Consider the following 144179-nt stretch of genomic DNA (forward strand, 5'->3'; position numbering starts at 1 on the left):
TCCTATGGTGAGGAGAATCCTCATCCGATCCCACATGATTTTTATATAACGCTGGAGTCTGGGCCACAGCCCATTTTCTGGCATAGGGGTATTTTTTATGAATAGGAATATGATTTGAGAAGGCTGGCATAATACTCTCTTCGCCATGTGGGCAATCCCTGACAAATTTAGGCGGCCAATCTTTTTCAGCCAGAAGAATGTCATAACCCTTAGATAGTTTTTCCCAAAAGAGTGCTTTTATTTTCCTAGTTATATCCCCCTCTATTCTGAGTGTTACTTCATATAAGTTATGTGGTACACTAACCCTGGTATCTGCAGTTTCAACCTGAATGCATTCATTCAGGTCCACTGTCTCCAGATGATCCTTCAGGATCTTGCGAGCTATGGTAAACTCTGCTGCGCTGTCCAGCATTGTCTGGGCCCACTCCCCGTTCTTGAGTTGTGTCCTCAAGATCCTCGGCATGTCTGATTTTTAGACTTGCTACCTTCATCTTGGTGAATTGAGTTTTCTTATTTTTTGGAACGTGTTGATCGTCTTTGGACACACATTCTTCCTTGTGTTCTGATCGTCCTCTTCTTTTGGATTTCTGCGAGGAAGTCTGAAAGGTACGAGAGGAACGTGTATCAGTATCTTGATATCTATCAGGTTTTCTTAAATTTTCCCTGTTTCTGAGGTTATACCTCTTTTCAGAGGGCTCCTTTTGAGGAGACCTTCCTCTTTTCCCACTTCTTTATAGGAGAAGTGAGTGTGCTTTTAATGAAAACCTTTTCAAGATTCTCTGTTAGTTCGGGTTTTTCTGGTTTCCCTCCCAAACTATCTCTTCCTAGTTCTTCATGCGATTTTTCTATTATTCTGGCCAGTTCATATGGTTGCTCAGTTACATCAAGTTCTTTTAATTTTTGGCGGATTGCCAGAGATGCTGCTTCACGTTTAATATTTGCTAATATTATAGCTGAGACCTGCTTGAAATCTTTCGGTAATTTCATACTGAGATTTAAAGCAGGTTCTGCCCCGTATTCATTTTGAATCTGTTTCAGGACGTCTGGTATTACCGCCATGGACAGAACACCATGTGTTTTTGTGTAGATTGCAGCAAAGACTGTTTCCCAAGTGTCACAGTCCTCCAGATGTGGTGCAATCCCCATTGGTAAACAGATTGTTAGAATCCTGTGTTTCTCATGAGGTGTACTATCTGCAAATACTGCCTCGATCTGAGCAATCTTTTGAGTTAACCAGAATGGAATTTGTTCCCTTTTTGTCGGTAATTTACCAATGACTGATTGTATGGTCTGTGGTGTAATTTTGTTTGTGTTCCCTTGATGAAGGGTTTGCTGTGGAATTCTTTTAGCAGGTTGGACTGTTAGAGTCTGCATGACATATTGTACCAATTGTCTATGCGTAATTGTAATGTGATTTTGATGTTGTAGGGCGCCTTTAAACCAGAGCTGATGCTCTTGGTAAGTTAGTGGAATTTCAATGTCCTCGAAAGGAACGTATTCTGCTGGGTGTTCCTCTATCTTATAGAAGTGAAACACATGTGTTGTTGGATTTGATAGTGGAAAGATAATCCATGAGTAGAATACCTCTGTCTGTCGATATTCATGTGCCTCTATGACAAATATAACCCTACCACCTCTCGGTGATAGGCTGTTTTCTATGAGCTTTATAGCTATTGTTTTCCTTACGTTTTCCAGGATGATTATAGCATCGGCGTCATTTTGTTGGAAACCTGTAACGTCAAGACCTGGTTGGTTTGAATTTACCGCAGTTCCACTGGCCCCGGGATTATCATCTTCGGCCATTTTGTTGACTGAAAGTTTGTAGAGCAAGTTTCAAAGAAACAAAGATAAGGAGCACAATATTTTGGAACACTGTATCCTTCAACGTTGAACAAACCAAAAACTAATACATAGGATTTTTCGTCCTACTCAGTTATGCCGGATATTTTATAGTTTAACCCACTCCAGACGTCTATTGGAGTATTTTACGGGAAAAAGGGGTCCCTGTGAAAAGAACGACTGAGTTACTCTAGTATCTAGCGCTAAATTAGTGCCTTACCAAACGTTGGGCGCCATGTAGTGTAGTTCCTATATTCCCAATAGGCTCTGCTCATTGGAATAATATATCCTATAGATGTGACGTAGGACTTAGATCTACTTGGTCGCTATCAAATATATTAGACTTAATTTTGAGTGCCAGCTAGCTCAGTGGTCACTAGAAACTTTCTCGAGTTCACAAGAAAGAATTTAGTTTCTAACAACCGCATAAACATGACAACTTTGTTTCCTCAAGATAAAACTGATCTTCAGAGTCATGGAAACAATAGATAGATATTTTACTCAGTCATTCGTGCATGCTTCGTTTCACCAGAGGTGCAGAGAAATAGAGAGACGGGCGTTTTCAATAAAAGTATTTATTGAACAGTCTTCTTTCTCATGCAGAAGAAATTAACTGCTACAATCGTAATACTGGCTGTAAAGTATAATGCGTAGGGCAAGAAGAGTATTATAAAGTGGAGAGGAGTTGGCCTAACGGCTACGGCGCTTGACCTCGGACCTGGGGATCTGGGTTTGAGTCTCGGTAACGACGCCAAAAACCTCCTGTGATTCTGGGCAAATCACTTAATCTCCCCGTGCCTAAAATGAATGTGTGTCCTTGTTATGTTGCTATATCTTTAAAAGTGTCATAGTTGATTGCATCATTAATGGAATGATTACATTCCAATTGTTGAAGAATCAGTTGGCTGTAATCTCTACCTGTTGATGGATGTACATTAAAGCTCCTTCTACAACTTATCTGATTCTTGAGCTTTTATCACTGGCGACGAGGACCTAGGCTTGATTGGGGACAAGCACTTACAACCATCAACTCCCCCACCATGGAAATTTCGTTTTGGACTTGGCCTTGCTCGAATTATCGTTTTTGAACATTTGATTGGATGTTACATACTGGACATTAACCTGAACTGGACTTAAATACTTGCTTTCAGTCTACTTAGATTTTGCTCATGGACTTACTTTTATCCAAATTCCTATCTGCACCTTGTTGGATGAATCTACACTCTTCTCTTGGATTGGTTGATAAAGTTTCCTTTCGTTGAGAAATTTTGCTGCATTTGGACGATTCTACATTGGACAACATTGAGCCTTTTTACGTCATTGTGCTTATGAACTTAAAACCATCGAAATTGAAGAAAAAGGTATCGTCCTCGCCTCACTGGCGCTTACCGTTATTCCTTGTTTGTATTCGAAACTGTTGCGAGCCATAGCGTGTGACTTCAGCTGCGGATGCCATTGTGCGTGTCTTGCTGCGTTTCTGTCCTCGCTCTTGCCGCACTGTAGAGCCTTGACCCTCGAACAGCACGCAAGTCGCGTGAAGCGTCACCACGTAAATCACGTCATCACGCAAATCGCGTGGAGCGTCATCACGCAGCAGCGGCCATCTTTGTTTATCCTGGTCACCATGGTAACGCCGATGCGCACGGCAGCGCAATCTACTTGAATTTTCTCACGGAAGTTTACAGCAAAGCGTTTAGACCAGGCTGTCCCATACAACGCGCAAATAAACAAAGTGCAACAACATACATTATTGGATTATCGTCAATGTTGTTATAACTGCCTCCACAACGCCGATGTGCACGATTGCACATCAATTGTTCTCTTAAACGCCGATGCACACGGTTGTGCATCAAGAATAGGTATATTATTAATTCCACGCTGATGCACACAGCTATATATGGATTATCATTTTCATGATATTGTGCACTTTCTTACTTAAGGTTTGGACCACATTCATGTTTTTATGTTGTACTTCACACATCAGTGTTTCATCTTCATATTTACAATTGTTATTTAGAAATCCAAGTGTTTTGTAGACACTTAACACAGCCTATATTTTTATTTCATTATTTGAGTTTATTCTTATTGTTATTACTAAGACATCATTAATATAGTATATTATATCTTCACCATGGCTACTACATCTAGCATGTCACAACCACCACCATTTCTTTCGGAGGAAGGTGAACCCATTCTTCCTTGGAAAAGGTGGAGAATCCTATTTGATTCATACTTAGTTGCAATTGGTGGAGAAAAGTTTTCAGCTGTTAGAAAACAAGCCATCTTATTGCACAATTTAGGAGTTGAAGGCAGACACACTTATAACAGTATGGACAGTATACCTGTGGGTGGAGCTGATGGGGAACCTGCAGATATTTTCGAGATGTCCATGACTATGTTGGAACAGTATTTTGGTCCAAGAATTAATGTTGTCTTAGAACGACATAGATTCTTTACTCGTGTCCAAGGTTCTCATGAACGTGTAGGGACATATGTCGCAGCTCTGAAAACTCTTTCTCGAACATGCGATTTTGGTGATTTGTCCGAATCTCTAGTTAGAGATCAACTCGTTCGATGCACAAACAGCTCTAGGGTTCAGGAGAAGTTATTATCCAAAAATCCCACATTGAAAGAAGCTTTAGATATAGTAGAGGGAATGGAGAACACCTCTACATGGGTTAAAGAAATAAGAAAGAATAAAGAAGATGATAGTCACACTGTTAGTGATGGTAAAAAGAAAGTTTCTGACTCTGTACATATGTTAGAAGAAGACGAACTGTTTGGTGAATATCATGAAGAAGTGGCTAAAGTCAGTGTAAGTTCTAAGAGCAAACCTATCCAAAAGACGATTGCCCAGGTTTAGAGTCTGTCACGTATTTAGGACACGTTATTTCTGGGAATGGAATTCAGCCCAAATTAGAATTAGCTGAGAGCATTGTTAAAGCATCAAAAACAATGCGAGGAGTATCCCCTATGAGGTTGAAGAACAGACGTATCTGGAGGACCGGTTTTTGGCAACAAGGAGGAAATTCATCCTTTTGTTTAAAACCCCTCACTCACCACCTAGTGGTGACATGCTTCATCATCGGGGTCCACCTTGGCGTCCTAGCGACACCAAGGTGTGCTGCGACACCTGGACTACAGTGGAGCGGGTTGTGACTGTGGGTGCAAAAAAATAAATGTTAAAAATTGTCCTGGTTGTACTCAAAAAATTAATTTTAATTATAGAGCAACTGAACAATGTTTAAAAATATAAGGGCGAGATCCTGGTAGGGGGGTTACGACCAAAGGGATCTCTATATGTGTTGAGTGGTCAACATGTTTCTACCTTAAGGGCTGTTGCCCGGTATTCGTCAGGACCAGAATAACAGGGGGACAGGAGGTGCGTGCTCCCTAAAAAGCACACCCGTTCCTTGATCCCCTGTGTGCCTACTGGCAAAAATGGCCAGTGGTAAATGCTGCACAATACAATAAATGGGCAGGCGAATAAGCAAACAAGAGACCTGTAGGGAGAGAAGAATGGGTAAAAAGCAATCAGGTATTGAGTGATTAACTTACTCTCCTGTAACGTCGTGCAGTTTCTCAGTGAAATGGAAATATAGTGCCAAAAGAAGGGGGGGGTTGTGGTCTCCAGATAAACATAATACCGTCGTGATGGAGTGAGATATTAGTCAACATCTATGCCAAGGAGTAGGTGCACGCGAGTTGCATGCAGTGTAAACACGACACTGCTGGATAATTATATCGAGTATATAAAGTGCCGATATCGAGGAAATACAAAGGGTGGCATTACATGGATCGTATTTATCACGTGGTGCCTTTGCTAATTGCAGGGTGATAAGTAACATAACGGTTCCTCTGCCATTGTGGGTGAATACAAGGTGGGGTGATCAAAGGCATAGCGGTAACTCGGTGGTGCTATATGTATTTTGACAGCATCTGACTCGTACATGCGAGTGAATAACATTTAATTAACATACATGACGAACATACATGTAACACTGAGGGACAAACATCAGCCCAAATGGCATAAAACTGGGCTTACTCGGATAAGAGCTCTCAGCGCTTCAACGGGCAGGGCGTAGGGTCAATGCCTTTAGCGTAACATATTTCTGTAAGGTTAAAGAAAGCGCGGGCGTTGTAAATTTCTGTGCCGCTCAAGGCGCTCTGAGAATGGTGAGCGGTGCCCTCGTGGACCCGGTACTAGATAGTGTACCCGGGTGCTAGTATTGAGATTCTACTTACAGTTACTGGCAAGGGAAATCAGGTTCGACCTACTCCTCGCGTCCTCTGCTCGGCTAGTAATTGCGAGGGCAGCTGGACGCGGTAAAGAGGAGTTGGCCGCTTCCGCATTCGGGCGCGGCCTGGGCGGGTATGGGGGCGGGGCTTACAGTACGTCATGGCGTGCTGTCGGTAGCTAGGCTACCGTAGGGAAACAGACAGCGGGTTAGGTTGTTGCAAACCTCAGGACAGGTTAGGTAGGCTCGCGGAGCTGCTCCGCAATGCTGGCATCGATGTAAATGTAGCGTGAAATACACGTCAAGGCATGTGGTGTAGAAATTAATTGCACAGCCTAGTGAATTAAAAGAGATAAGGAAGGAATACAATGCTGGCCTGGCAGTGGAGCAGACATTAGTTGTGTGACCGGTATAAGGTCAAAGGGCGGCATGACACCACAGTTAATGAAATCAGCCTACCATGGATTTATTGACATTGTTGGGTCACGTGGGGGCTAGACATGTATGCGGGCGCCAAAATGGCGCAAAAAGCCTAGGGTAGATCATATGAAGGCCATGTAGTGTGAGGAACACTCAGTTAGAGGCTCAGCAGGGCAAAGGTTCGATATGTGCTGAGAGTATCATATGGCAGCTGTGCTCATTTCTTAGTCAGTGGTCGAGGCGACCAATGGGAAAGGAGTTTCACTTCAGCACCGAGTTCCATGGAATATTATCGTTGAGTCCAATTTTGTGAGAAGAAAGACGATAAATCCATCGCTGCTCTTTTTCAAACAGTCGTGCTTGTGCATTAGGGCCTGGTTGGATTTGCTCAATTACCGTCCATCTCATGTCGTTGGGGGTGTGATGCGCTGTAAGAAAATGGTCAGTGAGCCTGGTATTCGTTTTTTTGCATCGGATTGTGCTACGATGTTCCGCTATTCGTTGTTTGACTTTTCTTGTCGTCATCCCCACATATGGCTTGTCACAACTGCATCGGATCAAATAGATGACAAATGTACTGTTGCAGTTTGTGTGTGATCTTTGTTGCCAAATTTTGCCTTCCTCAAGGTTCAAAGTTTTTGTGTTGTTGGTGAGGTGGCAAACGCTGCAGTCACCACATCTGGAATGTCCGATCACTGGGGGTAAGCCCCAAGCGTTGGTGATGGTTTGGTTGGTTGTTGTCATATTCTTTATAGGTCTGGTGTTCACCAAAGTGTCTTTTAGGCTCCGTGCCTTTTTGTAAGAAAACAGTGGCCTGTCCCACTTGTGATTCCCCGTGTGTAGTATTGACCAATGTTTTCTAATACTTTTGCTGACCTGGTTGGACACCGCATTGTATGTGGTCACGCATGTGAGTGGGAGCTCCTCCTCTGGTCTAGGTGTGTCCTCTAGCAAAGCTTGTCGTGGCTGGTTTCTTGCCCTTTTCTGGCATCTCCTTGTGATCTTTTCGGGGTAACCCCGGTTAGTTAGTTTCTCCGTCAGATCTGCTGCCTGGGTTTTGTAGTCCTTTAGTTCGCTACAGTTCCTCCTAAGCCTGAGATACTGGCCGTAGGGTAGATTCTCCCTTAGGGGGCGGGGATGAAAACTGTCAAATCTCAGCAAGTTGTTTTTCGCCGTGGGCTTGAAGTGGGTTTTAGTCTTAAGCTTGTCTGTGTCTCTTTCGATCTCAATATCCAGAAAGACCATTTTGTCTTTGTCAACACTGTGTGTGAACCTTAGGTTAGGGTCACACGTGTTTAGCCACCTAATGAAATCCATTAGCGTTTCTTGCGGTCCTTGCCAGATAGTGAAGACGTCATCTATGTACCGCCTCCAGAATTTGATGTGGTTGCTGTAAGGGTTGTTGGGGGTGATGACATATTTTTTCTCAAAGTCATACACGTAGAGGCCCGCTACGCTGGGAGCGAAGACACTTCCCATGGATGTCCCGCCTATTTGGAGATATAGTTTGCCATCATGTTCAAAGAAGTTCCTTTTAAGAGCGAGGGTTGCGCACTCTACAATGAACTCTCTCGGTGTTGTGTAATCCCATGTGGAATTGTCCAGTGTTTGCTTGAGTACTGTGATGGTGGCGTCTTGGGGTATGTTAGTATAGAGACTCTCTATATCTAGACTCACAAGGATGTGGTCTGGTTCAATCTTGATGTCTTCCAACATAGTCAGTAGGCTTTTAGTGTCCCTCAGATAGGTTGCAGTATTTTGTACAATAGTTTTTAGGAAGTGGTCACAGAAGCGTGATAAGGGTTCCAAAAGCGAACCTATGCCTGACACGATTGGTCTGCCAGGCGGCGGGATCTTGCCTTTGTGCATCTTCGGGACTACATAGAAGTAGGGAATCTTACCCTCCGTTTTGCAGAGGTAGTCCGCTTCCTGTTTGGAAATGTGGCCTGACGCCTCTGCTGTTTCCACCATATTAGTTATTTCCACCCTTAGGTCATCGGTGGGGTCGGCTGTTAGCCTTCTGTAGTTGGTGTTGTCCCCCAGAAGGCGTTGGCATTCGATGTCGTAGTCGGCCTTGTTCATTATTACCAACCCCCCGCCTTTGTCGGCTGGTTTTATTATGATAGAATCGTCATTTTTTAAGTCAGCTATGGCTTTGGTCTCCGCTTGGCTGTTGTTGTGGTATTGTTTAGTGACTGCTAGTGCTTCAATGTCGTTGAATACAGCTTGCTCGAAGGTGTTGATCTCCACCGGGATTGAGTGTGGCGGGGGCGTGAAGGTGGACCGCAATCTAAGGCCTGTTTCATTCTTGGTTTCATCAGATTCAATGATGGTGGTTTTTTCAAAATATGCTTTCAGTTTGAGTTTCCGAAAGAAAGCGGCCAGCTCACAATGTAATTTGAACTTGTCCAAGGCTGCAGTGGGCACAAAACCTAGACCTTTATTTAGTACATTGGACTCTGTAGTTGTCAGTGTACTTGAAGATAGGTTGGTTACTAGTTCCTCGCTGTGCTGGGGCCTGCTTTGTTGGCTCCCGATCTGCTCCTGGTTACGCTGCCTGTTGTGTCTTCCTCCTCCCAATGGACGTTGTTCCCTCGTCTGTTGCGTCCCCTTCCGCGCCTGCCTCTGCTCTGAAAAGGAGGGCGGGACTGGTTTTGTTGGAAGGGGAACTGTTGGAATGGTGGCTGCCAACCAAACATTGGGTACTGTTGTGGGTGTTGGTAAGGGTGCATCAACGGTTGTTGGAATGGATGTTGAGGGGGGTGGTTAAATTGTGGCCATTGGTAATTCCCTCTATAGCCTCCTTGTTGTCTTTTTCTGGGTGTCCCACTGTTGGAGCTACCGCTGTTGTGGGAACTGTTAGTGGTATCACTTGATGCGTCTGAGTCCTGGTCCGGGACTCCAGTGCTTTTGAAATCAGGGTCCGAGTATGGATAGACTTTTACAAAAGAGAATTTCTTCAGATCTTTCTGAAATTTTTGAACCTTTTGTTGGGTAAGGTTTTCCCTGTATTCGGCTATTTCTTTATTTAAGTCATCTAGCTTTTTTTTGTATCCAGTGATACTGGCTTTAATTTGTGTCTCGGTGACTTGAATCTCCACTTGGATCTTCTCCGACAAGCGTATGGCCGTTTTCAGAATTAGTATGATCCAATCGTGGGTGCAGTGCCACGCAATAAGTGCCCAATCTTTTCTAAACTCGGGGTCATCTAGGAAGATGCGTGGAGCGTTTGTAACCAAGAGGCCCTTTGGAGCTATTTTGTTGGTAACATATTCCTTCAATATTGTTCCATGTAGGATAGTCCTGATACGGTTCCTTTTCATTTCTGTCAGTTTTTCCCATTCACAGGTTTGTGATATGGTGTTACTAATGTTGGCGTCCGCAAAGACACTGAGATCACTCATGATGGAATCTATCTCATCGGTAGAATACGTAAGTCCTGTGTATTCCGCCATATTGGCTGTAGGTGTGTTCCTCAGAAATTACAGTGAAAAACAGTTTAAAAACTCAGTGGTAAAACCGTGGTGAGCTTAGTAAAAAACTCTCGCAGCTGTGCGCTGCCAGGAATGTTACAAACAAAAAAGAGAGTAAGGGAGTTCGTTCACTCGAAAGTGAACTAGAGACTTCTCCTATTCCCCTGGAGGAAATGTATCAAAAACAATGCGAGGAGTATCCCCTATGAGGTTGAAGAACAGACGTATCTGGATGACCGGTTTTTGGCAACAAGGAGGAAATTCATCCTTTTGTTTAAAACCCCTCACTCACCACCTAGTGGTGACATGCTTCATCATCGGGGTCCACCTTGGCGTCCTAGCGACACCAAGGTGTGCTGCGACACCTGGACTACAGTGGAGCGGGTTGTGACTGTGGGTGCAAAAAAATAAATGTTAAAAATTGTCCTGGTTGTACTCAAAAAATTAATTTTAATTATAGAGCAACTGAACAATGTTTAAAAATATAAGGGCGAGATCCTGGTAGGGGGGTTACGACCAAAGGGATCTCTATATGTGTTGAGTGGTCAACATGTTTCTACCTTAAGGGCTGTTGCCCGGTATTCGTCAGGACCAGAATAAAGGAGGGCAGGACTGGTTTTGTTGGAAGGGGAACTGTTGGAATGGTGGCTGCCAACCAAACATTGGGTACTGTTGTGGGTGTTGGTAAGGGTGCATCAACGGTTGTTGGAATGGATGTTGAGGGGGGTGGTTAAATTGTGGCCATTGGTAATTCCCTCTATAGCCTCCTTGTTGTCTTTTTCTGGGTGTCCCACTGTTGGAGCTACCGCTGTTGTGGGAACTGTTAGTGGTATCACTTGATGCGTCTGAGTCCTGGTCCGGGACTCCAGTGCTTTTGAAATCAGGGTCCGAGTATGGATAGACTTTTACAAAAGAGAATTTCTTCAGATCTTTCTGAAATTTTTGAACCTTTTGTTGGGTAAGGTTTTCCCTGTATTCGGCTATTTCTTTATTTAAGTCATCTAGCTTTTTTTTGTATCCAGTGATACTGGCTTTAATTTGTGTCTCGGTGACTTGAATCTCCACTTGGATCTTCTCCGACAAGCGTATGGCCGTTTTCAGAATTAGTATGATCCAATCGTGGGTGCAGTGCCACGCAATAAGTGCCCAATCTTTTCTAAACTCGGGGTCATCTAGGAAGATGCGTGGAGCGTTTGTAACCAAGAGGCCCTTTGGAGCTATTTTGTTGGTAACATATTCCTTCAATATTGTTCCATGTAGGATAGTCCTGATACGGTTCCTTTTCATTTCTGTCAGTTTTTCCCATTCACAGGTTTGTGATATGGTGTTACTAATGTTGGCGTCCGCAAAGACACTGAGATCACTCATGATGGAATCTATCTCATCGGTAGAATACGTAAGTCCTGTGTATTCCGCCATATTGGCTGTAGGTGTGTTCCTCAGAAATTACAGTGAAAAACAGTTTAAAAACTCAGTGGTAAAACCGTGGTGAGCTTAGTAAAAAACTCTCGCAGCTGTGCGCTGCCAGGAATGTTACAAACAAAAAAGAGAGTAAGGGAGTTCGTTCACTCGAAAGTGAACTAGAGACTTCTCCTATTCCCCTGGAGGAAATGTATCAAAAACAATGCGAGGAGTATCCCCTATGAGGTTGAAAAACAGACGTATCTGGATGACCGGTTTTTGGCAACAAGGAGGAAATTCATCCTTTTGTTTAAAACCCCTCACTCACCACCTAGTGATGACATGCTTCATCATCGGGGTCCACCTTGGCGTCCTAGCGACACCAAGGTGTGCTGCGACACCTGGACTACAGTGGAGCGGGTTGTGACTGTGGGTGCAAAAAAATAAATGTTAAAAATTGTCCTGGTTGTACTCAAAAAATTAATTTTAATTATAGAGCAACTGAACAATGTTTAAAAATATAAGGGCGAGATCCTGGTAGGGGGGTTACGACCAAAGGGATCTCTATATGTGTTGAGTGGTCAACATGTTTCTACCTTAAGGGCTGTTGCCCGGTATTCGTCAGGACCAGAATAAAGGAGGGCGGGACTGGTTTTGTTGGAAGGGGAACTGTTGGAATGGTGGCTGCCAACCAAACATTGGGTACTGTTGTGGGTGTTGGTAAGGGTGCATCAACGGTTGTTGGAATGGATGTTGAGGGGGGTGGTTAAATTGTGGCCATTGGTAATTCCCTCTATAGCCTCCTTGTTGTCTTTTTCTGGGTGTCCCACTGTTGGAGCTACCGCTGTTGTGGGAACTGTTAGTGGTATCACTTGATGCGTCTGAGTCCTGGTCCGGGACTCCAGTGCTTTTGAAATCAGGGTCCGAGTATGGATAGACTTTTACAAAAGAGAATTTCTTCAGATCTTTCTGAAATTTTTGAACCTTTTGTTGGGTAAGGTTTTCCCTGTATTCGGCTATTTCTTTATTTAAGTCATCTAGCTTTTTTTTGTATCCAGTGATACTGGCTTTAATTTGTGTCTCGGTGACTTGAATCTCCACTTGGATCTTCTCCGACAAGCGTATGGCCGTTTTCAGAATTAGTATGATCCAATCGTGGGTGCAGTGCCACGCAATAAGTGCCCAATCTTTTCTAAACTCGGGGTCATCTAGGAAGATGCGTGGAGCGTTTGTAACCAAGAGGCCCTTTGGAGCTATTTTGTTGGTAACATATTCCTTCAATATTGTTCCATGTAGGATAGTCCTGATACGGTTCCTTTTCATTTCTGTCAGTTTTTCCCATTCACAGGTTTGTGATATGGTGTTACTAATGTTGGCGTCCGCAAAGACACTGAGATCACTCATGATGGAATCTATCTCATCGGTAGAATACGTAAGTCCTGTGTATTCCGCCATATTGGCTGTAGGTGTGTCTTTTTTGCTTATTCGCCTGCCCATTTATTGTATTGTGCAGCATTTACCACTGGCCATTTTTGCCAGTAGGCACACAGGGGATCAAGGAACGGGTGTGCTTTTTAGGGAGCACGCACCTCCTGTCCCCCTGTTATTCTGGTCCTGACGAATACCGGGCAACAGCCCTTAAGGTAGAAACATGTTGACCACTCAACACATATAGAGATCCCTTTGGTCGTAACCCCCCTACCAGGATCTCGCCCTTATATTTTTAAACATTGTTCAGTTGCTCTATAATTAAAATTAATTTTTTGAGTACAACCAGGACAATTTTTAACATTTTTTTTTTTGCACCCACAGTCACAACCCGCTCCACTGTAGTCCAGGTGTCGCAGCACACCTTGGTGTCGCTAGGACGCCAAGGTGGACCCCGATGATGAAGCATGTCACCACTAGGTGGTGAGTGAGGGGTTTTAAACAAAAGGATGAATTTCCTCCTTGTTGCCAAAAACCGGTCCTCCAGATACGTCTGTTCTTCAACCTCATAGGGGATACTCCTCGCATTGTTTTTGATACATTTCCTCCAGGGGAATAGGAGAAGTCTCTAGTTCACTTTCGAGTGAACGAACTCCCTTACTCTCTTTTTTGTTTGTAACATTCCTGGCAGCGCACAGCTGCGAGAGTTTTTTACTAAGCTCACCACGGTTTTACCACTGAGTTTTTAAACTGTTTTTCACTGTAATTTCTGAGGAACACACCTACAGCCAATATGGCGGAATACACAGGACTTACGTATTCTACCGATGAGATAGATTCCATCATGAGTGATCTCAGTGTCTTTGCGGACGCCAACATTAGTAACACCATATCACAAACCTGTGAATGGGAAAAACTGACAGAAATGAAAAGGAACCGTATCAGGACTATCCTACATGGAACAATATTGAAGGAATATGTTACCAACAAAATAGCTCCAAAGGGCCTCTTGGTTACAAACGCTCCACGCATCTTCCTAGATGACCCCGAGTTTAGAAAAGATTGGGCACTTATTGCGTGGCACTGCACCCACGATTGGATCATACTAATTCTGAAAACGGCCATACGCTTGTCGGAGAAGATCCAAGTGGAGATTCAAGTCACCGAGACACAAATTAAAGCCAGAATCACTGGATACAAAAAAAAGCTAGATGACTTAAATAAAGAAATAGCCGAATACAGGGAAAACCTTACCCAACAAAAGGTTCAAAAATTTCAGAAAGATCTGAAGAAATTCTCTTTTGTAAAAGTCTATCCATACTCGGACCCTGATTTCAAAAGCACTGGAGTCCCGGACCAGGACTCAGACGCATCAAGTGATACCACTAACAGTTCCCACAACAGCGGTAGCTCCAACAGTGGGACACCCAGAAAAAGACAACAAGGAGGCTATAGAGGGAATTACCAATGGCCACAATTTAACCACCCCCCTCAACATCCATTCCAACAACCGTTGATGCACCCTTACCAACACCCACAACAGTACCCAATGTTTGGTTGGCAGCCACCATTCCAACAGTTCCCCTTCCAACAAAACCAGTCCCGCCCTCCTTTTCAGAGCAGAGGCAGGCGCGGAAGGGGACGCAACAGACGAGGGAACAACGTCCATTGGGAGGAGGAAGACACAACAGGCAGCGTAACCAGGAGCAGATCGGGAGCCAACAAAGCAGGCCCCAGCACAGCGAGGAACTAGTAACCAACCTATCTTCACGTACACTGACAACTACAGAATCCAATGTACTAAATAAAGGTCTAGGTTTTGTGCCCACTGCAGCCTTGGACAAGTTCAAATTACATTGTGAGCTGGCCGCTTTCTTTCGGAAACTCAAACTGAAAGCATATTTTGAAAAAACCACCATCATTGAATCTGATGAAACCAAGAATGAAACAGGCCTTAGATTGCGGTCCACCTTCACGCCCCCGCCACACTCAATCCCGGTGGAGATCAACACCTTCGAGCAAGCTGTATTCAACGACATTGAAGCACTAGCAGTCACTAAACAATACCACAACAACAGCCAAGCGGAGACCAAAGCCATAGCTGACTTAAAAAATGACGATTCTATCATAATAAAACCAGCCGACAAAGGCGGGGGGTTGGTAATAATGAACAAGGCCGACTACGACATCGAATGCCAACGCCTTCTGGGGGACAACACCAACTACAGAAGGCTAACAGCCGACCCCACCGATGACCTAAGGGTGGAAATAACTAATATGGTGGAAACAGCAGAGGCGTCAGGCCACATTTCCAAACAGGAAGCGGACTACCTCTGCAAAACGGAGGGTAAGATTCCCTACTTCTATGTAGTCCCGAAGATGCACAAAGGCAAGATCCCGCCGCCTGGCAGACCAATCGTGTCAGGCATAGGTTCGCTTTTGGAACCCTTATCAAGCTTCTGTGACCACTTCCTAAAAACTATTGTACAAAATACTGCAACCTATCTGAGGGACACTAAAAGCCTACTGACTATGTTGGAAGACATCAAGATTGAACCAGACCACATCCTTGTGAGTCTAGATATAGAGAGTCTCTATACTAACATACCCCAAGACGCCACCATCACAGTACTCAAGCAAACACTGGACAATTCCACATGGGATTACACAACACCGAGAGAGTTCATTGTAGAGTGCGCAACCCTCGCTCTTAAAAGGAACTTCTTTGAACATGATGGCAAACTATATCTCCAAATAGGCGGGACATCCATGGGAAGTGTCTTCGCTCCCAGCGTAGCGGGCCTCTACGTGTATGACTTTGAGAAAAAATATGTCATCACCCCCAACAACCCTTACAGCAACCACATCAAATTCTGGAGGCGGTACATAGATGACGTCTTCACTATCTGGCAAGGACCGCAAGAAACGCTAATGGATTTCATTAGGTGGCTAAACACGTGTGACCCTAACCTAAGGTTCACACACAGTGTTGACAAAGACAAAATGGTCTTTCTGGATATTGAGATCGAAAGAGACACAGACAAGCTTAAGACTAAAACCCACTTCAAGCCCACGGCGAAAAACAACTTGCTGAGATTTGACAGTTTTCATCCCCGCCCCCTAAGGGAGAATCTACCCTACGGCCAGTATCTCAGGCTTAGGAGGAACTGTAGCGAACTAAAGGACTACAAAACCCAGGCAGCAGATCTGACGGAGAAACTAACTAACCGGGGTTACCCCGAAAAGATCACAAGGAGATGCCAGAAAAGGGCAAGAAACCAGCCACGACAAGCTTTGCTAGAGGACACACCTAGACCAGAGGAGGAGCTCCCACTCACATGCGTGACCACATACAATGCGGTGTCCAACCAGGTCAGCAAAAGTATTAGAAAACATTGGTCAATACTACACACGGGGAATCACAAGTGGGACAGGCCACTGTTTTCTTACAAAAAGGCACGGAGCCTAAAAGACACTTTGGTGAACACCAGACCTATAAAGAATATGACAACAACCAACCAAACCATCACCAACGCTTGGGGCTTACCCCCAGTGATCGGACATTCCAGATGTGGTGACTGCAGCGTTTGCCACCTCACCAACAACACAAAAACTTTGAACCTTGAGGAAGGCAAAATTTGGCAACAAAGATCACACACAAACTGCAACAGTACATTTGTCATCTATTTGATCCGATGCAGTTGTGACAAGCCATATGTGGGGATGACGACAAGAAAAGTCAAACAACGAATAGCGGAACATCGTAGCACAATCCGATGCAAAAAAACGAATACCAGGCTCACTGACCATTTTCTTACAGCGCATCACACCCCCAACGACATGAGATGGACGGTAATTGAGCAAATCCAACCAGGCCCTAATGCACAAGCACGACTGTTTGAAAAAGAGCAGCGATGGATTTATCGTCTTTCTTCTCACAAAATTGGACTCAACGATAATATTCCATGGAACTCGGTGCTGAAGTGAAACTCCTTTCCCATTGGTCGCCTCGACCACTGACTAAGAAATGAGCACAGCTGCCATATGATACTCTCAGCACATATCGAACCTTTGCCCTGCTGAGCCTCTAACTGAGTGTTCCTCACACTACATGGCCTTCATATGATCTACCCTAGGCTTTTTGCGCCATTTTGGCGCCCGCATACATGTCTAGCCCCCACGTGACCCAACAATGTCAATAAATCCATGGTAGGCTGATTTCATTAACTGTGGTGTCATGCCGCCCTTTGACCTTATTCCGGTCACACAACTAATGTCTGCTCCACTACCAGGCCAGCATTGTATTCCTTCCTTATCTCTTTTAATTCACTAGGCTGTGCAATTAATTTCTACACCACATGCCTTGACGTGTATTGCACGCTACATTTACATCGATGCCAGCATTGCGGCGCAGCTCCGCGAGCCTACCTAACCTGTCCTGAGGTTTGCAACAACCTAACCCGCTGTCTGTTTCCCTACGGTAGCCTAGCTACCGACAGCACGCCATGACGTACTGTAAGCCCCGCCCCCATACCCGCCCAGGCCGCGCCCGAATGCAGAAGCGGCCAACTCCTCTTTACCGCGTCCAGCTGCCCTCGCAATTACTAGCCGAGCAGAGGACGCGAGGAGTAGGTCGAACCTGATTTCCCTTGCCAGTAACTGTAAGTAGAATCTCAATACTAGCACCCGGGTACACTATCTAGTACCGGGTCCACGAGGGCACCGCTCACCATTCTCAGAGCGCCTTGAGCGGCACAGAAATTTACAACGCCCGCGCTTTCTTTAACCTTACAGAAATATGTTACGCTATAGGCATTGACCCTACGCCCTGCCCGTTGAAGCGCTGAGAGCTCTTATCCGAGTAAGCCCAGTTTTATGCCATTTGGGCTGATGTTTGTCCCTCAGTGTTACATGTATGTTCGTCATGTATGTTAATTAAATGTTATTCACTCGCATGTACGAGTCAGATGCTGTCAAAATACATATAGCACCACCGAGTTACCGCTATGCCTTTGATCACCCCACCTTGTATTCACCCACAATGGCAGAGGAACCGTTATGTTACTTATCACCCTGCAATTAGCAAAGGCACCACGTGATAAATACGATCCATGTAATGCCACCCTTTGTATTTCCTCGATATCGGCACTTTATATACTCGATATAATTATCCAGCAGTGTCGTGTTTACACTGCATGCAACTCGCGTGCACCTACTCCTTGGCATAGATGTTGACTAATATCTCACTCCATCACGACGGTATTATGTTTATCTGGAGACCACAACCCCCCCCTTCTTTTGGCACTATATTTCCATTTCACTGAGAAACTGCACGACGTTACAGGAGAGTAAGTTAATCACTCAATACCTGATTGCTTTTTACCCATTCTTCTCTCCCTACAGGTCTCTTGTTTGCTTATTCGCCTGCCCATTTATTGTATTGTGCAGCATTTACCACTGGCCATTTTTGCCAGTAGGCACACAGGGGATCAAGGAACGGGTGTGCTTTTTAGGGAGCACGCACCTCCTGTCCCCCTGTTATTCTGGTCCTGACGAATACCGGGCAACAGCCCTTAAGGTAGAAACATGTTGACCACTCAACACATATAGAGATCCCTTTGGTCGTAACCCCCCTACCAGGATCTCGCCCTTATATTTTTAAACATTGTTCAGTTGCTCTATAATTAAAATTAATTTTTTGAGTACAACCAGGACAATTTTTAACATTTATTTTTTTGCACCCACAGTCACAACCCGCTCCACTGTAGTCCAGGTGTCGCAGCACACCTTGGTGTCGCTAGGACGCCAAGGTGGACCCCGATGATGAAGCATGTCACCACTAGGTGGTGAGTGAGGGGTTTTAAACAAAAGGATGAATTTCCTCCTTGTTGCCAAAAACCGGTCCTCCAGATACGTCTGTTCTTCAACCTCATAGGGGATACTCCTCGCATTGTTTTTGATACATTTCCTCCAGGGGAATAGGAGAAGTCTCTAGTTCACTTTCGAGTGAACGAACTCCCTTACTCTCTTTTTTGTTTGTAACACAGCATTGTTAAAGCACCTAGTCCAGTGGATAAGGATCAGGTCAAATCATTTTTAGGGATGGCGGAATTTTATTCCAAGTTCGTTAAAGGTTTTGCCAGTCTCGTTGAGCCCATTAGGTCTCCTTTGAAAAAAGGTGTACATTTTTCTTGGTCTAGTGATTGCGAGAAAGCCTTTGAATTGATTAAGGAAGAGATAGGTAAAATGCCAACTCTAGGTCATTTTGACTCAAAACTCAAAACTATTTTGACTACCGATGCCAGCCTTAAAGGACTAGGCGCTGTGCTTTCCCAAGTTGTTAATGGTGAAGAAGTTGTTGTTGCTTTCGCTTCAAGAGCTTTAAAGGAAGCTGAGCATAATTATTCTTGTATCAAAAGAGAAGCGTTGGCAGTATTTTGGTCTATATATCACTTCAAATTTTACTTATGGGGGATTCCATTTGTGGTTAAATCTGATCATCATCCCCTGGTTCAAATTTTTTCATGTCATCAAAGTGATCATATGACACCAAGGTTGAAAAGATGGAGTGAAGGTTTGCAAGAGTTCAACTTTATTGTACAATATATTCCAGGGTTGAACAATAAACCTGCTGATTGCTTGTCACGTCTTCCCATTGATAGAGATTGTGTTGCAGAAGTTGCTACTTGTATAAATTGGGTTTTGGAGTCTAGCATTTCCGAGGAGGAATGGTCAAGGAATATTAATAATGATGTTGTGTTTCAATTGCTGAGGAATGTTATCAGGAATGGTTGGCCAGATTATGACACCCTTGATAGTATGTTGTCACCCTAGACAATGGTTGCACTTGGAATAATGTCTAAACTAACCAAGTGCAATGATGTCAGAAATCATTTCAATGATAATTCCAGTCTCTCCAGCAATTCCAATGCTTCTTCTTCTACTCCTAGGAGGTCTTTACAACTTCCCAGGAAGTTCAATGATTATGTGATGTATTAGTAATTCTTTCTGTTATTATATGATCTTCTTATAAAGTTATTATTTTTACCTCATAGCAAAGAATTCATTTTATTCTTTTATTATGTATAGGGGATGTGTTATGTTGCTATATCTTTAAAAGTGTCATAGTTGATTGCATCATTAATGGAATGATTACATTCCAATTGTTGAAGAATCAGTTGGCTGTAATCTCTACCTGTTGATGGATGTACATTAAAGCTCCTTCTACAACTTATCTGATTCTTGAGCTTTTATCAGTCCTCATGTAACGTAACTGGTGCTATGCAAAAAAAAAAAAAATAATAATAATAATAATACTTTAAGAGCATGGTATGGTTTCTAGACCATAGATAAATACATACATAAAATAACAAAGGCTAAACAGTTCTCAACCGGTGCTTCTAAAATACGCCTATCCCGATGTACCTAACCTAAGTCTAGTACGAGGGAAGAAGTAAGTAAGTGAGGTGTAGCAGAAATTTAGCATTCTTTTTGCCAAGAATCTATCCAAGATGTCTCTTAGGGTCTAAACAGCTCCGTACCTTGGTTTAGAATGAAGGAGGTCAGTCTCAGGACTCGATTTCCCAACAACCCACAAGGATAGCTTGGCCAGAGAAAAGACAGCGTCTCTCTCAGTGCATCTGCTGGAGAGTTGGCTTACTTCGGCACTTGCTGTAACAGGATGCGTTGGGCAAGTAGATAGTCGAACTGCTCCAAACCACTGTGTGTTTGCTAAGGCAAGTGTGGGTATATATATATATTTTTTTTTAGAGTTTTATATAGCGGGAACTAGACCCGAACCGAATCGGGTATCAGAGCGCTTTACATAGCACCAGTTACGTTACATGAGGACACGCATTCATTTTTTTTTTTCGGCACAGGGAGATTAAGTGATTTGCCCAGAATCACAGGAGGTTTTGGCGTCGTTACCGAGACTCGAACCCAGTTCCCCAGGTCCGAGGTCGAGCGCCCTAGCCGTTAGGCCATCTCCTCTCCGTTTATACCTTGAAGGTGCCGAGAGTGACGTAAAGGTGGACATAATAACGCCATCAAAGAGTCTCAGTTCTTTGAAAACTCCATGAGTTCTTAGATAAATCAATATTCAAGCAAGGGGAAGTCCCTAGCTGCTGAAGCTGAGTTTTCCAAGAAATCGTTGTGGATTTTCGGAACTAGTGGAAGTAGCCATGCCGTGTTTGGACTGCAAGAGCTATGTCTAAATATGGTTATGATTTTTATGCCTATATATGGACATGGTGATTTATACCTATATAAGGGCATGAATCTGGAAAATTACACTAGGGTCCTAAAATGTTCTACAACAGCATGGACACGGAGGATTCCCCACAGCAGGGAATCAGAGGAAGCGGGAGGTCAGCGGTGGACCACTTACCTGAGGTGCTGAAGTGCCCTCTTGAAGCAGGACCTATTTCAATGGTCCTAGAGGCAGGGGCCCTCCCAGTTTGCTGCTGCATTCCCAGTGCTTGGGTGGAGGAGCGCTGGACAGAGACGGCAGACCAACAAATAGCTCGTGGGCCTGGAGGTGGAACAATAGCCAAGGCCCAGCGTGACTGCCTGGTCCCACCCTCCACAACAGCAACGTGATCCTAACGAGCCAGGGCTGCTTCCCGGACCCGGCAGAGCACCAGTGCACTACACGGACTGCCCCCCCAGCACGGAAGGTGAGTGCCGCTCACCCACTCAGCTGCTCAGAACCCCACAGAACACAGTCAGTGTGACCACTCCTCAGCTCCCTGCTCACAGTGTGGGGCAGTGGAAGCACTAGGTCAGCGGAAGCCCACTTCCCACAGGTGCAAGAGCATACTCTTAAACCAGGAAGGCTGAGCCACACTAGAGGGAACAGAGGGCAAGACTGAATCATGATGACAGGAGGGTGAGGGCCAGAGGCTTCTCAGGGCCCCCCAGACTTGCTTGCATGTGCACCTGGGTTCCATACCTTTATTTGTGTATTTTATAAAGCGCGCAGCTACCCCAACGGGGTGTCCCGGCGCTGGTGAGCAGATAACTGTGGGTACAGAAGAGGGAATCCTAGCAGAAAAGAAAAGGTTTGAGGGATCTGTGAAATTCAGATTCCGACTGAATCAGACGGAGGGAAAGCGGAAGTTTATTCCAGTGATTGGTGGCGCATACCTGTAAGGCTTTTTTGAATCTGGGAATGACTAATAATTGTTTGGTATTGGAGCGAAGGGCTCTGGAGTGACTGTATGGGCGAAGACTAGAAGTAAGGTAGGCTGGTCCTAGGCCTTTAGTAGTCCGAAAGGCCAGGGTCATGGCTTTGAACACAATCCTTTTAGGGATGGGCAGCCAATGTAGCTTCCGCAGATACGGAGAGATGTGATGTCTAAGTGGAATGCCGCAGACCAGACGGGCCGCGGCATTTTGAACTATCTGGAGTCTGTGGCACAGTCCTGCTGTCAGGCCCAGATAGAGTCCGTTGGCGTAGTCCAAGTGCGATGTTATGAGCGCCTGGACTATGGTTTTTCGGGTGTTGCTGGGTAAATAGTTGCTGAATTTTTTTATCATTTTAATTTTGCAAAAGCAAGCAGCAGAGACTGTGTGGACTTGATTGGCGAAGGATAAGCGATTATCCCATCTAATCCCTAAGTTTCTGACCGAGTCCTTAAGGGAAGCAGCTAGACTCAAGTCTTCCGGCCACCAAAGATTAGAGGCAAGAGGGGAAGGTTGGTTGAAAAAAAGGACCTCGGTCTTACCAGCGTTGAGTCTCAAAAAATTGAGGTCCATCCACTTCAAAATATTTCTTAGACATATTTTTAGGGGATCAAAAGTTGTGGGAGATGACTCATTATAGGAAAAAAGAATCTGGATGTCATCAGCATACCTTGCTCCTTGCTCCCCTTATTGCACAGTGGACCCCTCTGCCTAAACCCTCACACCTGGTGCATGGAGCATCAGCGAGTGGCCTGCGCACGTCATGTTGAGTGCCTGGGCCCAGCAGAGGCCGACAACTACACCCACCGACCAGGGATATGTACCACGAACTGCGTTACGCTAGTGGGTGGTTACAGACCTCTCTCAACCATGGGCCTGCAGAGGGCACACCAAGGCTCCTCATATCCAGTGGTGTGATCTCTTAAGGAGCACCTTAATATCTCAGTGGACGGATTGTGTGTCCCCCACCACCCGACCCCCTCAGATTTGTGACGGCACAGCATAGTACAGTGGCATGAATGACCACTGCAAAATCAGGAAGTAGGACCTCCAGCCAGCTGTTATTCATGTAGGCCCTGATACAACAACCGCACACCATGGCCGTGCAAGCTGACAACCTAATGGCGAGCGGCTACTCTGGCTCCCCCAGTGACCCCGGCAGCAGATGTCACTATGGGCCCCATTCTTCGAAAGATCTCCTCAGTCAGTTGCAAAGTGGAGGGGATGGACTCTAATATCTCCAAACTAGCGGATGAAGACAAATCAATATGGGCGGACTTGGCTGGGTTCCACACCCGTGGGGAGGCCTTGGATCAGAGGCTGACAATTGTAGAGGGCTGGCTGAACACAATTCAGGACAGAGATCGAGAAATCCTCTTCCTCTGAAGCAAGCTTGTTGACTTGGAGGACCTCAGCCACAGGGATAACATCCGCTTCTTTGGATTTCCGAAATCCGTCAAGGACCCTAATGCTGCCGCATTTCTGAAGGACACCCTCCCAAAACATATTGTAGCCACCTTTGATCCACCCCTGGAGATTCAACGGGCCACCGCATAGGACTGCTACGCAACGATTCTACCGGATGCCCACGGCCGCTTATTGCCTGTTTTCTACGCCATGCCCAGACGAGGCAAATCCTAGCAGCAGCACGTGCCCAAGGGTCGTTCACCCAGGACGGCTACAGCATTCGGATGGCTGCTGACTTTACTGAAGAAATTAATAGCGCCGCAAAACCTTCCTATCTTTCAGGCCCAGGCTCCGACAGCTGACATTAAATATGATTTCTTCGAATCGGCGAATCGGCGAGATTCCGCATCACCAAGGATGGCGATTCTAGGGTTTTCAATGATCCTGAGGACCTCCGCCTGTTTCTGAACAATTAAACATGTCAGGACATGGACAGGCACACAGGCAACTCAGAACTTTCCCAACCGCGTGGTCCATCCCATTCGACGGAGAGCAGGAGACAGACCTATGGAGGAATATGGCACCGTGGCAGGGACCAGGACAGAATGGCACGCACCCATGAGGACAGAGCCTCCGCACTCCATGCGGCGGCCACTTTTGCTCATGAACCACTGAGGGACAAATATCGTTTGCCTTTGAAACCAACAACTAAACCTGACCAGGGGCGCGGAGGGCCCGTGGTGGAGGGCCCAGGTTAATGCAGCAGACGGCGCAGTTGGAAGATGTCTGATCAACGGGCAGTTGAGTATCCTATCCACTGTACTGTATTGTGGGGGGTCTCAGGTCTTGGAGGGTTACACTACTCCACTTCACTCATTCACACTATATACCTGAGTTATGGAAGTTTATAGACGTTTCTTTGTACTGCACCAAAACAGTTGTTGATTTGATTTCATTGCTTGTATAATGGCGTTGTTTAGTAGGGGCACTTACATTTATATATGCCTGTGCTCACCACCACCCGCCTCCTATGCACATTGATAGTGACAGCGGTCCCACACCTGACCTAGACATTTTTTCAGGGAGCCACATCATCATACATCTCAGTATACATATTCATGCCTGGTAGGGTTTCATGCAGATGACGAGCCCCTAAGCCCCCGCGACACCACATACAGGAGCTATGTAGCGTCTTCCTGCGAGTAGGGTGTTGCACATCCTCACCCCATCCTGAGCCATCCTCACTTGCTTTCCTTTTACTAGACCATCCTCTATATACAATGGTGATACTCCCCACAGCGACTCACCCTGCTGCGGGAGAATGGTACTACCTCAGAGCAGTGCTCTGCCAAGTATAGACCTGCCTTAGACAGGATAGTGCTCACAGTGCACGAAGGGCCAAGAAGGTAACCTACTGTTCTTTCCCTATCCTTCCACTTCTACCCTTCTCCCTCTTCCCCCCTTTCGACACATCCTAATCGGACATTGCGTACCTTCACTGCGCTAATCTAGCACCTCCCCACTGCCCCTCCCCCACAGACTGGGACGCCCCTACGGGACTCTGCTTTACAGGACCCTTTATTGCCCACCAGCAGCCATATCGACTTCACAGATCCAAATCGTCAAGGACGTGTCAGAGGGTCCACGACCCCCCTCTTTCTTTATCTCTCCTTTTTCTCTTTCTCTTCTCCTCTTTTCTCTCCTCTCTTCTCCTCTTTCGTATTCTCTTTCTCCATCCTTTCTTCCTTGGGTCCCTACTGTCGGTATTTCCCCCCTTCTCTTCTTTCTCTTTAAAAGAGATACCTGAACATGCTACAAAATAGCCAGCTTTGTAATCCTTCGGGGAGACCGAAGCTCCCCCCCCACTGTCACTTGGCTTTATTCACACATTGCATCCGTTCCCAGCAGGGCTCACATCATGGCGCTGGCCTCCCTGATCTGCACTCGCTGCACAAAGCATTATGACCTCCCCAAGCCCACTCGAGTGGTCACATGGAAAGTTTGCGGTCTCACGCACTACATAAAGTGGAAAAAAATCTTAGCATACCTGCAATCTAAACGTGCAGATGTGGCCTTACTGTAGGAAACACTAGATGCAGTTGAATTGGATAAGTTACAACAAGACTGGGTAGGGAGGGTGATGCACAGTAGTGTGCAGACTGGGGTTCTTGGAACAGAGGGCCAAACCCGCAAGTGCGGGGTAACAATTCTCATCTGGAAATCCCTTCTGGCGACAGTGACGAAGACCTGGATGGATACTGATGGACGCTACGCTTACGCAAAGCTGGAGATAGATGATCACCACATATGCATGGGGTCGGTCTAAGATCCAACACGGGTGAAAAAATTGTTCTTGTTACAGTTAAATAGAGTTCTGTCAGAAATAGGCACCTCCCAATTACTCAAAGGCAGGGATTGGAATCTAGCGAGGGACCCGATCTTGGACAGGACTGGACCGCTGGACAGGAGCAACGCAGCCGACAGGGCTTTGCTGGAGGACATGATGCAAGATAATGGCCTGGTAGATCACTGGTGCTTGAGTCACCTCACAGATACGGAATAAGCCTTTGCCTCTCAGGTACACGGCACGCTCTCCGCCTTGATTATTTTCTCACCTCCCACAGGGAAGTACAGTTTACCCAGGAATCCCAAATTCTGGAGGTGGCCATCTCGGACCACTCTCTTGTCCTCCTCTCCCTGGAACTAGGACTGTCCAGTCATGGACGCCAGCCCTGGCAAATTAATGTCCAGCGCTACCATGACCTCACTGGTAAATCTCTCTTATAGACACGAGTTACAGAGTTCCTAACAGACAATCAGGGTTCAGTTGACTCCAGCCGAACCCTATGGGTGGCAGCAAAGACCACCATACGTGGCAGACTCATGAGGGATGCGACTCAAGCCGACAAGCAAAGAGTGCTGGAAGCTGACATCAGGAAGTATACGTGTCTCTACTCTGTACGTCCCACACCACAACATCGCAAATCTCTGGAGCATGCATGGATGGTTTTGAAGAGCCATTTTACTACCAAAGCAAATATGCTTTGCAGAGAATAAAGGTGGGGCACTATGAGCATTGGGAAAAAGCAGGGAGGCACTTGGCAGCACAACTCCACCAACGCGAGGTGTTCATGGCTATTCTGGCTGTCAGATCAGCGACGGGTGATACTCTTACCCGACCCCAGGACATAACCAACAAATTTGCCTCCTTTTATAAAACCCTGTACACCCCAGGCCCGCCAATAGAGGCAGACGGATTGGGCTCATTTCTGCTGGAGGCGAAACTCCCCTACCTCTTGGACAAAGGAAGGGAGCTATTGGAGGGAATTATCAGCAAAGAGGAAATAGCCTCAGTGATAGCAAAGCTGCCCTATCACAAAGCCCCTGGCGAGGATGGCTTCCCGGAGGAGTTTTACTGCTGGGCAGGTGAAGAGGTGGTCACTACCCTGCAGTCTGCTTCCCTGGGCCTCATCTCCAATAATGCTGTCATAGCCGTTTTATCCAAACCCAGTAAGGACCTCCTGGAGTGCAGAAGCTATTGGCCTATCTCGCTGTTAAACTGCAATATAAAGATACTGGCAAGTATCCTGGCTGTACGCCTCCGCAAAGTCATGCCATCCCTAATACACGCCTCACAGGTGGGTTTCGTACCGGGCCGGTCCTCTGGGAACTCTTGCCCATGCACTGTGGGCCACCAAGGGCCTCCTGTGGATGCTATTGCCCTTTCCCTCGATGCGAAGAAGGCATTTGACCGGATCGAGTGGGAATACCTCTTCCGAGTGATGGAACACTATGGCCGCGGGTCTCAATTTATAGCTAAAGCGCGCCTCCTCTATGGGTTCCTCTATGGGAACCCCACAACACAAGTGAATTGTGGCAGATTCCTAGCTGACCCTTTTCCAATACATAGAGGGACGCGCAAGGGATACCCCGTCCCGCCACTTCTCCTCCTCCTGGCTATCGAGCTACTCACCGCTATAATGCACAATTCGGCCACCATCACAGGAGTTCCACTTCCGATTGGTGACTCCAAACTGTATTTATATGCAGATGATATCTTGTTTACCCTCACGGACCTGCCCCACTCACTTCCATCTCTACTTCAGGCTAATGACGACTTTTTCTCCCTTTCTGGGTATAAGATAAACTGGAGCAAAAGTGAAGCACTTCCCATCTTGGGCGGATGGCAACAATTGCACCTTAAGTATCTGCAAGTTCTTGTCAATAAAGGCCTAGCAGGCATGATTTAGGACAATCTCAACCCACTGATTACCCAGATGCAGCGAGACTTTGAGAAATGGAAGGCCTTGGGACTTTTGCTGTGGGGTAGAGTGCAGGTATTGCTACCGCGCTTTAACTATAGCCTGGGGATGCTTCTGATGCAGGTGCCCCTCACAACCTTGCGGTAGATAGACTTCAAAGATCCAGATATTTGTGTGGGACTCCTCAAAGCCGTGCATAGCTGCTTCCAAGCTAAAAGCTCGACACACCCACAGGGGACCTGGCCTCCCATCCGTAGAACTCTATGTGCTGGCTCTACATCTCCCCCAGATGGCGTGCTTCTTACCAGACTTTCCGGACCAGCCGCAATGGGTTCTGTTGGAATACCACCTACTTTCAGCCAAGACAGGATTATCTGCCCTATATATGACAGAGCACAGGAACAGTGGTACTAAACACCCCATCATATCCGCCACGCATATGGCCTGGCATGGGGCCCACAAACTACTGGGCGCTCATGCCCGTCTGCATGAGAAGGCTCCACTTCGGCGGAATGATGCTATATGTATAGGGGGGAAGGGCCTGAGGTGGCAGGTATGGCAGGCGGCGGGTATCCATACAATTGATCAGCTTATCTGTAACGGTTCATTGAAACCGCTGGTACAACTTGGGGATGAGTACGGTCTTCCTACCACACAATCCTGGAGATATACACAACTACAACACAGTCTGAGGCAGTGCTTTGGCCCCCCGTGGAACTTGACCTCACCACCGGGGCTGTCATTCCTTCTCAGCTGGGGGAGGTACAAAGGGGTAATGTCCCTTCTCTATTGGGCACTATCGTTGCACCACTTCTCGACTCCCTTGGCACAGACGCTACGTGCGATCACATACGAAGATGACAAATGGGCAGATATCTTAGAGGTGCAGATGAAATTCCGCCTTTTTAAAGTTTTGCAGGACTGGTACTAGATGCCCACGAAATTGGACAGAGCGGGTCTTCTCCCAACTGCCAACTGTTGGAGATGTCCCAACTTCTGATGCGACATAGCACATATCATCTGTGAGTTCCCCTCAGTGCGGCCTTTTGGGAGTACAAGGGATGGACCCTGAGAGCCACCATGCCACTCTGCCTACCGCTTACGCCCCCTGAAGTTCTTCTGCATGACTTGCAGCGGTTCCCAGAACTATCAAGGCCCCAAGCCACCTCTTTCATACAGCTTTGGCTACGACAAAACCCTGCATACTACTCCAATGGAGGGCAGTGACCCCCCCGACACAAGAGACATGGCGGAGAGCTATGACCCAAACGGCTTCTCATGAGAGGATCATATACAACTTACAGGATCATTTAGACATGTTTCTAGAGATATGGACACCCTTCCTACATATAGAGGCACAGGACACGGATGCAGCCACTGCTGCAGCGGGCTTTGGTGATTGAATGCGTAGAGTGCCACAGCTGCTCTAGAAGCCATCGCCAGTCCTTAAATTTCACCCTTTGACCCACCCTCTTCCCGCTGTACTCTTCTATTTGCTTCCATTCATTCACTCCTCTATTCCCCCTTCTTTAGTTTTGCTTTGGTATTCTCAGCCTTATTCTCAGCACTATAATCATTCTCAATGTTACTATATCTGTTATTCTTATTACTATTACATTCATTACCAACATTACTATTATTCTTATCAGGTGCTGTTCTCACCTCCCATCTTCTCCATATCCCTCCCCCTTCTGGCACACCTCTACATGCATGTACATCCCCGTGCTGCCACATGGCCATAGGGTTAGACTGACGCACTGCCAAATTATCATAGACCTCGTACTTTGTCAGTGCTCCCTCGCCAGGGCATATCGGCGCCTTACCCTACCCCTCACCCCCACACACTCCCTGACCTTGCTCTCCGGTTGACCGCTCAAATGGTGAATGAGGAACTAACAATATAACCCATTCCCATCTCCAAGCATCCTGGGGGGACAAGGGGAAGTGGAACATGAGCTGAGGTAGGGTGGTAGTTTTCATCCAGACAAGAAGGGGAGGAAGCAAGAAAGCGGAATTATACAGATGCATACTACCCCCATATTTCCCCACCTACCCTCCCATTTCCCCATTATTACCCTAATTTAAAGTTTGTAGTGTATGACTGTTATTCGTAGGATCAAGGTGTCAAATCTATGGCGGCATATTACATGTATGTACCGATTATGTACATGTAACCCAGAACAGCGTATGTACAATCCAAGTTCGTTTTCTGTGTTCAACTGTTTGAATACGTAATAAAGCAATACAACACAAAAAAAGACTGTATGAATGTGTCTTCATGAGAGAACTATTATACATTTTTTTCCTTTTTTTGATAGTTATCCACATAGTCTATCATTTTTTTTATAAATGCTGATTTACAGTCACTTATCTGCACCCCCGTTTCATGGTGCATTATGGCCCATTTTATCTTCAATCCGTTGGGCTGATCCACCACCTTTTGTACGTTATTCAAGATGGTCTTTGGGAATATTCTTATCTAAAATGAAATACATAGCCTCAATTAAGTGCCCCCTATTATACTGAATTAATTAACCGATACCCAAAAAAATCCATCCGCTTACAGAGTCTTCAATCCTTTTTAAGTACACTAAATCAGCGTGTATTCAAATTCATACTTCCACTTGGTATTGCCAAGAAGTGAACTGATCCAATCAGCTTTAACAGTAACATCCCTATACTAAAAATAAAATGGGTTTGTATAAGCATGAGGGCTTCTACATATAAATGTACTATCTTCTGTCCCTTTTATGTAACCATCTCAACTGCCAGAGGGATAATATACCCTTTGGTCAATTCTTAAGGTTGACGAGAAACTGTATGAACAAAATAGACTTTGAAACCCATGCAGAAATACTGAAGGACAAACTCGGCGATAGAGGCTAGCCAAAAAGAATAATAAAACAAGCATATGAGAGAGACAAATATTATAACAGGGAGAGTCTATTTGAGACAAAGAATACAACTATACATGCTAACCAACAGAGTATAAAGGGTGAGCTGGAGCTGCTGGCTGTGTTCTCAACATTACCCAGGACTGGGGTGCACATTATCGGTGTTATAGTGATAGGAACCTAGGAAGTGGATGCTTTGGTTAGCAGAGGTGTTACAGCTGGTTTGGGAGGTATCACTGTGAGCCCCTGTAAGACTCACTGGAACTATCTGGCCTGGCTGACTAGATGGACCAGGCTCGTCATCGTCATCTAGATTACCAGGAGTGTTGTCCTCACCGAAAGCTTGATCCTGGGCTGGAGTGGAGGTCTCTTCAGTGGCTGATTGTTGCCCACATGCTCTGGTACTTGGACCTATTTAGAAACTGAGAAATCTTTTATTAGCAAAGGTGTGTATTTTGCAACGAAATCTTTGGAGAATAACAATGTAGATAACTAGAAGAAAAAAGGTAGAGATTATTATAATTTTAGGTGTCAGTGGTATTGGATATATTACCTTAACATTTTGCAATTTCAAACAGTATAACTTCAAATAAGCAGGTAATACAATATGCTGAAATACTTATGAAGTGATTAGGAGGTAGAGCTCACATCTCCCAACCATTACAACCCAACACAGTGGAGAGGTGAAACGTGTAATTGACAATTCCAAGGCCAAGCTGACCTCAAAACAGACATTTAAACAACTTGGATCAATTTTTGGCATTATTCATCTTGTGAACGGTGCAGCGTCAAGTTTTACAAGTACCACTTATATTCAGCATAGTCATTTTCATATCTTACATTTTTCATGTCAACACAGTTTGATTTGTGAAACTCATGATATCAGTTCAATTGGTTGAGAAGAACAGGACAACACTCAGAAAATAACTAACTGATTGGGGATTGAACGGTACTAGACACTTTATCATATGTAGAAAAATGTTAGACAAGAGATTATGCAAGCAATATTCTTTTAACAAAACAGAAATAGGGCATCACGGTAGTTGTAGTCATTTCAAAGATACTTTCCCAACACTTGCAAAAGGGTTAGTGGAACATACCTGTGGAAAATATGCAGTTCAGATGGGACAGGCACTTGCAATATGACACAATTGGCTAATGGTTTATTTGGTGTTCTAACACTTACAGACACCATACCATCATGTGTCATGTAATGGAGATTGACACCTTTAATCTTTGCTGCAACTCAATTCATTCAAACAAACAATCCAAATGATCTGATACTGATACTTTGCGGTTTGTATGTTAGGAAAATATGTGCAGGACACATTGGCAATAGCTGAGTAGAGAACAAACAGGACATTGAAGTTTTGTGGGACTTTTTAAAGTGTACCTTACAAGACTCCACTCCACCCCACCAGGTATTCCTGTCAAGCCTTCAGGATGTAGTACCCTCTCCTCCCATGGCATGATTTGCAAGGAGGGCCTGGGAGAATCACCACTAGTCCTCTTGGCCTCCATGTGATGCTTGGAGGCCAAGGAAAGCACCCTCCCCCACAAGGTGTGTTGAAGGAAGTGCCCAATTAGCGTCACAATTGTGGCTCTACTTTCATCCACCAGGACCGACAATTCTGCCTCAATAAAACAGAGATGCTTGGGGTCTCGCATTGTGCAAAGAAATATGATGAACTCAAATAAATTAACCACAAGGAAATAAATGAAATAAGATAAAGGGACAAGAAATAGGGAAAAGGAACCAAATAGCCTCACATGGCTGGCATATGTTCTGATGGTAAATTTTGTGGGGGAGCTGGAATGGAAAAGGATCATGGTCTGAAATGGGGTGTGTTTTATAGTGTGGTTTGCAGGTGTTTCCATTTGGCCAATGGACATCAGGTGTGTGATAATAGAACCCAACCAATGGCCACAGTGAAGGGGCATTGTAGAGAGTATACCATGACGGACTCCCTCCGTCAGGGACCGGCCGCTAGGAGACTGTCAGCACAACTGTGAAACCTAAATCTGCTCAGTGGGAACCTGCCACCCTGATGTGACAGAGTACTATGCACCAGCATTGGGTCTGCTGCATTGGCAGCGGTGAGCACAACGGTGGTGGGAAACTCCATTGACATGGACGATGAGTCAGCCTGCATGCATATTATAAATACAGCGGGTGAAAGATCATCAACTTGGCAGAGTATTTGGTCCCGCCGCCATGATGGGAGAGTGGTAAGACCGTCAATATCTAAACCAGGTCCTCAGTCTTGGAACCAGTTACAGCATATACCATCATACTAGGCCTTCTAGCTCTCTCACAGCAGCTGAAGCCAAGGCTTGACCATTTAACCTGTTCAAACACCCCACCATTGTTAAGGTATGCAGTAAGCAAAATAAACCTTCACCCAAAACATACCTGTTGCTCTGTGAAGCATGCAGCCCTGATTGCACTATAGAAAAAGTGTGCTTGCGGGAGAGTGAAAGCTTCACAAGATTGTAAATTAACACTTGCGCATGCTGACATTAAATACAGCCTGCAGAATGTTTAACCCGTTGCATGCTTCGGACGGCCCCCAGCCGTCATGTGTCATGGTTAAGCATGGGCGAATTTTGCGAATTCGCAATCCGCAAAATTGCGTATTATTTTTGTATTCGCAAGTGTTTCTGCCATTTTGCAAGGGTTTTTTACCATGTTGTTTCTACGTCTGGTTCATCACAGCACCCTCTGTTTCACCACTGCCACCCTCTGTTTCACCACTGCCACCCACTGGCTCACCCATGCCACCCTCTGGTTCATCACTGTAGATTATGGGGGGAAAAGCAAACCTGCCCTGCCTCAACTGACATGAATTAATTTGGGGCTGATGAATGTGTCACTGAATTTGAGCTGGCACCTGCTTCCTTAGCTGTAAGTGCTTCCTCATTAATGATGAGCTTGAACTTTTGCACCTGCTAAGTGCTTTCAGTTTTGTAAAATTCGTTAGCACACCTGCCCTGCCTCAACTGACATGAATGAATTAGGGGCTGATTAATATGTCACTGAATTTGAACTTCCAGTCTGGCACCTGCTTCCTTATCTGTAATTGCTTTCTGTTGCAGTGTAATTTTTTTTAACAGGACCTTTGTGGCATACTTGTAGCTATTCTCTGAACCTGCTGTGAGGGTCAGAGCAGGGTCATAGAATAGTTGCAAGTAGGCAACTGAACTCTGGAGGGGCCCCTCAGGAAGCACTACAGGGAATGGTTACTAATGATAAGATTGAACTTTTGCACCTGCTGAGTGCTTTCAATTTTGCAAAAATCGTTTTTCTGCAATTTCGCGCGATTCGCGGGGCGTGAATTTGCGCGAGATCGAATTCGGAAGCCGTGTTAGTTCGCGTGATTTTTTGCGTTTTCGCAAGCCGCTTGTAGCGCAACGTTGCGAAGTTACCCTAGCGGTCGCACATGGGCGCGGCCATCTTGTTTGCATGAAGTATTTCCGTTTCCGGGCGCTATGTGTAAATTCGCATAGTGTGCGGTTTGCTAGTACAAGTTCGCGTGTGATCGCAAGGGAAATCTCGCGCGAACTTACCCACGCGGTCGTGAACGGGCACGGCCATCTTGTTTTTCATTCATTGCTATGGTTCTGGGCATGCTTTCTGTATCCTCTGTCAATCTCTGCCATCTTTGCTTGTTTGAAGTTTTTTTTAATCTATTTTACTTATTGTCTATCCCTCTATTTTTCTAGCTCTATATTTTTGTGTTTTCTGCTACTTTTGGTTAATTTTAAACTACTTTTTTAAACTCTTTTCTTTTCTTCTTCCCTATTCTATTTCTTATTTATTATTTACCTTCCTTTCTGCCCAGACCATGGTAAAGGGAGCCGGGAAGCAGCCCGAGAAGGGGAAGGGTCCCGCACCCCGTGCCCGGCTCCCGTGCGGGCGTTTGAGGGGGGAGCTAGTGATGCCACGGGAGATCTTTAGCGCGGAGGAGGTGGCCACACTAGTGTTTTATGTCCAGCGCCGCCTCCCCAGGACCATCATGGCAGGCGGCAAGATCGCTAGCGGCTACGGGCTCCGGGAGCGCCGGAAGCGGTAGGAGAAGGTGTGCCGGGCCATGTATCAACACTCTCGGGTCCGGTGCACCTACAACCAGGCACCCACCCTTGGACGGATCTCCTGGACCGGGAACGTGACTTGCTCGACCTGCTCGGCATCGAGATCCCCGGGCTTGGTGAGTAGTAGTAGCTATTTCATCACTACTCTGTTTTCTCCTGCTCTGTGTGTTAATATATTGCAAATTTTTGTTTTTTACCAAGAGCAATAATGCTGCCGATTACATTGTAGGTAAATTATATTTCAAAATCTTCTGTGCATTTCAGGTGCACTGCTCTCCTTCTCAGTAGCGTTGCTATTATGCTTATTTGTTTTCGATTTTGTGTTCATTTCATTGGCCTGAAAAATTATGTATGAGTGTAGTTTAAAGAACTGGGGATGCGCCAGTAATTGTGCGCCACACCACCACCACGCCACCACCACCCATGGTGCGCCGTATTTACAATGCGGCGCACCATGGGCCCAAAACGTCACCGAAGCGTTACGCATCTGTGCCGTAAAGGCGGCGCATTGCTGGAGTTGCGTCACAACGATGGCGCAGTTCCAGCAATGCTCTGAGGTGCCCTATCTCCCCAATGCTGCGTCAAGCCGTACGTCTGCTTCAAGAAGGCGCAGGGTTTGAGTGACGCATCATTGTCCTAAAAGTGACTGATTGAAATCTTGTAGATTTCCCTCAGCCACTTTTAGGATGCGTTCCTGCGCAGGAACGCCCTCCCTTGCGCCGGAACGCCCCCTGATGGCGCAGGGCTTTACAACGTGATGCATCTCCCCTATGCGTCACGTTGTTAATATACGCCGCACCATGGCACCTCTTTTGTTCTGCCTCTGCGTCACAAAAGTCACGCCACAATGGAGCAAAAGAGCCGCAAGGGGCTTGTAAATCTGCCCCTACAGACTCAAGCCCAGTCCTTCCTTTGTACACCTGGCAATAAGAAGAAACAGTGGTGGTGGATTGATAGTTTGAGTATTTTAATGACTGGTTAATGTAGTAGGAAACTTTTTAGTGTTGTCGCTGATCTGCAATCACGATGGAGTTTGTCTGTCACTTCGCGTGCTGCGGACTGCTGCCTGCCAGTCCTAGGCGAACCTTTTTAGTAGTTTGTTTAGTGAGTTACATAACTTTCCAAATCGACGGTCCGCAAATCAAGCAATACTAATATCATAGTAGACCACATGAGATAGGTCAATATATCCCGTGGAATAGTTGTCTATTTGCTATTTCGCCAAAATATTTTGTTATTGTTCTTTTGAAATGTTTGATTTGGTTGACAACAATCATCCATGTTTTCGGGTCTTTCTTTCTTTCATGTTGTACATCAGCTCCCCCCAGGGGCAAGAGGACAGAGGAGGAGGGGTTATCGGCTGCTGCTGCTGTTCAAGGCCAGGATCGGTCAGGCGAGGGCTCCTTTGCTGGCCCCGGTAAGTTTTAATTTTAATATAGAGTACCTACTTTTTCCTAGCGTTACTCATTCGATTTTTTCTAAATCTTCTTTGATCTTCTTGTAGACTGTATCTAAATTCTTATCCTGCCTCTACTATGACTCCCTGTGGTATTACTAGATTATTCTTATTAGTCTGTCTGTGTAGCTAACTAAGATTGCACATTTGGCAAAAGGTGTTAAACGAAACTCCCATGCAGTCCTCTGGGATTGTCCATAATGTCTTTTCAAGTCTTCTAAATGTTTATGCTTTGACAATTACCAACAATAAAAAGGTGAATGACCACCAAGAAAGAATAAGATACTACTTTACTTTTGGTTTGGATAGGAGGACAATCCATACTACTACTGTTGCAGGGACAAATCTGCACAAACAGAACTATGGGCACTAAATAGTGCATTGTTTATCAATTATAATAGGCGCAGGTAGACTTTCCACATACCTCAGTGATATAAGACTTTGAAGAACCCCCAATCTCCTTACTGACTAGATAGTGTGGCAGAGTCATTTAGCTCCCGAATTCATCGATGATTGATCCCCAATGATGATTATCCAACGCAGGACAAGAGTACGGAGTCAGAGTCCAGAAGTGTCAGAGGCATGGACTCATGCTTGCAAATTGCAAAACCTTTTGCTCATTCACTCTTGACCAAAAACCACAGAGTCTATTTAAGTTTTAAAGCTATATTAAAAGTAAAGATATTTAATAAAATCAAGCTTGTCATAAAACATAAACGGTTGATTAAAAATGGAAAAGTGCTTAGTGATTTATTTCACACATTTATTGTGGGCGAGCCGAGCCCTCACCTGCTTTGAACTTTAATTTTTCTTTTTGGGGCTGAATCGTTGGTCACTCCGTCCTAGTGATGATGATTTGTTCTTAGAAGTGAAGCTTCTGTCTGTTATGAGAAAAATGGTGCGTGTTAAAAGCAAGCATTCATAAGTTGTGCCAAAAAGTGCAGCAAGACAACACCCTTCCCTGGAAAAAGGGACATTTTTACTTTAGAGTAGACAGTTACAAATTATTAGATTGGTTTCTGTATTCACATTTCTTCATTCCTAGACAAAATACTAGTGAGTGGTGTATGTCTATGACTACTAACATTCTTAAATGTACTTTGTAGGTGGAACATCTGGTGCTGGGTCCGGCGCGGAGGTGGAGGAGGACACTTCTGGGGAGGAGGCGGTGCAAGTGCCGGCCGAAACTGCTGTGCGGGTTGCCACGGTAGTGGCGGGCAGTGGTAAGCTCTTATATTCCTTACTTATTGAGATTGCAGACTGCATAGTGTGCTCTCTGCACAGGTGTAGTATATATGTTCTACAGTTAAGTTACTATACTGTTAAGCAGACTTTCAAATTTAGAACAACGTTTTTATCAACCAGGTAGTAGCCTCCTCTAAATTTACTTTAACTCAGCGGTGAATTTTTTTTCGATAATCCAAATCAGATGGATGATGGATGGGATGAACGAAAAGCGAAAGAAGGGTGTAAGTAAGTGTGGAAGGACGAGCAAGTTAAAAGTAATGATGACTGACAAAGAAGAATGGTACGTGTTTGATTGGTGCCCGAGGTGGCTGGGAAGGAATATGATGCATGGCTGGGTGAAGGATGAAGCAAGGATGGGTGGAAGGAGAACAGCCTGGGTGGGTGAAACAGAAACTGTATGTGTGCGCAATGTATTGTTTGGTTGAAATTCAAATGCAAGTCAAGCACGGATGTATGGCTTGCGGTTTCCCAAATAAAATGAAAAGGTTGTTTCCCCGTGAGAAAACGTAAGGTTTGTCCAGATGAGAGACATGAAGAAGAATGATTGACATATAGTTTGAATGGATGGATGCCTGGATCATGGTACTATCTGACTCTTAGATAGCATATGTGTATCTAGAGAGAGTAGACGGTCACTGGATGAACTAAGTGTTACTTTGAAAAGCATGTAACACAGCACCCGCACGTCCGTCCCAGTGTAGGAAAGGCAAGGAAAAGAAGTTGTAATTTTGTCCGAATACTACCATAAACAGTAGCAGTAGTTTGTATGGCTACTCACTACCTCTGTTAATAAGTTTAGTAGAACTCGGTCATTCATGTGTGGATGTATCACTGTTGACTCAATAAAAAGCAAAACACCTAAAGTCATCCCATACGTAAGCAAATACATACCATGTGCAGTGATAGATAATCAGATTATTTATCTTCTTCATTTTTCTTTTCTAGTATTAATTGGCACTGTAGGGTGAAAGTTAAATTAATTAAGCAGTAGCCCTTGTAACAGAGTATTCTCAGTGCCACCCGTAATAGAAAAGTAGGAGCATCACCACCTGCATGTACTGGACTGGTACAGTAACGCAAGTCTGTCTCACTCATCATGGCGGGCGTCTGTTTTTCTCGGGTGCAAGTTGACTGCGCTGGCATTATGCCGGCTTGCAGAAGTTAACGTACCAATTTTGCTAAACAAGAGAGAAGAAGAAGAATAAGACTGGTGTACTGTCATAGCCGACTCTAATGGAGTGAGTCCATAGTGCTCGTAGAATTGATTCCTTAAACTCCCACTAATGTTAGAGCAAGGATGAAGAAGTGGGAGGTTAGATAGATACTGGCCACAATAGTTATGTACTGCGCTTGCAAGTTGCTAGTTCTACTGTGACACAACTTTCTGCTAAATCATTTTGTGTTAATCTTAAAGAGCATTGGTTACAGACTATGTCTTTCTTTCTTCATATAGATGCTCCTTCCAAACCAACATGGAAGGAGCTGGCTAAAAGGGCCGGGCAACGGAGGCTGGAGGCCACTGTCGCCGAATATCGGCGGCCGGTGGCCCAGGAGGAGGGGGACACACAGAGTACGTCAACAACATCCACGGCGACACCTGCATCCTCCTCCGCGCTCCCTGGGTCAGCCAGTCAGCGCAGCAGGTCTGCAGCGGTACGGAGCCGGGGTACCGCAGCCACCCGCCACCGCCGAGCAGCAAAGAAATCAGCTGCCCCCCACAGCAGGTGCAAGGCACACGTGCACCGCCTTCCACTTAGGGTGTCCTACCACGAGCAGGAGCTTCTCAACACCAAAACCCTGCTCGAGACCCTCTGCAAGGAGCATGCCGACCTGGCCCGAAAAGTCAAAAGCAGCCAGCAGTAGGAGGAGACTATCCCTTGCCCCTTTTTTAAAGACTTCTGGGGGGTGGGAATTGGGAGTTGGGTTTTCTACTTTTTTGGACTTAGTTTTCACGGACTTCCGTTGGGGTTCGGGAGGGGGGGTGGGTTGGGTCTTGCGGGAGATTATTTATGTTAGGGATATATAAATATACTTTAAACTTTATCTTAGCATACGTGTTTTTTACTGCTTTTGAGGCTGGTGGGTGGGGGTTTAACAGTAAGTTTGTTTTCCTGAAACTTAAGTGGCATCTTGATTCAAGTTGTGTAAGTACTAGTAATTGCCCAAATGTTTTCTAAACTAAGTGCCTGTCACAGAGTAGTGAATTCAATAGTACTAGGACCGTCAGTCTCTTGTCTCTCCTAATACTCCATTATACTACCTCCCCCCAAACGCTTATCTTACCTGTAATTTGTGTTTGGAAATAGGCCTAGGCACAGGGCTGGCTGCACGGGAAATGGCGATTAAGGTTGGCAATCCTGGGCGGATGAAATGCCATCATTGCGGTGGTACTTGTGGTGTTACACAGTGGCAGTTGCAGCATCTGAAAAAAAAGAAAATGAAACCTTGTTTGTCCTTACCGTAGCATTAGAACGGTACGATAGAGATTATAGCAGGTGACAGTACACTAGAACAGTGCCACAATGTATTCTAACAAATGGTAAAGTATTGAAAGTATAACTAGTACTTGCGTAGAATTTCTTTGACATTGGCTACTACTACAAGAAATAGTACTGAAGGTGAAGGACACAGCAGCGTAATAATTTGCCACGTCTAGGAGGAGGATGTTCTTGATGACCAATCAAGTTGATGGCGCACATGAAAATCTGCTTTCATTTGCCAATAGTGACTCAGTGTCCAGCTGAGTAAGAATATATCTTCGGATTCCTTCACCAGCCTGTTGCTATGACCTTATCCTCCCCAGCAAGTGTGTGAAATTATTGCTGTCATTTAGTCACACATCAATCAAAACCACACAGCCCGGGGGAAGAGGGTTAGGGTTTGGAAAATGGATGGGAATGGGGGTTTTTGGGAAAGTTTTGTTGAGAGAAGAAAAAAAAAGCACAGCATGGACAAACAATAATTGAAGATAAACAAATCTTTGGGTACAAAGCTATCCATAAATCTTTTAAGTGACATAAAGGAAGTGCATGCACTACTGCATGCATGGTTACTGAAAAGTAAGTAGTACTTTCGACAACCGTGAATGAAAGAATGCGACAGTACAGGGCTGCAGTAATAATTATGCGTTTTCACTTGCCTATCTCTGCACTCAGAGAAACACTTGTTACATTAAATTAGGTTTAAAAAATAGCAGAAGTAAAACCTATACAATGGCTGTAGGGATGAATTTAGAAGCAGAGATCAAAGAAATGCAGAGTCACACTCATAGAAGTTCACAGCAATAACATTACTTAAAAGATATTCAGAAAAGAACGGATACTGTATCTGTATGTTGTTGTAGTTGTCCTATTGAATTTGGTAAGTTTCATGCATCCAACCATTCCTCTTATTAGCGGGACTCCTCCATTCAATCTGACGCTCCGTCCATCAATGTCGGTGACCAGAAGACACCCTGTCCACTGCCTGCCTGGCGGATGCTGAATTGCGGCTCACTAATGTGAAGCCTGACTTCATCTTTTTTTCCCATTGCACAGGCTGAAACCCGGCCTGTAATTATTGATGGAAAAACAGGAAGTTATATTAGAACACCACTGACACATAAATATAAGGTATGTACGCTGTGTAGTGCAAAAAGTCACACTTTGAGTTTCCTAATAGACAGTACAATATTTTTGAAAGTGCGTACTCTGTCTGAGTCTCCTTTTGAAGGATAAATAAGTATGGGCGAATTAATTTAGCGGATCGTTCCTCTCAAACTAGGTATACTGTAAACTGTGTTTTAGAACACAATTAGACCTTCCCAGCAGTGCTCCCAGACCCTTACTAAACCCAGTCGCAAAAATGTAGAAGACCCCCAATCAGATCTCAAAAACGTGCGATACTGCTACCTGTCAGAGGCCTAGTAGAAAATGGTGACCAAACGTACTTTGAAAGTAAAGTAGGCCCAAATCCCCCCTTACCCACCATGGATTGTATTCAAACCACTTGCAAGCAAGCAGAAGTATCCATACCCAGCATTGCTCCAAGAATCGTAAATCCCCCCACAAACACCAGGAACCCCCACAAACAGCCCCCCGAAAACGGTAGAGTCAGCGAAATCTCAGAAAATGCAAAAACTTTTTCCCCAGGGATTGTCTCCAAAACACTTTCTTTCGGGTATTAGGCCTTCCCGGCAATAGCCCCAGAACTGTCAACCCGGGCGAAAACAAGTTTAACACCCCCAACAAGCCAAAAGGCAAAACCCGGGAAAAGCCACCCTTGGAAAACTTTGGGCCTACCTGGAATTCAGGCCAAATGCGCTCTGCAGCTAGGCCCTAACTCCCCTTTTCCACCATGGATTTCCTGTAAAACAAATGCAATCAACATTAGAATGTGCCAGCAGTGCTCACAGACCCCAAAACCCACCCCCAACAACCTAAAAGCCCCCCAAACAGCACCCTAAAGACAGGCGAGTGATCAAAAGCGCAAAAACTTTTTCTGCTCCGATTTTCTCCAAACCACTTTTAGCCAGTATTACACCTTCCAAGCAAGGCCCCCAGACCCGTGAACCTGGGCAAAAACAAGTTTCACCCCCCCCCAAAAAAGCTGAAAAGCAAAACCGGGAAAAGCCACACTTAGGAAACTGTGGGCCTACCTGGAATGCAGTCCAAATGAGCTCTGCAGCTAGGCCCTAACTCCCCTTTTCCACCATGGATTTCCTGTAAAACAAATGCAATCAACATTAGAATGTGCCAGCAGTGCTCACAGACCCCAAAACCCACCCCCAACAACCTAAAAGCCCCCCAAACAGCACCCCAGGGACAGGCAAGTGATCAAAAGCGCAAAAACTTTTTCTGCTCCGATTTTCTCCAAACCACTTTTAGCCGGTATTACACCTTCCAAGCAAGGCCCCCAGACCCGTGAACCCGAGCAAAAACAAGTTTCACCCCCCAAAAAGCCGAAAAGAAAAACCGGGAAAAGCTACACTTAGGAAACTGTGGGCCTACCTGGAATGCAGTCCAAATGAGCTCTGCAGCTAGGCCCTAACTCCCCCTTTCCACCATGGATTTCCTGTAAAACAAATGCAATCAACATTAGGATGTGCCAGCAGTGCTCACATACCCCAAAACCCACCCCCAACAACCTAAAAGCCCTCCAAACAGCACCACAAAGACAGGCAAGTGACCAAAAGCGCAAAAACTTTTTCTGCTCCGATTTTCTCCAAACCACTTTTAGCCGGTATTAGACCTTCACAGCAATGCCCCAGACCCGTCAACTCACCTGCAAAGAAGTAGAACACTCCCACAAGTGCAGAGTCTTTCTTCATTGGGCATAATCCAGCCATCTGATTTGAGGGAAATAGGAGTCTGGAGGAGGAGGATAGAGGAGCATGTTCTTGTGAACTTGTGAACCTGAGGAATGCAGACTGCGGCACCTTCAAATCAATAAGCAAATAAGTGAAGACAGTCTGCTGATGGGCTTGTTTTTGTGATTAGGTGATTAAAGTTTTTTTTAATATAGATTTTGCAAAACAAAGAAAGACAGACACACAGGAATAAAAGTGAATAAGGACGAAAAAGAAAGTTAGTGATTCATTGACTCATTTTCAGGGCTCGGTGTCAGGGATGAAGAGCTCGTCCTCAAACTCTGCTAATTCAGACGGGAGTAGGTCAGTTAACAGGGAAGAACTTCCCTCATCTAAGTTGGTGTCCTCCTCGTCTTCTTCCTGCGTGCATTCTCGTATTTTGTAATCTGGTGGTACGAAGTGCTGATTCATCTTGATCATTGTTAACCTCTCCACATTTTTGGGCGAGAGGCGAGTCCTTTTGGAAGTTACAATGCCACCAGCAGCACTGAAAACACGTTCAGAAGACACACTTGCGAGTGGGCAAGACAACTAATTTATAGCCAGGTTGGTGATCTCTTGCCACACATCTGTTTTCCATGCCAATACGCCAATTGGTCATGAGAAAGATGGACCTCTGTTGAGTCATTCAGATAGGCCTGCACCATCGACTCAAGGTTCTCCAGGGTTTCTCCACTTTGCTTACTTTTTTCTGGGACCATTTGAGAAGCAAACCCAAGCTCAGTTAGCCAATCCTCTTCTTCATACAATATTACTGTTGTGTCTGGTGCAGATGATACGGTTGCTGGTGTCGTTAACGGCTGAGAGGGAAAATCACTCACTTCTGCCACAGCCACAGATGCAGAAGTGGATTTTTTTGACTGCGGATGGCCTGCTGATGTACTGCCTTTTCCTTCAATTTCCTGCCGTTCTCTTTCAAACCGAGTGGCTGACACAGCTAGCCAATTCTTGTACTTTGTAACATCTGCGTCATCAAAAGGAAAGAATACTCTGCCTGCCACTGCCTTTTTGTACCGTGGATCCAGAATAGTAGCAGAAATGTAATGCTGTTCTGTCTGGATCTTTTCAAGACGTTCATCGCGAAGTAGGCGCTGTAATAACTTCTCCGCCAACTCCAATGCTTCTTCCTTTCCATCGAAGACACCGCCTTCAGTTGGTGCTCTAGCATGCGCAACAATGGGATAGCTTTCCCCAAATTACAGTCCTCCCTGCTGACTGCACGCGTGAAGACCTCAAAAGGACGAAGCATGTCTGTCAGGCTTTTAACTAGCTCCCATTGCTCCACCTGTATCCTCATGTCTATCATAGGTGTACCCAGTTTAAAGAAATACTGATCGACTACCGCATACTGCTCATACAGACGCTCAAGCATGTAGAAGGTTGAGTTCCAACGTGTTGCCACCTCCTGGATGAGTGCTTTCACTGGCACTTTACGTTCATGTTGCAGGCACCTCAGCTGCTTCCGGGCCTTAAAAGAATGGTTGAAATGTGTGCACATTCTTCGGCAGGTGGTCAGTAACTCGGAGACTGGACTTTCTTCACTCAAGAATTTTTTAACAACCAGGTTTATACAGTGCGCCAAACACGGCACTCTGAAATAGTTACCCTTATCCATGGCCTTAACTACATTGGCGCCATTATCCGTGGAAACATAACCAATCATGCGTTTTCTTGGGGACAGCCATTCAAAGACCTTTGTGTTAAACTCATGCAAAATGTTTTCTCCTGTATGAGTTTTCTCCATGGCAAACATGGCTATTGTTGCATGTTTCCGAGCAGCTTTATAAACTTTGTCCGTGTCAACACCTGCGTTTAGCTTTGCTTTACCCCTGAAAAAGAGACCCAGTGTGCAGTGATTCACATGTAATCAGTGGCTGCGCAACTGGTCCACATATCTGTTGTCAGATGTATAGTGTGAACAGCACTCTTCTGCAAAGCTGCCCCAATCACCTCCAGCACATCTTCATGTAGTGCTGGAAACGCAACTCTGGCAAAATAGAACCAGCTAGGAACCTTCCATTTAGGGCAGAGTGTTGCCACCATTTCAAGAAAACCCACCCCTTCCACAAAAGAAAAAGGGAGAAGGTCCAGCGCTAGATTTTTAGCCAGCTTAGTGTTATACAGACGCGCCGTTGGGTGGTTGCGTTCAAATGGCGCATCTGAAAACAACATGCTTCTAATGGTGGGCTGAACCATTTTACGGGATGATGATGACTTCTTCGACCCAGTTACACTCAGTGATGATGAACTTTTTCGCATTGGTGTCTCACTCTCTCCCACACTCTTAGTTTGGCTCATATATCTTCCAGGGGGTGTGCTGCTGACAGGGGTACTGGGTGTATTTGAAGAAATGTTTGACGCTTCTTCCTCCTCGTCATCAGCAGATGAAACATCAATGGATACAATTTGTTGACTTGCAATTCAGGCTGCCTTGATCTCCCTTAGGTGCGCATGCCATTTGACAGTGTGCTGTCTCTCAAGATGACCTCTCTGGCCTCCGGTACCATAGTTGGTACCAAGCTTACCACGACTAACTCGAACCTTACAAATGGTACAAATGGCTATGTTTTCCCTTGTTGGGCTAACACTAAAGAAGTCCCAAACAGCGGACTTCAAATGTCTGTGGAGGGCAGAGGAGGCGATACTGGGAATGCTGCTAATGCCAGATGAAGTGGAGGATGTGTGTTGCCGAAATTTAGTATGTTGTGCACTTAAAGCACCACTAATTGAGGAAATGGAGGTCGAGGTGGATGGAGGTCCCTTCTGGCGAGAAAATATGGAAGCTGTAGGTGGTGGTGTACTAGTTAACTGCATTGGTGGTGGTCCCATTGACACGTCGCCAGCATCACGCTCAGCAGCATTTCGAGATAGGGTAAAAATGTCTGTTTGCTGCATGCCCGCTGAGGCTGGAGTGACATCTATGATGACTGCGTCGTCGTCGTGAGAGTCTTCATCAGCACATTCAGCAGGAGTATACGCCACTTCTTGTTCAGCGTCATCATCACACTCCATAACTCTGAGACTTTCGGGGACCTTCCTTTTACGCTTAGCTACCTTTGTCAGATCATGGTATGCCTCACTCTCAGACAGGCCTGTTGGTTCCCAATTTTCGTCCATATCATCAGAAGGAAGGGGGCTTGAAGAAGATGTAGACACCATCCTTGATCTTTTCCTTGCTAGGGATCTGGAAGACAATGAATCATCAGGAGGAGTGGCTTCCTCATATGATACCTCGGCTTGAATGTCGATTTCCTGATGTGCCCCTACTTCGGGAGGAACAACTATTGTGGGCACTTGTGCCGCTCCATGCACCTCTGCTTGCGCCTCTCCATGCGCCGCCTCTCCTTCCACATGTACTTGGGCTTGTACTTGCACATGTACTTGCACATGTGGTTGTTGTTGCGGCTGTGGTTGTTGAACACTTGTCAGATGAGTTACAACAACCTGTGTTGATTGAGGGATGCTGCTACTTTCTTGCGATGAGCCAACATCACTGGTCGATGGTGATTGAACAACTATACTGGCTGCCTCTGCAGCACTCAGGGGCTTGGACCTAAGTTGGCGTGGTGGTGGTGGCACTGAGCCCAATGGAGCGGAGGTGCTGCTCGCAGATTGGTCCCCAGCAGACCCCGCTGCTGCTGCAGGCGTTCTTTTTTTCACCCAAAAAATGTGGCGGTCGTCACACCAGTCTCCTTGGTAAGTGGCGCCACTTGCTTCTTCTGCTCCTTACTGGCAACTTTCTTGCTAGAGGAGCTACAGGCAACTTTTTTTGGTGCCATCTTCTTCAGATGTCAGAACAGCAGGCCGCAGTTGCACAAGTTGCAGAGTTGTCTGTGGCCACACGTGACGTTGTGCTGCACACACCGCAGCAGGACTTCTTCCTGGCACTGATGAGGAACGATGAGGCTGATGATTCGTCTTTCTGCACCTAAAAGCAAACGAAGCCAGAGGAACATCAGTTAAATAAATGTTGCATATGTAGCGCTTCAATTAATAGTTTGCAAGTAAGCATTTTTTATTATACCCACCCCCCAAAATGGAAAGACCAATAAAATGCACCACTGACAGAGTACCCCTGGGCATAATGGATGGAAGCATGGCAGACTGGGTGCAGGCCTATGGCACAAAGCACACTGCCTGGATTCAAAATGGCCCCTTGACCCCCACCACATGGCCAGGCCCTGCCTGTACCAGTCCTCAAAATGGCCCCCACCCATATGCCATGCCCCATCAACACCACAAAAAATCGAAAAACACACAAAAATCACCACAATCCAATGCCATCCATGCCCTCAATGATGTTTACATTCAAGAGACCCCACAGAAAGACTAGGCCCATGCACCACTGGGTACCCCTGGGCATAATGGATGAAAGCAAGGCACATTGGATGCAGGCCTATGGCACAAAGCACACTGCCTGGATTTAAAATGGCCCATTGACCCCCACCACATGGCCAGGCCCTGCCTGTACCAGTCCTCAAAATGGCCCCCACCCACATGGCCATGCCCCATCAACACCACAAAAAATCGAAAAACACATAAAAATCACCACAATCCAATGCCATCCATGCCCTCCATGATGTTTACATTAAAGAGACCCCACAGAAAGACTCAGTCCATGCACCACTGAGTACCCCTGGGCAAAAGGCCCCAACAACAGCCAAAAAATCGAAAAACACACAAAAATCACCACAATCCAATGCCATCCATGCCCTAAATGATGTTGAAATTCAACAAAACAGTTGCATCATGCAACCATAACTAACCCTGGTCCTACTGGATACTGTGGCTACCCACAATATATTTTATTTAATGTACTGAAAAAGTTCCAAAATTGTAGTTGCAGCAACTGCAATGCCCCAAACAAACAACATCAACTTACTTGTGAAATTTCTAATCCAAAAGTGATCCAAAGAAAGTCAAAAAGGCCTCAAATCCAAATATCCAGCAGCATCCACAAAAAGTAATCCTTCCAGGTCAAGATCCAAATCAAAGTGACCAGGACATGAACAAAGCACTGAGAGGAGCCTGCTGGACAGGAACAGGAAGTTGGAGACTGTGGGGCACTTCCTTCCTCCCATCCCCCCAAAATGGACTCTTTGCAAACAAAAGTGCAGGCAAATGTCAACCTGAGGAGTTATTCTGATAAAAATCATCATTTTCAAGGTTTACCTGCCTGCTGGTGGATTTCTTGTGCGAAATTGCAAATTTTGCAATCTCGCAATTGCGAGATTGTCGCTGCCCGCCGCATCTACGTGTTCGCAAGTGTTTACTCCCGCGATGCGTGATCACGGGCCTTTATGACGTACTCGCGTTGACAAACTCTCGCTGTGCAAGGTGGTAAGCCGCGATGAAGTAATCGCGGTCGACAAACTCCCGCGGGATCCCGCAGCAAGATCCAAAATGGCGCAGCACACGCAAACATGGAGAAAAACAACTCTTCAAACGCTGAATGACGGTAAGTGAACGCCGCGCGCCGCAAAATTGTATAATATTGTATTTGTCAAGCGCGACCAAGCAAAAAAATCCGCTTCGCGCGAATTTGCGAATTTTCGGCAAATTCGCGAGAGTTCGCGGATTGTGAATTTGCCGAAAATCAGCAAATTGCGCGAGCGGAACGGATTTTACGCCCATGCTTAGTCGTGGTGGGCATGTGCCGAGGACGGCCAAGGGCTGTCCGAATCCCACCCACTATTTAAATCGCGTGCACAGGGGTGAAAATGTGCGCAGCACGCAAGGGGTTAAACCATGGTGGGAAGACGTTCGCGATTATCGCTTATTTGGATGTGCTCAACTCGCCAATCTGGGTACTCTCAGGTTTACTGAAACTTTTTTTATGCAATAAGTAGACTTCAATGCTTGGATTTGAAGGGCTTCAAGAATGTTGTGCATTTTTTATTTTCAGGGTATTGTCTTACCTCCTCCTGACAATACTGTCACCTAATATTCCTCTTCAACACTCCTGTTGAGAAACAACCGAACCAACCTCCCTGTCTCTCTTTTATCTTTGCATCATCATTTTTAGGTGGTTAGACTGTGGACATTGTTGGGAAATCTCAGACTTATACCACCCCCCCCCCACCCCAAATCACATGGACTGAGATATGTCCCTGGTGTGAAATTGATCTGACGTTACAATGATACTATTTGAGTACACTTAGGGCCTAATTACGACTTTGGTGGTCCATAAGACTGCCAAACCTGGGGTGGAGGTGCGGTGGTGGGAGGGACCGCCGCACCAGCGTTCTGAGCACTGTATTAGACTATGGCAGTCCTCCCGCCATAGGATTGGTGCAACATCAGGGTATATAGATCTCTGGGGTGGTGCAGCGGTCTGTGGCGACCATATGCTTAGCGGTACCTCCAAGCATATTACAAGGTTCCTCACAGCCAACGGACTCAAGGTGGTACTCACACCATGAAAATACTGATGGTGAAGAAACTAAGCTGTTCCCACTGGTCCTGGGGATACATGCATTGAGTCACATGGTGTGCCCCCGTGTTCTTGCACCCCTTTTCCTGCATGGCATGGACTGAACAGTCCATGCCGTGCAATGACGGGCTTTGGTGTTCCACTTGCAGTGCCTTTTGAATATGTTATATGTTATGTTATGTTATATATCGATTTATTACGCGCACTGCTAGTCAAGACTGTCCTGGCGCGGTGAGGAGACTGAATCAGAGAGATCAGGAAAAAAGCTATTCAAGATGTATAAAAAGGTGAGTTTTTAGCATTTGTTTAAAATTAGTCAAGTTGGGGGAATGTCTTAGAGCATCAGGAAGGGCGTTCCACAACTGAGCTCCCCTTACCGTCAGAGATTGCCCCCCCAGGCGAACTCTCTTACATCTGGGAACGACCACCTGCTTTCGGGAGGCAGATCGCAGCTGACGGGTCGGTAAGTAAAAAGCAAATCTTTTTGCCAGGTAGGGTGGGCATGGTCCATGCAGGGCTTTATATACAAGTACTAGAGCCTTGAAGCGCACTCTTTGGGCTACTGGAAGCCAGTGGAGCTCCCTCAATTGCTTACGAACACTGAGCCTCCTCAGGATGTTGTAGAGGAGTCTCACTGTCGCATTCTGGACTACTTGTAGCTTTCTAATCAGAAAGTCAGGTGTCATTTAGAGGCCATTTTTTTTTTACAGCTACCTTCTATTTTATTTATCTATTTGTGTCATGTTTAGTTTATTTACCCAAACCTGACTACTTTCCTGTTTGGGCGCCAGGATATCCGTAGGGTGACAGTTGCGTGTTATAAATAATAAATAAAATACAATACAATACAAACCAGGTTGTGGTAAGTCCTGCTGTTCGTCGGAACAGGGAAGTCCTTTTTTAAGGATTTTTTAAAGGGTTTTGAAGGTTGTGGGGTTAGAGGGGAGGTCTAGAAGTTAGGTATAGTGTTGTTTGGAGGGTTTTGTACATTTAGTGCCTCATGCTGTTGTCGGGCAGAAAGCCTCCGCCCGACAGTCGGAATGACCAAGACCGCGGCGGAACCCTTCCAACTGACTTGGTCGGTTCACAATTCGCCGGACCGATTGCGATGTTCGCAGTCTGATTATATACAATGCGGTCCTTCCAAATCGGTTCTCACTGGCTCGCAGAGACGTTGTGTTGAGCAGAACCGCATCGTGCAGCGCTAGGGACAATGTTTCTGACCGACCGATTACGATCTCTATTTCCAACAGCCTTTCCAAGTCGGCCATTCTGAAATGAAAAGGCTGTTGGAAAGTAACCGGTTGGGGGCCGAAGGGGTACCTAAGGTAGCCCCTGAAAAACTCTGCACTGTGTAGCTGGCACCATAGGGGGCCTGCCACAGGGTGCAGGGTTTTACACACACACCCTATTTCCCCATAGGAGCCTGTGTTGTCAGGCGGAACATGGGCTCCCATAGGGATCAATAGGACGCGTTGGAAAGTAGCGGTGCTATTTTGAACTGTACTAACGTTGCCACAGCGCTAGCTGATTGACGCTTGAATTGTTTGGTCGCATGTTATTTTAAAATCACACGTACTTTGTTTCTGTATCTTTTTTAAAAATTGAATCTCACTTACGTGATTGCTGCTCTTACCCAAGCCCCACCCCCGGCCTCATTCCCCGGTCCACCGCGGGCTGGAAATCCGGATTGAGTGGAGGGAAAACAGGCAGTTCCAGGTAGTTGGCAGTCTAGTGTTTTCACCGCCCTCTACATAAATGCCACCTCATTGCAGAGCGTGCAGCGGACGCGCGCAGCGGGCGCGCCGCTGGCGCGCCATAGGCAAGCCCGTCTGCGCCCGTCCGCGCACGCCCGGGACCAGGGGCCAGTCATTATGCCCCTTCTATCATCTACACTGCACTCCAGTTACACAAACTCCATGGTAACTGGCCCATCAGTCCAGGTGTCAGGGCGTTGGTTAGGAAGTCAGGCATTCTATCCCCAGGGACTCCTTTCCTGAGCTCTCACTCCGGTCCACCGGGCAGGGCTCTCCCTCTGCCAGCAAAAAACCTTCGCCCTCCCTACCTTGACCCATTGGCGTCAGGACCCCTCAACGTCATCTACCTAAACACCCGCTCTATGGTAAAGCACCAACTTGCGATCTTCCAACTGCTCGACTCTGACAGACCTGACATCCTTCTTCTGACAGAAACTTGGCTTACAGCCGAATCTACCCCCGACATCTTAGCAGCAGTCCCCTCAGGCTATTATATACTCCAAGCCAACAGGCTGGGAAAGTCAGGGGGTGGAGTAGCAGCCATCATTCTACAGAAGCACAGATTTACTGCTCTGGTGGTCAGCAATATACCCCGGGTCGACAGCCTCATTTTAAAATTCGAATCCCCCAAAACTCCCTTTATCTGTGCCCTCTTCTATCGCCTCCCAAATGACATGCCCTCATTTCCTCAACTATTAGGTGAACTCATTTCCCAGTTAGTCATTAACCAAGCCAGAATTATTATACTCTGCAATTTTATTTACTGGTCCTCTGATCCACAGGAAAGTGCTAGCGCTGTCAATCAATCAATCAATCAATCAATCAGGCATTTATATAGCGCAATACTCACCCAGAGGGTCTCAAGGCGCTGGGGGAGAGGGGTCCGCTACTGCTCAAACAGCCAGGTCTTGAGTCGCTTCCTGAAGGCGAGGGGGTCCTGGGTCAGGCGGAGGTGGGTCGGGAGGGAGTTCCATGTCTTGGCGGCGAGGTAGGTGAAGGACCGTCCCCCTGTGGTGGCTCTTCGGATGCAGGGGACGGCGGCGAGGGCATGGCCGGTCGATCGAAGCTGGCATTTGGGAGCGTAGAAGTTGAGGCGGCTGTTGAGGTATCCTGGGCCTTGGTTGTGTAGGGCTTTGTGTGCGTGGGTGAGGAGTCGGAAGGTGATTCTCTTGTTGACCGGGAGCCAGTGCAGGTCTCTCAGGTGTCCGGAGATGTGGCTGCGACGGGGGATGTCCAGGATGAGGCGAGCTGAGGCGTTCTGGATCCGCTGGAGTCTCTTCTGGAGTTTGGCAGTGGTTCCGGCGTAGAGGGAGTTGCCGTAGTCCAGACGGCTGGTGACGAGGGCCTGGGTGACCGTCTTCCTGGTCTCGGTGGGGATCCACCGGAAGATCTTACGTAGCATGCGCAGGATGTTGAAGCACGACGAGGAGACGGCGTTGACCTGTCTGGTCATGGAGAGGGAGGAGTCCAGGATGAAGCCCAGGTTGCGTGCGTGGTCTGTTGGTTTGGGTGCGCTCCCTAGGGCGGGGGGCCACCAGGAGTCATCCCAGGCGGAGGGTGAGGATCCCAGGATGAGGACTTCCGTCTTGTCCGAGTTCAGTTTCAGGCGGCTGTTCTTCATCCATTCGGATACCTCCTTCATCCCTTCGTGAAGGTTGGCTCTGGCCTGGTCGTTGGTGAGGGAGAGAATCAGCTGGGTGTCGTCGGCGTAGGAGATGATGTTGAGGTTGTGCTGGCGTGCGATGTCTGCAAGGGGGCTCATGTAGACGTTGAAGAGGGTTGGACTGAGCGAGGAGCCTTGAGGAACACCGCAGATGACTTCGGTGGCTTCAGATCTGAACGGGGGGAGGCGGACTCTCTGTGTCCTTCCGGCGAGGAAGGAGATGATCCACTCCAGTGCCTTCTCCTGGATTCCGACGCTGCTGAGTCGCTGCACTAGTGTACGGTGGCAGACAGTGTCGAAGGCCGCGGAGAGGTCTAGGAGGATGAGGGCTGCTGTTTCTCCGTTGTCAAGCAGTGCTCGGATGTCATCGGTGGCTGCGAACAGGGCGGTCTCGGTGCTGTGGTTGGCCTGGAAGCCGGACTGCGAGAGGTCGAGGGATCCGTTCGTTTCGAGGAAGGCGGCCAGCTGCTTGTTGACGGTCTTCTCGATGACTTTAGCAGGAAACGGGAGCAGCGAGATGGGGCGGTAGTTCTTGAGGTCGGTGGGGTCGGCTGATGGTTTCTTTAGTAGAGCGCTGAGTTCGGCGTGCTTCCAGCTCTCCGGGAAGGTAGCGGTGTCGAAGGAGGTGTTGATGATGTCCCGCAGGTGGGGTGCGATGACAGCATCGGCCTTGTTGAAGACGTGGTGAGGGCAGGGGTCGGTAGGAGATCCGGAGTGGATGGAGTTCATGGTGCGGACGGTGTCTTCGGTGCTGATCGCGGTCCAGGCGCGGAGGGTGGTGGTGGGGGGCGGTGGTTCGGTCGTGGCGTGTGTCGGTTGCGTGCTGAAGCTGTTGTGTATGTCCGCGATCTTGTTGTGGAAGTAGGTGGCGAGGGAGTTGCAGAGGTCTTGCGAAGGGGTGATGTCGTTGTTACCGGCGTTGGGGTTGGAGAGCTCTTTAACGATGTTGAAGAGTTCCTTGCTGTTGTGTGCGTTGTTGTCCAGTCGTTCCTTGAATGCGGTTTTCTTGGTGGCGTGGATGAGTTGGTGGTGTTTTCGGGTGGCGCGCTTGAGGGCAGTCATGTTGTCCGGTGTTGGGTCTCTGCGCCATGTTCTCTCGAAGGCTCGGCAGTTCTTCTTGGAGCTCTTGAGTTCATCGTTGAACCATGGGGCTTTCTTGCTACCGGGTCTGCTAGGCGGGGTCTTCAGAGGGGCGAGGTCGTCTGCGCAGTTGCTGATCCACTTCGCGAGGTTGGTGGCCGCCTGGCTTGGGTTCGTTGCGCTGGTGGGTGGGTTCTTGCTCAGGGAAGTCGCGAGCTGGTCGGCTGTGATCTTGTTCCAGCTTCTGCGTGCAACCTGTTGCTGATGGTGGTGGATCGTGGTCCTTCTGAAGCTGAAGTGGACGCAGCTGTGGTCCGTCCAGTGGAGTCCAGTGGCGTGGCTGAAGGCGATGTCCTTGCAGGATGAAAAGACGGGGTCGAGTGTGTGTCCGGCGTAGTGGGTGGGGGTGGTCACCAGCTGCTTGAGTCCCAGGTTGGCGAGGTTGTCCAGCAGGGTGGTGGTGTTGCGGTCGTTGTTGTTCTCCAGGTGGAAGTTGAGGTCCCCGAGGAGGATGTAGTCAGCGGAGGGGAGGGCGTGCGGGCTGATGAAGTCGGCGATGTCTTCGCTGAATTGTGTGCGTGGTCCCGGGGGTCTGTAGATGAGGGTGCCTCTGAGGGTGGTCTTGGGGTTGATGTGGACCTGGAAGTGCAGGTGCTCGGAGGGTGCGAGGGTGTCGTCGGTGTTGGTCGTGATGCGGATGGTGTTCCTGTGGATGATGGCGATGCCTCCTCCGGTCTGGTTGATGCGATCCCTTCGAATGATCTTGTAGCCGTCTGGGATGGCGATGGCGATGTCGGGCGCTGAAGAGGCGTTCATCCAGGTTTCCGTGAGGAAGGCGATGTCTGGTGAGGTTGTGTCGAGCAGGTTCCAGAGCTCGATGGCGTGTCTGTGGATGGAGCGGGTGTTGAGCAGGATGCATTTCAGGTGGCTGCTGCTGTTGCTCGTCTTGGTCTTGGTTGGTGCAGGAGTAGTGCTGGTCCGGATGCAGGTGACCTTGCAGACGTTGCAGCAGAAGGGTCCGTGGGTGCGTCTCGGGGTGGCTCGGTAGCATCCTGGGATTCGGCCGGCGTTGAATGCGTTGAGGGTGGCGGCGTCGTACGTCCGGCGGGTGGGCTGGGGTCTGCGGGGGCCAGGGGTCCTAGCGCTGGGCACGGTCCAGGCGCAGACGGGCTTACCTTTGGCGCACCTTTGGCGCTCATTCGGTGCTCCCGCTGCGCGCGTCCGCTGCGCGGTCGCTCAGGGGGCATCATGAGAAGGGGGACGAGAGGGCGGTTCCTGGTCCTCCTAAAAAGGGTGAATTCCGGTTCCCCCAATGACTGCTGTCCCCCCACATTCTACAAGAGGCCTTTCTTGCTTGTCCTGACCCGCCCATTTCACTTTTGAATAACTCCCTCAAATTAGGCATAGTCCCAGACACCTTTAAACAAGCGGTGATCGTCTCGATCCTAAAAAACACCTAACACCGATCCGTCGGTACTGAGCAATTTTCGCCCAATTTGCTTGCTCCCCTATCTCAGCAAGATACTGGAGGCCCATGTTACGAACTTCCTCAGCTCATTCATTGAGCATTCTCAGTTCCTTGACCCTCGGCAGGTGGGTTTTAGACCAGTCCACTCCACAGAATCTGTCATCCTGGCAGTCATGGATGAGCTTAAAAGAGGAGCCGACAAAAAAATCACCCAGTCCCTGGTGCTTTTTAGACCTGTCCGTCACTTTTGACACGGTCGATCATAATCTCCTGATCGACCAGGTCAGTAACACTGGTATCCAGGGTCTGGCCCTTAGTTGGATCTCCTCCTTCCTACATCAGCGATTCCAGGCAGTCCATTTGGCCAATTTTTCAGCCAAAAAAATAGGGTTGACCTGTGGGGTCCCCCAGGGCTCCTCCCTATCGCCTCTTTTGTTTAATCTCTACATGCAACCCCTTATTGTGTCCCTACGTAATAGCCCGGCCATAACTTTCAATTACGCTTATGACCTTCAGCTGGTGCTCGACGTTGACTCGTCTATTACCTCAGTCACCAATTTCCAGTCTACCATGACCTCAATTAGCGAGTGGATGTACACCAATCAACTGAAAGTTAATCCGGATAAAACTGAGCTAATCCTGACGGGAGGTGCTGCAAACCCCTGGAACTCCAGCTTCTGGCCACTACCCCTGGGCAACCCCCCATGCCCAGTGGACACGGTAAAAAGCCTTGGGTCTTAATCTGCAATGATCTGCCCCTGAAGTCCCAGATTGGTGCAGTAGTATCCTCCTGCTTCTTCCACCGCCGCAGAACCTGGAAGATCTGTAGATTCCTGACCACTGAGGCCCTTACTCTTGTCATCATGGCCCTGGTCATCTCTCGCATTGATTATGCAAACTCACTCTACGTTGGCATCCCAGCATACCAACTTCGCTGCCTCCAGCTGGTACAAAACCAAGCAGCTAGGCTTATTTTCCATCAGCCTAAGCATCAACACGTATGGCCTTTATTGAAAAGCCTTCACTGGCTCCCGGTGGCTAAACGCTGCATATTCAAACTGGGTTGTACCATCTTTAAAGCCCTTGCTGGCCAGAGCCCAGCCTTCATCTCCTCTAGGATTCACCGCTATACCCCTGCACGCGAACTTCGCTCTTCCCACCTCAACCTGGTCACGATTCCGTCCTTTAAACGGAAACATTTTTTTTCCGTTTTCCTTTCTGGCTCCCCATTTCTGGAATTCCCTCCCGAGTGAACTCAGATCTGTAGTTTCTTACCCTGAATTCAGAACATGTTTCCGTTTCTTTACTACCGCTGCCACCCCGCTGCCAGCACCATGAAACCGCTTGGTGTAAGAGCGCTTTACAAATATTTTAACATAACATAACATAACATAACACTCTGACTGAACAATGTTCGGTTGCATCGTAATCGGTTAGGCGGAACCGCTTACTGCAAGTTGGTTAGTTCCAGAATCCGAAACGGTATCAGGCGGAATCTTTCCGCCGACATCGTCGTGAGGCCCTTAGTTGTACTAGTAGTAGTGTTTTTCACTGGTTGGTAATTTTGGATTTTCATACACTGGTTTAGTAATGTATTGTTATGTTATGTTAGATTGTGTTACGCTACTTTGATGATCAAGTGTGAGGTATTTTTATTTTTGGGAATATAATGTGTTTTTTGCTGGTGGGTTTTCTAATTTAATTTACAGGTTCTTGTCTACAACCATGCCCTACGGGCATTAGAAGTTAACATTTTTTTTTTTTTTAAAGGAAAAAATATTTGGTTTATAATATACCAATGCTTTTCACTTTGATTTCCTTTTATTTTCAAGTTTTCTGGAGCATTTCGTTTTTTTATATGGTTCTTAGATACTATGGATTGCTTTGAGGGATCTCAATTGGATTCTTCTTGTTTTTGCATTTGTTTCGGGCTTTTTGGACAATATTTGTCCCGCTTTTGATGGATTTTGTTTTTTTACTACATGGGTACAGTGAAAGATCTGCAGCTACACAACTGTACGTCTTATTTATTTAGTTTTTTTTGGGTGGTAAATGTTATATTTTATTGTTTGTGTAAATATTATGTGATTGTTATTTGGAATTGTGTGTCTTATGTGTTGTATTTATTTGATGTGATGGATTGAATGTGTTTTGTAGTTGATGAGGGTTACATTTGTTGTTCAAATAATGTATATATTATTTTATTATCTCAGTTCTAATTAACATTCGAGTTTTATTTAACTGATGTGATAAAGTATCATATTTATTATTTATATAAAAAAAGATTTGTCATGTTGGTTTATATTTTGTGACAGTTTTTGGGGGGGCTTTGTAAGTTAATACTTATTTTATAACATGCTTTTGACTATTATTTCTAAGTAATCTTCTCCTTTGTTATGTAGGAAGAGTTTGAGTTTAAATTTTAGCATTGTGTACTTTCTTTTAGTTTGTTTGCTTAGTTTAGGGGCTATTTGGATTACAGATTGCTCCATTCGTAGTTGTTGGCAACTTTGCTGTTTTTACAGTGCTTGTATACATTTATAGAGAGTAGGTTGGGTTTTGGCTAGTGTGGATTGGAGGGTATTGTGCTGTCCTTTTACTGCATTGTTTGGTTAAGCTTTCAGTGCCAAGGTGCTTTCATGCACATTTCACCATGGTATTTGGTATTTTGGCTGGCGTCTGTGTCCAGGGCGATGCAGCCTGCCAACCCAAGTGTCTTTGAAATGATCCATAAGGGGGCTTAGTTTGTCATCCTTTTATCAGATTATCCTATTATGAGTTTGGCGGTCAAACTACCACCAGCTCGACACAAGACCTCAGCTACTGCCCGGTTCCTAGATCACGACTGGGCGGTAATGGGTAAAGCGGTGGTCAGCAGTGGCGTTGCCGATGCCGTCACCACCGTGCAGATTACAAATACCTTTCCGACTAACCTTTCATGGCAGAAAGACAGGAGAAAGGGGAAAGGGGCCCCAAACATGGCACTAGGGCATTTTACCCTGAGGGGGTGTGCATGGGGGCACATGTTCTGCCCCCCTCTGTGTGCCATGCATGACATAGTGCATGGTACACAGAGCACTGATGTGCAAGCAGCGCTGCCACTGCGGCAGCATGTGCTGTAGGTTGAAAATGAGCCAAAGCATACAGCCACAGGGCCACCGACGACACACCAACATCAGCCTGGCTGCGTTTGGTGGTCTGGATGGCACTGGCTTGGCGGCTTACTCCGGACCGCCACAGTGGATGTCCGGAGGTCGGACTGGTAAACTCGTAATCAGGCCCTTAGTGCAGAGTGTTGACTTTGTCTCCATTTGTTTTGAAGGAAATTACAGTAATAGCTTTGTGTGGCTGTGTCGGGGTAAATATTTAAAATAGTTTGAATCATTGCTTGCTCAAAGTCTATGCTTATTTTTTGGGGTTAGCAGATTTTTTTACGTTTAAAGTGGTATAAACGTTTGGAATAAGTGCTGCTTTGTGTATTTGGTAGTAGGGCATATATAAAAGGGATATTTATGTTTTGATATTTACCATGTATGGTGTATATAGGAGAGAATGGTTTGGGACTATGAAGGTCCCACCAATCATCCATGTTTGACATTGGCTTAGTTTATTTGCTGTGGAGAATATTAGGACTTGTTGCTCATTTTTTATGTTAGCATATAAAGGTAAAGGTTCCTCATTATGTGTCATTGTTATATGTTCAGGTATTTATATGTCTGGTACCTTCTAGGGGCAGGACGAGTATCGTTGCTGGCTTTTTTAGTCTGTGCAATTAAATGTTTTGAAGTGGGTATAGCTGGTAGTTGGCCTGTGATGTGTTCGGGGACTTTAAGCTGCATATCTTCAAGGATTTTGTTTATAGGTTTCTAGGAGCTATGGTTTGCCTCTCTTATATCCTGCAACACCCCCTCATCTCTATTCATGTCACATTTAGTGACCGGTTGTGCTCTTTTACATGAATTACATAATCTTTTGTAGTTCCCCTCCCATAGTATGCATTAGAATAATATTTGGTACATTTCCAATTTATATTTTCTGTTGATGCACTTTCTTGACTTTAGGTGTAGAGTATACCATGTGACTTAATACCAGCTTTCCTTTGGCAATGTTATTTATTTTGCTCTCTCTGTCATTGTATTTGAAAGTAGTGTAATTGTAGAAATAAATAGAATATACATGTAAAATGATGGTGCTACTTCTGTATACTTACATGTACATTCTGCTTCTATTTTTCACACTGTTTTGCAGCTTTTCCCTTGGAGGTGTTCTAGCGTGGAGCAGGTGCTTTCTTTTCTGTTTAATTTGAAATGTTTATTTGTTGGTAGAGGTTGAGGTCATTAGGTTCATTTTCACTCACTATTTGATAGAGATTATTGTTTTTATTAATTTATGTATACTTAATTTTAAATATCTTTTTGCTGGTTTGTGATAGTTGTTTTTGTGGCAGTATATCACTTTTCCAAGTCATAGTGTTTTCTATAGGAAGTATATGCAAAGAGTTAGAAGTTGGAGAGTGTTTTTTTAATTATTTACAATTTTACATTTAAAATAGCACAAGCTTCCATTGTAAAATACATGTTTGTTCCCACTCAATGGGCATTTGTATTCTAATCATGCGGTCGGAACCGCAGGCCTAAGGTCGGGTGGTTCCAGACCAATACGACATCATGATTAGGCCCTTAGTTGTTTAAATTAGTGTGCCTTTTATATTGTTGATTTAATTGCGTGTCTGATTTTATTGGTCAAATTTGCATATACTTTAATTTTATTGGTTGGTTTAGTTTGAGTTTTATATTCTTAAATTAGTTACGTCCTTCTATGGTAAACGCTAGTTTACGGGTTTGTTTATAATGTATGATATATAGTTTGATAGTTTTTAATTTTATTTTATTTCTATATGTATATTTCCTCATATTTAGGTTGTTGTCTAATTGTTTATAGTTAATGCTAATTTATTTGGCTGTATAGTTATGATTTTAATTATATCATTTATTGGGATGAATGGTATATATTTTGGTGATGTAATATATTGGTATAATTTAATTAAAACATGTATATAAAATGTTTTTAAAAAGTAAATTTTTCTATATTTTTTAATGATAATGTAATTATTGTGTGAATCCATATTTTGGATATGTCATATTTTTTGTCTCGATATTTGTGTTTTCCATCTAAGTAGAAATCAATTTTGTGGTCTCACTAGTTAAGTACAGGAAGTCTATATTTTTGTTTATGATATTTATGTTCGGATATTTTTGTGTTTTGATATTGTATGCACCAATATTATGTCAGTGATCCTCGAATGGGGAACAAATTCACAAACAAATTATTCAAATTGAAAAAATATAGGGCCTCATTATAATGTCGGTCAGAACGCAACCCCTAGCAGTCAGTTGTGGTCCAACCGACATCTGGTGGTGCAGTCCAACCACCACATTATGATGCACTGCGGTCAGAGGCAGTTGGCAGAGGGGCCGACCGACGCTTCTGGTCGGAATGTAATACCCTACAATAGGGCAGTGCATGCTCAGGCACAACAATAAGATTACGATGCCCCTTTCAGATAGCCATTCAATTGCGGTCTGCCTGCCATTGAAAGGCTGTGAGACACGGACTTTGGGGGCCCCTAGCAGGGCCCCGTCCCTCCGTGACATTCACTATGAGGCCCTCAAACATTCAGACCCCGTGTGCCCCGAAAGTTGTCCCAGGAGGCTTGTTTCTGGTCCAGGGAGGGCCTGGCTTGGCAGTTTGGACTGGACTGTTTCCATGAGGAACAGGATCAAGGCTAATTTGCATATGGCTAGGTCCAAACTGGGGTGGCGAGGTGAGCAAAAGAATGATGGATTAAACCCAGATCTTCGTGACTGGGGGTGAATGTGTACATTGCTCAGCATTCCATCCATCATTTCTGTCTTTTGCTTTTGTCGCCCTAAGTGGGAAGGGTATGCCCAGACGTGGGTCCCCTGCTCACTGCACCACTGGATTCAAGCTAACCTGGCTGATATGGAGTGATGCCTTGAAACCAGTTCCAGGATGCCTGTTTCCGGTCTAGGGAGGACCAGACTTGGCAGTTCGGGCATGAGGAACAAGGTCAAGACTGATTTACATATGGATGGGTCCAAACTAGGGTGGAGTGGTGAGAAAAAGAGCAATAGATTCAACCCAGATCTTTGTGACTGGGGGTGAATGTTTGCATTGTTCAGCATTTCATCCATCATTTGTTGCTTTTACTTTTAGAGAGTTGGCATTTTCTTGGCCTACCCATTTGTGCCTTCTGTCAGTGTCCTGGGTCAGATGACTGTAAACGGCTCTGCTGTTGGGGTTTGTACATTCCTACAGCTACAGCTACAGCACAGGACACCCAATATCCTGTTACCCTGTTACCCCACCCCTTACCCCTCTACATTTCCTCTGACCTCGTCCTCAAAAATCTCAATATTTTCTCCCTGCAACCGAGGTAACCTGTAACTGATGTAATTTTGGAACAAAAAGGATGTCATGTAAAGCGCTTTGATACCTTCAGGTCTAAGATATTTTAATCCTGAATTTTGAGACCTGAGCTACATGGCTGATGCCCGGTGGAGCTGCTAGACAGCTAATGAGGAGATTGGTTCTGGTTTCCCCCTCGACTGTCACCTAAGCAGCCGGACATTGGGAACAGTTCTTCCTCGTCTCCCTGCTATAGCTCCTTCCTCCTCTCCTTTCCTTCGAATTCTTTCAACCTCGTTGTTTGTGTACTGTACCTTACTACGTTACTATGCTATGGTAACTGATATAGCTTGTAACACAAACTTCCTCTGGTAAAGCGCTCTGATACCTCCGAGTATAGCCAGCCCTATATAAACTTATCAAATCAAATAAACTCAAAACTGGTTCCCCTGTTTGCTGAGACCTGAGCACCATGGCTGATTTCTGGTGGAGCTGCTAGACAGCTATTGAAGAGATGGGCCCTGGTTTTCCCCCTGACCGTCACTTACCCAGCCGGATATTGGGCACAATTCCTCCTCGTCTGCCTGCTACTTACTCCTTCCTTCCCTCCCTCCTACGAATTATTGCAACATTATTTTGTGTACTGTACCTTTCTATGTTCTTGTAACTGATGTAACTTTTAACGTAACAATCCTAAATGTAAAGTGCTCTGATCCTCTTGGGTAAAGTTCGCGCTATATAAAACTTTATAAATAAATAAATAAATTCCTCCCACACAGTGAGACAAAAGGGGATTAGGTGTGGACAGGATGGGCCGTCATGAGAAAATGGTTGAGGCGGAGCATTACCCAGCCCCACTTATACTCAGCACACACAAAGGAACTTGAAACCAGTCTTTTGTCACCCCAGAATTCTTAGAGTATTGGCAGGGGAGGGGGAGAAGTTTTCAGAACAAGAGCCGATGATAGCACAGGGAATCCCCCCAATTCAAAGGCTGGCCGGTCTATAAATATTGGACCTCCTGAGTTACTCTTCAGTATATTCCAGGGCCTGTGGGCACTACAGAAGAAGGACTGCCTTGTTCCTCACAGGACTGCCCTTCTGCTAGCAGATTACTGCCCTGTCGCTTGAGGCCTGCCTTGTTCATTAGAGGACTGCCGTGCTGCTACCAGAGGACTGCCCTGCTCTCTGAGTAAGAAGACTAAACCTGCTCCCTTTATCTTAGGCTAACCTGAGTGATTCCAAGAGTCTGTTGGCTGGCATCCTGTTTTGAGCTATACAGATACAAGCACCAGAGGCCTCCCTGCAACTGCCCAGCTCATCTGCTTCAACTGGACCTGCCTATACATACCACTAGACCTACCTGAGACCTGCTGGCCTCTGCTAGAGTGTATCACTGGTACCCAAGAGGTGCCTTGCCAGGTAGTGAACCCTTACCTGGGATCAGAGTGTACTCCTTTTAAAAAAAAGGAGAAATACTGAAGTTGTGGTCTCTTCGTGGAAGGGCCCATTCACGGCAAGACTATGCCGTCCGTGACAACCACTAATGCAGTGACCTCCAATGCAAAGGTCCACCAATGACCATCCATGATGCTCATCTGGATCTTCACACTACACCAACGACCATCCATGGCACTCTCCCTACTCCTCACAGCCTCCTACACTGTGAACAGAACTATTTGTGTCAGACTTTGAGAAGGTAATTTTTTCAGTGGGACTAACCTGGTCCCTGAACCGCCAGCACTCCATTGTGGTCAGCTGGAAGTCATGGCTTACTGCCAGTCTAGACCGACCAGATGACGGCGAACTGTGCTTTCTTCTTTTAGGCGCTCTGTCTACTTAAAATGTACTTTCTTTTTATAAATTGGTTTGGGATTTTTCTGGTGTTGTGGTTTTCCCTTATTACAGTTTGTGTGCTGCATAATACTTTGCCTTTAAGTTAAACCTGACTGCTATGCACCAAGCTGCCGGAGGGTTAAGCACATGTTAATTTAATGACGTTTGTGGTGTACCCTGACAAGTATTGTGGTTGTTGCCTGAGTGGGACTTCCACCCCACTCAACCAATAACCCGATTTCTTACAGCTACGAAGTTCTCCACCAACATAGCAGAAATGGGGTACATAAATGGAATACATTTGTATAATACTAAATGAAAAGGAAATGTCTGTGGAATTAAAGGTTTGTCTGAGAATTAGTTTAAAATGTAAATGAATTTAGAAGTTGTGTGTTAATGAAGATGTGGGTATGTAATCAACTTTACTTTATACATAGACTACATTTGAGAAGTTTGAATGTAACATGAAGATGTTATTTTATGTGAGATGTTTTAATGTGGCATGAACATGTAATTTTATTTCAATTATTTAAATAGTCATAACAAGTAATCTATAAATGATGTAGTGAGTGATATGTTAGTCGAAGCATAGTGCACTGAGACTTGTTCCTTTGGATGTGACATCATGTCAGTGAAACAGTAGTGTCTCAGGATGGTATATATCGGCCATTTATCATTGATTCAACACTGTCTGGTCATGCAGCAACAAACATAGCACTTAGGGTGAAACATTAGACCACTAGGAGATCATGCGCCAGTAAAATATGACCTTAGTTCTGTGTCCTTCCCTGGAAAAATGTATGAGGCTATAGTTCCTCGGTCAGGCCTACATGTCAACCTTATCATCTGGTTATGTTGTGCAACATGCAACATGATACTATAATCTTGCACACTACTTCTGGATAGTATCTAAACACTCCCTATATGGTCAATATATCTGAAGTGTGACTTGGAGATACCAAAAGTATGTTCAATGATGTTTTCCTCTGCCCTCGGCAACCCTCCCACACCCACGGATGATGTCCGCAACCTCGGCATCATATTCGACTCCTCCCTCACCGTGACTGACAGATCAATGCCATCTCTTCCACGTGCTTCAATACCCTCCTCCGCAAGACCTTCAAATGGATCCCCCCAAATCCAGAAATTCCATCACCCACGCACTCACAACCAGCAGACTGGACTATGGGAATGCCCCTTTTGCCTGGATCAACAAATCTTTACTCCACAAACTCCAGACCATCCAGAACACCGCAGCTAGACTTGTCCTCGGCATCCCATGGCAAGGCAACATTACCCTGCACCTGCGTGACCTCCACTGGCTCCCTGTTAAAAGAGAGAGTGACCTTCAAGCTGCTCACTCATGCCTACAAACCATTCCACAACACCAGGCCCAATACCTCAACAAAAGAATCTCCTTCTACGTACCCAAGAGAAACATCCGCTCCGCCAACCTTGTCCCATGTATCCACAGAGCCAGAACGGAAAGAAGAGCCTTCTCCTACAACGTGGCCAAGACCTGGAACAAACTCCCCCTCAGCATCAGACAAACCCCCACACGGCAAACATTCAGGAAGAGCCTCAAGACCTGGCTCTTCAGATGAGACTGAGCTGCTCGTACTCCCCTGCCCCCCAGCGCCTTGAGGCCCTCACAGCTGAGTTGTGCGCTTCACTGATTGATTGATTCTCATACATATGTGGGCCATTAGTAGCCTTTTTTTGAGGCTGTGAGGCTGTGTGGTTGTGTATTGAAGTGGGAAGAGGAGACAGGAAGAGAGGGCATACTTTTAGGGCATACCTAGCATTACTGGAACAAACACATGTAATATTTGTTACATTGTGATACTCTACTGATTGAAATATATAACTATCACAAGCATGCATTCAATATTATTAATATGGGTGTAGAAAATGTGCCTTTTCCGTATTTCTTGCTGTTTACTGAACAAAATAGTTTTACTGGCCTTAGAACTTTGTGCACTTTACCTCTGGTAACCAGTAGTAACATGTCTGTGCTCACACTTTAAACATGATCAAAGGGGCACAGTCCTAATTGTTATATTTAAGTGCCTAGTATATGGAACAAAATGTACCCAGTTCCAGGAAGTTAAATGCCACTAGTGTGCTGCACCATCTATTGTGCTTTCCACTATAGTGGCAGTATAAACATGGCTTTAGGTCTACTAGTGTAGTCTGATTGTAGCACTGTAAAAATAAACCATGTTTACTGGTCAAAACCTCCCTTTTGAATAAAAATGCCATCTCTATGTAGATCTTTTTTGTAATTATATTTTTTGTTTTGGAGAGTGTATTCAAAAGATCATACATATACAATGTTGTCCGGATTGGCAATTACACAAAACCATAATAGAAAAAGACGTGGGAAATTAATATATTATTTACAGATTTGGGGAAAGAATATTACCACACAATTAATAAAATAGACTATTGCACATTCCCCAGTTTTCCCTTAACATCACTATTTCATTTAGACTCCTTTATGCCCCAGAAAACATATTCCCATAGTGCCTTGAACTGAGCATAAGAGTCAGGCCTTAAAGCATAACTTTTTTCCAGGTCACAAACTCCTTAAATACAATGTTGTCTGGATTGACAATATACCTAAAAACATAATAGAAAAAGACGGGGGAGTAATCCATTATATATAGATTTAGCGAAAGAATATTACCATATAGTTAATAAAATTGACTATTGCACCTTCCCCTCAGGCCTTCCAGTTATTCATTAACATCACTTTTTCATTTAGACTACTTTATCCTCCAGAAAACATCAAAGAAATTGCCATAGGGCTTTGATCTTAGCATAAGAGCCAGACCTTAAAGCATATCTTTTATCCAGGTTTAGAACTCTACACATTTTAGTCACCCATTGCTGGAATGTTGGGATATTTTCACTTCGCCAATTCTGAAGTATCAGTGATCTGGCTACTAAGGCAATGATAAATGGACATTTCTCCCGCAGCGAGCTGGTTGTAATATTTGGAGAATATCCTATAATTGCAATAATAATAACTATAACTGCTCCAGCCCTAGTTTGTGCTTGCATTATTTCTCGATATCTATGTAGATCTTGTAGCCCACAAGGCAGGGTACATGGTATTTAAAAGTAAGACTTATAGAAATGTAATGCTAATATGTCCTTACAGTGACTTGCTCCCAAACTACTTTTTCACTGTGGGAAGCTTAGCTGCATTTCCGGATTGGGACTAGTGGGAAGACATTTTAAACAACTATATTTAATAGTTCTTAAAAAAGCAATTCAAAGGTGAAGTTGTCTTTTAATAGATATTAAGGAAAAAGTAACTTTTAGAAAGTTATTCTTTTCCGGTCTGAAGATTCTGGGTTATAATTTTCATTTGCTATCTAACTTCTCCCAAACAGTGATTAGCATTTGAACAGGCATGAAAATGGTGTGAAATACCTCCCAGGAGCAAGTAATAGACTGACCTGAATGGACAGCGATGACTCTACAGAATATGAAGTTTACAGAATATGAAGAGTGGGGGTGTGGGTATCCTTCATGACACTCCAGTGTCAAATCCTGCTGGAGTGTCAAATCCTGCTCAGCAGATCTGCTGGGTTTACATGTAACATTTGGAGCACACATTAAAGGTTGGGATAAGGATGCCAAGACAATTCTTGTGTGTCCACTGTCTGGTACTAAAACACCCTGATTTGTCCTATCAGACTTCTGTCTCTAGGTTTTATATAGAACACTTGGTGCACATTTGGAAAGAAGGAAACAGGATGTCAAGACAACTCTTGTGTATCCACTGTCTAGTTGCTGAAGAAACCTTATTTTTCCAACCAGACTTCTGTCTCTGCGTTTAATGTGGTAGGGTGGCTGCTTCAAACTGGATTGGGGCATGACTCATGGGAGGCAAAACCTCAGCTATACCATGATGCTTCTCTCATCCCTCGATAATGGTAATGAACAACATATTATACTCTGAGCATCTACATGAATAGTTTATGCCATGGCATTGTTCCATGGGTCCTTAGTTTACCAAAAAGTACTTAACTCAAATTAAGATTCAAGAGAAAAAATGTGTGCAGTAAGGTAAAGCATGTTGAATAGTTATTAAATGCAATCTATGAGACAGTAAACAATGTTTTTCTAATGTCAAATATTGCTGTATGTGATAATAAACTCAAATTTGACATTTGGACTGTAGTCACAAATGTGTGAATATATGTATGTTACTATAGTTGCGGTAAATAACATTTATTTCTCTGCCATAAGATACATATAGTTATTGACATGATCTAATATAATATAATACAATATAACATAATATAGTGTAATATAATATAGGATTTAATAATACATTTATACATTTCATATGAAATAATAAAAATATGTATATGTATATGGGTAGTGTAATCTATACTACTATTATAAAGGAAGAACTTTGAGGCTTTGAGGCGGGTAAACTGAGGAACCACAGCGCCAATCCACACACCCGATACATCGTTGTAATCCTCAGGGTGTGCAGATGGACATAGGCTATATAAATGTAAAAAAAATAAGTTATTTACAAAATATAAGTTAAAAAAAAGTAGTCCCTTCAAAGTAGCGCCGGCCGCGACGTGCATGCTTACATCAGGAGCGGCGTACACGAGCGCGAGGAGCGGCGGAGATCTGCGCGGGGAGGAGCGGCGGAGATCAGCGCGGGGAGGAGCGGCGACGAACAGCGCGGGGAGGAGCAGTGACGAGGAGCGGCGGAGATCTGCGCGGGGAGGAGCAGTGACGAGCGGAGGAGCAGCGGACATGAGCGGGGGACAGGCGGTGAGGATCGGCGGGCAGGCAGTGAGGAGCGGCGGATGAGGTAGGGCACCAAGTAAGCAGTGAGCAAAGCAAACGTGAGGGAGGAGCGGCGGCGGAGAGGAGCGGTGAGCAAGCCACAGGTACCAAACGGAAAAAGAAATGTGTGCAGGTTACAAAAGCGTACATAGTGGAGCGGTCAGCTGAAAGCTAAAATGACAATCGGGAGAAGGTAGCAAACGGGGCATTACAGGAGGAAAAAGTGACATGGGCAGTGACGTGGGCAGGTACCAAACGGGGCATTACAGGAGGAAAAAGAAACGTGTGCAGGTTACAAAAGCGTACAAAGTGGAGCGGTCAGCTTAAAGCTAAAATGACAATCGGGAGAAGGTACCAAACGGGGCATTACAGGAGGAAAAAGTGACGTGGGCAGTGACGCGGACAGGTTACAAAAGCGTACAAAGTAAACATAGAGGCATAATACTGCACAACGTCAGGGCGGGCGGGGGCCCTAAGCCATGATTGCTCCTGGACAACGTCGGGACGAGATGCTAGTATAATATATAATACAAAATACATACATAATAATATATTTATGCCGTGGCAGTAAAAAGCACAGTGAAAACACTGAACTTGTTCTGTCCCACAAGTGAATTCACCACTGCGTCTGTTTTCCTTTTTTTCAAATTTTTTGCCACCCTTTCCCCAAACTCCACTCTTTTCAGGGAAGAGCATCAAGCTCTCTGATCTTTCCTGGCTCAGTGTAAGGGGTGGGTCATGACCCGGGACTTTAACATGGATCCAGGCCTTACTGCCTGTATGTCCCTGGTGGGCTGGAGCCACTGAGTATAGTTTATCAGGCAGGGAATTTCTGCTTGCACCTCTGCCACTTTCACCAGCTCCTCACGTAATTGCAGCAGACATGGGAGAAACGGGACTTCAGGAAAAAGAGAGGAGAGCGAGAGAAGGGGAGAGAGAGAAAGATCAGAAAGGTGGAAGGGATCATGGCTTTTTTGAGCATTTTGCCAGGTCTGCTTTTGGTTTCCTGCCCAGCTCTGCGCTGATCCACAATTGGCTTCTGTGTCCTGCCTTATTTTTATTTTCCTTTTTACAGGGGTGCCCCCGCACAGCTGCTTTTTCCTGATTGAGGTGTCTCTGGCATAACGAAATTTGAGGGGGGCTCCCTGCAAGGCACGTTGAGGGGCCCCCTCTGTGCTCAATCAGGAGCTCTGCAGCCAGAAAGCTGTTCTGAGGGAAACCCTTGGAGATTGGGCCCCCCCCCGCACTGCAGGGGCTGCGGGGGCCTGTGTTATACCCCTGTGAGGTGTGTCACATTCACTGTAGCACTGCACCTCACCTTCAACACACCACGCTCACGTAGGGTTTAAGGACAATCCTCTCTTGCAAAAAAACATCCATGAGCTCCTCCCTCGTAGCGAGGGGGTTGTAGCCGGGACACTCCCTTGGAGTAGCCGTTGCGCTATAAAAGTCCTATTTTAACATAACATTTTTTTTAACACGCTCATGTAGCAGTGTTGTTGCTCAGAGTCAGAGAGCAGACAAGTTACATCATTCTTAAAGGCTGATGTCTCAGACACCAACAACAATTATGATTCAAATAGCAGAATTAAATATATATTTCGAAATACAGTCATTTTATCTCTAAATATCAGCTTACTAAAATACACACAATTTGGTATCAAATACAAACATTAAAACAACCCTCCAAAATAAAATATTGTTGTTTTCATACCATAAATCTCTATTACTGTTGTGAAATACCATCTTTTTTAGTTTTAGGAACACATTGTTGGTAGAGCAAGCACCATAATGGCAATCAAAGTTCACAAAATGTCAAGAATTATCATTGTATGCTATGGCCAACATTATACATGGGGTTTGGCACTATCAGGCTAAGTTTTACACTGTATGCCGTGAATTATTACTATTATGCCATTGGCGGCATTATAAAAAGGGGTGGCAGCACCCCAACAAGAATGTCCATAGTATGTGAAGAATTACCACCATTATGCCAGGAAGAGCATTATACCGTGGGTAGATAATATCACACCATGAATACTAGGAACCCCCAATATTGAGAAGCGTGCTTAACAGCCGATTCAGATAGTCGGCTAAAACTGAGATCCAATTTCATAGTCCCACATCATACTTCATTAGAAATCTATATGATCTCTCTGGAGGTAATGATTAATAACTCTGTTGGGGAGAGGCGGCCCTTAGTTCACAGGTTTGGCTCCTTACCTGGTTTCCTAGTCATTAATGGTAAGAATGGCAATGTAATTGTAATTGTAATTCTGAAGCTTATAAAGCGCATGGTTACACTTACCAGTGTCCCCCCGCGCTGAATAAACCGCTGAGGAACCCGTCCTGGCATGTTCCTGTGAGGCGCCCAACTCCTGGGCACCCCCCTGATGAAGCCAGGCATCCTTAGCGATTAGGGCCGGTGTGGAGACTAAGAAAGCTATTGCCCAGAGTTGCAGCGTGGGACCCCATGATTAGAGTAGGCACCGTGCCGAGAATTATCGGGTCCGCAGACATTTGAGCTCAAGACCCTGCCACGACGGGAATTGAACCCTGGTCCCGGGCCAGACCTCTGCATCAGGGTCTGCCTCTCTAATCAGTGAGCCACACTCCTCCATGTGAGGGGTCCCCTCCCTACTGCAAAGATGGATGGGTCATACCACCCCTGAGCAGAGCAGTGCCATAGCCTGCCAGTAAAAGGTAGTTGTGTTTTCAGGCTGTTGGGGTGCACTGTTATGAATAAGGACCCATGGCTTCTAAATGCTGGGGCCAGGAGACACTTGGAAGAGAGACGCCAAATCTACATTAAACAGTTTTGCCCACCCAAATTCAGGAATGCAGACCTCATTGAGTTTTCTACACTACTACAGGTGGGGAGAGCACAGGAGGCAAAGAACTGGCACACACAAATTGTGGTCATTGCTTGGACCAGGAGGTAGGATCCCTATGTGATGCACTTAGGGAAGGGAAGTTTCATTATATTCTCTTTAACTGGGATGGGGGATGATGACAGCAAGTGCCAAGTTCCCTGACTTGCCTTTTCTGGAAACCATTTTCGTGGCTGCACTAATCAAGCGATGAGCTGGGAATAGAGACATTGATTTCCCTGCAATAGCATATATGTGGTGTAAGTAAACCTGAACAGGTCCTGTTGACCTCATCCTCCTTGTGGCAGAATTGATTCTGGACTTGTTCCTTTAATACCCCCAAACAGAGAGACAGCCTTTTGCACATGGAAGGGTGTATTGCCCATGAATTATGCAAATTTAACAGTTGCAAGAAATAGTTTCCTCAACAGCCTGTCTTTACTTTGGAGGAGTGGATAGTGAGTCTTGTGTGGCCTGGGCTGTTGCAACTTTCTTAATAATACCCAGAGTTTGTTTCTTCCTTTCTCTATTGCAGGGACAAATCTGTGGTGTAGTCTAGGATGTGAACATCTGGTCTTACTGTCCTAGGCTGTCTTACATCTGAACCATATAAAGAGAAAGGTGCCTTCTACATTGTGGACTGTGAAAGCATAAACTCCAGCCCCAGAAATAGAAAAACTACTGGCTACTCGCAGGACAGCTCACATTTCACTTTCCTTGGTCACACTCTTGTTGAACATATTCTTTGATATTTTTAACCACACTGTACTTTTTTCTTCGCTTGACCCTAAAGCCACCACTTTATCCATTAGGATGATTGGCGTATGTACCTTCGTCTCATAGCACAGTATAGATGTGGTATGTTCCCTGACTGTTGTAGGTGAGGTGACTCATTAATAGTTTAGGGTTTTTTGATTGTTTTATTTAAAGCAATATCAAGGTATGTCTAATGTGTTGTGATATTACCATGTGGTATATCCTCCTGATCACATTGTGATTGGTATGGAACATAATCTGTTTGCTTCACCACAGGTTCCACCGACGAACCTGCTGAACAAGAGGACAACTGGTGTAGTATCTCATACCGGTGTACATTGTTTTTTTTTCACTTTTGTTGTTTCACCTATTCACTATTTTTCAGTAGCTTTAAATTGATCCTGACGAAGGCCACAACACTTTTATAGGACCACAGGCCGAAACACTTTGATCGTTTCTGGATGCAGCTGTCTCGAATGTCGGCAGCTACATTACAAGCTATTTGTTTTTAATCCTGTCACAGGGTAGTAGAATTAGGTTTGCCTAAGCTAACGTTGTAGGCAGATTAAATGACCATTCACTGTAGCACTGCACCTCACCTTCAACACACCACGCTCACGTAGGGTTTAAGGACAATCCTCTCTTGCAAAAAAACATCCATGAGCTCCTCCCTCGTAGCGAGGGGGTTGTAGCCTGTGTCACGATTAGGCTCTTGACACAAGAAGGCACCCCTATGATGAAGCATGACACCTTTGGTGTGTGAGGGGAACCGTTCTTTAAAAGGGTCCCACCGAGCATGGTAAGTACATTTCATGCACCCAAGACCCGTGGGATCTTTTTGTGAGTTTATGTGCTGTAATTCACACTATAAGTGTAAGGGAAGGGACTGACACTGGTTTTCGGGCATGAATGCATGGCGCTCAAATGAAGACCTGAAAGCCACAATTTCAGGAAGTGCTAGTGCAAACACAGATCAAAAAACGTACACTTTGTATGCTCGATGGGGTTCTGGGTCCATCACACATGCAGTTTTAATTTCTTTTTGTAGTAAAGCCTCATGGATCTGAAGTGGCAATTCCTTTGTGAGGCAACTAGCTCAATTGCTGACATTGAACATGGGCGAGCCACCACTAGTGTAATTACAGGACTCCATAATACTTATGTTCAACCCACATGGATCAAACTCTCCTTTTACTATGAAGTCCCCCCTCTGTCCACATCCAACCTTGTGACTCAAACTGTACACCAACTGTCATGTCTCCCTAAGGGCACTCCACCCTTTTATGGCATTTTGTGTCAACACAATATGGCCCTTTGGATTAATCTTTTAGGCTAAGTGGCTGCCTTAAGGAAACTAGTTTGTCTTCCGAGTTTAGGGTGATAGAGGAGGAATTGATTCAGGACCAGGTAGTCATGCATTATAACAACCCTTAGCTTCAGGACAAACTTTGGTTCAATGGAGATGCCAGTCTATGTGAAATTACTGCTATTTTAATTAAAGCTGAACTTACTTCTAGGAGTGTCAAGGCTGTAGTGGCTTCCAGTAAAGTTTAGAATGGCGAAGAGATGGTCAGTATTGTAAAAGGGAGCTATTCACATGTCAACGAACAAGAGAGGAAGAAAAATGGAAAAGAACTCGTAAAGGAGATGTTTTCTGACTTAAAAGATTAATGTTACAGATGTGGTAGCTCTTCACATTTGGCACATGATAAAAGATGTTCAGCGTGAAGGCAGAAGTGTGCGACGTGCAAATTAACTGGCCATTATGTACATGTTTGTTGGAAGTCCAAATCTGTGAAATGTTTGGTTGATGAGTTGGAGGCGGGAGAGGAGAGTTTGGATTCTGGTGTTGATGGCTCACATGTTCTGTGTTTACACGAGGAGTCTTACAGTGCAGAGGGCAGACAAAGGAAAAAAACCTGTATGCAGGATTGTTGCTGGTGGCGTGTTGGTAACCCTTATGGCCGATTCAGGTTAACTGTACACCATCATTAATAATAATACCTGGATGGATTCCTTCAAGGTCAAAATTTGTGAGAAGTTAGAAACAACTGATGTTTACCCTGTGAGCTACATGGGTGAGCCCATTGATTTATTGGGTTTTCGCAAGCTTTTATTTAAGTTTAAAGGGAGACAAGCAAAATGCAAGTTTTATGTGTCTGCATCAGCACCATGTGTCCTTGGTTGGTGTAACCAAGGAGAGTTGGGTATTGTACTTGATCCCAACAGCCCTGATCCAGTTTTAAGTGTGCGGTAAAAGAAGGAGTATGTGTGTGTTGAGATGGTAACTCGTTTTCCTATGGTGTTCACTGGGAGTGTGGGTGAACTGAAAGGTTTCTCACACAAGATAATTTTGAAGAAGAACGCTTGTTATTGTATCCACAAGGTGAGAAACATTGCTATGAGTGTCAGGGAAAAAATGAGTGGTGAAATTCAGAAGTTGGTGGACAACAAGATAATTGAGCGTGTTGAGTCCTCGGATTGGGTTTCTCCCCTTGTAGTTGCCCGCAAGGCTAACGGCTGGATCCTTTTATGTGTGGACTTAAGAAAGCTCAATAAAATCATCTGTGTAGATTTATTCTCTCTTCCCAGAATCTCAGAGTTGTTCTCAGTTACAAGAAACATGGAATGGCTCTCTACAATAAATTTAAACTCCGCTTACCATCAGTTGCCACTGCATAAGAGCAGTAGACATCTAACTGCTTTTGTCACCACAGTCGGCATCTTCCAGTTCAAACAAGTCCCATATGGGTTGGCATCTGCCGTTTCCATTTTCCAACATCTCATGCACCTAGTATTTGAGGACATGAATAATGTTGTCTTCTTCCAGGATAACATTCTTGTCATGGGAATGAATAGAGAGGAACATGACAAAGTTCTGGTGGAGGTACTTCGGACTCTGGAGCTGAATGGTTTGACTGCGGAAGAGTCCAAATGCAAGTTTGCGAATAAAAGCGTAACATACTTAGGGCATGAAATCAGTTTGTTAGGGATTTTTCCGAGGTCCGAATTGGAGGATGCCATCAGAAAAGCACATGTTCCTCAGAACAAAGAGGAGGTCAGATCTTTTTTAGGTCTGACCCAATTTTATTCTAAGTTTGTCTACAATTTCTCAGACAAAATGTTTTTCATTAGACAGCTGCTATAAAAGGGGTGCAAATTTGTTTGCACTGATGAGTGCCAATTCAGTTTAGATGGCATCAAGAAAGATATTTGTTCAGCACCCGCACTTAAGGGGTTTGAACCTAGATTCAAGAGTTTTATCCCTACAGATGCCAGCAGGAGAGGCCTGGGCGCTGTTCTATCCCAAGTGCAGGAGGAAGTGACAGAGAATGTGGCTGCGTTTGCTTCCAGAGCCCTCACTCCAACGGAGAAAAAGTACTCCGTTATTGAGAGAGAGGGGACTCAAACACTTTAGACAGTATATGTGGGGTACATGTGGGGTACATGTCACTGTGAGAACCATAACCCTCTCACTAAAGAACCCACATCCAAGAAGCTTAACAATGTGTTTCCCAGGATTCACGCATGTCTGTGCAATGTTGGACTTTGTGTACGAGATTAAGTATGTGCCCGGCGTATGTAATAGAATTGCAGATTTCCTAAGCAGGTGTCCGTTACCAGTCATTGATGAAGCCAAGAATGAGTGGGATGATTGGTTGGTGGCGACAATTTTTGGTGAAGAGTTGCATAGTATTTCTCACGATGGATGGATAAAGAGTATTTTTCAGGATGAGGAGTTAGTTACTGTTGTTGACTTTATTCATGGAGGGTAGCCAGAGAAAGACCATTTAAGTAAAGTATTGCTTCCTTTTTGAGAGGTTAGGAACAAATTGTCTGTCGAGGATGATCTACTGCTCAGGAGTGGCAGGCTGATCCCAGCTCAGGCTTTCCGTGACAAGGTTATCAATCTTTGCCATGAGGGTCACTTGGGTATTGTGAAGAGTAAATGCAGGTTCGAGCAGTCTTACTGGTGGCCTGGCTTAGACAAGGACATCAAAAGGGTCGTCAGGGAATGTGTGGCGTGTGCCAATTCCGATAAGAGTTTGGTTACTTACAAATCACCCTTTCACCCCATTGTTATCCCAAGCATGCCGTAGGCGAGAGTGGGAATTGATATCTTTGGCTCAGTGAGAGATATCAATGGTTTGCAGGAATACATTCTGGTCTTAGTCGATCACTTCACTAAGTGGCCAGTAGTCAAAGTGGTTGAGAGGGCGAATTCAGATAGCTTGTTGTATTTCTTGGCTGAAGTTTTTGGACGTGAAGGCTTACCAAAAGATTTGATTTCGGACAATAATGACAATTTGTCAGTGATATTTTTTTTTAATTCTTAAAGGAAGCAGGTATGGTTCATAGAACCACTTCCCTTTATCATCCAGAAGGGAATGGAAGCATTTAGCGCTTCAACAAAGTGATAAAGGGCAATATTGAATTGCCAACCAGCAATCACATGGATTGGGAGGATGAGTTTAGGAAAACGGTGAGTACATACAGGATTACACGTTGTGAATCCACTGGGCATTCTCTTTTGGAATTGATGAGAGGGTGTTTCCTACGTACTAAGAACAACATGGGGTTGTTGAATTGTACCAAAAATGTCTCATGGTCTGCAAACAAAGTGAGAGATTCTTTTGAGATTAGTCAGACTAAATATAAAAACAGGTATGACTAGTCACATTGAGCTAAGACGGTGTGTTTGTGTGTAGCTGACGTTGTCAATGTCAAGAAAGGAAGGATGACACGCAAGTGGGAAAGTCAATTTTCTGTCCCCTTTAGAGTAGTTAGGATTTTATGTAATTCAGCTCTGCTCATTGATGATTGGATTGAGGATGTGATTTCCTCAGTGAGGCTGTGCTGCCATAAGCCACCTTTAGAAACCTGCAACAATGACCCACCATTACGCGTCCACTCACCTCAAAGTTCTGGGGTGAGTGCGCATCCTCTTCCTGTTTCGCGAGGAGCCAGCTCGAATGTAATGGAAGGGAGAGTCGTCTGGGTGATAGACAGATGAGTGTTACCAAGTGTGGGAAGGTCACTCGACAGATGAGTGGTACCAAGGGAGGGAGGTCTCTAGAGCTGGAAGGATCTGTGTCAAACCTAAACGTTTGGATGATTAAAAAACACTTATATGTCAAACTTACATGTTGATGGTTATTTTATTCATATACACGTCATATGATTGTGTAACTTCACCGGCAGTCTGCTGCCTAACCCTGTTGTATTTTTTTATAATCCAGATGTACTGGATGTATTGTGGGGTCTTACACCTCTTTGCAGTAATTATGTTTTTATTTCGCTTTAGTTTGTTTTTGGGTTTTGTGGGAAAGGGGAATGTTATGTTATTTGAGCTTGAGCCTGCTGGTGAGCTCATGGGGTTCCAAGTCTCGTGTTTCCTCTAGTGGTGGAATACTGTGAGGTCATCAGAGAAGAGAGCACCGAGCTGAGAGGAGGTATTTATTTATTTATTTATTATAAGTTTTGTATAGCGCTAGCTGGACCCAAGGGTATCAGAGCGCTTCACAACAGGTACAACAATGTGCCTTATCTGCAAAGGAAGGCTCCACATCTGAACAACTTAAGGGCATTGCAAATAACATAATCGTACAGATCATAAGGTCTATGATCTTCCCCATTCAGTTCAGGTGGACTCAAGGAAGAGGACTTTGAGTAAAGTCTTGAATTTTGGGAAATGGGAGGTCATTCTGATGTGGGGAGGGATGGCGTTCCATATCCTGGGTGCATTGCCCGCAAAGGATTTACTTATAGTTTTGCGTTTCCGCGATTTCAAAGGAATGAGAAGAAGCGTGTTGGAGCTTCTGATCCTGGACTGGCCAGCCCTTTTGAGTGTGCGGCCAGGTATTCTGGTTTGCCTGTGTGAAGGGCTTTGTGTGTAAGACATGCTGTTCGAAAGTTGGCTCGTTGTTCAATAGGGAGCCATTTCAGATCCTTGAGCGCGGGAGAAATGTGGTCGAATTTCTTGGTTCCTGTGACCATTCTAGCCGCGGCATTGAGGGTGGTTTTCAAGGGGCCTAGGTGTGATTTAGCTGAGCCGGTCAGGGCTGCGATTCCATAGTCGATACTGGAAAGCACCAGTGCATGAGTGGCCTGTTGAAGGTCCTTTGGAGGCAGGAAGGGTTTAATTTTGTAGAGAAGTTTCAGATTGAGGAAAGCGCTTTTGGCGGAGCTCGCGATGTGTTTTTTCATGTCTAGTTTGGGGTCTAAGGTGATACCTAGGGTCTTGACCGAATCTTTCGGCTTAAGGGTGCCATTGAGGGCGTCGATGGCTTTGAGCCATTCTTCAATTGGGGGTTTTCGTCTCTGTTGGAGATGAGTAGAACTTCAGTTTTTTCTTGATTAAGCTTCAAGTGGTTCTGTGAGAGCCATTGTTGAACGTCTTTGAGCGTGTCATTGAGTTTGAGAATGTCGTCCATAGAGGTGGTTTCCAGATAGAGCTGCGTGTCATCAGCGAAGAGGTGTAAGGGGATGTTTGAATTCCTGAGTATTGTGGTGAGGGGTTCCATGTAGATATTGAAGAGTTGGGGGGAGAGTACTAACCCTTGTGGGACTCCTCTACTGACGGGTAGGGGGTCAGATTCAAAGTTTTACTCTTTGCGAGCGATTGTGTAGAAAGGAGGAGAACCAGTTTAGTACCGTCAATTCCAAGCCTGCTCTTTCTTGAAGGTCTTTTAGGAGCAATGCCTGATCAACAGTATCAAACGCGGCCGATAGGTCAAGGAGAATGAGAAGGCAGCATTGGTCTGAGTCAAGTGATTTGTGTAGATCGTCTATGACGTTTAGGATGGCAGTTTCAGTGCTGCATCCCTTTCTGAAACCCAATTGGTGGGGGTCAAGGAGCTTGATGTTCTCTAAATGTTGGGTTAACTGTGGGAGAACACATTTTTCCAGTGTGTTGGATAAGAGAGGAAGGTTTGACACAGGTCTAAAGTTGTTCATATCTTCTATGTCCAACCCTGTTTTTTTTTAGTAACGGCGTGACTTGGCCGACCTTGAGGCAGTCTGGGATATTTTCCGAGCTCAGGGAGCTGTTGATGATTTTGCACCAAATTGGGGCTAGGGTGTGTTTCAGGACTCTGGCCAGATTTATAGGAAGCTGATCCAGGGAGTGGGATGATGGTTTGGCGTTGGCGATCAGGGTGACGATCTCTGCTTCCTGAATCGGCGTGAAGACGGACCATTGAGTGGGCGGGATCAAAAAGGTGTTGTCAGTCAGTGATGGAGTCTTGGTCTCCCTGAGAAAAGAGGAGGTCTTTTTACATGTCTCTCTAGCGCTGTTACTGGGTTCAAGTCCTGAACAAAGTGAACCTAAATACTCAGAGTAATTATTTGCGACAGATGGCAACTTTTGGTGCCTGACATGTGGACAGCCCTCGGTCTTTATTTTCAGATACATTGTGATGTTACACCTTGTGGATGCTGAGTTAGAAAGTGGTGATGGTGCCTGACAGTACTTGATGGGTATGTCTTTCTGTATTTGTGTGCATGTCTTTCTTCAGTTTGTTCTGTCTACCAAAAATCATTTCTTAAGGCAGCAATGAGCAGCAGCCAGAGAAATATGGTACAAAATGCCACCAAACAGAAACAAAATTATAAACAGGTATATAATGTATTTGAAAAACAATGTACTGACTGGCTGCCATTTCTGCCGGATAACATGGAAAGGGAGAATACACATGCATGAGCTATTAGTTTATTACCAGATGATTTTCTATGTCTGTACACATTTTTCCCTGATGAGTCTCTTGCACTACCACGGACTGCTGGTTTGCACTTTGTGGGTTGTCTGTTGTTCAGACAATAGCATATCGACCTGAGTCGAGAATACTGAGCCACGAACATAGGGCCAGATGTAGAAGGATTTTTGTGTTCATAAAAGGTATAAATCGTGAAAACTTGCCATTTGTTTGCACAAAAGTGCCTTTTGGTATATATGAAAGTCATTCACTTCTCTTTTCTAGCGAACCAATTGATTTCCGAATCGTTATTTTTACAACTACACATACTGAATCGCTATGGATTTCCTAATAGCATTTAGTATTTGTGTGTCTGAATCATTCACAAATTGAGACTAGTTGCACAAATGGTGTTTTTGCATGTGCAATTTACCACCAACTCGAAACAGTTGCAAACTATATAAACAGCCCTATAAAAGCATCAGGCCCTTTCACAATGGCCATTTGGGTGCTACGTGCGCTTTACAAATGTACATGTTATGTTATGTTATGTGTTGGGGACGAGATTGAGAGGAGACAGGCAGGGGTGGTTCCTCCTCGGGAGCTGTGGAGTGTCGTCCCACCTGCTGCGAGTGCAGCAGGCAAACACAAATAGATAAAATGGCATGTCAATTACATTTTATTTATTTGCCACTGCACTGGCTCACAGTGGGGACGGGGCTAAATACTGCATGTCTTGCGACATGCTAGCCTGACATGCGCTGGCTTACACACTTTAGACCCAGCAATCCAAAGGCAGTTAACCAGCCTGGGGATTCCTGGGACAGGCCCCCAGCCTCAAAATGAGTGCTGGGCGAGTCTGCCTCCACCAATCCTGGAGCTTTTTTTCACAGCATATGACAAGCTGGAAGGAAGTCTTCCTTTACCTTCCTGCTCATGGAAATTTAGGAGGAGTGCCACAGCAGTCGCGCTACCGAACATATGGTGATTTGGGCTCCTTCGCCATTTTTTATTTACGGTAGCCGCCACTGGAGACAGGAGATGATTTTTAGCGTTAGGATAACCCTGTTTGAGCAGACAGACGAGGAGGTCAATGATAAATCCAGATTTAAATGACAGATCAGTTTTGATCTTATTGCTGATTTACAATGACGTTTAGAAGCAATTCCACCGCATGTCCAAGTTCTTTATTCCTTCCTCCTGTTGGGGTTTGGTACTTACCATAGTATAATTGGAGTTGCTGCAGGAGTTTCTCAGAGTGCCTTATCCTGTGTTTTTCCGCAGATTTTTAGATTTTATGTTGTCGAAAATGTATCAGTTCATTTTTTTAAAAACATCTCAGCATGAATTACAAGAGGCAAAACTTTTTTTATTGGATTGCCCTTCTCTCTCATGTTATTGGTTATGTTGAAAGAATTCGTATTGCAATACCATATACATATGACTTCCTATATTGCAATCGTAAAGCTACCCACTTACTCATTATCCAGGTTGTATGTGATTTCTCCTGTGTGAATACAGACCAAAAATCTTTTTTCAAGGTAGCGCACACAACTCTAACATGTTCCAGCTTGGTGGGATTAATTATTGTCTTCCTAGAGGTGACTTTGGAGATGGATAGTTGCTTGGTAAGTGTGTTTAATATTTAGCACATATATGAAATACATTACAAATATTGCTTTAGTTACACTTTACAGCCATGGGTAATGACCCCATATCTATTTCCCACACTAGAAGTGAGCCCAGATACAATTGAGTGCACAAGTGCATACGTTCTGTGATTGAAAGAACCTTTAGAATCCTGAAAGGAGGATCCAGGTTTTTACATAAAAGTGGGGGAGCACTGCAGTATAGTTCATATATATATATGTTGAAAAATATTAGCCACATGCACTATGCTGTATAATCTAGCAATAAGCAGGGTTGTCCCCAATGTTCCAATCGATGCTGATTATGAGGATGACGGTCCACTACCCCAGCTACTACCAGATGTTGCTCGTGCTGCTGTGGGCAAAGCAAATTGTATGGACATATCAACACATTATTTTTAAAGTACGCAAAATAGGAGTAATGATACATAAAATACCCGACACCATTGCTGCTATGCAACTGAACAAAAAATTTCCTTTTATTCAGATTTGATATACTTGCTTTTATCTTTTTAATCTTAACACCAAAGATAACTAAGTGTTTTATAAGTTTTTTATCCAAACATTTCTTTTTATAAACTACAGAATGAAAACAATGGTGAGATAACAAAACAACATAATTCTTCCTTCTGCCTCTAACTGATCTACCTTTTTCAGTGATACTAGCTGGACGAAGAGTAGACATATCACCACCTAATGCTTGCCTGCGTGTGTGCTGAGCATTAATGGTATTAGTAACAGAACGCCTACTAAGGCATGAACACTCCTCACTATTCCCCCCAAACAATCTTACTAGTTTCAGAAATTAGGCTTGTTTGAATGATTTCCAATGTATTTGTTACTTGCACAAGACCGCTTGCTACATCGGTGCTCAAGTGCCTCATTTCCACCTGCATGTTCACTGTGTTTCTAGATAAAGTCCCAGTAGCATGTGTCAGATGGTTAGAAGTTCAGCTAAGCCATTTACATGAGACATGTGCTGATGAAAACTGCACCAATGATTTTTTCTTGATGCAAAACAGTACATAATGTTGTAATCTCCTCAGTTAGTTTGTCAAATTAGTCTGCAGTGACTTTGTCCTGCCTCTAAGATGTCGTTCATCTTTTCTTGACCATGAATCAAATGTGCAAAGTTTTGATTCATGGCCACTATTTGTCTATTGATAGATCTGATATTTTTGCTTTATAGGTGTTGTACTCCCAACATTGAGGCCTCTAAGCCACCAAACAACGCTGATGTTTGACCACCATCAGAAGGCGTTATATGTCCAGCACTAGTTGCTCTTGAAGTACTAAGACTACACTGGATAAGGTTCCTGCGAATGTAGTTGTATCTCACATCAGGTTGTGGTGAGTCCCCAGCTGTTGTTGGCTCCTCTGAGTGATCTTTGAAATTAGGCAATGGTAAAACTGCTGCTCTGCGTCAAGTTAGCGCTGGTCATGTTGGTGTTGCTGTGTGATTAGTGGCTTCCTCTATGTCAGATGGAATGTGTTGAGGTGCTCCTATTCATCTGAACATCTGCAATGTATTGATATATACATATATATATATATATATATATATATATATATATATATATATATATATATATATATATATATATATATATATATATATATATATATATATATATATCATAGCAGCCCATCCCGACGTTGTCCGGGTATGAAATAGAATGTGTGTAATGTGTGTATTTGGCAAGGGCAATTTATTTTAAAATCTCACGGTAGACAACATTTTTTGTTTCATTAGAATAGGGATGGAGAAGGCACAGCTGCAGCCCTGGTTGATGTTAGCAGGCGCGTGTAATTGGTGTAGTGAACCTCCGCCTTAGCCTGGCTACAGCCCTGGTTGATGTTAGCAGGCACGTGTAATGTCGTTGAATGAGAAGGTTATCAGCCACGGGTTAATCCGTTTAATGAGAGAGTTGAGTGACAGCGAGTAGGAGAGGCTGCAGTGTTGCAGTGTTTCTGTACTCACACAGAACTGTGCACAGAGGAGTGGAACCTCGGCAAATTAGGGTGTCCCAAAACTTACCTTAGCAACCAACTCACCCCTTACCGAGCTAGCTACAGTGTCTCATTGGACATATCAAACACCCAATGTTTAGACAAACCAGAACATGAACTTACAGTACCTCAGGGTACGTGGGACTCATGAACACTCTTTCGTTATATTATCATTACAAACCAGAACATGGAGTAAAGAAGACACATGTGCATTTGAAATGTTTATTTACTAATGCCGTCTTCTCAGGCGCAGTATCTTTGATAATACAAGTATACTTATTATCAGTAGCAAAATTATCAGCATAGTTACTAAGACATAAAAAGCGAATGGTGACAGCATGTTAACATGCTGTAATGAATAAGAGTTAACAACACTTATATCTCACCCTCCCTAACACATATATTATATTATTATCTAAGAAGGTCTCTTTGGGTTGTTTTAGGGCGGGCCCATACCTTAGTGTCCTAGCATGAAGGAATCACATCAGCATACACCAGCTCTCTCTGCATGTGCACCGCATCAAGTGTGTTAACAATTCTCGTGCAAAGCAATATCAATCCCGCCTCAAGCCCAAGTTGGCAAAGGCTGCACTTGTGTTATGACTATGAAGGCGTGGAGATCAGACCTCATAACAATTCCATATCGTGTTGCTCCTGAAACTTCAGCACTCTCCGTGCAGACATGTTTTATTAAACAAAGTAGATATCAGAGCAATAACATATTATTCTCACATTCACCACGGCAAACTACTAGGTTGAAAGCTAAGTCAACAAATAAGGGTCGTGTGCAGAAGTTGCAAGAAAGGAAAAATGGCGTTTAAATCTCGAACGTACCTATGCTAACTTAACACGATATAGGGATATATAGGAGCTATACAACACCCCCCCATGATCCGAGAACGGACTAAGGGCCAGATGTAGGTAGGCTTTTACCGGGTGGTAACGGCCGAATTCGGCCGTTACCACCCGGTAAAAGCAATTTGACATGTAGGTCCCTGTAATTTACAGACTCGGTAAATTTACCGGTAGGTAAATTTACCGAGTATGTAAAATACCGAGTCGGTATCATTACTGATTCCGGACAATTGGTATGTAGGTGGGACTCTTCTGAGTCCCACAAGCAGTACAACATCGGTATTTTACCATCAAATACTACTTGATGGTAAAATACCGTTTCTGGTGTGCATGCACATTTGTGCATGCACACCTATGCCATATGACAGGCAGACCTGCCCTTAGGGCAGGTATGCCTGCCACATGGCACCCGAGCCTCTTTTGGGGGTGCCAGAGGGTGTCAAAGTGACACCCCCTGCACCCTTGTGACAGTCGGTATTTTCCGATGTGGTAAATACCGACCGGTATATGCCCAATCAATCCTATGGGCTTCAAAGCCCATAGGAATGCATGGGCATTGACTGGTCGGTATTTACCACATCGGAAATTACCGACTGTTTCCGATTCGGTAATTGCACATCTGCAATTACCTACATCTCGGTATTTTTATTTTCCGACCTCTTAAATACCAAGTCGGTATGACTCGGTATTTAAGAGGTCGGTAAATAAAAATTACCTACATCTGGCCCTAAATAAGATAACAGAAGTGCCATCATATGAGAGCAGAATCCAATTATAAACGAGCATGAATAAAAATTCAATTTATAAAAACTAATGCTAAAAAATAGCCCACAAGTATACTGTGGCTCAAGCCAATAGGTAAGCAAAAATAAAATGTCTTGACCAAAAGTCAATAAAATCAAGGAAATGCTATCAATCAGCATGCCAATTTGAGGCAGTGTCTATGATAAGACTGTATATGAAAAGTAAGCTGCAACAGCCTCCAGGAGAAAGTCACTGTCCTCATCCGAAAACAGTTCAGCCATCCAATTTAAAAGATGAAAGGAACATACGTGATCTTCCAGCACCGGATCCTCTATAACCATCAGAGGACAGCTCGGTGTGTTCTCAAGAAAACTTAGTTCCAAGAAATTTTGCGCTGCCGACAACACATCCCAGGGACCCATTAGTCCATGTGCCACCGCCAAGGCCATAATCCTTTCGTCAGAACAAACCAACTCGTGAGCAATGATAGGACTCATCAGTTGATCAAAATCGACGTCAGAAGATGCTGGTCCGCAGAGACACAAATCAATGGCCCAAAGGAAATCACAGGTCAGACAGCGAAATACAGGCTGGACACAGGTGAAATAGGAGAACCGAAAAGATAATCCAAACGCCGTGCTTAGAGTCGCTAACGGCAGTGTGCCATAGTAATCAAGCATGCGGTTGCGAAACCGCGTCAGTAGCTGTTGCGCGGGGTCTTGCACAGGAAGGGCATCCATATTTAAAAAGGCAGAAAACCACCAATGCGCCAGCCGCTAATGCAAGCAAAAACGGGAACCCTCCAAATAAGGATGAAAAAATAGAATGGAAGAAGGCAGGGATGACTCCAAAAATCTTCTCAAAGGAAGTCACGAGACCACCGCTAACAACTTTAAAAAAATGTGCTAGGCCCGTTGTGGAGGATGCGTTAAAGATAGAACGGACCATGGCTCCGAAATGCAAAGGCAAATCAGTGTTTAAAAGAGCCTGAACCTCCGTACGGGTGTTAGCAATGTGAAGCACGAAAGTTTCACGGGCCGAGCTCAAGGCCACCTCTTTCTGGGACAATAGAGCTCTTATTCTAGCCATGCCGCTGAATTCTGCTCCCAAGGTCGGTATCTGTGGCCAAATGGAAGACTCCCTATGTTCACGTGTGGGAGGATAAAGAACATTTCTGCAGCAAATAACTCGCTCACTAACCGTTACTATGAAAGCTATACCTTTAATTAAACCACAGCAGTTTTCATTATTGAGCATTAAATAACTACCATTCTCTAACAATTTAAACGTGGGGATGATAGCAGGAACTGGCGTGCCCTGTAAAACGCAAGCCATATTCGGTCGGTCCTTGTTACATGAACCGTGTAACTGTATGTGTCTGCACATTAAAGAATGATCTGGCGTCTCAGTACACTCATCCCCTGTCAGATAAACCTCTTGTTCATCCTTGAAACATCTGTATGTGTATGGGAGTGACCAGACTTCATGAAGAAAACCGCTACCTAAGGGTTCAAAACGACCTATTGGCACATATTTCATACAATTTGAAAACTTATATAAAGCAAAAGGCAGCGTTATTAAACCGTGGATAAGCCACGTAGCAGCAGTGGATTCTGCCACAGAAAAAGGTAAAGATTCCAACCTTTCAATATGGAGCATAGAAAAGGAAGCATCACGCATTGAAAGCAAGCGTTGTTTGTCTGTCAAATTAAACGGTGCAAATAAAGAAGAAACATTCATGTATCCCCAGGGAACTTTACCCATTTTCAGAGTCTGAAGTGTCCATGCAAATTGCATGATTGAACGTAATTGATTTTGACCATGGTATAATACAGATACTTCATCATGTACAATATCAACAACAGACGACACAATATTATCTAATGTGTAAATTCTAGAGGAAAGCACGTTAATGCTATTGTCAACCACTGCAAGCACTTTCTCAAGATTTGCCTGATCAATAGCCCTAAGGCGTGAAGCAGCCTCAATCTGTGAGAGTTTCCAAATTTCATTGTAAACACCATATAACCACCTTTTCGACCTGCCACTAGCTGGGCCCCTAATGAAATCATTCAAATCCACGTCTGCATTCAGTTTGGAAAGGTGATACTTAACCGCAGGTAAAGTTGAATGTTTCAGCCAAGCTTGACACAACTTGCCCACTGAGTAAGAGGTGACAGTATGACTCAAATCAAAACGGGGATCAGATCTAACAGTCTTAAAACCGTCAGTTATATTTAAAAATCTCTTTTGGCAAGAATCAGCACTACGGTGCCAAAGCAGCCAACCCTTGGGATTCATACTGGAAATGTTAAAGGAGGAATTCAGAAGCAGAGCCTGTATATCACTAATGGACAATTTAGTAAAATTACTCCAATTCTCATATTCCTCCAAATCCGGGAAAGACGGGGTGTTTAACCTTTTAGATGTAGCCAATCCAAAGCATGTGGTCTGGGAAATGGTTTCATTTAAAAACCACATATGATTTGGGATGAGACATGCACGGTGCAAAGCCTCAGTGCCTTGTACCTGCCAGGCCCTTGAGCCCCAAACTGATTTAAGGTCTATTGTATCCTTCCATAACTCATACCCTCCAGTAACTAATTGATCCAGGAAGGCCTTTGAGTATAACAATTTTGTATTTGTAAGTCGAACCTTGGACAGTGGCTGTTTGTGAAATTTAAAATAAAAGGACTCGGGATTGGACTGATTAAAGTCAGTGAAATAAGTATACTTTTTAAGAAACGTTTCTGAACTCCCTTGTGTTGGTGCTGGGCAATGTTCCCACTGAGTAAAATTAACCGCATCCCTTCGGGAAGATGTCTTGTGTAAGAAGTGATTGCCATAATGTTGGTAACAGAACAATTCACCATAATTAGCAGATTCTAAATATAAATCCTCAGCATAATATTTCAAATCAGAAAACAAACTTTCCACAGCATAAACATCCCAATCATCAGAACGAATGTTTTGTTTCACTACATCCCCCATATTAACTCTTAGTACATTAGGGACATTAACGACTTCCGTTGGGCCATGAATCTGAAAACGAACTGCATCCCACGCGATTCCATCCAGAACAGGCCACGCTGTGATGTTAACCAAAGTCAAGTCTCTTTTTAATCTGTGTGTAGAATGTGAAGAGGAAAGTGGGGCCAAAGTTCCATTCAAATGAGTAATGCAAGTTCTCTCCTCGACATAGTGTCCATTCATAATCCGAAAAAAATAAAACACAAAACCAATTGACATAAAAAGGTAAACTGAAAAAAGGACCAGCCAAATGTATATCCAAGGAGGTATCAAAAAATGTTTTTTAAACAGGCTAGCATATACTGCAATTTTAGAGGGTTTTTTCGAGGCAAGGGAAGCAGAGTCAAATGAAAATCTGGATTCCGTGGCTAAACGAGCTTGCAGGTCAGGCATGGACAAATCAGTGGGGTATGTATAGTCTGTCTCATCAAGGTTAGTTCCTGGTAAATTATTCAATAATGGACTGGAAACAGCAGGTAATTCGATGGCCACCTCAGGTTCATTATTAGAAGCAGTGGGCATAATTGAATTTCTCACAATGGAAGGACAGGAAACAGCCGGTGTCATGCTAAGAAGAATCGGCCACTCTGTGTATCTTGACATTGTCAATAGAAATAAACCTGTTTTCCTTACGACCTGGAAGTGGTGGTAGAATGACTGTTCTTGTGCCCTTCACTCCAAGCACTGGGACTGGAGCTCGATAGGAGGGACCAAACTCTTTCTTGTTGTCGATCTTCTCTCGAACCAGTTCTCCAACTTGGGGTAGCCAGCCAACTACCGGGATCTGCAACGCATCATCCGATGTGGAGGGCAAATGTTCCTTTGCAAGAGTTTCTCTCGTCTTTTGTAGATTCTGTAAAACATTGCAATGTTCATCTGCGTCAAAGGAAGTGGCGTGAACCACCGAATCTAGACCGTCAAGGTCAGGGACGAACATCTTGATGCCAAAGAGCATTTCGTATGGGGTCCGCCCACCCAGAGACCTTCTAGGGAGATTATTAAGAGCACGCTGCACGCCATAGAGGTGAGCCAGCCAGTTTCTGCCAGTGCCTATAACTCGGGCTGTCAAAGATTGCTTTAAATCACGGTTCATTCGTTCAACTACACTATTACCCTCGGGTCTGTAGGGTGACGAAAACTTGACTTGGACCCCCATCGAAGTCATGGCATCCTTATACGCCTTAGAGGCGAAAGCCGGACCCTGATCCGAATGGAAGGTACCACAGGCAAAAATCCCTATAAAGATACGCAAATCTCTGATGACAGTCCGGGAATCAGCGCTGCGATGTGGCCATACCCAAACAAAGCGTGTGCATGAGTCAACTGCTACTAAGATGTATTTATACGCAGTATCAGATGAAAATGGACCGCAGTGATCTAAATAAACACAGCCTAGTGGTTTATTAGAAATGTACAACTGAGTCTGTGGCGGACGCGTAGCAGTTGAAGGTTTAATCTGCTGGCATATGTCACAAAGAAGGACATAATCACGCGTCTGTTTGTACAGTCCCCGCCACCAGAAACGTTGTTGTAGTTGCGTTACAGTGGCTGAGACGCCCGCATGCGCAGACGCCACACCTTCATGAGCCGCTGTAATCAAGTCTGTTCTGCGATCCGAGTTGGGAATCAGCCGTTCCCCAACATCAGGAATTGTCACAAAAGGAACCTTTTCGGGACTTAAGTGGTATTTATACTTCGAAGGGAATCCCGAAGGATGTTTACTTCCCTTCTCAGAGGCAGCAATCGCTGCCAAGATGTCGCTATCAATCTTGGTTTTAGACCTAGTAACTGCTGCAACTAAGTATGTAGATACTGCTGATTTCGCTGCTTCATCAGCAAGCGAGTTGCCAACAGCGTGAACTCCTAAGCGCTGATGACCGAGAGTATGAATCACATAAACGAGTGGCAACATAGCCTTAAGCTCTGCCACTCGAACCCAGATCATTTTATGTTTTATTGTGCTACCCTTGGAATCATGAAAGTCATTTTGAATCCAAAAGAACAAGTTTTCATTGTAAGACTGGACACAGTAGTAAGAATCACTTACAATTAGAGTAGTAACACTTGGATCCGCGTACTCCAAAGCTAGTAATAGAGCACGAAGCTCTGCCAATTGTGCGGTGCAATCGCCCAGGGGCAACGTGTGTACCTCCCTGGATATGAACTCATCATTCAACATAGCACCGACCACAATGGCGCATGCGGAAACGTAGGCATGTTTAGAGCCATGCGCAACCTGCGCCGACCCATCAGTGTAAATGATGCAATGGAAGTCCTCCAAAGGTCGCATCGCCAGAGGAGCAGGGTGAACGAATTCATACTGCAAGTACTCCTGCGACCGTAAGGAAGCGTCAAAAATAAACATGACATCCGTGGATGACAATGACGCAGCCCACTGAATCCACCGAGGGTGCAAAGCCTTCGAATTTGGTACACTTGCTTTCGTGACTGCCTCCAAATGAGGACAGGGTGTTACCACTAGCATGCGTTTCCCCTGTGACAGAGCTCGTTCCTTTAGAATAGCCATCTGTACAGCAGTTAAAACCTTTTCTATGGTGGGAAACCGCATCTCAGCCGAAGTGTACAAGTGTGACTTGTAAGCAATAGGTACCGTGTCACCTTCATTAAAAGTGAGGTACGTGAAACCCACCGTCCCAGGAATTATTCTTATGACCAGGTTGGTGTGGTTATCACGAGTCAGTAAATATTTAGAAGCGAGCAGATCAGCCTGCAAAGATTGCAAAATGGCTGAATGCTCAGGCAGCCAGCATGATTTAGAGAAAGTCGGTTGTATCAAAGCATACAAAGGCTTGATACGCTGGGCATATTCCGGAACGTAAGTTCTGCCGAAATTCAAAAAGCCCAGTAAGGATTGTAATTTTTTCAGAGTTGTCGGTGCGCGCAATTGTGCGCACTTCTCCAAGAAGTGAGGTGCCAAACCTCTACCTTCATTGTTGAGCTCATAGCCCAAAAACAACACTGTGTGTTCAGCAATGTGCGATTTTGCAAAGTTGAATTTGTAACCCATGTCTGCGAAGTTGCAAACAAGAGAATTTACACGACACAGATGCTCCCAAATATCGTCGTCTGTGAGATATATGTCATCCACATACGAAAAAGCATCAGGGTTGAGTGCCTCCAGAATAGAGACAATTCGAGCGGTAAATACACCAGGACTATTCTTGTAGCCCATTGGAAGACGCCGGAATTGCTTTTGGACTCCAGCGCTTGTAAAACTTGTCCATTGGGAGCTAAAGCTGTCCAAACTGTGGGCATAAAAACCATTGGATATGTCAAGCGTTGTCTTGAAACGCTTACGCACGAGACTATCCACTAGGGCAGAGCCGTGGGTATTCTGTACTGCACAGTTACGGCAATGCGAGTTTAAATGCCGGTAATCCAAAACCAAACGATATGATCCGTCAGGTTTATTCACAGTAAAAAGGGGATTATTCATCGGTGACACACACGTTTCAATAACTCCCTGATATTCCAATTGTTCAAGGATTTCCGCGACGGAAGATTTTGCTTCACGCCGAATGGGATATTGAGGTTGAGGCTGCGGCTGAGACCGCAACGGAATTTCGTGGCAAGGCGACAATTTATCCCAACCACATTGGTTACGGTACAGAGCCGGCGCGAGAGCCCGAGCCCACTCTTCTGCAAAATGCTGCGCATGCTCTTTCGAGACAGTGTTCGCGAAACTGGGTAGGATTACCTCCTCCCCTCGCGGCGCCGCGAGCACAAAAGGTGGGGGCCAGTCAGCCTCCGAAAGTAAAATATCATATGTAGAAGACAGATTCTCCCAAAATACACCTTTAACGGTACGCTGTATGTCACCTTCAATTAACAGGACAATTTCATATAGTCTTTCAGGGGGAGCAAGTCTAGTATCCGCTGTTTCTATCACAACGTAGACATCAGTCGCTGTCACCCTCAGTAGTGGACGCAGCGCCTCTCTGACAATGGTATCTCCGCCGCGCTGTCCAGCAAGGTCAGAGCCCACGTCAGATTCCGAAGCCGCGTTCTCACTATCTGTGGCATATCGATGCGCTGTTAAGGCTGCGACTTTCTTTTTCGCAAACTGCGGACGCCTAGGCGTAGAATCCTCCTGCTTCACTGCGCCGTCCGTCTGGCGGGACTGGCCACGTCCTTGTTGGCCACCACGTCCACGTCCACCCCCTCCTCCTCCACCGGTCTTCGGGGCCGATGTGTCCTGAAAGGAACGAGGAGAGCGTTGATCAGAACCCTGAAAACGATCAGGCGATTTAATCATCGCGCGGTCGCGCAAATCATAAACTTTTTCGGGTGGCGCAGGAGCTTGTATTGCAGGAAAAGTACCCTGAGTCTGCGTTGTCTGCTTCCCCTGTGTCTGTTTTTTAGGCCAATTTTGTTTCTTGGACTTGGGCTGGGCATCTGTCACTGCAGATTGTCCCTGTGGTTGTTTTTTCTCCTTCACTGGAAAATATTTCAGACCTCTACTTGTGCGGCCAATCGTTTTATAAGCGGCCACCACAATCTTTGCTAACTGGCGGGGTTTGTCGGCATCGGGCAGAGCAGCCAAAGCATTCGACACCTGAAAGTTAACTGCATCTCCTTTAACATTGGAGAGAATGAGATCACTTACAATCTCAAAAGAACCACACAGGCGCATACCCAATTCAACAGCTGCCTCTGGACCGTGATCATTCTGAACACGTCTAACGATTTCAGGCAGGGCAGTCATAGACGGGGTGCCGAAGCACCTTGTATAAACTGCCGCAAATGTTTTTCCCCAGCTGTCACAGTCAGCAAGTTCAGGAGTAATATCCTTCGGTAGAGTAATCGTCAACATTCTATGTTTATCAGCAGGAGTAGAATTCGGAAAAACCGCCTCCAGTTGATCAAACTTCTCTGCTAGCCAGAATGGGAAGTCATCGTTGTCAACCGGACGCGCACCAAAAACCGAATTTACCATCACTGGATTGAGACGCATTCCGCCTCGTTCCATGGGAGCGGCCGCACCCCCCTGGGGACCACCAGGAAGATGTCGACCGATGTATTGCACTAAAGCACGAATCACGGAAATGGAAACTACATGCAGCCTGCGAATTTCTGCCAGGGTGCAAGCCCCGTGATTCGGGTGCGGGGTAAAGCCACCCAACGCAGGCCAATTAGTACCTGGAATTGAGAGTGGGCCTAACCTCGCAGGGGACATAGAGTGGGGGAGGGCGCCATCAAACCAAACTCGATGCTGCCAATGATCAATAGGTATTTCCAATGCCCTGTATGGCGTATATTCAGCCGGGACATCCGAGGCGGTGTAGGAGTGGAACAAACCAGAATTAGCGTCCACAGCCGGAAACGTAACCCAAGAGTAAAACAACTCGTAAGGAAACGCCGGATCTGCACATACCACGAAAATCACAGCCATCCCATCTACTGGGACTTGGTACGTCTGAAGATGGTTGCGTACCGCTACGCGACTATGCTGCGCAATAGCCACCGCTGCCGCCATTACAGAATTGGAAATAAGAAAACACAAAGAATACTTTGTAGCACAACTGGGTAGTAATTCAAAGAAACCGTTTAAGAAAGAATCAAGCTTGAATAAAGACCTATTTCAAAAAATAGGTAGGTTTCACCGACACCCCGTTTTCCGGAAACGGACGTGAAGGGGTTAAGGCATGAACGATAAACTACTCGAGTGTCATGATATAAGACCACCGAAACCGTTGGGCGCCATGTTGCAGGGTTTCTGTACTCACACAGAACTGTGCACAGAGGAGTGGAACCTCGGCAAATTAGGGTGTCCCAAAACTTACCTTAGCAACCAACTCACCCCTTACCGAGCTAGCTACAGTGTCTCATTGGACATATCAAACACCCAATGTTTAGACAAACCAGAACATGAACTTACAGTACCTCAGGGTACGTGGGACTCATGAACACTCTTTCGTTATATTATCATTACAAACCAGAACATGGAGTAAAGAAGACACATGTGCATTTGAAATGTTTATTTACTAATGCCGTCTTCTCAGGCGCAGTATCTTTGATAATACAAGTATACTTATTATCAGTAGCAAAATTATCAGCATAGTTACTAAGACATAAAAAGCGAATGGTGACAGCATGTTAACATGCTGTAATGAATAAGAGTTAACAACACTTATATCTCACCCTCCCTAACACATATATTATATTATTATCTAAGAAGGTCTCTTTGGGTTGTTTTAGGGCGGGCCCATACCTTAGTGTCCTAGCATGAAGGAATCACATCAGCATACACCAGCTCTCTCTGCATGTGCACCGCATCAAGTGTGTTAACAATTCTCGTGCAAAGCAATATCAATCCCGCCTCAAGCCCAAGTTGGCAAAGGCTGCACTTGTGTTATGACTATGAAGGCGTGGAGATCAGACCTCATAACAATTCCATATCGTGTTGCTCCTGAAACTTCAGCACTCTCCGTGCAGACATGTTTTATTAAACAAAGTAGATATCAGAGCAATAACATATTATTCTCACATTCACCACGGCAAACTACTAGGTTGAAAGCTAAGTCAACAAATAAGGGTCGTGTGCAGAAGTTGCAAGAAAGGAAAAATGGCGTTTAAATCTCGAACGTACCTATGCTAACTTAACACGATATAGGGATATATAGGAGCTATACAACAGCAGTAATTGTCCCCGCAGACACACTCATTTGCGTGTTCCCCCGCTTGAGGCCCAGATGCAGGCCTGTTTGATGTTAGCAGGCGCATATTCCCCCACTTGAGCCCCAGCTGCAGCCCTGGTTGATGTTATCAGGCTTGTGTAATTAGTGTACTGATCCACCGCCTGAGCCCGGCTAGAGTCCTGGTTGATGGTAGCAGGCGCGTGTAATTTCGTTGAATGAGAGGGTTCAGTAACAGCGCGCAGGAGAGGCTGCAGTAACCTTACTTACCAGGCCTTCAGGTGAACGGTTTGTCACGCCCCCAGCACACGGCCACAGCAGACGATCTTCTGATTAATGTACGACCCACATGACATGAAGGGCGGAACGTAGCACACGCCCCCAGCATTTCTCATGCCCCCAGCGTGCCCCTTGATGCGGCGCAATTGCGTTCACATGGCATGAAGGCCGGACACACGCCCCCAGCGTTTCTCACGCCCCCAGCGTTTCTCACTCCCCCAGTGTGCCCCTTGATGCTGCACAGCAACGTAATTGGCGCTTGTATGTACGACTCACATGGCATGAAGGGCGGACACACGCCCCCAGCGTTTGTCACGCCCCCAGCACACGCCCACAGCCCATGATGTGATGGCCATACCACACGCCCCCATTGTTAGTCACGCCCCCAGCCTACCCCCACAGCACAACGCAGACACGCCCACAAGGGTCTACTTTGCTGGCACGGTTCTTTTACCTTTTAAATGTATAGAGGAGTTGGCCTAACGGCTAAGGCGCTCAACCTCGGACCTGGGGATCTGGGTTCGAGTCTTGGTAACAACGCCAAAAATCCTGTGATTCTGGGCAAATCACTTAATCTCCCCGTGCCTAACAAAAATGAATGTGTGTCCTCTTGTAACGTAACTGGTGCTATGTAAAGCGCTCTGATACCTGATTCAGTTCGGGTCAAGTTCGCGCTATATAAAACTCTAAAAAAAGTTTTAAAAATGGTGGCCATCTGCATAGCCTATGTCCTTCTGCTGCAACTGCCCTTTCCAACGCTGTATTGGGTGTTGTGATTGGTGCTGTAGTTACTGAGATTACCCGCCTCAAAGGTTTGGGCTCTCTCTTTATAATATTAGTATGGATATATATATATATATTTATTTTTTTTACCTGAAAGCTTTTTTAAGTTTCTTCACAAAAGCAGTCTCGAGCCCAGCTCCATTAGCGTGAGATTTATTAGAACAAAATGACAAACAAACGTCCGACGCATTTCGGTGCAGCCGCACCTTAGTCACGGGTGATTTGCAGTTTGTTGACAATGAAACATATAGTGCTCAAAAACATTACAATAAAGGTCAGACTACCTGTCCCAACACAAAGTATAGACCTTTAAGCTTGGCAGGTTTTTTAAAACGATCAAAACTATTGCATTTCAAGCGTTTTTCACTATCTCACAGTCAAATTTGGTCAAACATTCAAGTGAATTTGATGTTTCAAACACATGATTTGAAATATTTCCGCCTGTGGCGATATTGTTTCAGTATATACAATAGATTGTATTAGCACGCTATGTACACTATATACAATTCCACCTCTGTGGGCATTCCCTCTTGCAACACAAATAATTGCAACACCAATAAATTGCATTCTGCCCCTGTGGGCAGTTCTCTTTAAACTGAATTAATCATTGTCATAGTGATTTTGTTTTACAACATGTACTTTGAGCGTTTTCACAGTTTCGCCCAAGTGGGCGTTTCATTGCATATAACTAGATTTCATAAAGGACCACTCCTTGAAAACTAACTCACTACGTAGAACCTTATTCCTGAGAGATTGTTGTTACTCTTCACATTGAATTACAAAGTTCGATCATTTCATTGTTCTTCATTTTTTTGTGCTGACAGTTTGTCTCCTACAAAAAATGCAAAAACTTGTGATCACTATGATGTATGTGAACGTTTAAAACAAACTTGTAGCTTCAATATTTACAGAATATAATACAACACATCTGAGCTCTCGGTACATAGCAATAACATTGAAAAACATTGCAGCACTTTCAACCTAGATGGATTGACAATTCCTCATCCTTATTTAATGCTAGTGGTTGTACCGTGTCATATTTAATAATCATTCTGGACTCCAATTGCCACATCTCTCTTATTCTGTCCCCTCCCCTCTCTGATTTTGGAATTCTTTCTAGGGCACAGAACTGTAAAGCATTGACATTTTTATGATGTAGTTGTTTAAAATGCCTTGCAATTGGATATTGTTTATCCTCATTGGTGATTGCCCTGGTGTGTTCAAAGACTCGTTTTTAACTTGGTATATAGTGCTTCCAATATATACAAGTTGACAGGGGCAACATAGAGTGCACACACAGTAGTCTGATTTGTAAGTTAAATGCTTTTCAATCACATATTGTGTGTGATTCTTAGACAAAGTGAATTACTTCCTGTGTACGTAGTTTTTGTATGCTTTGCATGACTTACATGTTACAAATCCCTTTATTGCTCTTGAGTTTTTTCTTTCTTTTATAGTGCTACTACAAAGAATATCCTTAAGAGCTGGACATTGTCTAAAGGTGATTTTAGGTTGACTCCCCACTGACTTCTTCAAAATTGGATTCAGGTCCAACCATGGTGCTTGTAAATGTTAGATTACAATCATTTCTGTTCAATTTGGCAACACATTGCGTGGCATCATCTTTTTTGTCCTTCCAAACACAGAAAACGTCATCTATATACCTGGCCCAGAGGACCACATTCTGGGTAAAGGCCAAGATGTTACCGGCTACCTGCTCCTCCCACCAGCCCAAGTAAAACCCACGTAACTGGGGGCGAAGCAGGTTCCCATAGCAGTCCCTGGCAATAGATGACGTGGTCAAACAGAAAGTAGTTGTTTGAGAGACAGATTTGCATCATGCTTATTAACATTTCTGTATGCCAAAAGTATTTCACATCCCGCTGTTGTAAAAAATGTTGGTTAGCTTGTTTCCTAGATGGTGTGGCATGCAAGTGTATAAGCTATTGACATCTAGTGTCATTAGCCACATGTTCTCTTCCCATTGAACGTTTTCAATGACTTTTAAAAAATCATGTGTATCTTGTAGATACGAGGGTTGTTTTTGGACGTAGGGATGCAGAAAATGGTCAATATACTTAGAAGTATTCTCGTAAGTGCTTCCAATGGAGGACACAATAGGTCGTTCTGGAGGATTATTCTTTTGTAACTTGGGCAATAAATAAATATAATGCTGCAAGTTTGGCATGGTCACATTTAAGAAATTTGTATTCTTCATCTGAAAGTAGTTTTTCTTGTTTCCAGAGAAACAAATGCAATTGATAATGATTGTTACTTTTTTCATAACTAGATCTGTCTCTGATCTTGTAACTTTCCTCATCACCCAGTTGTCTTTTGCCCTCATTCACATACATATTGATGGGCCACACAACGTTCCCACCCTTATCGGACATCTTAAGAACCACATCTTTATTGCTTTGTAGTTCTTCTAATGCCCCTTGCTGTCTCTGGGTTAAGTTGTTGTGTTTGGGTTTGCTAGATTTTTCTAGTTTTTTAAAATTCCTTAATGACTACCTTCTCAAGCACTTCGATTACTTTGTTATGAATTTGTGGTAAAAATTATCTGGACTTAGGTTTGAAATTGCTGCCACTGCCACAATCAAAGATTATTCTCTCTTCAGTTAGACAATCAGACACACTTATGTCCTCATCATTATCTCTTTCTAGCCCTTTCATTGCGTGTAAAAAATCTATATCACCAATTGCTAAATTGGTGGAGTCGGCAGCATGTACTGCTGTATTTGCCTGCCTATTCTGAAACCATTTTCGCAACTTTAACTTTCTTACAAAATGAAAGAGATCAATTCTCCCTTCAGTGTAGTTAAAATTACTAGATGGACAAAAAGTGAGCCCTAATGACAAAACCTCAGTTTGATCAAAGGTTAACAGTATATTTGATAAATTCACCACTGTATGATTGTCCTTTATTTCTTGACCATCTTGCCCCTGGTTGTCATTCTCATGTAGGCATCCAGAACACTCTGTTTCTTCGCGCCTCTTCTGCTTACGCCTCTGGCGCCTTGATCGCGAACTCGATTTGGTGATTTTTGGGGCCCTGGGCTTCCCAGCCCTTGTCTGCCCTGTGCCATTAGCGAGAACTCCTTTAAAATGTTAGATTTTACTCCTTCAGTATCCGTTGACCTTCCTGTTGTTTCCTCCAACCTCATAGGTCTAGTACTTGTTCCTGGTGATGCATTATTTTCACTGGTCTCATTAGTCTCTACAGTTTGTACAGGTTGATTGTCCTCTGGCGTTCCCAATATTTTTTGGTTTAGTTCTTCCAAACGTAAAAATTTGTCCTCGTTCATAATCTAGCTGGACGCGATGGAATTTGCTTTGTTTTTTTATTTTTATTTCTTCTTCTGCTTTCTGTAATCTTAAAGTTAATTTCTTCATTTCGATGTCAAAGTCATTTTCAGAATATTGATTTTTCAATTGGGATGTAATCTGGTGGATCTCTATTGCTAATCTTGCGGTGTCTTTTAAAGCATATTTGATCAGTAACTTTAACATCACCGTCGAGCATTCATGATTGTTCTGTACCCATTCCTCTATTAGTTCGGTGTCTGGGTCGCTAAAGGTTGGGGTCAGGAAAATGCGCAAACCCCGAGATAAGCGCTCGTGGTCTACATATTTTTGTAAAGTGGTGGCCTCCCACCACTTTACTTTCTCTATTTTGGCGCATTTCCACAGTTCTTTTTTGCTTGCCGAATCCCATGCTGTGACCTCACCCGGTCTGCTCAGAGTCGATGTTTCTGTGTTTAAAGGGACAAACAGCAATTCAGCTGCCTCCCGCCGTGAAGCTTCTCTGTTTGCCAGGCTCATTTTGTATATTTGTCTGGAAAACTCACCCTCCGAGAATCTCCCAGCTTGATACCCTCAAGTTATTCATGCTTTTCCTCAGTTGCAGTCCGCCGCTGTGATCGCACTGGTTCCACCTGCATTCAGGAAACTACAGTACCAGTTTCTCCACGTTCCAAAAGGCTCCAACTTCTTTGCCTTGTTCTCCCAACCTAGCCACCCAATGTGGTTTTTGCTGGAAACAACGAGTATCGGAATGAGCACCTTCACCGTGTCAGATTTCAGGTACGATAGCTCTAGGGGCGGGCAAGGAGATTATTTCTCGGAGAGAAAATTAATTCAAAACACAATTCGCCAATCTCCTGGCCACTTGAACAATGGGGGGCTCGAGCGAGGAGGCGATCCTCTTAATTTTTTCACAAAAGCCTTTTTAAGTTTCTTCAAAAAAGCAGTCTTGAGCCCAGCTCCATTAGTGTGAGATTATTAAAACAAAATGACAAACAAACGCCCACCACATTTCGGTGCAGCCGCACCTTGGTCAATGCGTTTCGGTGCAGCCGCACCTTGGTCACGGGTGATTTGCAGTTTGTTGACAATTAAACATATAGTGCTCAAAAACATAACAATAAAGGTAGAACTACCTGTCCCAACACAAAGTATAGACCTTTAAGCTTGTCAGCCATTTTAAAACAATAAAAACTATTGCATTTTCAAGCGTTTTTCTCTATCTCACAGTCAAATTTGGTCACATTGAAGTGAATTTGATGTTTCAAACACATGATTTGAAATATTTCCGCCTGTGGTGATATTGTCGCAGTATATACAATATATTGTATGAGCACGCTATGTACACTATATACAATTCCGCCTCAGTGGGCATTTCCTCTTGCAACACAAATAAATGCAACACGTACTTTGTGCGTTTTCACAATTCCGTGTGAAAACGCACAAAGTACATGTTGTAAAACAAAATCGCTATGACAAAGATTAATTCAGTTTAAAGAGAACTGCCCGCAGGGGCAGAATGCAATTTATTGGTGTTGCAATTATGGCAGGCCATCTTCAACAACGTCAATGCAGTCGAAGTGGCGAGGAGGTCACTGGAGGAGGTCAAGATGTGCTGGTATGAAGTGCACAGCCAAACCAAGGAGAAGCTCTCCGCCAACAGGAAGGCAGCAAGGGCGACTGGAGGTGGGAGTCCTGCGACACAGGAGGTGACTGATGAGCTGGAGGAAATGGTGGCCACAGACAGCAGTGTGGAGACGGTGGCAGGAATTGGGGGCCTGGACACGATATGACCTGACCCAACAGCAGCAGGGTGAGTAACGACCAGGGACAAGGGGGGGTAGGGGGAGATGGGCATAATGGCACACATGCACAATTATGTATAGCACACTGCACACCCACAATGACCCTGGATCATGTCACTCAGAGCCGAGGTGGAGTAGTGTGGCTCACAGGTTAAAGGCGGCAGGCCCGAGAGCAGAAGTCGCCCGGGACCAGGGTTTAATTCCCGACGCGGCAGGGTCGTGAACCTTGGTCAGCGGACTCGATAATTCTCGCTTTGGTGCTTACTCTAATCAGAGGTTCCACTCGGCAACTCTGGGCATTAGCTTGCCTAATCTCCACAACGGCCCCACCAATTCCGGGGATGCCTGGCTCCACCTTGGGGACTCCCAGCAAGGGACCATCCCACAGGGAAAGCCAGGACGGGTTCCCCAGAGTTATACAGGGCCAGGAGACCTATGGACGGGTAGCAGTGCGCTTTACAAGCTCAAAAACATTTACATTTACATTTACATTTACATGATTCCAGCAAAGCAGCTGCTGTTTGATCCACACTGACTATGCAAGTAACACTGCATGGCCGATAGTATGGCAGCAGCCCAAAAACATGAGATGGCCCACGAATCGACATGGAGGTAGCCCAGTGAAGATCACATCGGTAAAGGAGTAGGTCACACTCCAACATGTCCACGTGCACACATAACCCATGCTGTCCAATACACGCAGCAGACGAATAATGCACCACAATGCTCCACAAAATCTGGCCGAGATCACATATGACCCAAGTCAAAAACAAAACAGGCCCCAAAAAGCACACAATTCAAAGGCACTCCACCTCAAAGGGAGAAGGCTACATGAAATCAGAGCTGCAGGGGCAACTGCACCATAATGCAGCACACACATAGCAATCACAGAACATCAGCAATGATGGCAATGAGGTACAAAGTGCAACACCAGCACCATAGGACGCAACTCACAACAGGTCTGGTACGTGCGTAGTAACTGTCCAATCAGATCAGGCATTGCCTGACCCTGTGTGATGACAATGTACGGGTACTACCACACATACGTCATGTAGTTGAAAAACACACTGACTGCCTTCAAATAGCCAGCTACACCAAAACAGTCACAATGTACATTGGCATGCAGTCTGAACTTAAACATCTGAAAATCTCTAACATACATGTACAACTCTGTTAACCTACATCTCCCCTATCACATTGCATAGGGACAAACAACACCTCCTGCAGAGCAGACCAGACATATCTTCAGTGACGATGAAGAGGACCCCCTGGTCATCTGCACCGACACCCTCCAACGGATCGTAAATAGCCTCTGCACCCCATCCCCAGAGGCAGGGCAAGCTAGCAGCCCCAAGGAGACCCCACCACCTTCAAGAACCACACAGCAGGAAACACACATCACCACGGTTGTCTTCCAGCACCCCTGACTAATTCATGGAGTTCCAACAACGTATGTAGCTTTGTCAGGTGGAGTTGGCTGACCAGTTGCAGGTGGACTTCGAACTCGTGGCAGCCAAACTCGAGGCCATACGTGGGTGTCTGAGTCCCATCAGGGACCACGTGCACTCCCAATCGGACACCCCCTGTACGTACCATGCTCCAACGCAGACCTTGGCTGACCCCGCTGGGGCAATTAATCTAATACAAGAACTGTGTGGCCTGACAGGCACCAGCGATCAGAGCACAGAGTTAGCACAGATGCAGAGGTCAATGGAGACCATGGAGCAGATGCAGGCTGGAAGTCTGTCTGCCATGGCTGGACACCAGTGAGTAGTAACTGGGAACCTCAATGCCCTGCAGTACTTCATCTTGCCATTGCTGCCACTGAGCTGGTCACAGATGACTGCAGCGGGAACATCGACACACACAGCTCCGAGCCCTGATATGACCCTGGCACACAGTGATGCTGCACCATCCCCTTCACTGTCTGTTGTGTCAGTGGCACACAGTGATGCAGCCATCACCCCGCCACGGACCCCGCACACACCGACACAGAACCCGTATCAGGGAAGTAAGATGGGGATGGGAATTACTTAGTGAGGAAGGAGACAGTAGCATCCATCATCGCCATATGCCCAGTCCCTGCCTGGATATGACCTATGCATCATGCCCTGGGAAACACGTCATATTGACCCCCCGGAACACTCTGCAACATGCACCCGGACCCCGACACAGACTGGCATTTCATCACTGCTGACCAATCACACAGCAATCCTGCCGCGGGCTGCACTCTCCCACTTCTCAATCCCCATAGGACTGTGTTTGTCTCACCACTGGGCTTCCATGTGATATGGGCTTGGATGGCCATGTACAGCACCAGCTCAGTCACTCACCTGAATGTGAATAAAATATTCTAAATCACACAGATGTGTCATTGCTATGTACTCTCACGTATAGAAGTATGGCTGGATGTTGGGACAATGATTGCACATGAAGGTACACCATGGTAACTTACATCTATGCGCTTGTGTATCCCTGAGACACATGGCAAATTGGTTGACTGCGAAGGAGAGTAGTAGCTGTGTCCCCATTGCACACCAACAATAATCTCACGACCCCCCAAACTAGGCACACGTCCATGTGTTTAATATGGCTGTAGGTAGGACTGACCAAACAGTATCAGGCCAGGAGTGGTGGCCTACATCACATGTGACAACAGAACAGCACATTGCATACCCACTTACACACTTCTGTGTGGACACATTCTGTTATGATGTATGGCATTGCTCCACATGGCCAGAGGTTGCACACCATACTCACATTTCTGTAGTCACATATGTGCACATGTCGGCCAGCACCTATCCCAAAACCATGTCTGGTTCACAGAGGTTGAACCTGCAAAAGGGACACACCACCATTGCACATGCGTCAGTCAGTCCCTCCCTGTATAGGGACAATGCTCATTTTGGCACACGAGTGGACAATCAAATCAACACACCTCACTGTTAGACACCAGTGGGTTGCATGGATTTTATTGGCATGTTTTTGTCGGTACTGACGAGGCAACGGCCACAACAGGCAGGGACATGATGGTGACACTTGCACGCAGCATGGGTACATGTTGAGGTTCATACATTGTTGTTGCAACAATGCGCAAAAATCAGAATGGATGGCAATGCTCCCAGCCCACCTTACCTTGCTGGATGAGTCAGATGTTGGTTGACATCTGCCCATTGCATCGTGTGAGGGGGCACGACTAACTGGGATCTGCATAGTGCTCTGCCACTGGAGTGCGCCTATTGTCTGCTCTGCTGACAGTGCTCAGGTGAACGGGTCCAACAGGTTCACATGTCGTGCCACAGTGTTGTGTGTGTGCTGTACCCCAGCAGTGTGTCTGAATTGGCAACATTGCCAAACTAAGCTGTGTAGCTACGACCATGGACCTGTCTCACCTTGCACAGGTGTGTGTACACACGCCTTGTTTCACACACATGCATCCAGAGTTCAGATGATGGCAGACGTCCTCTGTTGGATTGGGATATGTGAGCCATCCTCACGATGCAACATGTTGTTGGGACCTGTGTTGTGGGTGGCAATCAGTTGTGGCTGCAGGAACATAGTTACTCGTCCATCAGTGCGCGCGTAGCTTCATATGCAATGTGTTCCAATAGTACGTTGTTGTCGTATTCAAGAAAAAACCAGCGTGAGCCAATCCATTAACTGCTCCAGGCAGGTGTGCTCAGCCCACGCCGTTTCACCAATCCGCAAGACAGACCAATAGGGTAGCGCCTCTATGTGGTCACTGCACCTGAGGAACTGTGCAATCTCTCATGCACAACTGCCAATACATATGCAGTATGCCAAGGCATCTCATGCATGGCTGCCTCGTTACACTCCTGTTTGTGATCCAACAGGGTGCGCAGACACAATTTATAATCCAGTTCAGCTACCGTCATGTTGGATAGGCAGACATCCAAGGGACACTCAAATGTGCATGTTCGGCAGTGGAACCAGGGCTGGACGCAGTTGACGTAGGCAATGTGGAAGCTGAGCCGGTAATTGATCCGCAGCACTGCCAGTGACACTGCGCCCAGTAAATGCAGCATGCATGCACGGTATTGTTCCACATGATGGGGGTTGTGCATGGTATGGCCTGCCATTGCCCTGGTGCATCTCGTGGAACCGGCCCTCTTCTGTACTGCGACAGTTGTGTGGAGGATATGCCACAGCTCTGAGCAATGTGCAAAGTTGGGTAGAATGGTTGCAAAATGGGTTGCGCTTTCCGTGACAGTCAAGGCCATCCCATGCGGGGGTACCTCAGGCAGGGGCGTCTGTGTGTGGGGTTGTGGATGAGTCAGATGGTTCTTTTGCACAATGCTTACTGTGGGAGTCATCCACATCTGCCATGGCATCTCTTTCAGGGTGTTCCAGGCTCGTTCTGGAACAAGGTCAGAGGTGAAGGTGTCCTCCAACCTTCTGCCTTGTCTGACTACTGCTTGCATTTTCAGAATGTGATGTGGCTTTGTGGCTGGAATTGGGACACGGCCTTGGGCTCATGGTGTACGCATGGCGATACACACACACACATGTTGGCATGTGGTGCCAGGTGCCTTGCAAGGCCTGGCGCTGCTTGTGCAATCTCACTCGGTCTCTCTCCCTCGCTCTCTCCCTCTCTTTCCTTTGTTGGGCGCATGGCACACCTTCTTCTGTTGGATTTCGTCTTCCAGGCTCTGTCCTACAGATTGTCCAGTGTGGACCTGCTAGGACTCATCAGGACGGTTGTTTTGTCTGTTGTTTGTATGGTGTTTTGTGTTGGTGATTGGTTTGCTGTATGACTGGATCTCCATTTTCTGGCGACGCATGTGTGTTGATTTTCCTGCTTGTGCGACCTCAGGCAACATATTTGTTTTGTGTTTCGTGGTATTGGTGTGCAGATTTTTGGTCAGGTTTTGGGCGTGGCCTCGGGGGGTGGGGGGGTTGCGGGACTGGTTGTGGTGTCGGTGGGTGTTGTGGCCCTCTTGTGTGTCCGTGCTGCATGTTCAGTTGCTCCATGGCATCTGTTTGTCTTCAGGTGTGGCTGTGGGCTGTGCTCCCTTTTGTGGTGCAGGCTGCCATCCGACTTTACACCAGGACAGAGCAGGTGTAAATTTCCTGCTGCTAACATGGCTTATCGTGCGTTTTGTGGTTTTTGTGCGGTTCTGTCTGGTCTTTGTGAATGTTGAGGTGTGGTGTTGTTGCGGGTTTTGGCACTGGAATGCCTACTCTGCATCTCATTAGCGATATTTGTGGGGGTCCTCTGTGGCGATGTTTTTGGCGGCTGCTATAGCTGGAAAACTGGTGCTGTGGGCTGTTAGCACCTGCTTATGAATGTTGGGGTAAATTTATCACAACTTTGACTGCGCAAAACTGCCAGTATTTCAGCGATGGCTCCTTGTGAATATGCCCCAGTGTCTTTCCGCTTTACACTTTCGCGTGGAAGTTTGAGTGAATCCCACTGTATGAAGTGCCCAATGAGGGCTCTTCGTTGGAGTGGCACCTGTGTGTTGCCTGGCAACTGATAGCTCTGCCCTTAGTGCAAGTTGATTAAAAATGACACGTGACATTGTTAAGCTGGGAGCCGATTTTTTTCGGGTCTTTTGAGGGGCTAGGGGGAAAGGTTGGGAGTAAGAGACATTGTTCAGTGGACTTGCCCACAGGATGCAAATGGCACCGGCGTACACCTTTAAAATGTTATTTCACGCCCCTGCCAATACGTTGCACAAATATTCATTTTCATTGCGAAAATAAGTAAGAGGGGACAAGAATGACGTATGCTTTTACAGACCTTCCACGAATAAATGGAAATGAACATAAATGAAAGGCTGCGTGCCAGATGGAGTTTGTCAAATAATAGATGTTTGCATTAGTACATCACTAGTTTTCCATCAGTTTTCATTTCAGTGCCAACAGACTATGAATAACAAAAAGAAATCCTTGACTGGGTGATTTGCTGAGTATAGCAACTTCCAGCCCGAATATTGTTATCGCTATCACTGTGGACCACGTTGCCTAGGTTACCATTGATGATCCTATAGCAATCATAGATTACATGCACAGACACACATGCACACAGGCACTGTTTAATAATGAATCTAAAAGCTGAAAATCAGAGCAGAACTCGACCAGGAAACTCACTAAGGCTGGGTATAGTATAGATTGAAATAAGAGTGCCTAGATCTAATAAGTGTCATCCTTCCGATTCGTGGGTCAAACACTCATTTATCTTTTTTAAACAATCCGACCACCGAGTAATTAAGATACACGCATTGGGGTTTTTTCTATATGAAAATAATTGTACAATTTTTTCATACCATTTGTGAAAAATACCCTGTGCACACTATTTTAATACTTTTTTAAAAAAAGTATATAAAATATTACAGCGCATCTGGCGACAGTAAATTACATACACTACTGAAAAGTGTCCGAGAACCATTAAGCTTACAAATGAATAGACTGGAAAGTGGAAAATTGATGCAAAATAGGCAAGGCAATAGTCTTTGCGTTATTTTGAAAAAAGATAATAAGTTAACAAGGAGCACTTTTTGCACTACTATTTTATTGATCTTGAGGTCCCAAATTGTTATGTTGTGGTGACATTTAGGTCCGAAATAGTTATCTTTTGGATTCTTTTCATTTTTTTACCTAACTTTCTTTTATAACCTTACAATATCGTTTCCTTTTCCATTCAGTTTCTCTCCTTTGCTTTGTTTTATTTTCTTCTCTTTTCCGTTTCCATTTCTTTCCTTCCCTTTTGGTTTAACTATTTCCTAAGCTCATGGAGATCTCTGTTTCATGTTTTATCATTGTGTTTAGAATAATATAAAGTGTGAAAAGGCTGTCTCAATTGATCAAACCCCTTCACCATTGCTAAATTCGAAGATCGTAAGTTAAAAACACAAATCTTTGAGGCGTACAATTGTAGTTGAATTTCTGTTTATGTTTCCTCCTACATATTTCAGGGACTCCTGATATAACACTCAAAGGACATTTTAGGAAAGTAAATTACCTTTTATTGCAGTGCCTATGTAGACCCAGCTTACATCAATAATTAGTAAAGGATAATGTATTGCATCTTCAATCATTAGACTCACATACTACATAGCATTAGTGTGAATACAAATCCATCCAAACAAACAGTCCCTGTATTTTGTTTTTTTTTGGGGTTGTATGGCAGAAGCACACATGGCTGAAACATGCATGTCTCTACCACGCAGCTCCAACAACGAATGCATCTAAACAACGCAAGTCTTTACTAAGCCTGCCTTTACCTAGCAATTTCGAGGTAAAGGAATGTCTGGTAAAGGGATGTGTGGTAAAGTTCACACCCAGACCCTCTGCACTGAGTCCTAAAATTCTGGACCCTGCTCTATAACCCAACCACCCCAAGCCCTAAAAATGACCCCACCCTTAAAACCTTAAACTATTCCGACTCCCACTGCCCTGAGCCCCAACCATTTGCCCACTGCCCTGAGAACTGTCCCTTCCCCCTGCCCTGAGCCCTAAAACTCTGCCCCCTCCCTTAAAAACTACTGCTACCCCAAACTCACCCTGAGCCCTAAAACAGGCCCCCAACCGTAAACCCTAAAACATGCCCCTCCCTTAAACCAACCCCCTTCGGCCCCTCCTCCTTGAGTCCTTAAACCGGCCCCTTCATTAAAGCCTATACCGCCGAGACCCAGCCCAGTTTACAATGCCACGAGCCCGTCCTTCGTGCAGGTTCTCCCTTCCACTTCCTTTCCCCGTCCTCTCAGTAAGCTAGAACTTCATCTGCCTTAACCACACATATGCGTGGTTCGGGCAAGTGTTTTTTAGTTTGTGGTGAAACGGAAAGCGTGCTTGAAGCCACGTTGTAAAGGCCATTTCCTGTTTTTTGCGTTTGACTAGACAGCCAATGCAGAAGTCAATACGCCAACTGTACTAAACACTGCAAAGGGGAGGAAATAAGGAAGGGAAGGTGATAATAACAAAGAAGCAGACAAGGTAGCAATAGTTATTAAATTCCCCAGGGAGCTTCCACCTTCCCTCAGTGCTTCATTCCAATTGGTCAAATCCTCCAATCCCATTTCTTCCTCCTCCTTTCTTTCTTTGCTGTGTCTCTTTCCTGCTCCTGTTGGTCTCGTGCCTCCTATTCCACTGATCCTGACACTGCTTGAGATTGTACCATATGTGGCCCAGTATAAAAGAGTCTGTAGTGGACCAGCATAGATGATATTCAAATATTGGAGTTTGGCAGCCTCAATGAAAAACAGCCTAACCCTCTAAAGGAGCTGCAAATATTAATAAGAGGAGGTCATAATGCATTGACCTGGGTCTCCTTGGAAAACAAAAGATTAGGGTAGGCACCCAAAGCTTTCACATTTGTTAAAGTAGGCATCAAAAGTTGTTTACTCATAAAGAAAGAATAAGTATGAGAGGATGTAGCCTTACGGCTAGAGCGGTTGACCTCGGACCTGGGGAACCGGGTTCTAGTCTCGGCAACGATGCTACACATCCTGTGATTCTCCTAATCTCCCCGTGCATAACAAAAATGAATGTGTTAATCTGTAACGAAACTGCTGCTCATGTAAAGCGCTCTGATACCTGATGCCTCAGGTCTAGTTTGCAATACATAAAACTCTTAAAAAATAAAAAATGTAAAAAAGTATTCAGAATCAGCTGCAGTCTGAGAGAGGTCTTGCACCTTTGAGACTAAGCCAACCAGACATCATCATCTTTTGAATATCATTGTAAATGCCTTGAAAGCAAGAGAGGTTGGCTGAGAAATAATCTGTGAGTATTAGAAGGCACAAGCCTGTAATATTCTACAATTACCACAAAAGTATATGATTTAGTTGACAAATACAATCATTGTGGAACACCAATAAGGCTGTTCCAGACCTGCCCGCTCAACACTCCTAACAAACTACTCAGCCAATGGAGTGATTTAGGAGGTCAATGGCAACAGAGTGATCACCTTTACCCTTACTCTGAATGTCCACAAGGACTTCCAATGGACCAATTTGGATTAGTCTTTCACTTCATATCTCTCTGTGATCTCGAGTGACAATATAATATCGGAAATAGGCCTATACATTGTGAATGCCTCAGGGTAAAGTGAAATCTTTTTATCAGCGAAGAAATCGAAGCCTTTTTGTATTGATTCTAGCCCATAAAATTGCGAAAGGAACAATTCACGAAACACTTACGTGTGGATCAAAAAGCTTAACCAATTCATTGACTTTAGAGCTGTGCCATGTCCATGCTAGGCAACAAATACGTTAGAAAAGATTAAGCAATAGACATCTGTTTAGTGACTGGAGACAATAACATTTTTGTGGTCACACAAATGTACTGAAAATACTGCTTCATTTATTTATTTATTGCAGTTTTTTATATCATGCGTCTAAATGGATGTTAAAGCAGTTTACAGAACAACAGTTTCAAAACAAGAAAGAAGCAAAAAAAGGCAGCTCATGATTCAAGATTCTTCGGCCAAATGGAGTCCAAAAACTGTCTGATGCAGGTGTCCAGATATACTGCCTTCCCCTACTCTGGGTGGTAACCTCTAGTCACCTTGGCGCTGCCATCAGCTCTACCCTAGTTACTTGCCATCCATGCTGTCAGCGGTGAGGAAATTCATCCTGACATTCAGCACATTTGTGTCCCAGCATCAAAAATAGTTCCAGGCCAACTCAAGGCATCTGTTGCCTTGACTGTTAAGCAGGAGATTGCACGGGGCAAAGAAAGATCAATAAAACTAAAGATCTGTTCTTCAGTATATGGGCTGATAGGGCATATGGTGATCTAAGGTGAAGACGGTGCATTTATTGGAGGATGGTGAATGAATGAACTACTTATGTTGGCATGTGGGCATTTTATCCTCCCAACATGGCTGACACCATTTTGAACACGTTTTCCTGTGGCAGAATAACAGGACTTCATGGCTCAGGTATTAGTTTTATGAATTATTAGTAAATGTTCGGACCATTATTAATTCAGGAAACAGTTCAAGACAACTCTCTTTTGTTTCTGATTATCAGCAGATAGTCCTCCATACGCTGCCTTTCCAAGCGCAAAGATACTCCTTCGGGGGTCAATTCTGGTGCTATACAAATAAATAAATAAAAACAGATGTTTTATCAAATAACGAAGGAGGCCCTGCTGTCCCAACACTCAAAGTCATTTGACTGTTGGATTGAGCAGGTCTGGGATGCAGAACTGCAATGTACTTATATTCATGCCCTGATGGTGGCTAAGGATGAGAACCTGAACCGATATCTAAACAGACCCTTAGCAAACAATTCCATACAACATTCACGATCACCCGTAGCCTCCCAGGTATCTTGGTACCATATGTCAATGCTGAGTAACACGTGATAAAGTTCTTATGTAATAAATACTTTGTACCCAGAAATGTATGAATGGCAGGCTGTCTTCCAAATACAGTGTGGAATGTATGACTATCAATTTATGATGTTTAGGTAATGCAATTTCGCTTCCATACTCAAAGTCTTTGTGACTCCTTGACTCTGTAAATCCTTTCTTTCCACTGACTGCCATGGCTAAGGAGGCTGCCAGTGGTTCATCTGCAGGTAACTAACCACCACCTCTGATTGGATGGAGTGAGAGAAGACATGACTCGCAGTTTTTTAACTTTTCCCCCCACACCACTCTTTATATACGGTGAGAGATATATGAATGCCATAAAAAAAGTTTTTTAAGGAAAAATGAAATTGAAGATTGGAAGCCATGATGGAATTGGGTTTTAGTTTTACCTGATGAAATCTTTTTAGGAAGGATAATTCTTTTAGTTTTTAGTTTTTATATTGTTTATCTATTTTATATACGGGTGTTACCTTGATCTATATATCAAGTAATTGTGTGATTGTGAATTGAAGTGTACGGAAATCCGTTCTGCTTTCTTCAGGATATCTATTTTAATGGTAACTGTTGATGAAATTGGCATGATATTAGAACACCTATAAAATGTATATGTTTTTATGTTGTTTAAAGACCTGTGGTCTAAATAAACGTTACTTTGACTGGCTGACTGACTGACTGACACTCTTTATCCCAACTGCAGGTGACTTCTTTGCTTCCCCAAAAATCATAGATCAAAGTTCAGGCCCCACAAGTGAAGGTGCCTAGTAAGCAAACACAAGGAGACACTTCTAATATCATACAAAATACATTAAAAATTAGAAACTTTAAAGCAATCATGAGCATTATTGGCTAAACTGTCCCATTCTGATTTACTTGACTTTAGGAAAGGTATGCTCTGCAGCCCACAAGCAGGGCTATGTAACCTGCATTCTAGCAGCTAAAGGCGCCTCTAGCGATCTGATAGGTTAGTTCTCTTTTTTTTCTTAGCTGCGACTCTGGCCTCTGTTGAGATTCAAAACATTTTAAACAGCTTCATTTTATCCTGAAAAGTGACTATAGCCTTTTGCTATTTAGTGTTTGTCATAGGTTCTTTGGGACTCAATCAGTCTGGCGAAATGGCCCCTGTACATCTTGTTTTGGGAATGCAAGAAAACTATTGAACAGTTCATATACCATTGTAAGCAGTCCCGGCTTTAGAGCTGGTGGCACCCGTGCGATAATGTTTGTTGGCGCCCCCCCGATGACCACCTCCACCACGGATTCCCTCACCACCACCCTTTAACAGTGCCCAAGTCTCCATAACCGCTCTCTCTCTCAGATGCATATATGGAACTCTCTCTTAGATAAATACATAGCGGCACTCATACCAGTGTAGGGTGTCAGAGCACTTTGCATCACACACACATTACAGAGAGACAATCAATCATACGTTGGTAAATTAGTATATAGGAAATGTTACATAAGACAGAGGACTACGAGGTGTAGGAGTCACATCATCAATACTGGTACGCAGTGCAGTTTATTAGTGCTTGGTCTAGAGCAGGGGTCTCCAAACCGGTCCAGAGAATCACAAACTCAAAATTTAAAAAGGAACACCATAGTTGGGGGTTCTCTTTAATAATGAGAATAGCTTTCTACCCAAATTAATCATTTTTGCAAAATTAATCTTTGCTCAAATCGGAACTTTGCAGCGTGTAGCAGTTCTTTGATAACAGTTAACAGCTTTGAATTAGGGATTTTAAATTGCAAGTAACAAATTGATGTCTCTTTTAAAGGCTGTAACCCACTGACCTATTTACATTCTATGCACTTTGTAATTTGCACGGTACTTGTTTTTTGCAACATGGGTATTAGCCCCCTGCTCTACTATAATGAATCAAAACCCCAATTAAACAAAACTCCATCTCTCTTCAGAAAGGACATTAATCACATGAGTTATCCTGATATTTTTTGGGGTTGCCTGGACATGCTGGAGGAAACCAACGCGGCAGCAGGTACTTTGAAATAATAATAAACTTACAAACACAGCGCCCCCAGTAAGTCAGCACCCGGTGCGGTGGCACCAGTCGCACCTCCCTAGAGCCGGCCCTGATTGTAAGTTGCAATCTCCCAGTTGACAAGCTGGGGCACTTGCTCTCTAATTTCAACGCACTCCTTAGGATAGTTTCTATGGCAGAATATCTTATGCAGAAATATTGTCTCACATACATTTTGTGCCCTAAATCAAGTTTACAAAAATATTGCCCCATTGGGTGCACATTTTGAAATTGATATTTAGGACACAATATTTATTTATTTTAGTTTTTATTTAGGAGAAATCACTAAATCAGCCGCTGAAGTACAGGATAAGCTCCATAATTCATACATAACAGAGATTCAAAACATGCATTTGAAAGTGAGAAGCCATAATCTACAAACTAAAATCTTATATCTGTTATAGCAAATCATAAGCATTCCCCTATGTACCAAAATGTACTCGTGTTTCTATTAGTGGGATCAGAACAGCAGAATACAAGCCAACCATAGGTTCATATTTCCAATTCACTAGCAACGCGTCAACTTTAGTCAGGTCTCAGTGTCCTATCTTGATCTGCAAGAAAAATCCATAGAGGACCCACAATATACATTGCACAATGTCTTTTGGGTTGCAGTTTTGATTATGGTTCAGCAGTTCATTTCAAAGAACAACATATTTCAATCAGGCCTGTATAGGTGACACTGGCCCCCCTCACCCATGATTTGACAATTCTACGTTTGGACACCTACGACATTACTACTGTCAGCTTCCTGGTCGAGTGTGGGACATCAGCCACAAGCCCAAGGAGCAGCTCTAGAGGAGAAAACTCCTGCGGCATTTGGATGAGTTTGGAAATCACACCTGCCACAGCTTTCCAAAGTGCCACTATACCGAGGCATAACCACGCTAAATGAAAATGTCTACATGTAGATGTGAACAGCGCTGGCACTTTGAGATCAATATGGGGCAAAGTTGTGTAGAAATACCAACGTGAACCAAACTATATTTATACATTTAAAATGGATAAGCTTGTGCCTGTAGTTCTTTGGGATTCATTTAGGCTGGTGCACTGCAGTATTTCCAGCATCTCTCCCCAGTTTCCAAAACAAAATAATTCTCTTGCACGTTTCAGACATGGTTCATCAAACTCTCATTCATCCCAGAAAATATATTGTACAGTTTGGAGACCCACCATCTAGACTCTGTGGTTCATCTGTGTCAGTGGTGTAGATACTGTCAGGTCAGCAATGAATGATGGAAATTTGCCCCTCGTCGCTTTGTGCTTCATCTCTTGCCAAGCCAGGTCTTCCCTGAACCGGAACCAAGCATCCTGGCACTGGTTTTGGGGTAACAGCCCTCATCAGCCAGATGTGGGTCCCTTGCTCACTTTGCCACAGGATTCAAGCTTGCCTGGCTGATAAGGGGTGTTACCCCGAAACCGGTCCCGGGATGCTTGTTGCCGGTTCAGGGAAGACCTTGCTTGGCAGTTCGGGCTGGACTGTTCCCATGAGGCACAGGGTGAAGACTGATTTGCATATAGCTGGGTCTGAACTGAGGTGGCGAAGTGAGCTAAAGAACAATGATGGATTCAACCCTGATCTGTGACTGGTGGTGAGTGTCTGAAAAGTTATGGCGCTCCTTGTATTTGCTATGTATTTATTTTGGACAGAGCATATGCCTCACAGTTTTCTATGCAGCTGCTCCACTAAAGCTGGGGAACGTTCTTGCTGGTCCAATTAAGTTTTATTTATTTGTGTACACATGCTTAATCAAAAGAACATGACCAACAGGGACCAATGGCAGGTGTTTGATCGGTTTCAGGACACCATATCTCAGCACGTGGTTAAAGTTGACTTCCTAAACCGATACCATAAGAAGTATCCTCCCAACCACAGGCTCCTCCAGTCCGTCAAGAAGAACACCTTGACGGTACATGGGGGTTGGGGGGGTCCAGGTTGAGGATACTATTGAGCAAAATAAATTCATCCTCCATTTCCTAGTGTTGTCTTTGGGCTAAAAAAAAAAGCTTTCTCATTTAGCTTTGTTGAATCTCCTATAATTTGCTTGTAGTTGATCAGAGCAGATTGATGTAGTGTTGATGAAGAGAATAGCCAAACATTTTGTTCAGCTTTATTCTGCGTAAATATCCACTACTTTTGGCAGTTTGGTGATTGATCGAGCACTTACAGTACAGATGTCCGAAACCGTAGGTTACTTCTTTTCACTTGCTTTTCATGGGTAGATCTGTTGGTGGGACCACTGATTCATTTAGTTTGTATATAAGCAAAAGCTTTTTGTACTTTTATCCCTGGAAAATTGCTCAGTAGGTTGCAGACTTTGTAAGCGAGTTTAGGGGTTGCTGGTGAGAGGAGCAGCTCCGGTTGTTTTCCAAGGCACCTAAATGTTTAATGCAATGCTGATGTAAGTTCTGCATTTATGGAACCATAATAACGTCCTGTAAACTTCTGCAGTTGTTTACATTTTGGTAACTCTTCTACATTTGCTTGTATGAATGTTGATCAACGAATACTAATTGAATGTGTCTTTGATGTGCTCTATTGAAGCACCAGGGGTGGACATTGATCTGCAGTTTGGAAACTGCTGACTGAGATCTGAACATTTGCTTTCCCAGCATCTTTTGAAGCATGGACATTTGATGAACACCGCTTACACAGTTTATGGAAGCCCTCATCAGCCAGATGGATTCCTCCCTGCCTTCCGCGGGAGCACTAGCTAACGCCCTGACTTCCTTTTAATTAATCAGCCAGCACAGCGCTCGCTCAGCGCTTCATTTTAAAATACCCTTACCTGCTTCCAGGGATCCCTCCCTGTCACAGCCCTCCCGCGCAGCCGAGTTGGACGCTGCAGCGGACCCAGGACTTCCCGTTCGCCGCCTTCAGCGGCCGCTCCCCCGGCCACGCCCACTCTTTCTGGCCACGCCCCTTTGGGACCTTTTATAGGAGCTGAATACAAGCTCAAGCAAACAACGGATTCCTCCCTGCCTTCCGCGGGAGCACTAGCTAACGCCCTGACTTCCTTTTAATTAATCAGCCAGCACAGCGCTCGCTCAGCGCTTCATTTTAAAATACCCTTACCTGCTTCCAGGGATCCCTCCCTGTCACAGCCCTCCCGCGCAGCCGAGTTGGACGCTGCAGCGGACCCAGGACTTCCCGTTCGCCGCCTTCAGCGGCCGCTCCCCCGGCCACGCCCACTCTTTCTGGCCACGCCCCTTTGGGACCTTTTATAGGAGCTGAATACAAGCTCAAGCAAACAACGGATTCCTCCCTGCCTTCCGCGGGAGCACTAGCTAACGCCCTGACTTCCTTTTAATTAATCAGCCAGCACAGCGCTCGCTCAGCGCTTCATTTTAAAATACCCTTACCTGCTTCCAGGGATCCCTCCCTGTCACAGCCCTCCCGCGCAGCCGAGTTGGACGCTGCAGCGGACCCAGGACTTCCCGTTCGCCGCCTTCAGCGGCCGCTCCCCCGGCCACGCCCACTCTTTCCGGCCACGCCCCTTTGGGACCTTTTATAGGAGCTGAATACAAGCTCAAGCAAACAACGGATTCCTCCCTGCCTTCCGCGGGAGCACTAGCTAACGCCCTGACTTCCTTTTAATTAATCAGCCAGCACAGCGCTCGCTCAGCGCTTCATTTTAAAATACCCTTACCTGCTTCCAGGGATCCCTCCCTGTCACAGCCCTCCCGCGCAGCCGAGTTGGACGCTGCAGCGGACCCAGGACTTCCCGTTCGCCGCCTTCAGCGGCCGCTCCCCCGGCCACGCCCACTCTTTCTGGCCACACCCCTTTGCAACCCTATTTAACATGTGCTTCCACCGTTCGCGCAGCGGACGGGCGCAGCGGGCGCGCCGTTTGCGCGCCAAAGGCGCGCCTAAGGCATGCCCGTCTGCGCCCGTCCGCGACCAGCCGGGACCAGGGGCCACGGGTCCTGCCCAATCCGTGTCATATACCTCTGCCCAATTATCTGCATTCATGATTCCCTCCATTGTCTCTCCCCCGTTAGCTGCGCGTATTGCTTCACTTGGCATCTCTGCACCTCCTTGTCCGACTTCATCTTCCTTTCCCTTACCCCCCATTCCCCCTCATAAAACTTATCAAGCAACCCCTCCCTTCCCATCGTCACCCCCTGCAGCCTCGGCACTTTTGTTAAACACCCGTTCAGCTATTAAGCATCAGATTGAGCTTTTTAACCTTCTTTCCTCTGATTCCCCTGATTACCTCTTCCTTACGGAGACGTGGTTCTCTCCTGATTCTCTCCCCGACCTTCTCACCATTCTCCCTGACACATATTATGCCCTCCGTGCAGACCGACCGGCCTGCAAGACCGGCGGTGGAGTGGCAATGATCATTCGGTCTACGCTGAAGTTTCAGCTTCTTGACCTCTCTCCTATTCCCAATGTGGACTTTCTGGTCGCTCGGTCCACCAATCTCACCGACCCCCTTACCTTTGTTCTTGTCTACCGGCCCCCTCTGCCTATGCCCCAATTTGTTCCTCTCTTTCAAGATATCTTAGCCACTCTTTCAGTTAACAACTCGACAGTTGTCCTACTAGGCGACTTTAACTACTGGCCGGACGATCCTCGAGAAAGCCCTACCTCTAAAGACTTCTCTGCAACGCTCTGCTCTTTAAACTTTTCTCCTCATGTATTCTCACCTACTCACGTCAAGGGTCATACCTTGGACCAAATTTGGTCCCTGCGTTGCCCCCTCTCTGTTCTCTCTATTCTCCCCTGTCTCTGGTCAGATCATTTTTTAATCTCTTTTAACATTCCCCTCTCCTCCTATCCCAAAATCCCTTACCCCAAAAACCTGACAGCCCGTTGCTGGAATAAGATTGATCTTTCCCTTCTCTCTTCTTCTCTGGCCTCCGCCACACCTGACTTGACCGACCTTTCCCTGGAAGACCAAGCTGATGCGGTTGGTGCTTGGTTATCCACCTCCTGCGATCTCGTCGCCCCTCTAAAAAACATCAAATCTGGTCGGCCCCATGAGGCCCACCGGTGGTTCACTAGTGAACTTAAAGAGTTAAAACTCAACCTCAGGCGATCAGAACGCCAATGGAGGCATCACTACTGCCCTCTCCTCCGCACTAAATATAAGTCACTACTCAACGATTATAAAAAAGCTATCATCTCGGCAAAAATGGAATACTTCTCTGGAAAAGTCGCTCGCTCCTCCAACAAACCTCGAGAGATTTTTTCACTCGTGAAACAACTGGCCACGTCCGACCGTACCAACGCTAGCGTCGCACCCTCCCTTTCATTCTGTCTCTCCCTCAATAATCATTTTATTGACAAAATTTCCGTAATCAAAGCTAACATTCCTGTAGTCTCCCAAGCCCTGGTTATCCCGCCTCTCCCTCCCCCGCCTTCTTCGTTAGATCTCTTTCCCCCCATTACCACTGAACAATTTTCTGCTCTGCTGGCCAAGGTCAAATCGGGATCGCCAGCTGACGTTGCGCCGGCCCGGATCCTTCAAACTCTTTTTTCTCACTCCCCTGGACCCCCTCTCACACTTCTCAATTCATCACTGGCCCTAGGATCTGTTCCCTCCTCTTTCAAAATAGCTTCTGTTTTTCCTATAATAAAAAAACCTGGTCTTGATCCTTCTTCACCCTCTAATTTCAGGCCTATCTCTCTCCTCCCCTACCTGGGGAAGATTGTGGAAAGCCATGTCACCTCTTGCCTCTCCTCTTACATCGAGAGACATGGCCTCTTGGCCTCTCACCAGGCGGGTTTCCGCCCGGGTCATTCGACCGAGATGGTCATCACTGCTGTCCTGGATGAACTTAAGGGAAGGGCTGACTCCAACCTCCCCCAGGCGCTGGTGCTCCTCGATTTGTCGGCTGCGTTTGACACGGTTGATCATACCATCCTTCTCGACCGTGTCAGCGCAGCCGGCATCAGGGGGCCTGCACTATCCTGGCTGAAGTCCTTCCTTCAGGGTAGGTCCCAGGCAGTTCAGTTCGCCGGCTTTTCTGCCCCTCCCCGCCCCTTGGTGTGTGGGGTCCCCCAAGGTTCCTCCCTCTCCCCGCTTCTTTTCAATCTCTACATCTTCCCTCTTATTTTTTCTCTCCGTGAGCTGGGGGTCTCCGTGTATAATTACGCTGATGACCTCCAGCTCATCTTTGATCTTTCCACTCCTGACTCTTCTTCTTTTTTTAGTTCCACTTTAACTTTTATTTCGGACTGGATGATCATGAACCACCTCAAATTAAATCCTGACAAGACGGCGCTTGTCCTCACTGGTGGTCCCTCTAATCCCTGGTCCCCTTCTTACTGGCCCCTCCCTCTTGGCACTCCCCCTACCCCAGCTCCCACTGTTCGTACTTTAGGCCTTAAAGTCAGCAGTGACCTTTCCATTCATTCACAAGTTAGTGCTGTAATCTCATCTTGCTTTCTATCCCTCCGCCTCATTCGTAAGATATCCCGCTTTTTTTCCACTGACGCCCTTAAATCTATCATTTCAGCTCTTATCACCTCCCGTCTCGACTACGGGAATGCCCTCTACTCCGGCATCCCCGCTTATGAAATGCGCCGACTCCAGGCCATTCAGAACCAGGCCGCCCGACTCATTTTTCATCTCCCCAAATTCTCCCACATCACGCCTGTCCTTAAGTCCCTTCACTGGCTTCCTGTATGCTTCCGTTCTTCTTTCAAATTAGCTTGCTTAGCTTTCTTAGCCTTCACCCACTCTGCCCCTTTGTTTATTGTCTCTTTGGTCACTCCTTACATTCCCTCTCGCACTCTTCGCTCGTCCTCTCAACTTCTTCTTCAAATCCCCCGCTACCGTAAAGCTCGCATCGGCGGCACCCGCTTCTCGGTGCTAGCCCCGCAGTATTGGAATAGTCTTCCATTTTCCATCCGATCAATTCCCACCTACCTGGCTTTCCGGAAAGCACTAAAAACTTTTCTTTTCCTTCAGGCCTTCCCTGGCTAGCCCCTCTGTTTGCAGTGTCGAAACCGTTTTTTTTCTCCCTCCTTTCCCTTTCCTCTTCCCCTCCCCCCCCCCACCTTGTTCCTCCCCTAACCCCCAGCGCCAGGAAGCCGCTTGGCCACAGTGCGCTTAATTAAGTTCCTTTTTCATTTCATTTATGGAACTAAAGCATTTTCCTACCCCATTCCCTAGGAGATATTGTTTGGATTCAGTGCCAAAAAAATATTGCTGCCTTCGAGTGGTTGTTTAAAAAAAAAATGATATTCTCAACTAGCTCTTTTGTGGTTCACTTTTAGGACTGCTTCCAGGTAGCTATCTTTTAGCTATTTGTTGTTGTGTGTCTATTGTGGACACTGCCAGTGCTTAATAGACTTAACAATGGACTTTGGATTAGCCACCATCGGTTGGCTTTCTCATCATTCTCATTTGTCTGCATCTTAATAAATTGTTTTCCTTCCTCTGGAGTCTTTACCTCCCCTGGAGCATAGCATCTTGACTATCCTTTTAACTGGATGACTTGTGTTCTTCCACTAAAATTAAAGGAGAACTTTTGGCATATGCATGGTTTCCTTGCCTTCTCCCTCGTTTCAGAGAAATAAACAATCCTGATTGGTTTTTAAAGTACCACCTGATTTCTGGGGGTGAGTGTCTGAAAGGTTTCAGCACTCCGCCCATCATCTCCTCGTGTTCGCTTTGTTCGCCCTAAGTTGGCAGGGTATGCCCAGACGTGGGACCTTTGCTCACTTTGCCACTGGATTCAAGCTAGCCTGGCTGATGAAGGGTTTTACCCAGAAACTGGTCCCAGGATGCTTTTTTCCGGTTTATGGAAGACTTAGCTTGGCAGTTTGGGCTGGACTGTTCCCATGAGGCACAGGGTCAAGACTGATTTGCATATAGCTGGGTCTGAACTGAGGTGGCGAAGTGAGCTAAAGAATGATGATGGATTCAACCCAGATCTGTGACTGGGGGTGAGTGTCTGAAAAGTTTCAGCGCTCCGTCCATCATCTCATTGTGTTTGCTTTGTTCCACCTGATTTCTGTGTCAGTATTGTTTAAATTTTGTATGGTGGTCATTAAATTGTGTTCCTTTTAACCTGTGTTTCTTCAACTTCAACATTGTTTTTGATGTTGATGTTCATGTATCACATGTAATTTTCTTGTATGCCAAGCTACCAAGGTGAACCTCTGGGCCTTCAAAATGCAAATGGCCTGGATGTGGTTAGAGACTGACATTGTGCCCGCCTCTTCATCCCCTCTTACTTTGAATAGGTTATCATTTGTGACTATTGGTGCAAGGCTGCTGGTTTCAAAGCCTCTGCTGGGGGTGCAATATGTGCAGGAGTGATGATACTAATTTTAACATTGTCACTAATGTTGTTGGGGGTGTCAAACACATACTGTAGAAGCCAAGCCCGTGGGACGAGAGCTATTAGAATCCCAGAAGCATCCAGTACGGTGCTCTGGGGGTCCAAAAGGCTCTCCTGCCCTTTTGTTATCTCCAGGTTCTTTCTTGCCGTCATCAGAGAAGGCAAATGGAAACCCACAGAGAACCCTACACAGAACCCCACATGTAAACTTAGAAGAGCCCCTTGGTACCTGCTTAGTAGAGGATGTTCAAAATAAGGACGATTTTGTATTTGGAGCTCTGTAGGAGACATATCTCTCATGATACTAGTAAGATCATGGAGATTGCAGATACCCCAGTAGTAATAGCTCCTATAGGATTGAAATTATTTACCAGTACCCCCTCTAATAACTCTCTCTTGCAATCACACCTCTCTCTGAGTCCTGATCTAGATACTAGTGACATTCAACCCAGTCAATCCCTAAGGAAAGCGGTAATAGTCTCGGATTCGGTAACATGCCTAGAATGACTATTATCCTCTATCCTAAAGTTACTAGAAATATTTGTAGGCGGCTCTGACTGTGTGTTGGAAACAATAACTCAAATATTAAAGGTGCTGTTAAGAAGTAAACAGAAAAGGGGGGGCGTGGCCAACCAGGCAGCGAAATGGCCGCTCTGTGAGTGCGCTCCGCCGGCTACACAAACGAATCCTTTCATAATCCTTTTCCTGAACCCAGAATTGCTGCAACCAAACGGTGCGGGGGTAGAAGACGCATGCCTCCACCTCCGACCTGAATTTGGTGAATGCCGATGGCCGCAGGACACGGATGCAACCTCCCATGCCTTTGGCGCTCTACACTCCTTCAGTAACCCCGCTGGTGTGGGGCCGTCGCCGGGCTGCATTGCGGACTGGAGGCCGGGGATTGGAAGGCCGTCCGGAGCCCGGGCTGGACTGTTGCGAAGTCCGCGAAGAGTCTGTGCCACCACCCGACCAATCTGCCGGTGAGTCGCGACCGAGCTTAGCTACGCAGTGAGACAGAGGCGTCTCCACCGCGCTAATCTACATACTGCTGTGGAGCCCGGGGGAGACTTCAAGAGCGGGCCTGCGGAATACCGGCCATTTTGTCGGCGGCCTCTTTGTGAATTGCGTGCGGCGGCTGAGGCCTGAACCGACTCCCGCACTAAGTGTTCCATGTCGCTGAGATCTGCCTGATACTGGAGGGCCCCTCTAGACGGAGCCCGCTAACCCTGATTGCCGCGAACTCTGCTGCAGCTGGTGCCTGATCTCATTGCGCCGGTCCCTTTCTCTGCTGCAGAACGAGTGCCCTGGGACTGCTGGCCGCCTAATACAAATTCCAACGTGGCACGAAACTGCTAAAAGACCGCGGACCTCTGTTGTGAGAGGAGGCTCCCATATTGCCGCCATTTTGTAAGCCTAGAATCCCCGTCTGGCACCACGCTGTGCATCTGTCACCACCTAACTACCTACACTGCTTTGCGGACGCTCATACATAGTTCGAAAGGCCTGACACAGCTGGATGCGCTACGATCCTGTGCCGACCTTCAACCTGCAGCGGCCCTGCTCTGCTTGTGAGTGCCACCAAAAGGCCTGATTTTCTGTGCAACTCCTCACGTGCCACTTGTTTCTCTACACGATGGGGAAAAATGACACAAAACAGCCCAAGATCACATTTGAGCAAAAAAGCCCTGATTAACCAACTTCGGCGGACCAAGCTGCGGGAGCACCAGTATCACAGAGTTCAGACGCAGACATGGATTTTGGGGCTCTAATGATGGAGGTTCGTGCGAGCCTCAAGAGTATTGACACTAAACTGGATGCCATGTCCTCACAGCTGGAATCGGTGAAAACTAAAGTGGATGCTCACGAAACGAGGCTGGATTGTTTAGAGAACAGGCAAACAGAGTGCTGCGAATTTCAGCAGCATACAAAGCAGCATATCACCAACATCGAAAAAGAACTAGAATCCCTGCGAGCCAAGACGGACGATTTGGAGGCGCGCTCCAGAAGATCGAACATCCGCATCACAGGAATTCCTGAATCTGATAACACTGGCAAGATGGAGGTGTTTGTGGCGGATCTTCTTCATGAGCTCTTCGACCCGCACCTCTCGCAGATGTTTGCGGTTGAACGCGCGCACAGATCGCTTGGGAAGGTGCCGGCACCGGGCACACCGCCCCGTCCCATTCTTGCTAAATTGCTTAACTTCCAAGACAGAGACCTTGTACTGCGCCTCGCTAGGGAGAAGGGTAAGATTACCCATAAAGGTAACAACATTTCATTTTATCCTGACTTTACCCCCCTGGTCCAGGCGCGGAAATAGTTCCTGCCAGACAAGAAAATTCTTTTGCAAGCTAACATCAAATACGCACTTTTGTATCCAGCTAAACTAAAGGTAATTCACGATCACACCCCACACTTTTTCACGGACGCAAAATCAGCACTGAAGTTTGCGAAACACATTAGTGGACCGGGGGCGAGGCGCAAGTCGCCGAGGCTTGAATCTGACTCTGATCGCCTTAGTGATAATGACTAATATACTGGGAATGGCACAGTACTGTGATTTCTATCTCAATTCTAAAGTATTGCTTTATTGGTCGTTTCCCCATTCTTCAATTTGTTGCCCTTTATGCCGTGCCTAGACGAACAGATCAAGCCCGCCTAATTACCCTACAACGCTGTAGCAACTGCTGGGTTGTACGTTTGTAAATGTCCTATATATACTCCTGTTACGACCCTATGTTCTGATAACCAATTGGGACAAGGAAATACATACTTGATTGTAGCCACCCTGTGTAAACGGGGGTGTAAGCCTGGAGCACCACGCCTCACGGGGTGTCTCCCTTTGTTTGAGTGTCTAGTTTGTGGCACGATATGGGTTTCGATAGTTGGGCTTTATCACGACCTAATTGGGGGGTTAGTGAGGGTGGGGGGTGACGGGGGGGTTGCACTGTTTGCTGAATGTTCATAGTTGGTGCTCTAAAGAATATAATAGGATTGTTGCCACACATACAACATCCCTACACTCGAATTGGGCTAAGAGGGTTGGTGACGAGGAGGCGCATACTGGACTAACAATTTGTGTTCTAAATGTGAAGCGACATGGGGAGTGTTAAGCTGTGGACTTGGAATATAAGAGGGCTGGGGGATCATAAAAAAGCCAGGTTGATGCATGGCATGCTTGCTAGACACAATGTTGACATATGTTTTTTGCAGGAGACTCATGTAAATTCTACCCCGTCGTCCAGATTGAAACACTCCAGATGGGCACAGGTGTACTCTGCTATTTTTTCAAACTATGCCAGAGGTGTAGCGATACTCATTTGCAGAGGCCTGGACTGGTGTGAGCATGATGTTATACTAGATGGGGAGGGCAGATATGTCATTGTACATGGTTCTCTACAAGGAAGACCATTGATACTTGCTGCCATCTATGGCCCCAATGTAGATGACCCAGAATTTTTTAGAGGTGTCTGGGCCCGGATAACGATGTTAGATTGCTCGCATATTGTCCTAGGTGGGGATTTTAATGTTTCACTAAATTATGCTTTGGACAGGAGGGGTGTAGGTAGGCCTACACACGCTGGGGCCCGACAGGCCATTCTGGATGTGATGGTAGAAGGGGTGTTATCTGATGTGTGGAGGGCTAGACATCCAGTTGATGCTATAGGTACATGTATAACAAGCCATCATGCAGCCTGGTCCCGACTGGACTACTGGCTGGTGTCACCGGCAGTGGCGAGGTGGACGATTGACACTTCCATACAAGCTAGGTCACTCTCTGACCATGCACCCTACCAGTTAGAATTGAAGATACCCGGGGTCCCACGGCGAGCGTTTGCTTGGAGACTGCCCCCCTATGCCCTTACTGACACTGTCTTCACAGAGGAAATCCGAGCAGATATTGTGCACTATTTTGCAGAAAATGAGGGGTCAGCGTCCACGGTGGCTACAGTTTGGGACGCTTTCAAGGCGGTTATCCGTGGTCAATGTATTGCTAGTGCTACGCTCTATTCGTACCTCGCTGACCAAACTTGAGTCGGAACTACGTGAATTGGACCTGACATTCTGCCGTGATCCATCTCCGGAAACGGCGGGCCATATGAACGCAAAATTGCTCGCCTTTAATGAGGAAGCCCAACGGGAGATTGCCTTCCTGGGAAAGCAGGCTGAGGCCCGTAGATACGGGGAGGGGGACAGGCCGAGCAGGACATTGGCGCGAATGATCGCTCCTCGCACTCAAACTCACTACATACACTCCATTAAAAATAGTGAAGGAACTATGATAGTTGGTCAGGAGAGGGTGCTTGAAACGTTTGCTAAATACTACGAATCTTTATACACCTCCAGGCAACTCACAGTTCCTGAATCTCTGGAAACTTTCTTAGACTCCATTGCCCTTGTCTGGTTCAATGACTACCACCGCAAATATATGGACGTCCCCATAACTGTCCAAGATATAGCCCAGGTGATTAACAGCATGCCTGCAAGCAAGGCCCCGGGCCCAGACGGTCTGACTACGGCCTTTTATAAGGCATATACTGAGGAATTGGCGCCCAAACTGCACTCAGTCTTTGTTGAAGCCCTAGAATTGGGAACCCTACCTGAGACAATGCGCGAAGCTTTGATTATAGCGCTGCTCAAACCAGATAAGGATAGCCTGATCCTTGATTCCTACCGTCCACTCTCCTTAATCAACGTAGATGCGAAGATATACGCTAAGATCATTGCGGACAGGCTGCAGCCTTTACTACCGATGGTGGCGCTCCCTGATCAATCTGGCTTTATACCTGGCAGAGCGACGTCCCATAACCTCAGGACGATTTTTTCTGTCCTTCACTACCTGCATCCTTCTACACAAGCTGCGGTTGCGTTTTTAGATGCTACCAAAGCATTTGATTCACTAGAATGGCCCTTCCTATTTAGGATCCTGAGCCGAATGGGATTCAGTCCCCTCTTCATAAACTTGATTAAAGTGCTTTATGTCGCGCCAAGAGCCAGAGTAAGCATAAATGGGCTTGTCTCGGAGTCATTTGCCATATCCCGCGGGACCAGGCAGGGCTGTCCGTTGTCCCCGCTGTTATTTGCAATAGCAATGGAGCCACTTGCCGCTCGGATTCGACAACATCACACAGCGAGGGGGATAGGATTCAGTTCACGAAGCCTACTTATATCCTTATACGCTGACGATGTCACGCTGTATGTTCTCAATCCCTCAGTCAACTTGAACCCCCTATTGAGAGAATTTGTCCGTTTTGAGGGCCTGGCCGGGATATCCATAAACTGGTCGAAATCTGTAGTCTTCCCTCTCACTGACACCACGCGAGAGACGCCCTCTGATTACCCGCTGCGCTGGGAAGCTGAGGCTGTGAAATACCTCGAGGTTTGGATTAGCCGAGATTTGCAGAAATTGTGGTCTCTCAATTTCGGAAGAGCAGTGGACTGGTTGGAGGGCAAAGTGGCAATCTGGAACAAATTGCCCTTATCACTGGTCGCAAGGATAGCACTGGCGAAAATGGTTGTCCTCCCCAAGTTTCTGTACCTATTCGTTAATCTTCCCATACCGCTGACGGCGCATTTTCATGCAAGAGTACGCTCATTGCTTCTGACACTTGTTTGGGCTGGTGGCCAGGCGAGAACATCTTGGGCGCTGCTCACGCTTCCGCTGCGGCAGGGCGGTCTGGGGGTTCCCGACATGAAACTCTATTCACTATGTGCACAGGCTCAGTTTTTGCACTTCTGGGCTTTTCCCACCCCTTACCAGCCGCATGTTGCTGTGGAGATGGCTGCGGCGGCTCCATCCCCTTTGAATGTGACGTTATATGGCAAGGTGTCTCGCCCATCAAAAGATGTGGACACGGTGGCACTACTTCGCTGGACGTGGCGCGAATTGCGAAACAGAGCCAAACTACCCCTACTATATGCACCAGCGATCCCGCTACGAGGCAACCCTATGTTACCCTGCTTGTGTGCGGGCGGTGGCACGCTTAAGATCCGAGGGCAGACACTGCACACATTTGCTGATTTGTACCCTAATGGCACCTTTCGAGACCTGGGCACATGTGAGGAGGGACACCCGGAGTCATTTTCTGACTTACTTCTGTACCACTCACTGAGGGCGTCCTGTAAAGCGCTGTGGCCCCAGTTCCCCGATGAACCACCACAGCTGGTGGCTCTTCAAAATCTACTTTCGAGACCCTCCCCCAGAAAACTTGTGTCCCGATTGTACAATTGTATGCAGGACCAATCCCCCGTCATAGTGCCTTCTTCAATGCAGGCTTGGAATGCAGACCTAGAGGAGCCTCTTACAGAGGAACAGTGGGACTCCTGCTGTGGTCAACTTGAGATGTTATCGCCCAATTACAAGCTGAGACTGGTACATTTTAAGTTTCTACACAGGTATTACCGCACGCCGATCTCGCTGCACCGCATGGGTCTTAGGGAAGACTCTGACTGTTGGAAGTGCGGACACGAAACTGCCTCCTTTATACATGTTGCGTGGAGGTGCCCTAAACTTGAGCAATTCTGGCTAGACATCTTCACTGCTATTAACCAGATACTTCACAGGTCAGACACACCGTCCCCGTTACTGGGGCTACTGGGTTGGGTTCATGACACATTACCCGCACACAGAAAGCTACATGCGATACTGCTCCTTTATGCTAAGCGACAGGTGGCGGTGCACTGGGGTAGGCGAGCGACTCCTTCCTTCGCTGCATGGGTTCGAGATGTGACATACGGAAACACACAGCTTGAGCGCTACTGGGAATTAATGCCCTCTGCTTCCAGACCTAGAGACATCTGGGAGCCCTTTACGCGATGGACGCGTGAGCGTGCATCCTCTCCGGACTCTACACAATCACTACCGGGAGCGATATCTGATGATATGGGATGACCCCACTTTCCCTGCAGCTGCACTCCTCTGCGACAACATGCCCTGGGGAGTAGCTGCACTCTATGTACGCGCTCCCGATATGAGGGGGTCATGCGTGTTTGGGGATATTTTGCGTCTCCCGACTGCTGTATAGTTCCCCCCCCCTGTGTGGGTGGTCTCCTCCTCCCCCCCCTGCGCTTCCAAGGTCCCCTTTGCTATATGACCTACTGACTATGCCAGTATGTTCGCTCTGTGTCGCCCCACTATATGACATTAATGCTTCCATACACCCGACCTAATGCCCGTTTGTAGCTTTAGCCTATGCACCAGAGTTTGGTTTTATTGCTGTTTTTCCTTTTGGGTGAGGGTGGGGGAGGGGGGGGGGAGAGAGACATTGGTGGATAGACGTTCCTTGAATTGAAATGTGCATCTTTCTGCTCCTTGGGCATTCATATATCTAAAGTTGACCTGCTCTCCTTTTCATTGATAACTGACTGTTGCATGCCTATCTACCGGAAATTGTACACAATTATGTTTCCTGCTGTTACATATGCTCATTGTTGATGCTCCTGAGATGCTACTGCTGCTCGTCCACTGTATACTGTGGACTATAATACATCCTTCATGTTGATTTGCTGATTGATAGCGGCCTGCCTCAGGGTTGTTGGCATGATGCTGTGTGACTGTGTTTTGGTCTCAATAAAAACTTTAAAAAAAAAAAAAGAAGTAAACAGAAAAGGGAGACTGGCCTAAAAAACCATGTTGAAGAAGTGGAAGTGGAAGTAGAAGGGGTATTAGAGAATGAATTCGTCTGAGGCATTGATGTGGATACTGGTTGTCGAACCATTTTTAATGCCCAGGATGGTAATCCCCAAAGTAAAAAGCTAGCGAATAAAGCTGAGATGTCGGAGAGGACTCCTGAACTTATACCTGAATCCATACAAGCCAATTCCGATACCCCACAAAAAGTAAAAAGCTTGGAGGGTTCACCTAGAAGGACAGATCAGGAAGTATTTCCTATCTTTAAAACCCAGCTAAGCGTTGGGAAACATGATGTTTCAGGGGTCTGGCATCTGAAAAAGAATGGGACAAAGGAAAAGAAGAGAGGAAAAAAGATTGAATCAACCTTCACATTGATAAATATGGTAGACAAGTGTCATTTAAAGAATGCCCCTCCCTTTTCCTTAGGTGGAATTTTGAAGATGAGAGCCACAAATGGAACTTGTTACCCAGTGCACTGTCGAGTGTGCATAACAGTAATCATTCACAATGGCCATCCTACTAGCAACACATTAAAAATCATATCCTGGAATGCTGCAGGAATAAAGAATAGAATGGAGAAGTTCCTTTATTTGAGTACTTTAAATGACAATGTGGTGTGCCCTCCAGGAGACTTGATGCACAGAGGATTTGATATGTAAGGAATTTCACACCTTAGACTGTGAAGCAACACCTTCCAGGAATGGACACGCAAAGGGGGTGACCTGTCTACTGTTAAATAGGATACAATGGAATTATGCTTGCAACAAAGATCCCAGCAATCTTTTTCTGGTAGTAACATTGTTTAACCCCAATGAAAATGAGAAAAGTCCACCATTAATGTTGGTAAATGCCTATATTCTGCCAGACGCTCCTTATGATGTTCTCCTAAATGTGGTCTTCTCCTACATTAAAAAAGTTAACGATACAGAATCTCCCCCTCACATAGTTTTGGTAGGAGACCTGAACTGTAAGATCTATAACTACACTGGACAGATTTCGGGACAAAGAGGAAGAGGAATCCATGCGGATTCCGCAAGTTTTTATTCCACAACAAATAAGAACCAACAAGAGAGGGAAAATGTTAGCTGTTGAATTAAAAAAGGTTGATGGTGTTATAGTAAATGGGAGACTTCCATCGGACTCAACGGTAGCTTTTACGTGTAAAACCTCTAGGGGAATTACATTTTAGACTACGTGGTGGTGGGAAGTGCCCTTTACTTCCTGTCGAAAGCCTTAAACGTTTCTGATTCCTTTTGTAGTAATCACAAGTCATTAACTCTCCGTATAAATTTGAATTTGTCTTCTCCTGACCCTTGGGCATTAGATGGCAAATCTGCTAGCTTTGCCAAGAAAAGAGGGAGATAACAGGGCTAATTTAGGCATTGACAGTAGAGTCTACCTTAGAGAAACTGCCCAGCTGGACAGGAACAGAAATAGCAAGTTTTAACACATTTATCCAACAAGCAGTGTAAAATTGCAAGGAATGTGAATCAAAGGAAAAGTCTTAAAGTGGTCCCCCGTTTCCTCCTGCCATTAAATCTTGAAATAAATACTCTAGTTAGGGAACAGTATCTGAGTTATTCCTCGGAAAGACATTATAGAAAATTATTATTAAAAAGGAGGAGGAATCGGTTAAATGCCAGGTTAAGAAAGGAGAGGGAAGACAGCATTTGGATAAAACTTAGAGAAGCAGCTCCTACAGGCCAGTTAAGAACTGTTTGGTCTCTTGTTGCGGAGGGTTGTGGATCCAGAGCCCAATCATTACCTGTGGCTATTGAAGAACATAAATGGGTTAGCTTTATTTAGGATCTATATGCAGCAAATGAGGTGACAATTAAGCACCTAGCACCAAAGGAAGACTTTACTATGTATGGATCGGCCTCTGAAAAAGAAATAGAAATGGTGATCAGGGGAATGCATACCTCAGCAGCAATGGGCCCAGATGAAATATCAATTACAGTCATAAAACAAAACAGTACACTGTGGAGCAAAATTCTTTGCCCGGTTTTTAAGTATTGTTATGAAAATAAAATGGTTCCCCCCTCCTGGAAGGGAAGTATAATATTCCCATTGTTCAAGAAAGGAGACCGAGTTCTTCCTCAAAATTATCATCAGATTGCGCTTGTAGATGCAGTGGGTAGAGTCTTCACTAAATGCCTTTTAACCCAAATTAGCGATTGGGTGGATGCCACTAAAATTTTACCATTGGAGCAAACTGGGTTTAGAACGAAACATGGAACAATTGATAATTTAACTGCCCTCCAGTTAATACATGAAAAATATGTTGAAATTAGAGGAGGAAGGGTGTATCCATCTTTTATAGACTTCTGCACAGCATTTGACAAAGTAGATCGTCCTTTGCTGTGGAGTAAGCTTTTAAATTTGGGTATGTCGGGCACTCTTGTGAAGTTAGTTCATGCCCTCCAAATGGATACCTGGTGTAGGGTCTTAATGGGAGGAGAAAGAGGTCTTTCACAAGCTATCCCCCTCACAAATGGTTTAAAACAAGGAAGTTTATTGGCTCCCATGCTTTTCTCATTATATATATCCAATCGCCCTCTTTATTGGGCTTAAAGTGAGGGCATTGCCTTGGTAATTGGGGGAAACCTGGTTGTGTGTCTACTCTATGCAGATGACATAATAATTTTGGATCTAACGCCTAGGGGATTAAATAGTCATCTGCAGGCACTCCATGAATTTGTTGAGGCTTACCATTTAAAGAATAATATATCAAAAAGTAAAATTATGTGTATGCAAGGATGAAAGAAGCTGAAGTATGGACATTTTGTATGGTCTGTAGCTGGCCAAAAATTGGAACTTGTAAAACGATATACCTTTTTACGAAAAATAGTGTGGGGTAACCTAAGTGATAAAGTCCACATGGAAAATAATATCTCAAAAGCCACCACTCAGGGGAAAAGCTTGGGTTCCCTCTATAGGTCTACCGGAAAAAGACATTTTGCACTTTTATTGGAGGTGTTTTGTGCACAAATCCTCCCTCCCTGCTATATGGTATGGAATTGATCAATGTAGAGAAATGGAGATTTTGAAATGCAACGGAAGGCTGAATTTTAAGAAGTTTAGCCTCAGTTAATTCGGCATGTTCCGCAGCCGCCCTCAGGTTGGAACTTGGATTTAGAAGTACCTGTCCACAGGGTCTCACTGGGATAGTGCGTTGGGTCTTAGGTTTGGTAAAAGGTGACTTTGGCACACTAAGATCTTTACTTCAGAAATAAATTTTAGAATGTTTGAAAGAGCAGTCATTAATTTTTGGAAATTTTAGGACTGCAATTGATTTGCTGCAATTTGATCAATCTCTGCTTTTTACCTTATCTCAGTATCAATTAAGGGCTACCCTGAAACAGGCCACTTGGGAAACAAGTTTCACAAGGGATAGGGAAGCTTGCAGTCTGAAGATGGGTATCCATCCGGTCATTGATTCCTGAGTGATAAATAAGGGCATGAAGGATATTTTTAATCCTTTGGTACTGTATATTATATTGCTATGTTTTAATCTGAAGACTTTTTATACTGTTGGATTCCGCTTAGGAGTCGCAGATGCCTTGTCGGGTAGGAAGATTTTCGGTGTTAATTTTTTCAATTTTTTATAATTCTTTTTAGCCGTTTAGTTCTCACAGATGGATAATCGTGGTTATACATAAAAAAATAAAAATTATCTACACACACACATCATCAAGTACATAGAATAGCAAATGGTAGGTCGTGGGCATCGCCCCCTCACCGCGGTGTCATTCCTCTTCCGTCTGGGCGACTGCCTGGATGGGTGGACACAGCATCCCTCTGTCACTATTCCAGTTTCCACTAGCCACTTATGGGGGCATCCTCTGCTCTCATAGACAATTGCTCTGCTTGCATACACCAGTCCATATCCTCCTCCCATTCCCTCAGGGTTGACCTAGAATTGGAGCCCCATTTTCTTGCTATATTGCACTCCGCAAACATGAGGCCAATTGTGACCATTATTCTTCCTCCTCTAGTAAGATCTGTCAACTACCATATGTCTAACAGGCTCAGCCGGGGTGCACTATCAGTCGTTTCGACAAGAACCGAGTCCACTCAAGATTTCACTTCTCCCCAATATTACTGGACTAGGGTGCAGTCCCACAAGATATGGAAGAAAGTACCCTCATTCCCACAGCCCCTGATACAATGTGGTGAGGCTGTCTTTCCCATTTTTACAAGAGTGGTGCAGGCATAATACGTTCTATGGAGGATTTTCAGTTGGACTAGTCGGAAAGATTAACGTATAGCTACTTCTTTGGGGGACGCAGTCGCCTCCAACCATTCTTCATCATCCATCTGTCCTAGGTCGCCTTCCCATTTATCTCTGAGTTTCATTAAATTCTCGGGGGAATTGTTTAATATTTTCTGACAGGTTAAGGAGATTGCCTTCTTTGGCATATAAACATCGAGCAATCTGTCCTCTAGTGGGGACGAGTCCGGCAGGATCTCTCATTGTAGGACTGCTCGCTTCAAAGCATGCTTTATTTGGTGGTAGCGGAATATTTCTGTGGATGCTAACTCGTGTTCTTGCTGCAACAAAGTAAACTGTTTAATCCCTGTGTTAGTCCATGTGTCGCCCACCTGTGAGAGGCCTATGAGGTCCCATTTATCCGAACCCCGGTACCTCGCCAGTAGGCCGAGGTGTGTTGAGTCCCAGGGAGCGGTGGCTCATGTAATTCTGTCATGCCAACCCAATGTCATCAGTGTCATTTTCGAGATTTTGATTGTTAGCGAGGTGAGGGTATAAGGTGGCATACTATGCTTTCCTCCATATTTCGACCTTTGGTAACCGCCTGTTGCCATATTATGCAAGTCCATTCGGTAAGCTGGGTCATCCAGCGGCCAGAGTAGCCAGTGGTTGTCCACCGCTAGCTGTGCTGCCCAGTAATAATACTGTAAGGCCCCCAGAGGACTCGGGTTGAGTACACAGTACAATTGTTCTCTCAAAAGTACTGCTCCGCGTGTTTTGTAATTCGGTGTGAATGCGCGCAATCCTCAGGAACCAAGGATCAAGCAGGGCAACGCGGCCCATCGGGTCAGGCCTTGCACCGTAGATCGCCCAAATCGAGGAGTGATCTGAGATACCTCTTTTGAGGAGCCCCACATCTCCGAACAATTGAGAATAGTGTACCAACCCAAATATATAATCTATACGCGGGAGGCAACGGTGTGCCCCAGAGTGTAAAGTGAATAGGTTAGTGTTAGGATTGTGTGTTCGCCAAACATCAACGAGGCCTAGTGCCACTAATAAATCTGCTAATAGGTTCCCCGAGGGATCACAGCCTGCACCGGCCATCTGTCACGTTCCCCATCAATTGCTGCATTACAGTCACCCCCAATGATCAGTTCTCTCTGTGACAATTTTACAATGAGTGAGCCCAAATCTGTAAGTGGCATTGTGTGTAGTGTAGGGAAGATGTACAATGAAATAATGTTATTAATGTTAAGTAAACGTCCCTCCCAGCATCTAGTGAACGCCACAAAGCGCCCATGCGGGTCATGTAAGATATGTTGAACAATAAAAGGGAATGTGTTCTGGAGAAGGACACCCACACCCTTCTGTGTTAATTTTATTATCAAATAGAACCCTTATTATTGTGTTGCTGGTTTCTCAGTGTATGTGGACCTCCACAGAGTTCCGTAAACATAAAATAAAAAAAATACAAAACCTCTGCAGCCAAATTCTGGTCATGCACACTTTCTCAGGAAATGCAAAGACTAACAGCTACCAAACGTTGATTCCAACCTGAATCCAAGTGCCTGGATCTCATGGGTGCTTGCCTACTTGCACAGAACCCTTGTTCATAGGTTTCATTGCTTGCAGAGAACACCTGGGTGTGGTCTATGAGTTTTTCAGGAGATGTCCAGTCTATCATGAGCAACATACCGTTTGAAGTAGAGCGACTTCTTTAAGAGAACAAACTCCTCATCGGAATGTTTTAATAGAGCAGAACCACAATTTCCTTGCTGAGACTAGCCTCCCTGGTAAGCCGGTTTGCTTAACATCTGTATTTTTTTATGGCTTCTCTAGAGCACAGCCTGCAAGTCAAAGAAAGTCATCTCAGTCTGTCCAAAACCACAACTATTTTGCCAACATTCCTTAGAATGGACTCTGAGGGATCAGCAACAATGGCATTAAAAACCACCCCACCACACTGCCCCTCATTCCCTGTATAGCAGCAGGAGCTGCAACTGCATAACTACTCTTGATTGCCCTTTCTTGACTATGCTCTATCACCAAAGAACAGATTCCTCAATCTCACCAACCTGATTTTCAGCTCATGCTTTGGCTTTGGAGATAGAGAACCTTATTCTGTTCATCAGCGTGGACATATACATAAATAAATAAATCTTTTATCATATAACTGTTTATCTACAACTGATTCACTATTGAATTGCAACCATTTTTTTTTTAAATAATAATAAAAACAAATTAACTTTAAATACAGAAACACTTGAAAGTCTGAGTTAATTAAATACAGCTTAAATCCACATATATTCCCTTCCTTATACCTATATAACTTCTATGGACTTATGTATCTTTATATGTATTACTTTGCTTCTGATTCAGCATCTTCAAATGCACTACCCTATATCCCACCCTATACCTCTTGCAATATATCCTTTGCTTCCACTCTGACTCATATCAAACCTCAATCTACTACTCTCTCCAATGCACAACCCTATTTCTCATCCTTTACCCTTCTCAATATATCCTCTACCTCCACTCTTTCACTCATCCCAAACCCCATTCAACTACTATGATCCCCCCAAAAAAACCTTTCTAGACCTATACCTATTTCTCTCAATATATCCTCTACCCCCACTCTCACTCATCCCAAACTCCATTCTTTGGATCCCTTCTCTACCCCTCCTTACATCATCTCATCCCTCCTCTACTCTTCAGATCTCCCAAACAAACCCTTCTAAACCCTTCCCTGTGGCTCTCACCCCTCCAACTCCCCTTTACTCATCCCAAACCTCCTACTACTGCTATGAGCTCAAACAAAACGAAAAACATGGAAATCCTTCACTCTTCTACCCCTCCACTATCCTTTTTCAACACAAACAACAAACTTACATGTCCGCCACTCAAATTCATATTCCCCTATACTAATTTCCCCACTAATCCTGCTTGGGTTCCTGAGTAGCCTGCTAACTGCCGAAAAGCGCTTGGACACCTCGTCAGGGGTAGTAAGTGCTATATAAATGTGATAGCAAACCATTCCCTCTTCTATCCCACCCCTATCCTTTTTCAATACCGATAACAAACTCGCATGTCCACCACTCAAATTAATTAATATTCCCCTATACTAATTTCCCCACTAATCCTGCTTGGGTTCAGGAACAGCGTGCTACCCACCGAAGAGTGCCCCATCAGTGGTAGCAAGAGCAGAGAACATCGGCCTGAAACATGAAGCCCTTGCATGGTTGAGAAGTTTTCTAACCAATCGGACCCAGCAAGTAACTATGGGGAGTTTTCGGTCAGAGGAAGTTGAGATCTCCAAGGGGGTGCCACAGGGCTCATGTCTGAGCCCAACTCTTTTCAACATATATGTGGCACCCCTGGCTAACATCTTGAGAGCATATGGATTCGTTCCAATATCCTATGCGGATGATACTCAACTCCTCTTTCCTTTTAAAACCTTGACCCCCGAGGTTAAGAATTCCTTCTCCCTGGGGATGAAAGCAGTGGCATATTGGATGTCCTCCAACTTTTTACAATGCAACGTTGGAAAGACGGAAGTCATGTTGTTTGGTGAGGTAAAACGACTTTGGACTCCGGACTGGTGGCCACAAGACCTTGGCCCAGTACCGGAGCCTAAACCTATTGTTAAGAATCTGGGGGTCCGACTAGACCAGGAACTTACCCTCAAACAACATGCCAACCAGGTGGTGGGATCCTGCTTCCACATAATTGGTATGCTACGCAAAATATTCCCCCTCTTACCAGACACTAGTAGAAGGATGCTGGTACAAGCTTTAGTCATGAGTCGCTTAGACTATTGTAACGGTTTACTGCTATCTGCCAATGAGGGAGTCATGACAAGACTGCAGGTGGTCCAGAACACGGCTGCCCGTTTGGTCTTGAATGCTCCTCCCCGCACACCTTCAAAGCCCCTACTGACAAAACTCCATTGGCTACCAGTTAGACAGAGGGCAAAATTCAAGGTATGCTGTACCATACATAAGAGTCTTAATGGTATGGGACCTGCATATCTGGCAACCAAATTTGTCCCCTATAAACCCTCCCGCTCACTTCGGTCGAGCGAACAAGGCCTTCTACATGTGCCTAGAGCCAAGAAGGCAAGACAGGGTAGCAAAGCCCTCTCAATAGCTGGCCCGTCCCTCTGGAACAGTCTCCCTGACACCCTTAGGCTATGTAAGGACCATCTTCCTTTCAGGAAAATGTTAAAAACACTCTTATTCAGTTTCTAGACAGCTAACGTTCTCCTGAACTCAATGGGGTAGAAGTCAAAAGCGCGGAGATACTCCTCCGGGAGTCGAGGCCAGCGCTATACAAGCCTGTAAATAAAATAAATAAAATACATAGGTGCAAACCCTTCCCTCTTCGTTCTATCCCTCAACTATACTTTTTCAATTCAAATAACAAACATGCATGTCCACCGCTCAAATTTATTTATTTTTTCCCTATACTAATTCACCACTAATCCTTTTTGGGTTCGGGAGTAGCTTGCCACTCACCGAAAAAGTGCTTTGATGCCTTATCAGGGGTAGTAAGCGCTATATAAATGCAATTACAATAGAATACAATACAACAGATTATGTTGACATAACAATGCCTCTGAAATAAACTTTGAATGTTTCCCAAACTGTAGAATATTGGAGTACTGAACTATCATTTATCCTAAAAAATTCTGCAATGGCTGAATGCATCTAAATTGGGAACACCCTATCTAGCACCCAGATACCCCTAGAGGTGACAGTGTTGCGCATTACAAATGCTGTTGATTGACTGATCTCGGAGCACTTCTAAGGGGAAATGTGTTTTCGGTGTGTGGGGTGTCTAATGTAGAGCCTGGTGTAAAATCAAGATCACCTCCCAATAATATATTTTGGAAGGTGCAGAGGGACAGACCCCAGAACTTTTTCCTGAGCGATGTGTGGCATAGGTGATCCCATCTGTAAAGCTGTCATACCTTTTTGTGATAGAAAGGGCACATCGTGCCTTGGGGCAAAGGACGCTTGTGGTGGTGCCCCCAAGAATGATAATCACAAAAATGCTCAACTATAGGGACAGAGATGCCATCCAGCAGATGATCTGACATGCTGGGGATCCTGCATTAGAAAATCGTGCGATCTGTACTTTCCTAGATTACACACGACAGGTGCAGCAAATGTGACTGACTGTTGGGGGACTGTAGCAAAAGTTAAAAGCAATGGGATGGCGTTACATACTAGTCTCGCCCTGCAAAGTTGAAAATACACCATGATGACCGTAAGCATTTCTTCCCTACACCCCTGAGCAGGTGTGGGATTGGGTGGAAATACGAGGAGATGGTTGGAACCCAGTGCCCGTCTACTGTGTCTCCAAACAACTGGACCCAGGGTGCATGCCGCTCAGGCCAGCGGGAAGATGCAGGAGACAGGGTGGGAGGGCCTCCCAGGGATCCGCCCGGGTGGTGGTCCATCAGGATTGCACATTGGCAGCAATCAGAAAGAGTGGAGGCCACATCCCTTGTTGAAGTGGTGACCACCACTACTTCTGACAAAAGTGTAGCAGATGTGGTGAAGGAAACACTATGAGGCACTTGACACAGTGCTGGCTCAAAGTGACACTGATACCACTCTGTGCTGGTTGAATATATGCTGACATTTCTTGATTGGGCGGCTTCATGATCAGTCTCTTAGGGACACAGGCCTGCAGGTCCGCTGGGAGTCCCTCTTGTGCAGATTGGCGATTTGGCTAGTATGTTATGTGAGAAATATGATGGTTTATGCGGCTGAGGAGCATGTGCTGAGTAAACAGGATGGGCCACACCCTCCGTAGCACTGGTTGTCTGGTGCTGAGTGAGTGCGGTAGGGGTGACTGAGTGTTGTGGCGATGTGTGTACATGGTTGTGTGTGTAGGTCATGTGGGTTTGTATAGAGTGTGCTGGCAGACGTATGTTTCGGGTTTGTTACACTCAGGACCGACTGCTTCTGTGGCTGGCACTGTGCGAGTCAACACCCAGAAAATTACCAAGAACTGTGTATGAGCTTGGAAACCTGCCAGACCTCAGTTGAGACGCATAAGAGTGAGGATTTGCTAAAGGGGGGAGGGGAGTAGCAGGGCTGAGATGTTTGGGGGGGAACAAGTTGTTTATCTGTGTTTACCCGGAGGATGGTATGGGATATTATGTTACAGTTTGGTGTACATTGGTACAGAAAACAAAGTGGTCCTAGATGTTGATATTAGACGTTACAATAAATGATACAAGTGTTTTTGTATTTCTTATGAGATTAAATCCTGTAATGGAAAAAAGAAGCAATAGCCAAATACATTTGAAATAGAAAACAGTACCCACTGATATGGCAAATGCCAAAAACACATTTAATTAATTTTCAGCAAGTATTCACATTGGTTTTAGGAAATAATTGGACATATATTGAGGGGGTTACCACCAAGTAGCCTGAAGAGAAGTGAAGAGATTGGTGCTCGTGTGAAAAGGAAAAAGAAGGTATGAGAGAATAATAAGAACACAATAATTCTTCTGTATAATATCAAGCTAAGGCCAAAGTCCTTAGTTCATGGAAGGGCCTGCCCCTGTCTGTCTTTCAAAACATAGCATTTATCCTTGTTTTGTCGTGACACAGCAAAAGTTCATCGGTGATCATGGTTGAGGGGAGGGGAGTACACAGGGTACAGACCCCAATGAGGGGGTTGTCGTCGACGTTTCGACCCTGGTGCAATAAGGGTGAGTAAACTCCTCAGCTGCGGGTTTCCATCAGGACAGGGAGGGGACCTGTGAAGTAACAATAGGATCAAAGTCTTGCTTTAAAAGTGTACAAACATTGTCAATGAAATTGACCATAGTGGTAAAGGGTACTGACCTAAGTTAAAGAAAATGGCGCCCCCAACGATACGGTGGGCAACCTGTAAGGAAAAAATGTATAAGGCTAAGGGCCCGATGTAGGTGGCCATTTACCGACCGGTAACGGACGATTTCCGCCGTTACCGACCGGTAAATGGGTATTTGTTATGTAGGGGCCCTATTTTACTGATTCGGTAAAATTACCGAATCGGTAAATTTACGGAATCGGTAAAATACCGATTCGGTATTTTTATCGATTCGGTAATTTCCTGATGTAGGTGGGACTCTTCTGAGTCCCAAAGGCCTTACAGATTCGGTATTTTACCACCCAATCCAATTGGGTGGTAAAATACCGAATCCAGGTGTGCGTGCACATGTGTGCATGCACACCTATGCCATGTGACAGACAGACATGCCCTTAGGGCATGTCTGTGTGCCACATGGCACACATGCCTGTATTTGGGGTGCTAGAGGGTGTCAAAGTGACACCCCCTGCACCCTTGCTGAAATCGGTATTTACCAAATCGGTAAATACCGATTCGGTATTGCCCATTGATTCCTATGGGCTTCAAGGTCCATAGGAATCAATGGGCAATACCGAATCGGTATTTACCGATTCTGTAAATACCGATTTTTACAGATTCGGTAATTCAATTACCGATTCTTCCTAAATCTCCCTCCTTCATAATTACCGATTCATAAATACCGAATCGGTAAAATTCGGTATTTATGAATCGGTAATTACGATTTTCATACATCTGGCCCTATGAGTCTACATCAGTCAGACTGGGGAATAGGATTATCTAAAAAATCCCTCAAATACAGCACTCACCTGTTAATGGTGTGCCATAACTTCAATTTCAAAAGTTAGAACTGGCCGTACCAAAAACGTCCATATGAAGGGAAGAATCCCTTTGCAATTCTAAAATAAACAAATGGTGGCAGGACATTAGATCAAAGATCTAATCAAGACGATAACTTCACGCAACTGAAATACCAGCCATACACAAACGAGTCCACTCACCCGCTAAGGTTGTGGCGGTGAGAGGCTCAGACAAGTTCAAAGTTTTTAACACACAGTGTCCACGAAACTAATCTGTTGGCCTGGAGAGAGAAATTGGGCATGGCATCAGACAATGAGAGCTACTCGTGTAGAATAGATACAAGCCTTAACATACGCGTCCTCGCATCAACATACCTTGTTCAAAAGCACTGTGTGCTCCTCTCGGGGCTCCGTCACTAAGACTGCCTAGCTGTGGAGTGACTCGGCTTTTAAATAATGAAAGAGCTGACCGGGGCGCGGCGTGCATGCAGCTCCCGGTCACACGTTACGGAGCTGACGTGTCAAGCACCGTAACCGAGCTAACATCAACGGAAAACAGACTCATAGGGATAAGGATCTATCTAAAAAAGAGCCGGCTGGAAAAAAGTGACGGGGCTAAAGTGGAAAGACTAGGAATTGTTTAAAATAGATGAACAAAGCAAAGGTTGAGAAATAGGCACAGAGCTCTAGGTGTGAAATATTAGAGTACATTGCATCGCAACACAAAATACATTACAGCGTGTAAGTGGAATTACAATACCTACCCACAATAATTACAGTACAAATATACGCAATACAGCGTGTTGAATTGAAAACAATAAATACAAGTGTATTATACATATATACAAGGCGACAAGTCTGGTAGACAGACTAGAAAAGTCAAAAGCATTAAGTAATGTGCTTAGTCCAATTGGGAGGTTGTGCGTTGAAAAAGCAACTATATACCATAGTGTCAGTGTGTCCCTGGACTATGCATGGTATGACTTACATATAGGCAAAGCAAAAACAGATTGGTATAACATGCTAACCGTTGTTCAATGTAGACATTTACCTCGTGATTTTCTCATATTCATTCAACCCTTTATTCACAGTATCAATTTAATGGGATGTATGACGGTACAACGCGTACCGTTACTACGCAGGTTTTACAACACAAGTCGTTACAACGACTTGTGTTGGGGGGCGCTGAATAGTGAATAGTTTAATTTACTATTCCAACTCCAGTTCCAGTGGATAGTAGGGAAGGAGTTGGATAGTAAATTAAACTATTCCCTATCCTACAGCGCCCTCCAGCGCAAGTCTTTGTAACGTGGTAAAGGATGTTTCCCAAAAATATGCATCCATTTGCACTCCCTGGTGCTGAGGATGCTGGAGAAATTATCTCCCCGTGGATTTATGGTTACCTTTTCTATAATCCACCATATCAGGCTCTCTGGGGGGTGACCAAATCTCTCAAAATGCTCCACTAGTGGCACCCCCTGGACTTTGCAACGTATCCTACTGCAATGCTGTAGGATCCATGCTTTGATCTTCTGCACAGTTTGACCCTCATACAGAAATCCACATGGGCATACAATGGCATAGATGACGCCCACAGAGTTGCAGTTTGTGTGTTGCTGCATAGTGTGTGTATGGTTATTGTATGTACATTGTTTCTGCTCTATGGTCATGGGGCACGCTTTGCATGAGCCACACTTAAAATTACCTTGCACTGGTGGGATGTTCGAGAGGGTGGTCTGGTTGTCTTTAGATTTCCTCTGGAGTAGTGATTGGACCACATAGTCCCTCACACTCCTTCCTTTTCTAAACTCATGCATGGGCGGTTCAGGAATGCCGATCTCATCAGCCTCTAGATGCCTATAGCGATTAATGACCTTTTTGATGTCACTACTCCTGGTGTTAAAGGTAGTAACACAAGTCATTCTCGTTTTTTCTTTAATTTTACCAGGTTTGGGTTCCAACAGGAACTCCCTGTGGCAGAACCATGCTCTCTTTCATGCTTTTTTGAGGAGGCTACAGGGTATCCCCTATCAATGAGGCGTTCCATCAACACAGCTGACTCCTCAAAAAAGTCCACATTGTGACTGCAATTCCTATGCAACCTCAGGAACTGCCCGTAAGGGAGGTCGTTCCTGAGGTTGCGTGGATGATGGCTTGAATACCGTAACAAGGTGTTCTTTTTGCTGGGCTTTCTGTAAAGTGTGGTGTGTAACCTGCCCTCCTCTTCTCCTATGGTAATATCCATGAAGTTAATTTTGTTGTTACTGAATTCCAGGGAGAACTGAATGTCCTCTAACCTGCTGTTCAACCATGTATGGAAGTTAGTGAAATGTTGATCATTCCCATTCCATACCATCAAGACATCGTCTATATATTGACGCCATAGTTTGATAAAGTCTCTGTATGGGTTATTCTGGTTCAAGACAAAATCATGTTCATATGTGTCCATGAAGATTATGGCCAAATCAGGTGCAAAACTTGGCCCCATGGCTACGCCCTTAGTCTGCACATAGTAATCCCCCTCAAAGTAGAAGAAATTCTTTTTCATAGCGATTTCAAGGAGGTCTATTACGAAGCTGGTGGGGACCTGGTAAGGTCTTGGTCGCTCATCTAGTACTTTTCTGATGGTGTCAAGGGCTGCAGCCTGGGGGATATTGGTATAAAGGGATGTTATATCCATTGTTACCAAAAGGTCTTCTCGCTGGTTGAAAGGTTATCCATCAACCAATTGTATTGCCTGCATCGTGTCCCTCAAATATTGCAGAAGGTACCACGGCATATTTGAGGTTATAGCATCCCTTTATACCAATATCCCCCCCTCCCCCCAGGTCCCTTGACTTTTTTCTGGGTCACCCCATTTATAATAACAGTTTGGTGTACAGCACCAATGCTGTTGTCTTCCTTTTGTGGTGGTTGTGGATTGTGGGGGTTGGGGAAGAGGGTGGGGGTGGGGGTGGGGTTGGCATGTAGCTTGAGGCATTATGGATGCACATTTTTGATTATTGACGTGAAATATTAGTGGGTTCATCTCATACGCTAAATGATATAGGAAACAGACGTATCTCTGCTGGTAGGGCATACATATTGCTATGCTGCAGGAGACTCATTTGATGGAATGTGAGGTACAGAAAGTGCAATGAAAGTGGAGAGGGCAACTGTACTCTGCCACATCTAACTATGGCCCAAGGGTTATGATCTGGGTTGCCCACATGTCCCCTTCCAGGTCTGTAAATTTAAAGCTGATGTAGAAGAGAGGTACCTCTTACTGTTTGGTCTGTTAGTTGGTGTGGAGGTGTGTTTTTGTAATGTATATGCACCAAATGTTGATGATGGTGGATTCTACATCAAGATAAAGATGAGCTGCTCC

Source organism: Lissotriton helveticus, chromosome 1_1, assembly GCF_964261635.1.
Source record: "Lissotriton helveticus chromosome 1_1, aLisHel1.1, whole genome shotgun sequence".
NCBI classification, from domain to species: Eukaryota; Metazoa; Chordata; class Amphibia; order Caudata; family Salamandridae; genus Lissotriton; species Lissotriton helveticus.